A 144179-nucleotide genomic window follows, 5' to 3' on the forward strand; every position below is an offset into this window, starting at 1 on the left:
AACGGAAACGAAAACAGGAAAAACACATTCTCTACACGCGTACAACACTCCAGCGTGCATGAAGAAGTTCACCAGGTACTGAGCGTCCCAAGTGAAGCGGGATGCCTTGCAGACAGGGCGGACGCAGGTTGATGTAGTGCGACGCGTCCCTTGCGTTGCGTTGAAGGAAGCCGCGGAAGGGAGCCAGGTGGTAGAAGGAGCGGAGATGACTGCAGGAAGACCCCGTTGGTCTCCAGTCAACAGCCCGAAGAACTTGGCAGCAGCAGAGAGAAAAAGTGTAGCCGAGACCTGTCGATGGTGTCCCGAAACGCCGGAGGCTTAAAGCAGGCTATCCAAGAGTGCCTTTTGGCAGCACAGACCCTCAGTCCATCGGCTACCACCTCCACGCTTGAAATAAACGCAGTAGGCTTGCGTCGGAGATCCAAGGGAGGTCCATGGCAGCACGGACCCAGCGTCCGACGGCTGCTACCTCCACGCTTGAAAGATACCACCTCTGCGGCGCTGTCTCCCTTCACACCTCGGTTTTCTGACTCGTCAGCTCTCCGCTCCTCGTGCTCGCCACGCTCTTCGTCGCCGTCGCCTCGCACACACCCTTCGTACGCCACACGCGCAGCGCTCCGCTCTCCGATGCACCACTGTCGACGCACCGCGTTCAGAAATCCCCGATGATTTGGTGTGCACCTCACGTATGCCCGCCCTTCGAAAAAGGTTTTCCCCCGAAAAAACTGCCATCGGTGCACACAACACGAATGTTCACGTGGGAAGCAGACGATCGCTGTTGATGCATGAACACTAATGTTCACGTGATAAACTCTCAAGTCAGACGCCGCTGTACTCACCGGAGACACTTTACGCACTGACACGTGGAGGCACATGAAAATGCGCACAGAGAGAACATGGGGTCAAACTTTATACATCTGGCAAAAGGGAAAATAAAAACAGAACAAAATATCAGACATAAGCTTTAAACATATTTGTACCATGAAGGTGAATATGTACACACTGAAGAACCCATAACCGGAGAACGAGGGGAAAATAACGCTCAAACACTGTCAGACTACATTTGCACAGGTAACAGCTGCAAATACCGGATAGTAGCACTGTACATGCCGATTTGAGCGCCGTCGCCCATTCCTTGATGTTTCTGATGGGCTCTAGTTCCTGAGCCCTCCTGATATCTCTAAATTGATGCCACTCAACGACGGCCGGCGCGTGAGCCCTGCCCGTTTTAAGATCTTCTTTCTATATGGAAACAATTATGTAGTGGTCGCTGCCAAAATTTTTAGCCGAATTATGACATTCTAAGCCTTTTACGTGTTTCGAGATTGTCAAATCTGGAGATGTTTTCTTACTAACGCTATTGCCCACGCTCGTTGGACTCTCGGGGTCCGTGTGCAGGGTGAGCCTTAGGCCATGCGTATCCTCCCACAGCTGTCTGCCTTTTGGGCATTGGTGCGTGTACCCCCATTCCTAGTGATGTGCAATAAAGTCCCTCACTATCAACCGCGACTGGTTGATTGAAATTTTGAGAGCCTTGCGAAGCAGAGCCCTCAACCTCAACTTCCATTGCCTGGGTGAGCTGTATAATTTTAAAAGAAATATACTAGAGTCCTGTTTTCCGGTTAAAATTTCTACAAACACGTTCTCAATCTCTCTCGACTCTTTATCGTGTTCAATGGCCGCGATATTTCTTTTCACGAGCGTTGTGACCGAGGATTTCTCCGTCCGGACCCTATGAAATGTCTGATAGCCTGACAATTTTGCGGGTTCCCCAGTTTCCTGGAAAGCAATGGCCAGCGGAGTGTCATATAATAGCGATAAAATCAATAGCGATGCTAACTGACCCGGAGTTTTGCGTTGCAGCTTCGGACGAAGGGTCTGCACATCAAATTCTCTTCATTCTTCACACGTAGAAATGCACAGATGGCAGTTTGATATCACACGCGTGCAGCCGCTGTGTTTGTTTTCACAGTGACACCCGAAGAGAACACCCGCTGTGAGGGCCAATAAAAAGAAACGCTGGGACCATATATTATAAATGCGAAAACCTTGGAACCTCTACCACTGGGCTCGAGGAGCGGCTTGTTCTATTCACTGCAAGGCATAAAGGGGCTAAGTGTGCTGCAGAACTTAGTACTTTGGAGAATATCCGCACTGTAACAGACATTAGTCTTTCACAGTTCAACCGCAATTCCTTTGAAGAGTAACTGCATAGGGACATCAGCCGCAATCAGCCTCTTAATGTATAAGTGGTGTAGCCAGTCCTATTTCGCTCATTTGTGGCTTAGAGTGTAGGAAGCATGCGGCAATTTGCCTGGCTGTGCTAGAGAATGCCTTATTTATGGTAATGGGACAGGCGAGGAAACATGACTCAATATACTGATGGCGATGAGGAGATTGTGGTACAAGCCACCCAGAGAACTTTTTAGGCCGGCAGACAAAAAAAAAGAGCTCTGCGACCATAATTTTCGTGAAAGCTAGCACATATATAACATACACGATGTGTTTTTTTTCTCGAACCAATCTCAACACAAAAGACTCTTACGAGCAATATGTCTCCCCGCACTCAAAGTGAGTTCCGCCTACACAGCATCCAGACTGCCTGGACAAATTATTTATGCGAGCTCTGCTTGAATAAAAAATAAAAAAATCTCGTGCTATTTGCGCGGCAAGCCAAGAGCTACTAAGTAGTCGACCATCGGTGGTGCCGAGAAGAGATCGAGAGATGTTCGCGGATGTTGTGCGCCATAAGATTGGTCGTCGTCGCATTGAGCTTCCAACGCCAAGCCACGCCTCAGCGCAGTTTGTCTTTCTGATAAACTCCGCCGGCCTTATTACGACCCTCGGGCGTCTCAGAAATTTTTGCAGTTGATATCTCGTACAGAGGCAGTTTTCTCTTGTCGTTGTTGTCGCATGTGCTCCCTTTTATTTTCTCCTTTGTAGCTTCGCTGCCTATTTATTTTTTTTTTGGGGGGGGGAGAAGAATCCGCCAGGTGCTGTCAAGGTATTTGAATCTGTACTGAAAACCAGCTGGGGCCTTCTCGCCATTTGGGAGGGTCTTTTTTTTCGTCTGTAGTTCAGCGTTCATATTTGTTTACTCAAGAGAGATTGTCCGCGTGGTTCGACTGGACGGACGCAATTCAATAACAAAAAATTGCTCGAGACTCTCTCGCGCAGATGGACTCTTGCGGAATCAGGCAGGAGTGAGTGGGTCTGAGAGCTGTGACAACTGCTGAGCAAAGTACTCTTAAAGCTAACGAAGTCTCATGTGAACAAATGAAGTGGCCCGCGAGCGATAGAGATTGTTCTTCAACCATGCGTTGAGTTTATTAACGGCAACCTTTCCCGTGAAAAGCAGAAGAGAAGGGGTTTATGGAGTCAGACGCAGTTTTCAGCAGTACAGATACTTTAATTTTGTTCTTGTACGCACAAGACGATCTGCTTTGCTTATTGTCACCAAATGCTTCAATGCACCACAGCGCCCATGTGGCAACTACCTAGCAGACGGAAGCGCTTTGTAGTGCCTTTCTATCCACCCATCTTTATTTTTTATCAGTTAGTGTGAAATGAAAGTTGTGAACACCTTTCTCGATGATGCATTCGTTTCCCGCTTCAACATCTCTGAGGCTTTGAGGACAGCTGCCGCCTTTGAGAATAAACTGAGTCCGGATGATTGTATAGAGCCATACAGGCGGCAGGAACCTGCCACTCAACTCAAAAGTAAGCCCAGTTGCAAATGATTTCCAACGTATCGAAAATGGGTGAACACGATAATTACGCAAAAGAAATTTATGGCCTTTAGCTTCTCCTCCGGTTTCTCTTTTTTGACTATTCTTTTTTTTGTAAAATCTAGATCTTGTGCAAATCATTAATATTACACGTCGCCTTATTTCCAGTGTCGGTTTTTTATAAAGTTTATGGAGAGACTGAAAAAATGCGTAACCAGAAATTGATGATCCGTGGACCCACCTGGAAGCTGTTTATCCTGCAAGGAGCAGGGCATGACTATGGAGGTGGAATGTGAAACCGGGGGTTGGTTACCCTGGAAGCAGGGGCAGGGTTACTTTGGAAGGAGAGCTTGGGGAGAGCATAAGAATTTGCAACCGGAGAGCGGTTGCCACGGACACCATGCATCCGGAGTATGGTTACCATGAGGGAGGAGGGTTGTCGCGGAATGAGAGTACGACTAGAGCGGAGTGCATAACAGGAAGGTAGTTTCTGCGGGTACCATCTGGAGACAGCATGGAAGGAGGTTGCGCACGGTGACAGCGCATGAAAGCGCAAATGGGCGCGCATGATCTCGCGGAAGGGTAACTGTAGAAAGAGGAGGGAGTGTAATATATCAAGAAATGTTGTTTATTCACTCGCTGTGCAGTGCCAACCATCCTGTGAGTCTTTATTATGTGTCCCTGTATTATATCAAGCGACTGCACCTGATATTTTTCACCAGCGGAGGAAGATGAAGAAAAAATTAGTAGCAATAATTTCATGCCACAGTAAAATTCCGGTGCAAGTCTAGAGTGCGGCCGGTCACGAGTCGCTGCGCTTTTCGAGTCCCTGTCTGGAGTTCCTGTGCATAGTGCCCTCCTCAGAATCATATTAAGAACCAAATCGAAAGAAATGAAAGAAACGCAGCACGGTTTGCCAGTTCCTCATATTGAAGGACATAGTTACGTAAATTGTGTGTCCGGGTAACGTGGTCTTCTTAGATAGGCGTAGGCACAAACAATCGACCAATTACTATTCCGCGCACACTAACGACAATTAAAAAATAGAAGAACATGAAAAACGATGCCCTGAAACAAATCACAATCATATTGTTCAGCTTTACAAACCTCGCAAGAGTACTTTTAGGCATCCCTTCTTCCCACAAGTGACTTAAATGTCGAACGCATTGGATTAGAGAATAAATCAATTTGTCTTATCCCAAGCGCACTGTTGATGTTCCTTTCTAGTCTTAATGACGATGTATTCGGTATTTGCAAATATTGTTGTTTCGTCTAATTTTTCCAACACACTGTCTCTAGTCACCTTCATAAGACGGTTGACTGTACTGTGAACTAAATAAAAAGAATACATAAACATCCACCCATGGTCCTCAACCGTTAAGAAGCCCGGGAAGATGTTTGTCTGCCGCTCAAGTGACGCCTTCCGTCTTGTGCACATTTAGTTCCTTTACTGCGACACATTTGGGAGCTCAGCTATGCACGTCGGATGGGCCGTTTCTCCTCTGAGCAATATGTATGCATATTTATTGCTAAGAGGAGAAAATAAGTTATGTACGCTCAGACCTATAGCAGCCGAGAGAACCTGTCAAACGGACACGAGCTCGTCCCCGCCTGACTTCATGTTTTTTGTTCCTAGTTTAGCCATGTCAGCCCCCCTTACTCCAGCGAAAGCTATGCTCTGGGCGTAAAATTCAATCCTAGCGCAGGAAATTGGGAACGCAGACATCAGTAATTGGAACACGACAGCCGCCACGCACGGGCTGTCATGCTGCCGGAGCCACTGGTGCTAGTACTGAAGTTATTCCCAGGCTCGGCTTCGGTAGTGGAACTGGATTGGCTTTTCCGTCAGTGGAAATAAGTACACTGAAACAACTGGTCGTGAAATGCTTGCTGAACTAGCGAGCAAAACTGAAGAGTCGAAGAAATGGTACATTAAGTAGGCAGTTAAGCTCATTAATAATTTAGATAAAAAGAGGTTGGAAATTTAGTCTAAATAATGAGAGTCCATTTCCAATTAAGGATGGTTGTTTCCTATGGTTCCACCGCAGGCCTGCCTACCTTAGCAGCTGCTAGCAAAGAGGGGCCGCCACTGGGCATGTCCACAACCCAGTATCGCACTTTAGAAGCGCCCGGAGAAGTACCCAAGCGACAAAACTGTCCGAAGTTTCGTCGCTGTAACCGCAATTTTTATCGTGGCAGGATCCCGATTGAATCGCTTCTATGATTTTGAATAACAGATTGTGGCCTATTAACGCCCATACACATGCATTAACACATGCATTTAACACATCCTGTTAACACATGCATTATGAGGGACGCCGCAGTGAAGGTCACCGTGAATAATTTTTACCACTTTAGGTTCAATACCATGCGTTGACATCGCACAGCACATGGGAGTTTTTATATTTCGCCTCCGTCGAAATACGGCCGTTTTGGTCGGGATCGAACCTCCGACCTTGGAGTCGCTAGACAGTGACACAATCTCACAATTACTCTTTTTAGCCCGCATATTAAGTGCTTCAAATGCTCTTTTTTTCCACCAACAGTAACTGACTGGAATCGGCTTCCATACGTCGAAATTTTACAGTAATATGTTGTGTCGCTTACTAGAAGTCGAATTTTTCCGTAATGTCTGCTTTGTTGTTCTATTGGGTTCAATTTTCTCATCTGGTTTAAATATTTTTGTTACTTACTTGTTGTAATAGCTCCACTAAGTATTATTTTCTCTGTTTATTGATGATGAGCAGTTGAGTAGTATTGCTGTTTTTATGCCTGAATCGAACCGCAGCCTCCGGCATGCGAGACTGGGACGCTCTCACTCTGTCACGGCTGCTCTTTAGTTTTTTCGGCATGATATTTATTACTCGCGTTTATATACAGTAAAGAGCTATATAGAGTATTTACAACGTAATCACCTAGTACCCAAGCAAATCGACTCTTGGAAGTAAATGAAGGCGCGTGTAGTGAATGCACAGATGTCAAATAAAGTTATCTTCGAGATTTGTATAGAGGCGTGCATGGATAATTTAAATATGAGCGAGTAAATTGCAGATATGCTAATTAAGCGAGTAGCGAAGTATGTTTCCGGTGAATTTCCTTCGTGCAGGGCGTGCCGTCTTAGCGCCATCATGCGGCATCCATTGAAATCCTATCACGCTGTGTACGGCGATCGTCCTGCAGATGGCGAGCGTCTGGTGAATGCACAGATGCCTTAGAAACGTACCTTCGAGTTATGTACTGAGAGGTACATGTTGAAAATCGTGATATGCAACTAAGTTTAATCAAGAGAAACCGTGTCTAACCAACCATAACCGACCTTTCGCCGCAACTAACCATGCTCAGCTGAATTTAACTGCAGCCTAATTTTTAATTTACTTCGACTACGAAGTTTCTGGCGAGCTGTATAGCTTTATTTTGTATATAGATGCGCTTTGGTGGATTCCAATGAGTAATTACTCCATTATTACGCATTTCCAAGGTCGTCTGTAGTTGGCGCAGGATTGTAGGCCGGGACACAGTCGCTGGAGCGCGCGTCTTCATGTTTATTCTATAAAAATATTTTCCTTCGTTTGGTTGGTGGGCGCGCTGCGAACGCTCGGCGTTTATCATGGCTGTCGTTACAGGGCTTTCATATTAATTATTTTTTAGTATTCTAGAATAATTCTTGCGCGTTATGAAACAAGAGGATTCGCACCGGTGAAGGCATATACGTATATTGAAAGGCGGATATTTTTGGGGATAAGTATTTAAGAATCTGTCGCAAATGAAGACAATAACAATATAAGTTCCTTCAGCAATCTTTGCGGATATACAACTTGTCTAACGCCTTTTGCTTGCTTTATACAAGGTAATCAAGTTGTTTGCCTATTCACGTAGTTTAAGAGCGACCTGTGTAAATCCGTCATTTAAATAGTTATATTATTTTAGCTGTATAAACTCTTTTGGAGCGCTCAGAACGATAAGAAGTTACTAAATATGTTTGATATAAGATTTCTTATTCCGCGCATCATGTAATGAAAAGTTTAGGCATACGATACCCATCTCGTCTGTAGAGTATTTTAATTTATTAAAATGTTAATTGCTCGACTTTCATTAGAGTTAGCTGTCCAAGTTGCTTCTCTTTGCGAGGGCTATTACGAAGCAAGTTCTTGTCGTGTGAATTGAAAATATAAATCAAGTAGCGATTCTGCCTGACTGTGCCTTTTATATTGGCCTGTTGAGAGTTGTGCTTGCATTCTGTTTCGTAAAGTTTTAAAAGCGCGAGAAAATATCTGGGCAGTGTTTTTGGGTTGGATAAGCAGTGAGCATAGGAGGAAACGGACATGGTTTTACCAACTGCTGTTTTAGATTTCGTATCTTTGAACTTATTTGAGGGCCACATGTAAGTTCATTTATTTCTTCGTTCATAATAAGGTTGCTTTTATTATCTTCTCTTCTCGACCCAATGTTTGCGAAGAACGCAAGCCTGCAGTACTATTCACGAGACATATCTGTAAACATTTGAGATAACACTCGCTTTAATTTTTAATTTGTTTTGAACTTTGCACTTCGTCCTCATTTAAAAAAAACGAATGAGAGCAAAACTAATAGCGCCTTTTTTTTTTAAATGGATCACATGTTCAGCAAAAAAAGGTTAATCAAAATCCCTCTTGAAGATGGAGCAGTAAATTTTTTTTATATTTATAGTTTTATGTAAATATTGCAGAGCATGATAGGTGCAACGTAACCACTACTAAAAACTGCGTCATACAAAGTACCTCAAAACGGGTCACGCAAAGCGGGATGCTTAATAGGCTTTACAAAAGTTAGAGGCAGAACTAGGCTAGGTATTCTATGAATAAATGAATTTGCTTGGCAGGTTCGCACATGTGGCATTCTACGTATCAGCACTTGCAACTAGGAGTTCAATTTAGAACACAGGTATCAGCGACCGAGGCCGGAAAACATTTCCCAGACAACACCCGTCTCGATCAGGTGAAAACTATTAGGGACGGCACTCGCATGTTAGAGTATCGTCGTTTTATTGTCACCTAGAAGATGAAAAAAGAGAAAATTGAGGTCTATAATAAGAGAGGTTGTGGGAAAGATTTATTGCTCCGAATTAAAGCGCAGTTTCTGCCAGGCGCAGTAAACCGAAAGAAGCGTGATGTGTGCGCGTTCCTCGCATCCTCAGCAGCCGTTGTTAATTAAATTTTCCGGCAGCTGAAGGCTCACGCTGCCTGGCGTCGCTCCTGCAGCCAAGCTGTCGGCAGTGGCAAGTGAGGTGGAGGTTGGCTCGTGCAAGCGTCAGGGAAATTGCAGCAGCCACATCGTCAACAGAAGCCATCGCGGAATGCCGCCGCATGCAGCCACCTGCCCTGGCGGCGCCTAAAGCGTCAGTGTGCCTGGAGAGTCATCCTTCTTTTTGCACGCATTCCCCCACCACGCGTGCGCTCGCGGCCCCGCTTGCCACGCGCCCCACAAAATTTCTTACTGTTGTGCTCCTGTTCGCCGCGGTGCGGGCTGATCGGCGGCTTGAACCCGACCAAGCGTCCATATGACACCGTGTTGTGGCTGCAGCGGTTATCAGAGGGTGAGTTTCCGTTTATGAGTATACACGCCAATCGATGTTACAGGCGAGAGAGCTTTGCCTGAGCTTAGGCATAGCCTGCCGCACTGCGGGCTGCCAGTTCATATGCTGATGCGCAAAAGCCCGGATGATGCCTGTAGCTTGTGGCGGACGTTGTCGTGAGGGTTACGCATGCTGCCTACACGGCGTTGAGGAGTTTGGAATGATACAAATGGCTGATATGCACGCAAAATGAGTGCGAAACTTTTGCAGAAATACATTCCCACCGTTGGAAAAGGAGCAAGTCTCAGATGGCGGGTGGTCCACTTTCAAGAGTAAATCATACACCACTAAATGAAAACGGGAAAAATATCGAGAGGATGCAAGGCAAGGAGTTCTCCCGTTTAAGTACGTGCGCTTTATCTAGACTGCATTGTTTTTCGTCGGCTAATTCCTCGTCTTCATCTTCGTTCATGGTCACCAGGAAAACTTGCATTATTCATTCTCCTCCATGCAAGGCCACGTGGGTGATGTTTACGCAATACGCTGCGATGTGTGTTGAGTACGCCTATAAATGCATGGTAAATGTTTTATGCGGCCCTAGTGAGCTTGTGCCTGGAATTTTATCCAGTCGAGCTCATCTAAAGGACGGAAGTGTTTCTGCAATTTGCGAACGTATAATTTGTTCTACAAATATCATCCCTGCAAGCTCTAGTGCAAATAATTTCAATTAACATCTTCTCTACTGCAAAGCATCGTATAATATTGTGTCAGTATCGTGTTCGTTAGGGCTCGAAACAGAATAAAAGCGTTAATGACGGTCACAATCTCTCACCACGTTCCCGCTACACTCTATTCTGCGCATAAACCTCAGTACTCTTTTGACCTGTCCGCCGTCCATTCCTCTACCGTGTCGGTTCGCCCTTATCATGGCTCCTACTGCCCCGATCACTATGTCCACGTGTCCAGCTTTAATCCTGCTGTCTCGTCAGTATTCAGTTCCCACAATATCCCCCGATATTCCCGACGTGGCAAACCTGCATTGGAAGAATTTCATTCGTATTGTAGCGACAGCTACATTACGGTACCATTTCGAGCCTTCAGGGTGGCGGCGCCGTGTTGGAGGCGGCGCAGCCACACGGTGGCAGCGCCGCCACGCAGTCGCGTGGTTGGCCACGTGGTGCGGAGCAACTGCCGGTGGCGCGGCGCCGTGGCTGATAACGTGGATCGTCACGTGGTTGGTCACCTGACCAGCCACGTGGTGCGGAGCTGCTGCTGCTGCCCGCGGCGCAGCGCGCCGGCGAAACCGAGCTGCGACAGCTGTGCGCATTCTCCGTTTTAAGTGGGTCGAAGATGAAGAAGGAACGCCCAGCGAAAAAGGAGCGGCGAAAGACTGACTTCGCAATTCAACTGAGCAAGTTCCACTCGGCCAGCTGTAGCTATCGCGTCACTCCTGCTTTAACCAAAGCTAAACCACCGCCATTTTTTTTAATATTTGAACTCCAACCGTTGGCACCAATATGACAAGACTTTTCAGATTTTTTTTGTTGTTTTCTTAAAGCATGCGGAATCATGTCGATGCGGAACTGCAGTGGCAGCACACAATCCTCTTGCGAGAATGAACTCGCTTAAGAATCGAGGAAAGTAGAAAGAGCCCCCCGAAGACATATCAAGCAAAAGTAACGTAACTCGTGGCGACCGCAGAGAGAAGAGTAGAAGGCAGCCACAATGACCTCAGCCGAGACGTCGTTATTGGCAGGCTTCCAGGAAATCCCGGGGGTGTTGCTGTCACACTATGCACTGTGGTAATGGCTCGGTCAATGTCGCTTCGCGAGTACCCGAAATCATTAGCAGCTTGCAATAGTGGTATAGGCTTTACTGCGAAGAGGCATATTGGCTTTCTTGGCTACCACTGCCCTGCAGATCTGGGCCGGAACTTCCGTTTCGGACGTGAATAAGCTCGGGCGTTGCACTGCAGTGATAATCTTGAAAGTGCAAGGGTTGACGAGCTGCACTGTTCATCCCTCAATTCATTATATAGTGAAGAAAAACCAAGCAAGGTCGGTTCTTCAATCAATGAAGTTTGCTTTTTTATGCTGTCTTTCCCATGTACTAAGTAGACATGGTTTCGTGATTATTTTAGATCGAAAGTGGCGGTTTCAATGCAGCATTTTGATACGCATATTCTTAGGAGGAGCTGGTCTTTTAGTTTATTCTCGACATTTGCATTTGGTGTACGTGCAGCAAAAGTGAAATTTAGTAGCTCGTCACTGTGCACTTCGCGTTGTAAATATATGGTAGTTAAACATTATCAGATTATGCAATTAACGTGCGTGGATATCATTCTAACAATGAACCAATCAATCTTTATTATGAACATTAATACAGAAGCTCTTAAATATACGATTAGTAGAAGGTTCGAAGGCGAAAGCTGGGGAAGGGACTTTCCATTGAAAAAACCCCACTAAATTCGGTTAAATATTTGCGCACAAGCGTCAAGAAAAACTTGTCATGTTCTGACACCCTAAAATATGAGAACGCAGTGAAAAGAGCAAAAGCAAAAATTTAAAAGAGAATGCAGGAAGAGCTTCTATTAACTGGTAGATAACAGACATTATACAAGTTGTTTTAAGACGGAGGAAGCATTCGAGCAAATAATATTCGATAAAGGCTGTTTAACAAGGCTTTGCTTGAAGCGTGAACGTATGCTTTTCATTATTTATATTAACTGGAGGAAGAAGTAGGTGGTTTTGGGTTGAGAATCGTGTGATATGTGCGTACGTAATTACTCCTGAAGGAATATACCTATATTCAGTTCATGGTGAAATACACCATAGAAGTGCAAAGCAACGAAACACTGGTAGAGCGTATAAACTTGGAGAATGAGTTGTGCAAAAAGCACTGACAAGGGTGCAATGATATGTAAAAATGTGGCCGTATGTAAAGCTTGTTTCTGAATGCGGACTTTTGGCCACAGGTGTGAAATATACAAGCTACGCTGATGTGATATGCTGCCCTGCAAATACCTGGGTATATATTAGTTATAAAGTAAAAGAAGTTTGAGTTTGTCAACCAAGTACCGAGCGCGGACAAAAAGTTTATTACCGAATAGATAGTTATGAGAAATAAAAAAACTTGCTCCGAAAACTTAACGTACTGGTACAGTTGTATGCCTGACAACCAGGTACTCTTTTAAGGGTAATTTCCTGGCATCTTGTAAGAGGAAGAATAGTGTGTGGAATCTCTCTTTTTGGAAATCTGCAGATTATGAAGTGACTCTTAGTTTTATTCTTGCATTACGTTTACGCCCTTGACCGTCGATCAAGCGAACGAAAGCCATTTACTACTTGAGTAGTTAAGGAATAAATTTTTTTTCTCAAGCGAGTAATGCGTAATCTCTAACTGATATGCCATTACAAGTTTGGTGCCAAGGAAACGTCATTATTATAAGTTAAAATATTAGGGACCAAACATGAAGCCTTTCGACGCATCAGTACGAGTTCTTTTACCGTAGGAATAGTTACAGCCGATGGAAAGAGTTTGGGAGCAGTTCGTAAAATGGTTTTATTTTAAAGCTGTGCGCCGATGACAGTTCTCTAAATCAGCCAAAGAGTTTGCAACGTATGATGCCGAAAGCTTTTTAAAGTCGTCCAAAACAACCTGAACTGGATTCCCTTTTGCCATACTTATCCTAACTTTAGTGGCAGAATTCGTAATAACAATTTGAGGTAAAAACCCGCATCCAAAGCAATTATTGTTTGTTGAGAAGACGTTATATTTCTCAAAGTTAATTATCCGTGTTTAGAAAAAATTTTCTTATATTTTCCTCGAAATATATAAGCAGGATTCGACGGAGTTAGTGCCGCCTTTTTATATCCAGAAATAACTTTTGCCCGAGTCGCAGCGGGGGGAAATGCACAAAGCAAGTAATTTGAACTGGAGTTTGTTGTTTGTAACTTACCTTGAACGCATTTATTGGACAAACGAGTCAGTCTTTCTGAACATTGAAACCAGCGAACCCGATCCTGTCAGGTTTTTTTACTCCTGTTTACTATACTTTTGTGCTTTTTCAATTATCACTAAACGGCATAATTGTAGATGTTTACGCGCAACATAGCTCTTCCATGCGCATCAGACGTAAAAGTAGAAACGATTATATCAAAACATCAGTTCGTTACAGTGGACCATTACGCATTTTAATGGTCACGAAGAAAAGGTATTGCAATAAAAAGAATTTTCTTTTTGCCTTGATGAGCAGAATCTCATTTAGGCAGCTGTAAGGAGAGTTGGCACTGATTGTTGAGAGCTCAAACCGCGATAGACGCAGGACAGCACTCTGCTTTGCCTCCTCCTCATTGTCCGAAATGTTTTTGCCTGTCAACCAACAAAAAGGCGTTGTCTTCTGCGCTTTACTGTTGATTAAGAATATAATAATTGGTTTTTTGGTGGAAAGGAAATGCGCAGTATCTGTCTCATATATCGTTGGACACCTGAACCGCGCCGTAAGGGAAGGGATAAAGGAGGGAGTGAAAGAAGAGAGGAACAAATTGGTCCGTAGTGGAGGGCTCCGGAATAATTTCGACCACCTGGGGATCTTTTACGTGCACTGACATCGCACAGCACACGGCCGCGGCGGGTAATGCCGGTGTGGAAATAGCGGTAAAGAGAGAGGAGGGCTTCGTTTACGTCTGGCACGAAGCCGCGGCTTTGTGGGTGAAGAGACTCCCGGTTCGTACTCGCAATGCTTGGTGACTGAAAATTGTGAGAAAAGAAAGGAAATCGATTAAAGCAGAGATTTTAATAGTTTTTCGGATACCGCTGGTGCGTTACGCGACAGAGAAAGGACAGTGTTGACTATTTCCTAAGCAACTGCCATTTTTCTCCAAGCAGGACCAAATACCGCGCTGTCCAGAAGGAATCGAGGCGGTGCCATTGTATTCGCATCTCCTAAACCATGCTGACGTTCATTTCCTCCGTGGCTGTCTCCATTGTGGCTGACACGCACATTGGTAAGCTCCGCCTCTTCCTCTCTTTTTACCTCGTCTCTCTCACTACGTATTTATTTGTGTCTCTTTCGACTTCATTACCACGTGACCTTTTACGTTCCGTGTTCCGTCTTAACGTGGCTAGAGACAATACAATATTATGCAGCAAAAAACATATTTCTTCTTGCTATGTCGCTTACATTCTTATCTTTGCTTTGTTATTGTAGCATCTGTCCTTTCTGTTGATTCAGGAATAGAAACGTCTTTCTTTCTTGATGACTGCCATTGCTTTGGAGTAGAAATTGAAGAAAAGACAGAAACAAGCTATGTGTGACTACCACGAGTAGAAAAAGTATCGAAAAGCCTGCTTACACCTCAAAGCCTCCAAGTGTCTCTGAAATCATATTCCAGTTTCAAAAAGGCAGAAGCATCTAATTGTCTGTTTTTTTATTATTGATACTGTCAGCCCTATTTAATTAAGGTCCATTAAAGGACTGGAAACAGAATAGAAAACCAGCAATGCTGACAAATATTATGCGACCAAGCGCGCAATGCATATAAGTTAACTGATTACAACTAACAGCAGAAGTCTGCACAGTGCATGTCATAAGTTGTCGTGCAGGAAAAGCAGTGTTAAAATCAAGCGCACATGGTGAAACGAATAAAGAATAACACTACAACCGCAAAAAATACAAAAATGCGCAACACATAAAAAAAACTCTACGAGTTTTCAAAGCGAATTTTTTATGCTAAATATTTCGAGGCCCATGAAGATTCAGAAAATTTAAAAACTTGATTGGATATTAGATATGACGGCCTTCAATTTCAGATAAACCTGGCATCCGCAACAACAAGAATAAAATAGCTGAGTACTCAAATTTAGTTATTAAATCTGCTTTACAATTTTGTTGCATTACGTACAGTCTTTGTCAAAAACATACAGGCCAAGTGGTTTGCTTCCAAGCCGTTTAACGGGACCGTTAAGCGCAGTTTACAATCCTAAGATTGGGAGGGTTGGGACCCGCCTTCGTGAGATTAGGGTCTCTGAGTGCGCAAGAGGTGCCGCGCTGCTGTGCTCTTAACTAGACCGATTGGACTATATAATTTTGACAAAGACTGCGCGTTATATCCGCATTGCTGAACGATCCGCATGCACAGACCGCACCGAGTATACAGTTCAGAATATACAGATCTTTAAAGATTAAATAAGATCACTTCGTTGTAGTTTGTGCGGGGAATATTTCATCCAGTGCAGCGATTTTGTCCTGATACTTCGCGTTTAACATTGCGGACTTCATAAGCTGGGCGAACCTGCCTTTGGTTTTATGCAGCTAATGTGGCGAAATTGCGTGCTTAGTTCGCAAAAGCTGTTTCAACCGGCACATTAGTGCCTTGTTCGATGACATTCCAATTATTTTTTCGGCAACAGAGCCTCCCTGAGCTTCTTCATGAGTCTGATAGAGAGCGAAACGCGCTTGCCAGTATGTTCCCTGCTGATGCTCAACATGCAGGCCGGCTGCGCAGCCATACCAAAAAAAAAGAAGGCTTCCTATGTCTCAGTCTTTACGGTAAAAATGTAGAGCTGTGACCTTCGTAAACTTCCCAAACTACAGAATTTCAACGCACAAAAGTTGCGCTGAATCAGAATGTTGCACTTCTGTTAAAATCATGAGTTATGACAAAGAACTAGTGCGTTAATGATTTTCGTAATTGTTCTCTGGACTAAATTTTATAGGGCACTGAATTCTGTCAACTGAAACAAATTTCCAGCGTATACAATCGGCTTTTCGCAGGAAGATTTGATCGAAGTAAGTTTAAGAGCGAAATTCTTTTTTTGATATCTGGTCAAGTAGTAGATATCTTCCGAATACTGCTGCAGGGGAATGCGTTTATGCAAAAAAGGCGTATATAAATGTATATGCCATATCATGGCATCATGTGGCACATAATGCGGAGAATGTTCAGCTATATTATTGGAAACACTGCTTGAGCCCTTCAGAGGACTGGCTCTGCCCGCTTATAAGTGCTCTCTGCTTTCAAATGTAACCCCTTATTCTTTGACTCCCGCTTGCATAACGCAGTGCTATTGTTGTTCATTGGCAGCACAAAGTCGCATTCCCAAAAATGAATAAAACGCAAGTGGACAAGTCACCGAATATTAGTCGCTACAGAGAAAATATTACTGTAGGCGAAATAACGGCACAAAATTAAAAAAGGATAAATAAGCGGGTATATACGAAGCAAGCTGAACACACACCCACGAATGCGGAGTGATGCGCGTCGTCAAATGCTAGTCAAAAATGCCGGTGCTTCCTGCTGTTAAGGAAACGAATGCTTGCCCATGTTCTCGACAGGGTTTCCGTTTACGAGGCTTGTTTGAATGCATGCTTTACCAGAGACCTTCTCGCTGCGGGGAAAGGATTTTCCCTGCGGGCATTTCCTGCGTGCCAACGGAAGAGCTGAGGGGCTACTGCAATGATGAATTATTCAAAAGCTTGCCTCCAGACGCGTCGTTGAAGTGAAATACTTCAACACGCAAAACAGAGGGGGGGGGGGCAGAAACGAAAAGTCGTGTTCAATGAGCCGCGGGAAGTATAGCGACACACAAAATTTTCTGCGAAAGCTCAGTACGAAACGAATGGCAGCGAATGCTGGGGCGGCAGAAGTTATTTTATAGGCTCGTTTGTCGGAGCTCGTCCGGTTTAAAAGCAATCCTGGCAACCTTTGTTCTCGATTTCGCTCATCTTAATCTTAATTTCTTTCCGGACATGACGGCGTGACAGTTGCAGTGAGGAGTGTAAGAGACTGAATATCGCAAAAGCTTTATGACGAGTATGGTCCGTCTGTCTGAACCTCGCCACGTTTAAAGCGCTTTTTGCCCCGTAGGCTTCACTCATTACTGTGTGATCCCCAAGTGCGACAGTGGGAGGCAACACCTGACAAATAGTTTGTGGAAAAGCTCGCTGAAGGAACAAGCGCACATACTACGTGGGGCCAGGAAAGCTACCGTTTAACGAGAGCAAGAGAGATATAGGAAACGAGGGCGGATAACTGGTATTAGGCATCGCTTTAGCAACAAAGCAGCTTCTTCTCTAACAAATGTTATCTTTATGAATAAAGAAATATATTTTCCAGTAATTGACAGATATAAATAGTAATTTTCTCCTTGAGGAAAGCATGCACTGCCTTAAAACTAACAAGCTGTGTGGTCCCTAGCTCGATAATTCAACGTCATCATCATCATCAGCCTGACTACACCCGCTGCAGGGAAAACGCCTCTCGCATGCCTCTGCAATTAACCCTGTCTTTTGCCGGCTGCGCCCACCATATACCTGCAAACTTCTTTATCTCTTCTGCCCAGGTAACTTTCTGCCGCCTCTGCTGCTCTTGCGTTCTCTTGGAATCCATTCCGTTACCCTTAAGGACCAGCGGTTATCTTGCCTTCGTAAGCCCCTTCCGAGCCCATTTCTTCCTCTTGATTTCGACTAGGATGTCAATAACACGCGTTTGTTCTCTCACCCACTTTGCCTGTTTCCAGTCTCTTAAGCTAGCCCCATAATTACACGCAAGTAAATCCGCTTTAGTTGCATGAAGACAGTCCAGTATGAGCAAGGCCTAACCCGCGGAACGAGCCAATTTCCCACAGAATAAGGAAGACAGTTAACAAGTACAGAGTTGAAGTGGCTTTTCAGCTCGCAATAAGCTCATTTGATTGTACAAGAAGGTCAACGAGAATGAAAACCACAAAAAGAAACCTGATTGCAACAGCACACACTAAATTACCTACGTAGAGGGTGACGAAAACGTCATTTAAAGCATTCTGCTTAACTGTCAAAGACGCTACGTAGGTAAAACGGGTAGGTGCCTGAACAAGAGGCTTAGAGAACACGAAAGATCATGCGAAGAAGTTGCAAAATCCCGGAATCTGGCACCTCATTGCGCACACTGTAAATGCACCCCGATGCTAAAAAACACCAAGGTAATAGGTCGGGCTAGAAACAGGCGGGAACACGAAATTATCTAAGCTTTTGCTATGCATGTTGCTCCAGATAAGCAATGAGTCAGCTCGCCTTCGGTGATGTTAGGGTGATTTGAATTAAACTACCTCAAGAATAGTAATCTTCGGCTGTTGTAAGCGCACGTGTTCATTGTTATTTTTTCTTTTCTTTTCTCTTTTTCTCCTTTTTATTCGTTTCTTTTTTTCTTCCTTACTTTCCTTTCTTATTTTCTTCGTTTCTTCTTTTTCTTTTTCCTTCATATCACGCTTGTCAGTGCCGTGCGCTCTTCTCTCTTCTGTGTATGATACGACGTTAATATATGTATAGTCATGTTTCTTCAGAGAATAAACAGTTGTTAGAAAGCGCTTCGTCATGTGCGTTCGTCCTTTTTCGAATTTTGATAGCGCTCACCAATACCTTCAAGGAAGTAAGTGTTTGGAAGTTTTTTCTTTCTTATTGAAGAATTTTTATTTCAAAAACCGTGAGAGATACGTCAGTGCGCTGAGCGCATGTGAACTTCACAGCAAGATGGACGTTACTTTATTCTGGACCCAGCACTTGTATGTTGTGCACATCAAGAAGTTTCCCTTTTCCTTTCAAGTTCAGCTGCCGCTCTGGCTCAGTGGTTATGGTGCTGGACTGCCACCCCGAAAGACGTGGGTTCGATCCCGACCAGGGCGTTCGCAATTCCATCGAGGCGAAATGCTAGAAGATGCACACTATAAAACCGAAGATGGTCGAAGTTACCCAGAGCCCTTCGCTTTGGCGTCTTTCATAGACTGAATCGCTTTGGGATGTTAAGCTCCAAAGCAACCAAACCACTTTAAGTGCGCCCAAGAGTCCAAGCGGGAACACAGAAACTTCGCAGTGCGTTCACTTGCTCTGAAACTCTTGGACAAGGCGGCAGATTGTAGCGCCGCTTACATTTTTGTTTGCAGTGTTATGTGCATAAAGCCACTTCGCGGGAGCTCCAACAATGCGTCAGATACCTGCCCAGATCGCAGTGGAGACGACCTCTGCAGAACTGATATTTTGCTGATTTCACCCGCATAACACTAACTCGAATGGCATATTTGTTTTTCATTTGTTATTTTCTTTCGCCCCAAATATTGATCTTCAATGTCGGTTTGATGTTTCAAGGACAACCGACTAAGATATACGCATCCTTCACTGTTGGCCGTGGTTGAAGTGCTTCGTTCAAGCTGGCTTCACGGCACGAAGCCTAGTTCTGAAGAAGAGCCGGCTTGAGTGCCGGTCGTATAGTTGCGAAACACTCGGCGCTCGATGAAGACATGACGCCAGTATCCTCCGGCGAGTACACTTCGAGTCTTTCGAGCAGCCTGTTGCCGAGTGTGTAGATTTATTTTCCTCTAGATCTTTTATTATTACTCTATCGCCAGATTACACCACTGGGGCCCGTCCATCCTTTACGTATTCTTAGCGAACAAAAAGATCCCTAATAACGGTTTTTATCTACTCCTGTTAAATTTATGAAATATTATTTACTTAGCTTTGCATGCTTCCAATGTGTGGAATTGTTCAAATTTTAACTGCCACAATGGTTGAGAAGCGAGGGATATTTGTTTTTATTTCTCCATCACTGAGCAGCAATTTTTGAAAATGTATCAATTTCATTGGCAGTTGAGAACTCTGTGGTTGAACAAGATGAATGATACCTTAATTCAATTCTTTTTTTTATTTACAAATACTGCTCTCTCGGAAGGAAGACATAGCAGGAGTGGGTACATACATTAGTAAAAACAAATAACATGGGTAGCATGGAAATAGATAACATAGAAGTATTAAAAACAGATCAACAGTCAAATTGTTAGGGAGCTGAACAACAAACTCTTCAATTGGCAATGCATGAATTGAGCCCTCCAATCGATTCCAAATTTCAACAGTTAGCGGGAAAAAAGAAAATTTAAAGCAGTCTATATGTGGTTTGAAAGGAACAATGTTTAATAGGTGGTTCCGTCGGGTTGCACGTGCGCTTGAGGACACAAAAGAGAAGGGTGCCTGAATGCGAGATGACGTGTGAACGATCTTGTGCAGCATTATGACGCGTTCTCGTGTGCGCCTATGTTCTAACGTTTGCAAAGATAAAGTGTGCACATGTGAGGAAGGTGAAAAGTTGCGATCGGAGTCAAATTCAATGCAGCTTTTTACTGGAGACGGCAAGACTTGAGGACTTCAATTGAAGCTGCAAAAGTTATTCATTATTGTCAAAAGCCGGAACAGGCACGGGCAAGCGTGGCATAACATCGAAAAAAAAAAACGGTGAGGAACTCGACCAAATCAAATAATTCGAAACGGGATTTGTAGGTGAATCCTAACCATAGTAGCCTCCAGTGAAGAAAGGCATGCTTTCCTTCGATTGTCGCAATGCACGTGACAAGGGGCGTCTGTTAAGCTTTGCGTCCCCGTTACTTCTCTGATGTTGGAAGAACAAAAATATGAATGGCGCAGGTCTTTACTTATTTAGCTACAATGAAGCAAAGGAACATGAGCTGCAAAATAAAATCCAAGAAGCCTCTTATGAAACCGAAGGCGCTTAAAAATGGCTTTGAATTAGGTGCGCGCTTAATAGACAAAAACGCTATTCCGCCCTGGTCCCGTAGTGTGTTCTTTTTTGCCTCAGCCTTCGTCTCTTATGTGTACCTTTATTACAAAGCGACAACTAGTCCGTGAAGAGGTATTTCTTAAAAATTAACTCCCCGACCAATAATAGTCTGGCTTGCTGCGAGAAAATTGCGAATTGCATGGTATAGGGCTCATGCATCCGGATGCAATATTGAGGCCCTCTAGACTGAAGCGTCGCCGCACTGTAACGCCCCTCGACTCCCACGAGGGGCAAAGTCGCAAGCTGCGAGCAGCGTTGGCGCCCTCCGATAAGGGGCTATTGCCCATCGGTGAGCAAACTGTTGCCGATGAACCCGTCGCAGCGTATGGGCTTCGCGGTACTGGAGAGCCGTTGAGCGCTCAAACTTAGAGCAGAGGGATCGGTTCCTACGCTGCTGGAATACACACAGCGAGAAACTCACGCGTTGCGACGGTGAAGTGCCTAGTGGCGGAGCTTTTCTTTTCGGCGCTGCTCCCTCGTACAGTTATTTCTGTTTTAGAGTATCAATGCTAAGTGTTCCATGTATTAAATATTTTTGTGAATTTCGCCTTAGAGATGCTGCCGGCGCCACCGGGATCAGTAAAGGCCTAATGCTATGGCCGCAGTGCTGCACAGCGTTGGTGTTTTGTTCACATAACTTTCCTGCATTTCTTTCATATTCATGACATTCTAGGCCCATGGCTTTGTCATAGTGGGCAGTGGTAGAGTGCACAGAGGGAAACGTGACGCAACAGGGTTATTCGTTCGCTCTACCTTGCGAGGCCCCTCTGCATTATGTTTGCGAATGCTTCTTGCGCAAAAAGAAATACTGAAACGAAGCCCATTAAAGAAGCTTAAGCGGGAAGACTTTATCTCAGAAGTAATAAGTGAAGCTTTCCTACGCAGCACAGCACTGAAGCAAGATCGGCAACAGCTTTAGAAGACAACTCATTAAAGTCCGTACCACGGCAGTACACCCATTTCCTTTATGATTTAAGAGAATATTATTGTGGCTCAAGAACTTCTTCTGAAGCCTGACATTCACGTATACCCGTTGTTATTTTTAGAACGTAGTTTATAGACACTCTTAATACGTTGAAGAAAAAATCATAATCCTCGAGAGTCTGCTTTGCTTCTTATATGCTCATTAGACCAACCATTCATTGCTGCACAGCTGTGTTCTCAGTGAATTTATTTGCAATAAATCTCAGCAGTGACACTCAAGAGTACTTACTTGTGATGATGTGAGAGCATTAAAGTGATGTGTCATGAAACGTTGCAAAATTACTATGAATCATGACCACGACTGCAAGAGGTGGGCAACATTATGAGGTTTCGACCTCACGAAGTCGACCTTAACCTCAAAATGACTTCAACCTCACGGAGTGAGGTGAGGTTGAGGTGAGGTCAGCGGCAGCTCGAAATTTTTTGAGAGAGGTCAGAAGATTGGACCTCAACCTCACACGTGAGTTTGAGGATGAGTGATGTCGTCATTCGGTGAGGTTTGAGTTCGAGGTTTATTCGTATTTTACCCCGACGAGCGCCCCTTCTGAAGCGCAGTTCAAGCGCCCAGCCGTGCTTGCAGCGACGCTTGGAGTTCGGTTACCCCGCTTGGAAAAACAGACGCCGCAGCCCGCTTCTAGCTTTTTGGGACACCAGCGTAACATCTTTTCAGTCGCTAGGCTCCATTCTAGTCTTCTTGGAAGGAGTGTACCTAGTGTGGCAGTGAGTCCCGCCTCCGCCGTTAGCGTACAGGCTGCCTGAGGTCGGGTGCTTGAGCGGGAAACACGTAACTCCCACCGACCCGGTAGCTTTGATCAACTGATGCCGCAAACAAAAATGTTGAAACTAACAAGCAGTAAAGAAGCTCAACAGCGATCGCATGGTTCAAGCAAAGACTGCTTCGTCACGTTCATGCCTGGTATATGCCCTTGCGTCACAGCTGCTGTTTTGAATTCGAGTGAGGGAATCCCTCTCTACATTACACGCCTACACGGTGGAAACTAGGGCAAACTACATTAGCAGGGGTACGTATTTAGAGCAAATTTAACATATACATCGGCTGATTTGACGATAAAAGAAAGAAAAATCTAGAGAGTCGGAGGTTTTCAGGTTTAATCAGAGTATTCCACTTCGACTCGTGAACTACGCTTCTATGTGTTCTGATTAGATAAATGTAAATAGCAGATGTAAATATAGTTCTTTTATTTTCGACCGAACAACCTATAGTCTCCTCTTCCTTGTTCTGGCGCGTAATTCCATGCAGTCATGTGCAGTTGATGTGGACACTTATGTCGCCGTCAAAGTGCCCATAAAGTGGATCGTTCATAGAAACGAATATCGCGGAAAACTGAGCCAAATTTATTACGATGAGAATTTTGTGATGAGAGTTTGCTTCTGTGCATACCGATCAGAGCATTACTATTCAATGTAAAGAAAGCTCAGCTGCGTCAAGGGCGTTCTATCCGTCACCATTGAAGTGAAGAAACTTAAGCGTTGTCTGTGGAGACTCAGTAGCCATGACAGCACTCTTCGAATACTAGATTTACTCAAACCTTTTTTTTTTTGTTCATAAGTGCAGTAAATCCGCGTATTGAAGGTCTTCCCACAGCCCAAGCCACTTCTTTGTCACTTGCACACGTCGATCTCGTGCTTCACAGAAACATTCAGTGACCTTCTTATGAACTTCATGCTGGCCATTCTAATGCTTCCGACTGGCTTCGTATCGTGCTTACTAGACATTTTCAAAATGATTTTCCGCATATTCATGAACAGCCTGCTTGGCTGAGATGTAGGATGCTCTGGCCGTTCAGAAAAAGTGGTAGCTAGTGCACTGACTCCTTTAAGCGCATCAGTGGGTCGAACTGTTACAGCCTCTGATAAGCTTAAATTATTGTAAATAAATAAAAAACAAAGATGCGCAGGTTTGTCTAGGTGAGTGGTTGCGTTCTTTTTTCCTCCGAGGAATGCCGTAGGTTGTTTTTTAGCTTCCATGGTGCCAGAGGTCCACCCTCTGGTGTGTTCGCACCCTGCTTGTTTCCCGCGTCCCCCCAACTCCTTGCTCGCCGCGACCATGGCCGAGCACAAACAGGCGCTGAATTTACGTAGCCGTGAGCTCAGTGCCGCGAGAGCATCGCCGCACGCATTCGTACCGTCTTGTTGACTTCAAATGTGTGCCATCAGCGTTCTCGGTCGACCCAAGGAACACGCCCATCAGCCTGCCGTCTGGGCATGGCTTCGCCATTGCAGTAAATTTTGTGCCCGGACACGTCAGCCTCTGGCATGCGCTATATGCCGCTTTAGCAGGCCAGGAGACGACTTAACGGCTTGATGCCTTTGAATACCAGCGCCTTGTGCATTCTTACTTGCCTTCCGCTTGTTATGGCGGTGACTCGAGAACAGAACACTGGCAGAGCGACCCACAAGAAGGCGCTTTAGTCATCGGCAGATCATCTCAGGTCTCCGTGATGAGCAACTGAAAGTTGCAGAGCCGCGGCCGGGCGGCAGCGGGGTGCTTTCAGGGCTCTGGTTCCGTGGACCGTGCGGGAAAGCCGAGCTGGTCAGGCAGCCCTGCCGCGCTGTTGATAATTATGACTTGGAGGAAAGTGCTGTCCCGCTTTTCGAAGAAATAACGATCTTCGGATCGCTTCTCCCGAGGTCTGCATGTGCTAGAGAGCAAAGGCGCTCTCGGAGTTTCATGCCTAGCCGCAGGAAAGACAACTGTAGGTGTTATTTCCCTCCTTTTTCGTTCTCTCGAAAAGCATAAGTTAGGTTGGGTGAGCTCATCTTCAGAGGATCGGCAGCACCGTACGCTTTTCTTCACGCGTTTTGCAGAGACTTCAGATACTTTGAAGAGGAGTGATAGGTCTCGCTCAGGGGAACTTTGACAGGCGAGCTGACGTAAAAACGCGCATTTCAAACTATGCGGCACTGCAGCCTACCTGTTTTCACTAGTGTAATTTAAAAAAATGTGGGCATTTCTGAGATATAATAAAAAATAATAACACCCGTATATGCCAGAACAAAGCCGCTTACTAATAGATATGATTGAATACGACTGGTTTCTATGGCGCCTTAATGACCATTGCCCCCAACTTGTGCGTCCTGTATAATTCGTATGTTTGCTCATGATTGTATTTTTTAACAAATCTCTAATAACACGTCTGATCAATTATTCCTCTTAAACGACCTTAACGAGATTCAGGATTAGTAGTTGTGCACGTAAGAGTCATACGCAAACCTTCGAGCTTTCATGGCAGAATACCGGTTTTGTAGCGATAGGTACATTACAGTAGCATTTCGAGTCTTCAGAGTGGCGGCGGCACGTGACCGTGGCTGCGCAGCCACGGCGTGGTGGCGCCTCCACCGCCACGTGGTCACGTGGTTGGTCACGTGACCAGCCACATGGTACGGAGCCGCTGCTGATGTCGGCGGCGCGGCGAAACCGAACTGCAACAGCTGTGCGCATGCGCCGTGTCAAGTGGGACGAAGATGAACAAGGAACGCCCAGCGAAACGGAGCGGCGAAAGATTGAGTTTGCAATTCAACTAAACAAGCTCCACTCCTTCAGCTGTAGCTATCGCGTCACTCCAGGTTTAACCAGTGCTAAACCGCCGCCACTTTTTTTTATTCTTGCATATACATTAAATAATGTATGTACTGTCGGGTGCAAAAGTGGTGTGCAAAAGTCGAGGTTGCATGGCTCGCTGCTTTTGTTGTTCCTTTCGGCATTTCGGCTAAGCTTGAGCACCACGCATCGAAACCAGCAAAATGACGTGCCTCTGGATCAAAACGGTCACCATCGGTCACAATACACCGTATGTATAATATATGTACATCTTTGAATGCCATAACCAGCTGTTACCAAGCTACTCTTATTATTTTAGCTTATTTAATTGACAGAATTCTTGGTGGATATATTTTTTACTTGGCTACTGAAATTTCAGTTTTATTTAGTTTTTATTTCTTGAGGTCCGGCATCCTACCTCAACCTCACAATATGAGGCATAGGTGCTCATTCATTCATTCATTTACTCAAAGGTCTCAATCGAGAGATTACATGAGGGAGTGGGTGGTTATGGCAAACAAAGAAAATAAATTATGATGAGAGGTTTTCGATGAGCCGCTTGAATGCTTGTGGGTTGATGATAGTTTCAACTTCGTTGCCACTGTTGAGTGAGGTTGCTAGTGGCCTCAGCAAAAATGAGGTGAGGGCAGCTGAGGAGACGTGAACATCAGGTGGACATGTTGGGGTTTACTGAGGTCACAAAATTTTGTTTGAGGTTGAGGTAACGTCGTGATATTTGAGGTCAAATGCTCACATTTAATAACTACGAGGCATGACTATGAATACTTTGTTCAAACTCTGCCCACCTTGCATTACGTTACTTGTAAATTGCTCTCATGCTACGTTGCGGAAGTCAAGTGCTGAGCCATAAGTTATGACTACGACTACGCGTAATGAATACGCTACTTGTAAATTGATGATTCATGCTGCGATGCAGAATGTTTACGAGTCATGACTATGACTACCCGGCATGACTACGCATACTTTGTACAAACTCTATATGTCTTACATTACCTTACATGTAAAGAGCTGAGTAATGATAGATTACAGGATTATGAGTCATGACTATGACTACGAGTCATGACTTTCATAGGTCATAGTACGTTACGTGTCATTCTTGGCCATACATGCTTGTACACATGTGTTGTGACATCGTACGCTAGCGTCCTTAGAATTCCGTCTTATAGACCGCAGCGGACGGCAAATTTCGGGCCATGGACGGCGACGAACGCCGTCTATTCTGTTCATAGGGCACATGTAAGGCTTAAGAATTAAAAAACAAATACCTTCGCGCTTTTAGTGCGGTCAGTGGCATCTGGAAATCATCGTGTAGTTGCCCTGTTCCTAGGAAACAGCCTTTGAAACAATTACAAAGCAAAAGGGGTGCCATGTGCTTTTGTTACTTGCAGACTGGCTGGTCTGTTTGAATGCACCTTGCCCTCACTGCGAAAAAACGTACAAATCTCTTACGGTTAACTTATCTTAAAACCTTTTTTGTACTAGCGATTTTGCCGTAATTAGGTCTCCGGCTATGCAGGTACTTATTTTGTGCACCACCTATCACATCGCACAGTTTGACTATTAGGTGACTCGAAGCACTGGGAGGACCACAAATATTATTGAGCCAAAAACCGTCAGACTTGGGACAAAGTATCGAACTGCGCTCACGAGCACACTTGGACCACAAAAGTACGTCGTTCACACATAAGGGCGATTAATTTCAGCTTTGCGTGGGTCCGGCAAGGATATACAAGGTGTTTTTTTTTTGAAGGCCCAAAATATTTAGAAATACAGTTTTTGAGGTAAAGAAAGGTTTCTGAAGCCGAGTAATACCAGTGCTGGCAGATGTCAAAAAACAGACGAATGAAGTTAACTACTACAGTGATTAATTAAATTCTAATAGTCACCATTTAACAATTACCGAGAGGCATGTCGTTGCAATTAGAGGTTTGCAGCCGGTCATCAGTAATAGACATATCAGTTTCTAGACTTTTTAAAACACGATTACACTCGGCGCTGTGGCTTGGCAAAATTTGATTATTTCGAGTAGTTACGTGCACTGGAGGGATTCCTTTGCCTGCATGGTTTTTGAAAGCGCATGAATTTTGCCGCGATGTAGCCAAAATAAGCTGAGGCACACCGGCGAGGGTAATCGCGGTTTCAAAATTCTAAAAACTGATATAGCTATCTGTATTGCAGTGTGGTGCCTATCGCAAGTGTTCAGAAATGAACTATTAAAATTTATTTAATACTTTACTCTTTAGCATAAATCGCATATTTTTTTTATTTCCGCCAGAACAGGTATTACTATGCCTCAAAAACCTTCTCTTTACCTGAATCACCCTATTGTAAAAATTTTTGCACCTACAAACATAACACCCGTTACATGTGAACGGTAGCACAGACAACTCCCCTTAAGCTGCACAGCAAACCGGCCATTCATCAATAGAAACGAAAAAAAATTCCAGCTGCAGTTGCAAATTTTCTGTCGACGTACAGTCTTTGTAAAAAGTATACGGCCCAAGCGGTCTGCTTCTGAGCCCTGCAGAGCGGCTTCTCTTACCTACTCAGGGGCCCTAATCTCACGAAGGCGGGAGGAACTTAAGTCATCAACCCTCCCAAGCTTAGGACTGTCAGATGTGCTTAAGTGCCCCGCTGGACTGCTTAGAAGCAAACCCCTTGGGTTGTATATTTCTGAAAAAGAGTGTACGTTCTGTGCAAATTCTTGAGATCTCTTTTTGGCGCGGTGGTCTACGAGAGAGAATGAAAATGTTTTCGCGTGATTCTACTGCTTAGCTCATTTCTTTCTTTTTTTAGCATTTTGCCTTGGCACTGAAAAAGTAATTATAGAGAAAAACCCATTGAGAGAACCGCATCAAAGTGCAAAGCGTTCAGAGGAATACGCGGCGTCGCAAGGGCTTTCGCTAATAGCTTAGCGCAACCCATTCAGTTCTTCAAGACGATGGGCCTCATGGACGTGCCATTTAAATCGGAGTGAAAATGTACGCTATTTTTCAGGTTAAAAAAAATCGCGTCTTGAACAAAGTGTCCTTCGGATAAGTAGGACACGGATGATTATCTCGGTTGAACAGGGAGAGTCCATCCTAAAACGGCTGCCCTAGGAGAGCAGATATACCAAGTTCCAGCGCCAAGTTCCTTTGTGCATTAGGTAAATCGAAAGGTTTGCTTATAAAGCTGGCTTAGTATCGGATAAAGAGCCCGAAGCTAACGCTCGCAGACTCAGGCGATGCCTACGTTGCTATAGCTTTATTTTCTGTAGTGCTGGCAATCACCTAGGGCATGCAACTACTGCATCAAGCAGTGAGAAGCTTGCCTTTAAGCATATTTATGTTTATTCAAAATTTTTGACCATTTTCCAACGATGCTGTAATTTTCGCAAGAAATATTTAGTTTGGTTTGGTTTATGGGGGTTTAACGTCCCAAACCGACTAAGGCTATCAGAGACGCCGTAGTGAAGGCTCCGGAAATTTAGACCACCTGGGGTTCTTTAATGTGCACTGACAACGCACAGCACACGGGCCTCTAGAATTTCGCCCCATCGAAATTCGACCGCCGCGGCCGGGATCGAACCCGCCTCTTTGGAATCTTGTGGAATCTTTAACGTGCACTGACATCGCAGAGCACACGGGTTCCTTAGCGTTTTTCCTCCATAAAAGCGCAACCGCCGCGGTCGGGTACGAACCCGGGAACTCCGGATCAGCAGTCGAGATCCATCCTCCAAATCATCGTAACCATCGTCGTCAGCCTGACTACGCCCAATGCGAGACAAAGACATCTTGTCCGAGTCTAGTGTGTATTTATTTATTTATTTATTTATTATTGATACCCTCAGGGCCAAAGGCATTTCAGAGGGGAGTGGTTACAAATCACAGAAAATGAACAAAAACAAAAATTCAACATACAAGCGTCATGTTCCTGGTTATACAATTCAGAAGTAAGCATAATATGTAAGTGCAAGGTAAGAGAACAAAACAAGGAAAATGCTTCGGTGTCGGCGCTGCCGTATTCGGGCTGCCACTCGGTCGATGCCACCCGGCTCCGAATGGCTTCGGCTTGCTCTCCACACCATATCGCGTCTGGTGTATGGTCACGTTTTTCCGCTGAACACCGCGATACGGCGAGAGGCGGCCCCGAGGGAACAGCGCCGCTAAGACGACAGGCCACTTCTCACTTCACAGCAGTACTCCGCTGCCGGACAGTGTGAAATTATGTACCTAGAACAAATAAAAAAATTGCGTATATCGTCAACAAGCACCACACAACTCACCCCTATGTCCGTTTCTAAAAGTATCGTAAATATATGCTCGCATTTTCAGCTGTTGAAAGCTCCGATACCGCTAAACCTTTATTTAGGCAGCAGTCTTGGCTTCCGCAACGACAGGAATAGGGCTCTTCTTAACAAACAGCCTTATTATTAATGCGAAAGGCTTATGTGGTTATGTCGAGTCAGCAAGAAGTGTCCGCAATTTTTGTTTCCACGATTATGTCATTCTGTGGCGATAAATGTGCAAAAGTATGATTGTTTTAGGTAGTGCGTGAGTAGATCTTGAAATGGAAAAAGTTCGGTTGATGAATATGAATTAGTTAATTAAATGGAACTAATGAAATAAATGCTTGTTTCAAGCAAGTTTTGTGTGAATGATTCGATGAAAAACGATGTAAATTCGTGAGAAGGCTGACTTAGTACATAAATATTTTAAAACAGAAGTAAAAAATGAAGAACAAAAAGAAAACAAACCCAATTAAAGTAAAATGAAAACACATAAAACTAAAAGCAACAGAATTTAAAATAAAAAAATAAAAAATGAAAACGAAAAATCAAGGGGACATAAGGAAAAGGAAAAGCTTTCGCATTTCCGCTTATCAGGAGACTTAAGTGGAATCCTGTATTTTTTTTTCTTTTAACGCGTTCCCTCGAGGAACTCGAATTCAAAACGCCAAAACTTCGTAAGCAGCAAACATCCCACTAGTGTTCGTGACTAACAGTGGAGCACAGCCATAAAGGAAGAAGTGAAGATTAGCGGAGACTAAAAATGATGTTATCTGTCCTTGCTCTCGTCTCTTTATTACGGAGGGCTGAACACTCTGTCTTTGAAACTATGCAAAGCAGCCTCGTCCTGCAGTTGGTCTTTTTGCTGACAAAACGTTTTCTCCTGAAAGTAATGGGTGCAGTTTTTCCGAAACTACGAAGGCAAACCAATTAACTTTACAGATTCAACAAAACATAAGCATTTGTGACACTCTCAGATTCTATATTTTCTAGGCGCTGCGGAGTCGTTTCCAAATCTCTAATTTTGGGGTTGCCACAGACCGACTACGAAGAGAAAGCGACATTCCCTTTACTAGATATGTTTTAAATTGCTCGCGTCTTGTGTCTGTGCCTTAAGGCCAGGAATATGTTTTGGGGCAATTAGCTTTCTATAGCGCCGAAAGAAAATTGGGGCGACAAAAGTCAACAGACTGCACCTATAATGAAGTGGATTAAGCCTCATCAGAAAAAGCAGGCTAAATAGGCAAAATTTTCGCTTCCGCGTGCCAATAGCTGAAAAACGACAGGATAAATAACTTCTGATTGGAAAATGTAAAAGGTCACTGAAAGTAAAACTGGAAGTAAAAGTTTACAGAATGAAATTCTCACACAAAAAAGACAAAGCAATTTACTTAGGGGTGTGGTAAAAAGAATCACTAACCAAGGCTTTCTTTTAATTTTTCATTAATTTTTCTGTCGTATTCAGAGTATTCTGGCCGCTGTCACGAACAATTATTGATTTGGACACAGAAGGCCCAAAGTGGAAGAATTGTTTAGGGTCATAGCAAGTCTATCATTTCTGTACATCAATTTTAATTGAAAGGCAAATGTAAAATATTGCAAGATACTGTTATGGAAATATTGAACGTAAGTGCGCGTCTTTCGATGCGTAGCAAAGTCTTCCTTTTAATGTTTGCCATTTACTTTCATCAAGTTGTTAAGGCTGCCATAGAAAACTAATGGGGGATGTTTTTGACGGCAGCAAAACTTCAACAGCAAAAACTACAAGCCTTGCGAGGCGAGATCTGCAGATATATTGATTGTTATTGTGAAAACCTAAGGTATGCAAAAAACTGGATTCGGTAACAACTTGCCGTTCAAAAATGCTGTTGTCTAAAATTTCTAGCTTTGATTATTAGAGGGCGAAAATCTGAGAAACAATGATGTTTGTTCGGAACAATGGCTGAAATTCACACTGCCAGGGGATTGAGAGCAGCCCGCTGTCCGGGTATTTTACAGCCCTGCTTGGACGCAACTGTCATTCAATAGTGGTGGTTTTAAGGAATAAATTTGACTCTAGAAAATATTGAAGACTTCTTGGTTTGGCTTTGGAAGCTTAGTGTAATAGCTAAATTAAAAGGAAAATTCCTTACGATCAGATGCCCATCACGGTAACTTAATATGCCCCACCAGCTTACCATGAAAACGCCCCTACGCCGCAGATCTTTTAATGTACCTCTTCACTAAAACGTATCTTAACTTCGGGCGTGTATTATTCGACCGAGCGTTCGCAAGCATTTTACGAAGTTTGACAACTGGAGCAAACAACAGTATGGAGCTTCAAAGCTTGCTTAGGTACATGCCAGTAAAATATAAACAAAGAGAATAGACAAAGGAAAGATAAACAAGCACATTTTATAACATAAGCAATGCAAACTCACCCGATTATTTCGCAAATATACACGTAGTCACGGATTCTATTCAGTGTCGCTTCATTGATATTTGTTACTTGGAGTGTTTCTCTAAGCTGACTCTTTAAAACACTGTTTTTCTAAACCAAATGCTCGTCGGAGCCAGGGCGATCTGCCCAGCATCATTGCTCTTCGTAGCATCCCGTTTATGTACAAAAAATGTCCCGCTCTCGATCTTCCCGAATTAGTGGCTTGGTGATAGTTAACCGTTATTCCTTTCATCTTGGCTACGGCTCGGAGGTAAATATTATTGTGCCCTGCGTGCGATGCAAATCAATTCCGTTCGCCTGCCGACAATTGCGAATCTTCGTAGTTCATTTTTGCAGCGGAAACAAATCACCGAGGCACGCACGCACATTATTTACATTTTTTTTGCCACATATATATTTAACACGAGACGGAAGCAGTCTTATTTGTGTTTGATATTTTTTACCGCTCAGTCCTGTCCTTCAGGGCTATCAAGGCGGAAAGCTGGGCTAGTTGGTGGGTCATCATTAATTAAGACTAGCGCATATAACTAGGACACAAACATAGAAGAAGACTGTACGAGCGATGAACATCAACTGAAGTTTTACTGCGAGAGAAAGGCACATAAATGCACTTCGGTAGTACATGCGCACACTGGGTTGTAACAATACAAGCACAATCTAATCAAAATGTGGCAAACTGTTCCTTAGATACATTTTTTTTCTTTTTTTGGACAAGACAAGTAATGTCATGCTAACCCAGTTATCACCTTCCCTGTTAATGTGATAGGCCTCACAAATCTCACGGCTTAACCTTGTGCTTCCCCTACCAAGCACACACGTGGCATCAAACGCCGGCACGCACCCGTACTGCTTACAATACTTGGCCAAATGGCCGCCCCCCGCAAATGAATCGGCCATAAAACACGAATGCAAGTTTGTACCTTGCACTGCTGGCGTCGTATACCGCATAGCTCTCTCTTGCGGTAGATGCCACGTGGGGCAGTCTGGACGCTGCCTCAACGAACGGCTACAAGAGCACCGCACGCTGGTAGGTTCATTGGCGGGAGGGGGGGGGGGGGGGGGCATTTGGCCAAGCATTGTAAGCAGTGCAGGTGCGTGCCGGCGTTTGATGCTACGTGTATGCTTAGTAGGGGAGGCACAAGATTACGCCGTGAGATTTGTGAGGCCTATCACATTAACAGGGAAGGCGATAACTGTGTTAGCACGACATCACTTGGCTTGTCCAAAAAAGAAAAAAATGTGCCTAACGAACAGTTTGACATATTTTGATTAGATTGTGCTTGTATGTTTACAACCCAGTGTGCGCATGCACCACCGAAGCGTATTTATGTACTTTTCTTTCGCAGTAAGAGCCTCAGTTTATGTTTAGCGCTCGTCCTGTGTTCTTTTATGTCTGTCCTAGTTATATGCGCTAGTCTTTTAATTAAGTAATGATCATTCAGGGCTGTCAGCGTGAATGGCTCCCTGCATACTCTATCGGAGCACACCTAAAACTGTGTTAAAAAAGCTGCCCTAACACACAAATAGTGTGCTAACTTCTCAGACCTTTGTGACAACTACAACGAAAAGTTGTTTCTTTCCTTTATACCTGGACTTATCCTTTCTATTAGCGTACACTGTTCTTATTGCATGCCACAATAGGCGTGTATAAGGCGATTATTGGGGCCCGCTGTGGTTTGCGCACATGACAGAAATAAAAGAGAAAGTTCGCGTGGAATAGATACAAAATGCTTATGTTGTGTGCACTTGTGTATCGCTTAACCTAAGCTAATGGTGCGTAAACATGGCGCCGGACTGAAGTGGCGCTTGACTATTGTACGCTGAAATTAGTTCATTGCTAAGCATTCTCGGCTGGAATCCGCTTCGGGAAGTCCGAATTCTAATCAGTAGACATCAGGTTCGAAATAATGCAAGAACTGCATCCAAACCTGTTCTTTTGACTTGTTTCACGACTTTAAATTGGCCCAGGAGAGGTACCACTGTCACTAGTACCTCTGTGCCGTCATGGCGGACTGCATGGACAAAAAACAATTAAATGCGAAGGAATGCGTTGTATAACATTGTCCAACTGCAGCCTTCTGAAATGCTGCGAAATTCGAATAACTCTGACTGTGGTTCACTTTTTTGTCACTGAGATCGCGATCAAAAAGTTCACTGGACGCTAGTTTGCACAAAAGAAAGTTTGCTTCAGTGCAGTCACGCAATCCAGTGACGGCAGTGCTAGCAACGGCACCACGTGACACGGTCGCGAAGCAGAGCTAGAATAAACTTTTTTCATAGAACACAAACCGCGTAAACTTAATGGTAAGTTTTTGCGACATGCCCGCAAAAAGAGAGCGTGAGAGTAAACCACGTCTTGACATTCGATGTGGTCCAGGGAATAACTTGAAAGTTACTTTATTTCTGCTGAATGCTTTTTTCGTGAACCGGCATTTGCTCGGTTTTAACTGTACGTTGATAGTCTACTGTACACTGAATGAAAATGAGAGAGTAATGGCGTCAATATTGAAACAATGTAGTTCACAATGCCAGTCGTTGCAGACAAATTGTGAAGTTTATTATATTAAAAACATTTTAGGAAGCTGACCACAGCTTGCTGTCGCTGGAAGTGCTTCTCGTTAAGGTTGAACAGTCCCGTTCAACTAACCAAGGACAAGTGGGGAAGTCATGTGCCATTGCTATGTGATGACGTCACTTCACGCTGAATACATTAGCAAGACATTGCGGGAGGTATGAACTTACTGGCTGTGGAAGAAATATTTATGCCGTTTGAAAAACGCTGAACATTGAAGAAAAAATTGTCATGCACGATCTGCAGTTTGACAAATCCTACCAGAAAATCTGTGAAGCAATGTCCGCAAGGTCTTAGTCCAGTTTTTTTTTATTGAGGCCTTGTCTGCCTAGGGCTGCTTAACTGAAAAACCCTCCAGATGGCCCATTTTTTGTTACTTGTAAAAAAATACAGCGTAGTTTTATCGATGTTTCAGAATTCACGTATTTTAAATTTTCGCTCTTTTCAGAGAAGATAACTGCACCGACAGATTGCATAGTGTAAGTACTTCGCTGTGTCCATATCTGGGGGTGAGCTGTTGCACCCTGCCACACTGTTTTGTTACCATTTTTTGTTATACTGCAGCGCAATATTATTTACAAAACCCTGACACAGTCCATCACTTCAGTTTATGTAAAAAAATATGATGTAAGATAACCTCAAATTTGGTACAACATTCTTCACAGCAAAAAAAGCCAGCAGAGAATAATTCAGATCGGCCCATTGAGACCTCACAGATGTCGAGAAACAACGAGGCCAGGGGCTCACATTTCGGCGGACACCTGAACAGCTCCTTACGGCGCTGTTCAAGTGTCCGCAGATATATCAGACAGATACTGCGCCATTTCCTTCCCCCAAAAATCAATTTTCCGGAGGCACATCAAAACAAGAGGGCGACAAGAATAATCTTAATTTCATATTCCTTTCACTGTGATATTTGCAGCTTTAAACACCACCATTGTTGTGGATATTGATCCGGTAATAGTTTTCAAAACAAGAAGCCTCAAAACATATAGACGCAATAGAAACGACCCGCATGGTTGGGCAGCAATCACCAAAGGTTGTCATAAATCAAGAGAATGAGCGGAAACCACCGACGTGCTCGTTCAGACGTTCGTTTCCTCCCAGTCTACGAGCGAAGGGAAATGTGCGATGAAACAAAGAAAGAGGTCGGTTCAGGAGGGTCTTTCTTCGATGTGAGATCCGCATGGACGTGAGTGGCCGCTTCCTGGGAGGCTCGATAACGAGAATCTCTATAAAATGGGCACAGTAAGGGTTAAAAATATATTGAGAAGAAATCATAAGAGAAGCGCTGCCACCGTATGACTCACGTGCGCCAGTGTACACGGCCTGTGATTGACTCTGGGTCTCCAAGGCCCGTCCAGGCAAGCCCGGCGTGCATTGTCTGTCCGCCCCCGGAAAAACAATGCCCGGAAGCGAAGTCGTAAAAGAGGCGGTAAACCAATCGCTGCGAGATTGAGAGCCGAGCTCACCTGTCTTCCAGCCGCCGCGGTAGCTCAGTGGTTATGGCGCTCGGATGCTGACCCGAAAGACTCGAAAGACCCTCGATCCCGGTTGTGGCGGTCTAATTTCAATGGAGCTGAAATTCTTGAGGCCCGTGTACTGTGCGATGTCAGTGCACGTTAAAGAACCCCAGGTGGTCGAATCAGGTCATAGCCTGAGTCGCTTTGGGACGTTAAACCCCCATAAACCATAAACCATCACCCATCTTGCACAGCACCGCGAGTCTCGCGCGGCTTGTGGCGAATACGAACTACCGTCCTATTTTCCATCACGTCAGATAAATGTGGGCTACCCGACTAGCGCTTTTGTGCTTAGCGTACTGGCAGACCGCTGTTTTAGGCCCTCGTTCATTGCCAAAGACCGCCAGCTAGGAGCAAATAAATCTAGTAGATGCTTTAACTGCCTTGTCTGCGACCTGCTTGTATGGCTAGATTGCGCTAAAATTCTGGGAAGCACCTCACAACGTACAACAATCGTTAAAGCATAGTGGCATAGCACAGGTGCGCTGCACTGATACCAAAGCGGTCGGGGCTGGTAGCTGGTTCTCCTGATACCTGCTTCCTCGTTCTACCATCGTTAGACAGGTGCATACCTGTGGTCGTAGCAGCTGTATTTTGACATGATAGCGCGTCTTTAACGGCTCACATTTGGCTCTGTCTGTAGGCGATGTAAGTGAGCTACACAAATAGTCACCTAAGGCCTAAACATCGGCTGCTACAGTTATTGTAACAATATATTTTTTTTTACCGGGGAGAGGTGTTGTGAGGCCGTGAAAGGAAATCATTTGATTTTGTTTCGCTAGAAAGAAGCACGCCAAAATATTAGCTCAACTTTTGTTTCTTCTCCTGAAGCTGAAAGATTTTCTTCTTTCGGCCTGTGCACAGCTGCAGCCAGGATGTTCGAAGCGTGAGGATGGCAGTGATAGGTCAACGGTCATGAAGAGGCTCTAAAAGCGACGACGAGGATAAAGGGAGACAAAGAAAGAGGCAAGAAAAGAAGAGCGCAATCAGAAGTGAAGAATGTAGTTAGATGACGACTAGGAGGAACCACTAAGTACAAAAGAGCGAGCACTGTTGCGGCCGGGAGGGGTGGAGTGCTGCAACGGCGCATGGAAGGCGACGCACCAGCCTCTATGGTGGAGGAGGTGCTTAGCCAAGCTCAAGTAGCCCCACATGACTGGAAAGAGGCACAATCATCACAGCGCAAGTCCTTGTGCTTTCTTCCAACCTTCGGCATTGGATAGAAAAGTCTCAGCATTGGCAGTGACCTCCACTCGTGCCGAGCCCTCTCTGACAGCAACCCTGACGGCGATTTCTCCTCCTCTAGGGCTCTAAATGTTCCTTCAGCTACGAGCCCTTCGACATTCGATAGCAGCTAACTAGTCTGGCCATATTGTTACGGTACGCAGTTGCCAAGCGAAGACGACGTTGTTGTGTCGCTGAGTAGTCGACGAAGACGAAGACGCTGTCGCTAGTGCTTGTGTGACCCGTTTCGTGGTGTGTCTTCTGTGCACGGCGTACCGTTTCTGCTGCTGAACTAACCTCGTAATATTTGGTGGAGGTTGTGCTGGGTACTACACCATACTCTGGACCTCCGCAGCGGTCTTCACGTCGAATCCATCGCTATGCCATCCAACGCACCTCCAGCCACAGCGTGAACCCCAGCGCCGACCGTTGTCGTGGCACAACCTCGCGACCCGGGCACCTTTTGTGGCACCGATGACGTCGATGTTGAAGACTGGCTAGGAATGTATGAGCGTGTGAGTAAGCACAACCGATGGGACGCGACCATCATGCTTTCTAACGTAATCTTCTACTTGGCGGGCACGGCGCGCGTCTGGTTTGAGACGCATGAGGAAGAACTTACCTCTTGGGACACCTGCAAGCAGAAGCTGTGCGACTTATTTGGCAAGCCAATTGGACGCAAGCTCGCCGCTAAAAAAAACTTCGCTTCTCGAGCTCAAGCATCCACCGAGTCTTACATCTCTTACATCTGGGACGTCCTCGCTCTTTGCCGTAAGGTAGACAGCGCCATGTCGGAGACCGACAAGGTGGTCCACATCCTCAAGGGGATCGCCGACGACGCTTTTAACTTGCTCCTCTGCAAAGACTGCTCAACGGTCGACTCTGTCCTTCAGGTATGCCGGCAGTTTGAGCAAGCCAAACACCGCCACATTGCACCCCGATTCGACCGCCTTCCGAACACGGCGGCGACATCCTCTTGCGAAGACCTGCCAACACTGCAACAGCCGTCCCATCCTGCCAACTTAACCAGAATTGTACGGAGGAAACTGTAGGCTATGACTCCCATCGCCTTCACCCCTCAGCCTCCTGACGCTACGATTGCTCTGATCCAGGCCGTTGCTCGCCAGGAGTTCGCGAACGAGGGTCTCAATTCTGGCCTACCCTCTGCGTCGCCCTGTACACCAACCAGCGCTCCATTGATTGCAGCTGCTTCACCGACTCCGGCCATCCCACCGCGTTATCGCTACCGGAATCCTGCGGAATGGAGAACCTCAGACGACCGGCCTATCTGCTTCACCTGCTCGCGTGTTGGCCACATTTCCCGCCACTGCCGCAGCAGCTGGTTTTCCCCACCTCACTCTAACTCTAGTTACGATCGTCGTATGGACTACGGACCTCGTTCTGATTACGATCGTCGTGCTGACTACGGACCGCGCCAGATGTCTCCCCGTCCCGAGTTTTCACACGCCAACGACACTCCGACCCCACGCAGGTACCGCCGCTTGTCTTCACCTCAGATCCGTCGCTCCCGTTCGCCGCAACTTCAACGCCCATCCACTCCGCCCTTACCTGGCTCTCATCCGGAAAATTAACCAATGCAGCTCTCGGAGGTGACGCTGCATTGACGGCCCGGCCCGAAAATCCTCTCCTGACCCCCACTCCTCGCCGCAGCCGTCTCGATATCTGCGTGGACGGTGCACCAGTTAAAGCTCTGATTCACACTGGTGCTCAAATTTCTGTCTTGAGCTCTTCCTTTCGCTGTCGTTTGAAGAAAGTTGTTACACCCGCCGTTTCCTCAGCCGTTCGTGTCGCCGACGGCGGTGTTGCTGCCGTCGTTCGAATGTGCACTGTGCGTGTTTGCATTGCCGGACCTACTACAGCCGTCCTGTTCACTGTACTCGACCACTGCCCCCACGATGTGATCCTCGGCATCGACTTTTTAACAACCCACGCGGCGCTAATTGATTGCTCCACTGGCCTTCTTCGCTTGGACCTGCCGCTCTGCTCTGAAAGCGCCAATTCCAAGCCGTCCAGCTTACGTGCCTCTGAATTTACTCGCCTGCCGCGCGCTTCTGCAGTCTATGTTCCAATGTCCCCGGTTCCCCTGTTTCTGATGGTGCCTACGTCACTTGCCCAATAAAGGACGTTGTCCTTCAGCGAAATGTCATCCTTCCACACACCGGCCTGACCGTCATTGGTAACCGCACCTACCTTCCGATTCTCAGCTTCGGCCTCTCTACTCAAGTTTTACCCTGTGGAATCGCACTCGCTGAACTATTTCCTTTGGCCGAATGCAACGTTTCTGCCCTCGCAGCTGAGCCTCAGACGTCCGGACCTTATTTCTGCAATGATCGTGGCGGATTTGCCACCTGACCACGCCAGCGCGCTCACCACCCTGCTAGTTTCCTACAGTGACGTCTTCGATTTTGGGAATCGTCCTCTCGGCCAAACTATTGTCATGACCCATCACGTAAATACGGGCGATGCCAGGCCCATACACAGAAGGCCCTATCGTGTCTCCATTCCTGAGTGCCATGTCATTCAGACGGAGGTGAACCAGATGCTGGCGAACAACATTATCGAGCCTTCTAGCAGTCCGTGGGCATCCCCTGTTGTGTTGGTTAAAAAGAAAGATGGCAGTTGGCGCTTCTGTGTCGACTATCGCCACCTTAACTAAATAACAAAGAAAGACTTCTATCCTCTTCCGACAATTGATGACACCCTCGACTGCCTACAAGGCGCCAGCTATTTTTCTTCTATTGATCTCCGTTCCGGCTACTGGCAAATTGCTGTTGACGAACGGGATCGTGAGAAGGCAGCCTTTGTCACCCCCGATGCCCTGTATCAATTCAAGGTCATGTCTTTTGGCCTCTACAACGCTCCTGCCACCTTTAAGCGTATGATGGACTCACTCCTGCGTGGATTCAAATGGACGACGTGCTTGTGCTACCTGAATGACGTTGTCGTTTTCTCCCCCACTTTCGAAAGCCACCTACACCGTCTTTCTACTACCCTTTCCGTCTTCCGCCGCGCCGGCCTCCAACTCAACTGCAAGAAGTGCAGCTTCGGCCAGCGCCAAATCAAGTTCCTCGGTCACTTGGTCGATGCTTCTGGTGTCAAGCCCGACCCTGACAAAGTTCGTGCCGTCCGTGAGTTCCCCACCCCCGTTCCTCGTGCGATGTGCGCAGTTCCCTCGGGCTCTGTTCGTATTTCCGCCGGTGTATCCCGAAGTTCGCCGACACGGCCCGTCCCCTTACCTGCCTCCTGAAGAACGATGTGCCTTTCTCCTGGGGCCTTAACCAAGCTAGCGCCTTCACCGCACTTGTTCCGGCCCTCACTGCTCCACCTGTGCTGGCCCATTTCCACCCTTCTGCGCCTACGGAACTTCGCACCGACGCCAGTGGCCATGGTATTGGGGTCATCCTTGCGCAGCGCCAGCACGACCACTATCGTGTCATTGCATACGCCAGCCGCCTTCTATCTCCCTCTGAACGTAACTATTCCATCACTGAGCGGGAGTGCCTTGCACTTGTTTGGGTGTTTACAAAATTCCGCCCTTATTTGTTTGGGCGGCCAATCTGCGTCGTTACGGACCACCATGCCTTGTGTTGGCCCTCCTCTCTTAAAGACCCCAGAGGCCGACTGGGTCGCTGGGCCTTGCGCTTGCTGGAATACACACTTCCGGTTGTTTACAAGTCCGGCCAGTTGCGCCAAGACGCTGACTGTTTGTCCCGCCATCCTGTCAATCCTCCTGATTCCCACAACCATGATACCGACGATTGTGTTTTGTCCATCTCGGACTTTCTAAACATAGACGACAAGCAGCGCCGTGATCCATCTCTGCGCCTTATAATCGACCGCCTCCGAAGCGGCACTTCCGATCCTGACCTGAGCCTGTTCGTGCTGCATCACGATATTCTCTACCGTCTCAATATGCACCCGGATGGCGCCGACCTCATGCTCGTCGTCCCGACGCATCTCCGCCCCACGGTCTTTGCCAAGCTTCATGACGCACCTACTGCAGGAAACCTCGGCGTTTCCCGCACGTACGACAGCGTGCTCCGGCGGTTCTTCTGGCCTGGCCTTTACCGCTCTGTCCGCGGTTACGTTGCTGCCTGCGATCAATGTCACCGCCGGAAAACGTCCCCACTACCGCCTAGTGACCCGCTTCAGCCCATCGACATTCCGACTGAGCCAGTTTTCCGTGTTGGTCTCGATCTGCTCGGGCCTTTTCCCACATCAACTTCCGGGAGCAAGTGAATAGCCGTTGCGACCGATTACATTACCAGGTACGCTATAACGCGCGCTATTCCGACCAGCTGTGCCTCTGATGTCGCCGACTTTCTCCTCCATGATGTCGTCTTACTTCATGGCGCTCCCACGACCTTCTCCGCTCCTGCTCCACCCGTCTTAAGTTCACCACGGCCTACCATCCCCAAATTAATAGCCTTACTGAGCGACTTAACCATACCCTTACGGACATGCTGTCCATGTATGTCTCCGACCACCATCGTGACTGGGACGTCAGTTTACCCTTCGGGACGTTCGCCTACAATTTCTCACGCCATGATACCACCGGATACTCCCCTTTCTACCTGCTTTTTGGCCGCGACCCCTTGCTACCCTTGAGAGCTTACTGCCTTCTGACCCTTCTACTAGCAGTTATGCTTGTGACACCATTGCCCGTGCTGACGCCGCCCGCCAAATCGCTAGTGATCGTCTCCACGCTTCTCAGACCGCTCAAAAACGTCGTTACGACCTTCATCATTGTGACGTCCATCACCCTCCCGGCTCCCTGGTACTCCTCTGGCTCCCTGCACGCCGTGTGGGACTGTGTGAGAAGCTCCTGCCTCGTTACGTCGGTCCTTACCGCGTCTTGAGGCAACTGAGCGATGTGACCTATGAACTCACACCGCTGCACCCCCACTCTCCTTCCGTGGCCCCCTCCACACCGCTTGTGCACGTCGCCCGTCTTAAACCCTACCGCACTCACCCACCCCCCTAGGCATTCCCGGGTCTGTGCCTTCTCCCGCGGGGCGGAGGGGGGGGGGTAGTGTTATGGTACGCAGTCGCCAAGCGAAGACGACGTTGTTGTGTCGCTGAGTAGTCGACGAAGACGAAGACGCTGCCGCTAGTGCTTGTGTGGCCCGTTTAGTGGTGTGTCTTCTGTGTACGGCATACCGTTTCTGCTGCTGAACTAACCTCGTAATAATATAACATGAGCTCCAACTGGAGTTCATACCGATGTCATAATATTTAATACCATTTCTTGAACACTATTTGAATTTATAATTGGTTTTTTTGGGGAAAGGAAATGGTGCAGTATCTGTCTCATATATCTTTGGACACCTGAACCGCGCCGTTAGGGAAGGGATAAAGGAGGGAGTGAAAGAAGAAAGTGAACACTATTTGAATATTTGAAAAAAATGAACACTATTTGAATATTATTATTTTTCGAGTGATTATAAAATATTCTTTGTGACCTGTGTCTGTATTGTTCAATCGCACTTTAGTAGCTGTACTCGCATGTGCCCATCTCCACACTAAACAGTGCTTGAAAGAGTATGTATTTTTTTCTTGCGTGGTAGATTTTTCTTGTGCTTGGTTTCCTCCCTGCATACAATAAATGTCTGTCCTCGTGCCGACGCTGACTTCCGTGCCCAATCTTGTTCCAGTCCGTGGTCATTCGTTACGCGTGACAGGATCTCGATCGAAACGAACCACTGGACTATCCTGAAGGAAAACACATATTGTAGTTTTGATTTATCGTTCTTTCTTTTGAAACGGGCTTCACGGCGAATTCCTTGCCGATTCCTTGTTCCAATCCACCAAAAATCATTCTTTTATAATTCTTAATAATTTACGCTACTGATCCAGAGTATGCGGGTTCGAACCGGACCATGGCGGCCGCGTTTTGATGGAGGCGAAACGGAAAGCGCCCGTGTGCTGTGCGATGCCAGTGCATGTTAAAGATCCCCAGGTGGTGGAAAATATTCCGGAGCCCTACACTACGTCACCTTTTTCTTCTTTAACTCCTTCCTTTGTCCCTTTCCTTATGGCTCGGCTCAGGTGTCCGCCGAGATGTGAGACAGATACTGCGCCGTTTAATTTCTCTAAAAAAAAAACAACCAAACCAATTTACGGAGCAAATACAACCAAGGTAGGCAATGTGCACAGTTACCCTCCTGTTTTGTTAGCTGCCAATACAAACCGTCGTTTTGCTGTACCATATACGCTACAAATTACATCGTATCATCCAGCTCCAAGCCCCTTGAATTAAAAAAAGGGTGGTGCATCGTGCAGCTGCTGGAGGATCATCGTAGATAGCTTTTTAGGCAACATCACAATGGATTCTAATGCTTCAGTCCTCTTTCCTGGCGCTTAGCGTTTCCGGCCGGGGTCCTGGAAGTGCTTCTGAGGTTTTTTGCTGTCATCAACTGGAAGCGTGGCATGGAGAAGGGAAGATTAGCTTGGGTCATTACTGCCAGCGTTCTGCTCTTGGTTAACATAGGCAGCCAGCATCACCGTTCCTGTCGCACTTGCTGGAGGCTTAATTCAAATTTTTCAAAACACAATGGCTTTATCAGAAAATGAGTGCTAACCAGCGCTTTAAATATAGGTGGACATAGCGAAAACACTGTTGGACATGTTTAGAGCCATGGTGGCTATAGTACTACGGTCCACAGCTTGATGGTCATTGCGAAGTGATTGGGCATGCTGGAATCACCGTGATTATAGAGGCAAGAATGGTGCAACTTCCTTAAGATTTGGTGACAATAGTTGGAATAGTGTGAGGCACGATAGAACCTATGCTGCTCGTAATGTCAACCGATATGATTCTGAGACACCCGTAATAGATCACGTTAAATTATTTCGAGTGCATTATACTTGGTAAACAAGGAAGTGAAAATACTGAGAAGGCATCAGGCACCCTGGAAAAAAAACAGCATGGTGCTTCGCCCTTTGGAGCTAGAGCTCACACTTTCAGCGTGGAACACGGGAGAGTTTTGCAACCTCCGCCTCAAGGCACTGGACCCTGAACTGCGCCTTCGTCTTCCACGTAACTTAGAACGTCACGACGCAACACTGTCATGCCGTTTATGGATCGGTGCTGCATTTCCCAATTACTATGCTTTCCGGATGGGGATGGCCGACAGCCCTGCCTCTGAGAGCTGTGGTTGTGAGGAGACCATCGCTCATCTTCTCTGTGAGTGCCCTGCATTTGCGAGTGCAAGACATACACGGTGTTGTGCCCTGGACCGCCTCGATCCTCGCCCATTAACAGAGCAAAAGATCCTTAGTCCGTGGCCACAGCAGTCGACTGCCCGCAAGGCATACAAGGCACTCTTTGCTTACTTGAGAGCGACTGGATTGAGTGACAAATGGTGACAGCGTTGTGCGTGTGTGTGTGTTATGCCTTTTTTCCCTTCTCTCTTCCTCCTTTTAGTCTCCTAATTCCTCTTCCCCAGTGCAGGGTAGCCAACCGGGATCCCTTTCTGGTTAACATCCCTGCCTTTCCCTCCTCCTATCTATCTATCTATCTATCTATCTATCTATCTATCTATCTATCTATCTATCTATCTATCTATCTATCTATCTATCTATCTATCTATCTATCTATCTATCTATCTATCTATCTATCTATCTATCTATCTATCTATCTATCTATCTATCTATCTATCTATCTATCTATCTATCTATCTATCTATCTATCTATCTATCTATCTATCTATCTATCTATCTATCTATCTATCTATCTATCTATCTATCTATCTATCTATCTATCTATCTATCTATCTATCTATCTATCTATCTATCTATCTATCTATCTATCTATCTATCTATCTATCTATCTATCTATCTATCTATCTATCTATCTATCTATCTATCTATCTATCTATCTATCTATCTATCTATCTATCTATCTATCTATCTATCTATCTATCTATCTATCTATCTATCTATCTATCTATCTATCTATCTATCTATCTATCTATCTATCTATCTATCTATCTATCTATCTATCTATCTATCTATCTATCTATCTATCTATCTATCTATCTATCTATCTATCTATCTATCTATCTATCTATCTATCTATCTATCTATCTATCTATCTATCTATCTATCTATCTATCTATCTATCTATCTATCTATCTATCTATCTATCTATCTATCTATCTATCTATCTATCTATCTATCTATCTATCTATCTATCTATCTATCTATCTATCTATCTATCTATCTATCTATCTATCTATCTATCTATCTATCTATCTATCTATCTATCTATCTATCTATCTATCTATCTATCTATCTATCTATCTATCTATCTATCTATCTATCTATCTATCTATCTATCTATCTATCTATCTATATATCTATCTATCTATCTATCTATCTATCTATCTATCTATCTATCTATCTATCTATCTATCTATCTATCTATCTATCTATCTATCTATCTATCTATCTATCTATCTATCTATCTATCTATCTATCTATCTATCTATCTATCTATCTATCTATCTATCTATCTGTCTGTCTATCTATCTATCTGTCTGTCTGTCTATCTGTCTGTCTGTCTGTCTGTCTGTCTGTCTGTCTGTCTGTCTGTCTGTCTGTCTGTCTGTCTGTCTGTCTGTCTGTCTGTCTGTCTGTCTGTCTGTCTGTCTGTCTGTCTGTCTGTCTATCTATCTATCTATCTATCTATCTATCTATCTATCTATCTATCTATCTATCTATCTATCTATCTATCTATCTATCTATCTATCTATCTATCTATCTATCTATCTATCTATCTATCTATCTATCTATCTATCTATCTATCTATCTATCTATCTATCTATCTATCTATCTATCTATCTATCTATCTATCTATCTATCTATCTATCTATCTATCTATCTATCTATCTATCTATCTATCTATCTATCTATCTATCTATCTATCTATCTATCTATCTATCTATCTATCTATCTAGAGTCACATAGTGGTTTTTCCACAAGAACCGCAAATAAAAAAAAATCGAGATTAATGCGGTAACCCGCATTGGAGTAATGCGAAAGCATTGACGCCTCCTCGGCACTCGTTGCGTTTGTTTGCTTCTCTTTGCCTCTATTGGCCCTATTTGCCTGAGATTTTATGCAATTCGTCCAATTCCCACAAGGCTTCGTTCCAAACTTTCAAATTTGGCTCCGCGCATTGGCTCCGCGCATTGGCTCCGCCCACACTTCCCGTCATCTCGTACTACACCTCCGCGTTTCAAGTTTTGCGCCACTTTTTCCCTCGCCACGGCCACTTTTTGCAGATTTTTGGTTCAAATTAATTAACTATTCATCCGATCGCCAACAAATATTTTGTGCCGCATCCTCACAACATTCTCCTTCGATTATAGTCTTTTTTTACACGTTCTCTCTCTCTACATTCCCACAATGGCTGCGGACAAGTTCTGATGACACGAAACCGCCGACATAGCCTAGTACAACTTCCGCTTTCAAATAGTGGCGTGGCAGATATTTTCGCTCGGACGCCCGCGAGTCCTTATCAGCGTGCTGCCGCTATCGAGCGCTCTCTTCGCCGGGCATTCACGTACGAACTCCGTGTGATTCAGGGACAGAACAAGCACCATACGAAAGCATCAGAGCCGCTATCCAGTGCCCTTGCTTGTGCTCCTCTTGCGTAGACAACCATCAGGATTCGAGGAAACAGCCTGTGGGATTTCGGCAAGGTTCATTTGGAGTAGGCAGTAAACATACCTCGAAACTTTCCCTTCGTCCCACTACAACTTGTGACTCAAGCTGCTCGATATTGTAAGCACACTGCTTTGATAACTATACCCACAAAAGCAAGAAAAACAAAGTATCATGTAGTCTAAGTGTGTTGTCTGAGGTTTGTATTCATTTTAACGGCCATCTATTGGTATTGTTTTAGCCGTGAAACTCGGAGCAATACATCTGGCTGAACGACCAGTTCGTCTTGTAGACGGGCGTAAACAGATATGTCCTAGTAGAGTAAGGGTCTTAATGGGCGTTTAGGACCTTAGTAGACGCTGGATTTACTGCAGAACGCTGGGAGCAGGTTAACCAAGATAAACGATGCAAAGCAATGGCCACGCAGTGCTAGTGAATCTAATTTACAACTGGCATAAATCGACCGGCATTATTTTGTGTTCACAGAAGCCAAGAAGATCGGCCTCATTCGAATCCCCAGCAACGTCACGGACAAGGGGTGGCCAACAAGAATATTCACAGTGTTCGTTGCTGTCAAGCGCTGAACTTTGCGTTTATCTTCGTATACATTCGACCACGAGTGCTCGGCTCTTCTCGGAGTTTAGTGAGTAAGCCAAATCTTATTATTTCTGTACATAATTAGAGTAATTTCTTGGTTCTGAAGATTAGTATAGAAATTTTGAGGACGTAAAAATCACGTGAAAATATGGACGCGCCTTCAGCCATTCCTTTAACTGAACAATTCTATGAGCCCATGTCTTTGTGCTCAGGTGAGAAGAACATACCCAGATTGAATAAAATTACACTGCTGCTCAAAAAACAATTATGTTTTCAATAAATTTAGGAAGTAGCAGAACTGAATGAAGGGAGCAGAGAAATATGGCACAGGCTGGGTCCGATTTGAAGACAGCAATCGTTGGCTTCTGTAAAGGTATTCGGGAAGCATTTTCTTCAAGTTTGGGATGAAGACAGAACATCAAATTCTTTTTTTTTTATTCTCTTTCGGTTCACCGATGTCCTCGTTCCTGCTTTAGAAAGGGCTTTAACGTCAGTAGGAACCAGCGCTAATAATTGTTGTTCGGCTATATGTATTTGAGGAGAAATAAATAAAACAGTGACTAGCAGGTTTTTTCTAGTCTTTAGTTTGAAGGCACGATTTTAGGAGACCGGTACAAACTTACCAACCGTACCTCCGGTTCCAATATCAGCAGTCGTGGGTGCTGGCCATAGCACTCAGAAGAATGAGTGAACCGGAGAGAAAAATCCACTGAAAGATACTGTGCCAATATACAGGTTCCTTTCAGGAAAAACTGGAGCGGAAACTGTGACAACTCTTCGAGGTTGATACTGTTTCAATGAAGGAGATTTTGAGCCAGCTCTTTTCTCTACGAACTGCTTCCGAGGAAGTCGAGAAGAAATGAAATTGAGCTGGCCAGTGAGAGAAAGAGACAGGGGTTTATTTCTTTAAGGGTAAAGATTGCTCGCGGTTTAGGGTAGTTTAGGTTTAGAGATCCTGGCTATGTCGGATGCGGCACAAAGCGGCAGGTTCCTGACCTTCCTCGAAATCTCAACTGGGCGTTGACGATCGCTACGCGAAGACGTGTTAGACATCCGTCCATTTGTTCTTGAGAAATTATGCACAGTCCATTGGGTTTGCTGGCTGAGCATGCAGATGAGCTTGCATTACGGCGCCAGCACTTCCGCATTTTCCGGGCTGTAGAAAATTGACAGCATGCATAGAGTTCTATGAAGGTTTCGCTGCATGGCTGTACTGCAAACTTTGCGATCTTGGTATTTGTACCATGGCTTTATATATACTTTCAAGTCCGGATAAAAGATGTCAGTGCATGAAGTAGCGTAGCCGATTGTAAGGTCTGTTCACAGCGGCGGTGCGTTCAAAGGTAAAGAGTACGCGAAATGCAAGCTTGTGTTGAACCAGCATTTCTTGTCTTGCTGGTGCCAAAAGAATTCACTCAGGATGAGGATGGGGAACAGATATGAAAGAAGCTAAATCGAGTCAAGTACTAGAGCCTTGGCCTCATTTCATGCAGCCGTCCCTGTCACCGATTATTCTGTGGCGTAATTCCTACTGATCATGCAGCCGCGATGAGAGTATTCACGGGTGACTAAATGTGGGGCTTTAGAGTGGCTCAGTAGTTTACCTCTCCAGTGCTATGCCACCCTCAAAGTCATCTGTGTGCATACACGATAGAGCGTAGATATATTTTCACGTGATGATATCAGTTCTGCGGGGAATGGACGAGTAGAGTCGCGTAATAGTCAAATAATTTATTGGGCGGACTTGAGCCCAAAAAGAACTGAACAGCTGGGCGGTGGCGGTGGCAACAAGCTTACTTGGTGGCCGTCGAACAGAACTGACTGCCGCTCTGGACAGCGTTCAGTTTAAAGCTGACAAGTGTATTTCGATATAAGGCGGAAAAAGCACTTACAACAACTTCAAACAATTTAGAAGCGGTTGCGGGCGAATGGGATTATTTCAGATTAACCTGATCGCGTTTCCCGTAACCCAGAAAGGAATAAAGCCGTGTGCTGGTGGCATCTAGCAACACACAAACAGTACAAAGCTTCGCGTTGTCTTCCGGGTCTCAGGGCTACCATGAAAAAGCCTCCTCCAGCTCGCCACATGGAACACGAAGAGAACGGCAGGACCCGCAAGTTTTTTTTAACTTCCATAAGTGATAACGTTAATGACACACAGTGCAAAACAAAGCGGATGCTATAAAAGGAAGAAAAAAATGGCATATGTAAATATGCTAGAAGCCCCGCGATAATACTAAAAGAGCACAGTAACGTCCAGCTACGTTTTCACGGTTTTTCAACTTTTTAACCGCCACGTGTAGAAGAAATTTTCCCCTAATCTGAAAACAAGAGCAAAAAAATATTTTTTCTTCACGTTAGCCTGTTTTACCGCAAATTCAGCTAGCTGCCTGAACGCGCTTCTTCGACACCACAGTATACCATTTCCACGGCATTCAAGAGCAGGAGTTACGGCAGTTACGGCTGCTGAAGTGCTGGACTGTCAGTGACGTGACGCAAACAGGCCACGCAGTTCTTTGCATTTGTAACACGTCTGCGACTAGCTCTCTGAAAGTGTTTGCAGATTTATAGCGCACCTTTCATTTCAAATCCTATATATGGTCATATGACGACAGCTATGAGAGCTTGGTGATGTCTTAATGACGTGTCGCAGAGAAGCCGGCGCTTTAGCGCGCTTTGGGAACTCGATTCGCAAGTAGAAGGAACAGCTTCTCTCTACTGCTTGACAGTTTTACTTTCTAGCCGCTTTTCTTGTCATTTCTTGTAGCTTTATTTCTATGAGTATATGGAGCGAGACTAAGGATAATTTTACCCCCCCCTCCCCCGGGGTTTGTTACGACCCAGTTTGTAATTTCTGAACCCTTGTGCTTACTCGTCGCAGCTCCACGGTGTTTTTACCCGCTCCTAGCACATTACTTTGTCATTTCTGCACAATAGTCGCATAACGCCGAAATTGTGAAGAAATTAATAAATAAAAGATGGTCTATTTGCGTAGTTAGGCCAAATGAGAATTAGATGTGCTAGCAGTTCGGTTTTCACTTCGGTTCCGGTGTTCAGGTCCAGTGGTCGCGGATGGCAGTTTTTCGGATTGCATGTCTATATAAGCATAGTTGGTCATTCTCTAAAATCACAGATCCCTAGGAGCCTTCCTACCCCTCCTGGGGCAGTGGTGCAGTGGTCAAGCCATGCGCCACTGCCCTTGTATGGCAGGTGTTGCCATCGGTGGGACTTGGGTTGCTTGGGTTGCGTTGCGGTCTAGGTTGTCCGTACCAAGCAACCTCTCACGAATAATTGAGCTGCCACCAGACACGGAGGACAGGATGCCTGCCCTTCCCAGGTACATATATACTTCTGGACACGTTGCCCACCCCTCGGTTGGCAGGTGAGCAGCCTGCCACAAAACCGGTTTCAGACAAACAGCCAGAAAGACAAACGAACAGACAAACACATAACTGCTGAATGCGGAGAATGGGCACTAGAGCGCACTAAATGTTATTACCACCAACTTGTGCTAAAAGCTGAACTTCATTTTCAAAAGCTGTTATAAAAGTTTTGTTAGGGCCTGTAAAACTTTAGAAATCGGCATGTCGCCAATCAGCAACACTCAACATTTTTTTTCATTCTGTGCACCAATCCAGAGTTGTGTGAAAGGCTAAATGGGAGGCCTCGAACCAACTCGAAAGCACAGAGGAAACAAGTTTTAACACCATACATCTTCCTAGTTTCCCTTCAGCATTTGTTAGTAAATAAACGACTGGGTTTTTGTTACACGACAGCTTCAAGTCGCACATTCGCCCCACTTTTTTTGGTCGCACATCTTGTTCGCTGTGATGAGAAAAAGTTTCGAACAGAAAAATCTTGTTCTGAGAACTTGTGGATGTCAAACATTTTATACAAGCTCCAGTTAGAATTCTCGGCACTGGGAAGTTAATAGGCAAGCAGATTAGTCATGCGCTTCATTTTTTAATATCCTGCCTTTATAGCCGGGAAATATGCTGATTCGAAGATCGAGATACCCATTTTTTCGTTCAAACGTCACAACACTAGTACGCACTACGCGACTCGCCACATCGTTCTTCGGATGTCTGCGGCTTTACTTTGGCGGTAGCTTTTCAGCACTAACGAACGACCAAGTTGTGTTGTGCATTTTGTGTTGTAGGTGCATTTTGTTTGACATTATGCTGTAAATTCTGGCCTGATTTTTTATCCTTTTGGAAAAAAAGTACCCAGCACCGCAGAAAGGCACCAACCGCTCCATTCATGTCTGTGTATAAGAAATAAGATTTTGAAAAATTAGAAATTAATTTTGTTCTTGCTCATCAGTAGGTGATGACAATCGAAGCAGCATATGCTTTAAACTGCCAGCTGAAGGAAACTGTCAGCATTGATGTGCTAATAGCTGAGATTACGCTCCAGCCTCCTGGTATCACTATTACGCATCCAAGACTAAAGGCGCATTTGACTAATATTTTTTAAAGGCTGAATTGCATTTAATGACCACATTTTCACTTCTCTCGCCTAATTCCATTTTGGTGCGCAACCAGCGCTTTTAAACACTGCGCTATCCTCGCATATTTTTTTATTATGGTATTTACTACAGTTTACTGTTGTTCTGTGTACATGAACAATTTGCAAAATCTTTCGGAAGGAGTACAAAATCTACATAAAAAATGATAATCCGAGGAAACGCACCGCCAGAAATCAGGCAAGGCAGGTGTCTTAGTAGTGCAGTCATTCGACTGATATTGGGCTTTGTTGATACAACAGATTCAAAATGACGGTACATTGTGCGAGTTTTCCATAGGAAGGGCAGTCCAAGAAAAAATACCGTATCTAGGTGTTTATCAGCATATTGTAGAGCAGTAAGGTATTGTACAGTACAAGCAATGAAATCAAGGCTCTTTTTTATTGTTCGCTGCACTAACAACTCAAACAACAATGCAGTCTTAAGGTAGCCATATGAAATCCATCCCAAAACCACACAAGCCCAGGCAACAAAACATTCCCCGGAGGCGAGGCTGAGCGCATACCCAAGAAGGAGTGCCACTCGGGACTAAAGTCTGTCTAGACATACACTTAGCTGAGATGTGCAATCCTTGGCCAGAAATGGCCTCTAATGTATGTCTGTTTGAAATATTGTTAGATAGTATTTCTGCCTACCCAAACCATTGGCGATCCGGCGGATGTTATTCATTCCGCACATAAGTGTTCGGTATATTTCAGCATGATTTGATTCCTACAAAATTCTCTGCAAAAAAAGTGCCTTTTCAAGCGCTTGCTAGAGTGCTGGATAACGCTGAAATTAAGCGGCACTGTGGCATTCTTTTGTCTGTTGAGCATAGGCGACCTAACCCACTGACATTCTCAGTGGATGTTGTGCATCTCTTCAGAAAGTGTTCCTTACTGTAAAATTGTTTACGCTCTCTGCAATGTGGTTTTTAAGTAGAAAAAGCTCTTCGTATAGCCAAGTCACGATTGTCTGGTTCGGATGCGCTTTGGGCTGCCTTCGATGCAGGCGTTCATGGCCGAGTTGGTATGGTTTTTTTACCTTTTATTAGATGAGGGTCTATAAAAAAATCTTCAAAGGAAAACGCGTCTGAGAAAAACAAAAAAAATGAACGTTAACTGACAGCTGAAACCTTTATTCAGTTGTGTTTATTGCTTTTGTGTTGTGTGCATTCTTTAGGCCTGAGTTTAAGTATTTTACCACTCAGGCTTGTTTACTTTTGTCTACAAAGCCGTCCGTTTCTGGACTTCCTATTCATGTTTGGCGTGACATATATGTTTACTTCTTATATAGCGCTTGGCAGCCTTTATAGCTCAGGGTTTTTAGGGGGCCAGTCAACATCTTTCTTTTTGTCTTTTTTGTGACGTGACTGCATGCTGTTGACAGCTCTAGTAAATCAGCTTGTACATATATTTAAAATATTTCGTCAAAAACCTCCTTTTGCAAGCTTAGCGTGCGTCCTGCCTTTTCCCTAGCTTCCGAGCCCTTATGCGCTAGCTAGGATGCTTCAGAAAGTAGGCAAAGTAGCTAATCTCCGAGAATTAGCAGTAAGCGCCACGTTACAGCGCACTCAATGTTTTAGACCCGCTCTTTATGTGACTTGGACGCCATTACGTTTTTTCTCCTCTCTTTGCTGCAAACAGGTAACCACCTGGAAAGGAGGTATCCAGTGTTTCTTATAGTATATACCTTTTAACTGCCTGGGCACATTTTCTCGCCACATAAATCCTAGGGAGTGAAGACAAACCCCGTACCGTCCAACGAAGAGAGGCGGCCGTTTGGTGGTCGCGGTCGACTCCGAGTGCTCCGCTACCCGGCGCTCATTAACGCCACGCAGACTGCGCAAATGGGTCCTCGTTTCACCAGGAGCTCGTATGAGCGAACATCTATCTACACGTGGCCATCTCTCTCACCCAGCACTCCGCTTCCTTAAACGAGCGAGGAGCTATGGCGAGGGAGGCTCACCACTTCTTTGGGTACACTGCTTTCGGCACGGTAAGCATGGGCCGGAAGAAGAAAGAGGGTAGGGGGAGGCTAAGGACGAATTTAAGCCCGTAGAGGCTCGGATAACAGTGGCCGCTAGTATGCATAAACTGCTGTCCGCACAAGGTGACGCATTCCAGGAAGATTCTAAGTCACAGAGCAATTAACGTCCACCACGTTTCCGCATTTAGAGCCGGTACGCGTTATTGCGTGAGGCACGATGACAGCGGGAAAAAAAACCGCTGCGTTAAGCAAAGCTTCGCTGAGTTGTTAGCAGAGTTTTAAGCGTTGTGCGTGTCTTTGGTGATGGGACTTCGCATGAAAAGCTCACCATCAGCGTCCGATTATGTTTACGTTCCTCATAAAGCATTGTGAGCTGCTCGTTTAGAGTGTGGTCGATTATTTACAACGTTGCCACGTATTATGTTTTTTTTAGTACGTAGTGTAAGCAGCGTGCTGATGACACGATGATGTAAATGTTTACAAGTTATGGCCTTCTTTCGACGCTAGGCGTTGTAGGCTTACTACATAATGATAATTTTCGATAAAATAATTGCGAAGAGATTTAGAGGTTACCTAAGAAAGTGTTATCGTGTTCTGTCCCCAGCAACAATGATTTACAATATAACATACCACATCCACACCGGCTTTACCGCTTTTCTTATATTTATCATTTAATTAAATGAAATAGGTTGTATGTGAACTTTTTTACATCTAGGAAAGGCATTAATTAACATAGATCATGCAATACTAAGGAGTAAATTAAAGAAGTATGTTGTTCGTGGTAAGCCTCTCGAGTTATTTTCAAGTTGCATGGTGGCACGCGAGCAAACTCTAAAAATGGGTCAGTTGGTGCCTTCAAAAACTCATTATTATCAGGAGTTCTGCAAGAGTCTGTGCAGGTACTTTATTTTTCTCATGAAATGTAAAATCACCTCTCTTTAAACTTCCTATCTCCAGAAATTATCACGTGTGCTGATGATACCTGCATTATAGTATTCTCCGATATCCTGGCAGAATCAGAAGTAAAGTGTAACACAAAGCTTGACCAAATTTCTAGGTGGTTTGATGCATACAAACTTAACGTCAGTGCTAGAAAGACAACGTCTGTAGCACCCTATCCACCGCAAAAAAAGATCGCTACAAAGAAGAAATATTGATTACTAACTACCTTCTAGAGCAAACTTACTCATTTGAATACATTACAGTGTTTGTAATGACAATATGCACTTGCATGAAGAATTCAGCGGTGTTTCTACCTGAATAGCATCTCAATTTTATGCTTTGTTGGTACCGGGAAGCTACAGCGAAATGGATATCTTGTGCATTTAGTATTTTGCCTTAATTCACAGTGATTTGTTGTATTGAGCGAAAATTGGAGATGTACGTACAAGACATAGGTTGATCCTTTCAAAATATTAAAGAAACTCGCACTTAGAAAAATTACTATCCTACTTGCATTGCTTCAAGCACGCCGTTGTTTTCTGAGCTCACCATTTTACCATTTGATCAAATACACTGCCTGAGGATACCTGAGACTGTATAAAACTCTTTGATATTTAACCATTCCTTTCCCGCTGAGCTGTTGATATTTATGTTGGTTACACAAGAAATGCCGCATTAGGTTATTTAAATCCTACTCTCAGTAGTAATATTCTTGAAACACGAGTACTAGAATTTTCGTATCTAAAAATATGCAACAAAATGCCCACCACAATAAAACATTCTCAAACGTTTTGCAAGGAAATTGAAGAACGCTATCAGCAACACTTGCCCTTGCATGATTTGATTTTTTTCGTTCAAACATTACAGATAGCACACTGTCTATTTTTTTCCTTAGCTGCAACGTCACACATGACGACTTGTTCTCAAGGCAACGCGGAATGTTTTTTCTGGTGCTGTACAATTTAAATCAAAACCACATATAATTTCGCTTTCTTGTGCCCTGTGTGATACCGCATTCAGTGTTTTCAGTTCGGACGTGAAAGAAAATTTACTGTGACATTGATGTTCTGTATGCATTGTTTGAAAAGAACACAAACTTTGTCTTTACATCTTTTTCTACTTCAGGGTGGTGCGCAATTGTTTAACCTTCAGTTTGGTGCTTCGAAACACGAAGCAATTGTTGTATTTGAATTTTTCTCATTGTCATCCATTCTGCCGTTCCTATTGCGTGTATTCTACTTTTCTTAGATTTGTCACTAGCCTCTGTTTTTGGGAAATAATGTTTCTTGTAATATCTGAGCATCACCGTGAGAATAAAAACTGACGTTTAGGGCAAAAAAATTAAAAACTCTGGATGGTTGAGCATGTGGCACGACACAATTAATTCATCAAGAATTTTTCGGCTATGCTTGGGTTGGCTGCGACGACTATGACGATCGCGCTTGGCTTCATGCATGGCTGGGTCTTATAGCCGCTCCTGCTTTTGCATCCAGTTACCTGAGGAAAATTCTTTTCAGCTTTCGTTCCGACTACTTATTTTGCGCTTTACACCTATACGCGGTTGCGGCATGCGCAGGAATTATTCGTTTTCAAATATCAGTTCTCCAGAGGCCAGGTACATTGAATAAGTCGGACGCGAAAATAACTGGAAATACCTATCCCTGACTTGAATCAAAAATGGGTTCCGTTCCGTTGGCGCCCATACAGAAGATGCGTCATCATTTCGAACATGCGGCTGTCTTCAACAAAACGGGTGACACCACGAAGCTGCGGTACATCTTCTTTGCTATGTCAGGTATAAAAACCAGGAGCCCCGCCAAACGTCCTGGGACATGTTCTAGGGTGTGGTGCTGAGAACTTTCAGGATTGTCGTGCGCAAGGAGAGGGACAATCGCTTGCTGCATTCACGCATTCAACATCCTAATAAGTCCGCCACTATGTACTGTTGGGGACAAAATTCCCCTGGACACGCGACCGGCAGCCAATGCGTATAGCTTTGCTATTAACCACTGATTGAAAGCCACACTTGCCTAGGGGAAATTTGCTCATGGGGTCTCCAACTAGTGAGGTCAACAGAACATTGGCACACACTTTGAACCTAAGCGCCAAAAACTGCGGTTGCGTGTGCTGCAGACTTTCTACCCCAATAGTACAAACAGGAAATGAAGCGTTTCTTCCGGCGCACGCACATTGAGATCACAAAGGAAAAAAAAAAGCAAGGCTGTGGTCGCGAGAAATCAAGGAGCATCTCTACGCGGGCCTCATACGCAATCCTCAAAAACGGTTGCCGAGTTCATTCAAGAAGCGTCTACTAAAATAAAAAAAAATCCTTAACGTCCGAGTTCTGAGAAAAAAAAATGCGCATAAATCCCGGTGCGTCTTAGGCTGCTTGTATTGATAAAGGAGTATAGTTCTGAACGCATTAGTGCAGTTGCCCTATTTATCAATCATATCTGTGGCACGTTTTTCTCATTACTTGCTATTTAGTAGCTACCGCTAGTTTTTACGGAATATATTTCTCCTGCCAAGAATAATGTGACTTTCGCATAAAAGCAGCAGTTCTTGTTGTCTCGAAGGTTCCCTTTCGCAGTATGAAAAATGCAGGCTGGCAAGGCCAACAGTAGAGAGCAGCTCCACAAAAGTAGAGCCTCTACGCTCGTTTTCCTAAAAAAAAATAACACTTGCGTCTTTTAACCGTATTTGCAACCAAATTACGGCCGCTTTTATGAAAAATATTGCGAAAGTAAGTAATAAGTTTATTTGAAGTTCCTAGACACGTCTGCAAGACGAAACTTGGAGATAGGGCATAGCAGCATAAAGAGTTCTCCGCGCTTTTCGTTTCCATGTAAGGGTGTACGAAGGGAATGGTGAGAGCTCAGTTTGCCGCGCTATGCTTCAACATGCAGACACGGGGACCATCAGTCAGAGTCATTTTACTGCTTACACGGGCAACAAAGCTAGTGTTTGCAAAAAGAAGGGAAGGCTCAGAATGCACACGAAAAGGGAGCCACGCTTTCTGCAACGGCAGGGTGCATGCGCTAATGGACGCGTGTTTCGCCGCCTCCTGACAAGGAAGCGGTAAGTTTAAAGAAAGAAATGAGAGCTTGAAGCTACAATGGCCGGCAGATTCCGTGTGATGAAGTGCCTGCTGCTGAGGCGGAGGACGCTCCAAGTCTGGCAGTGTGCAAATTAATGATCGAATGGTCGCTGCTAGTTTGTGTTTGCAGTAGATTTACGCACAAATTTTTCTGGCATTCTAATGGCTGACTTTTGGAAACCAGAAAGATATATATTTTGCGATGGCGAAACTACACTCACAAGTATGTCATGAAAAGTTGAGTGCAACAGACATAATAGAAGACATGAAATTTTTTCTTTTTTTTTTCAGTTACACCTTCTGCTTAAAATTATTTGGTTATTACAGAGTAGCAGTATAACAAGAAGCGAAAGGTGGATTTTGTATCGATTAAACTGAAGATACCCCTCCTTCCTCTCCCCACTCTCTTCATTGTATTGTGCGCTTTGGGCTTTTACAGCATCGGGAAGGGCGTAACTACGAATTGAGTAACTATTACTTTCTGCCTCATATAAGCTACACTAATCGTGATGACAGACAATAAAGATCACATGTAGAACTTGTTGAATTTTATTGCAGAGGAAGCACGGGAAGAAGAAAGCCTCGAGAAAGTTTTCAACGAAGTCATAAAAGAATCGCATGTACCATAAAATAGCTGTTTCCTAAGCGTTTCCTCAATGTTGTCATCGGTCTCAGCCAGGATATTACACATACACTAAGGCGTTCGCCTGCTCATCGTCTTCGCCACAACGAATGTCGTGATCGGATTGGTGTATGTTATCTTGTATAGTGATTAAATGTCTTTAATTTGTCTACTGCAAGCAGTAATTGCGTCTGCGCTGCACTTCGCTCCAGAACCATGTTCTTTATTATCAGAAAAAGGTCAGGCGCAGAGATGTTCTTGCAGTACCCTTTGAGCTGATGGCGAAAATCTTAAGCGTTGTCGAGGTTTTCTAGTCGGTTCATTGCAAGCCATTCCACTGTTTTACCGCAGATGACGCGAAAGATATTGGTCTGAAGTGGCGCAGAACGGCTGATTTGTTCAAACATACACACTCCTCACCCAACTAAAGCTCTGCAACTTCGGATGGTGTGACACAGGCCTTTGGGCCAATTTTAATATATCAGGATAGATAGAGAAGGCAGACGTGGCAGTGACCATGTTAACGTGGTTTGGCCCTTGCTTTTTCTGTTGAAATAATGTCTTTTCTATAGCTTAAATTGACAAGTTATGTTGCAGTTTAGCATACCATGTACTTTAATTATTCAAGGAGTGCGTTTGTTTTAGTGCTAAACTAGGACTCCAATTTTTACAGTGTTTATTTTGCTTTTTGCCCTTCACTAGCCACAAAGGTTATATATCCAAACAAATGTCTTTACACTAGTTTGCTTAGAATATAATAAAAACGGAGCACAACTGTCACTGAGCATTAGAAAGTGTAAAATTCACGTGACTTCAACAGTCAGCGTTGACTAATATTATGATAATAATTTATGCCCTTTCTTTATGTGTAAGAGTTGCTGGCTACGCCATCTGTGGTTTTTCCTAACAGCTACCAGCGCCTAGTGTTTATGTATGTAAAACTACCAACACCCTCCATGTACCTCCATCTCTTTTCGCTATTATTTTTGAGTCGTACAGAGGATTGGAAGGAAATACCAACATATGAATAGGCACGTCACGTTGCTCCTTTGCTTTAAGACGCCCTGGCGTATACCAAATCCAGCTCGGAGGACTTGAAAAATTTCCTTGTCCATCAATTCATTTCCGATGCAAATTTCTGCAGGTATTCAGGGTGGTACCCCACCCCCCTTTTTCCGCTATCAATATCGCCGAGATCGCGGGTGAACTATCTATAGGTACTGGCCGTAATAGGTGATTAAAGCATATCAAGATTCAAAAACAAACCCACCACGCGGCCTTAGGGTGGTCGAAACTGACTTTAGCGTAACGCAACTGTGGTGAAAATATGGTGCAAGAGCTGTTCTCGAACACTTGCCGAAGTAGCGATCTGAGCGAGAAGTTTCTGAATGGGGTGACTCGGAACCTCACTCGACGCCCAGTGTATTGTATTACTTCAGCTTTAAATAAACAAAGGCCGTCCTCCCGACAAGAGTGGCCAGCGGCAGAACAGCGCAACACAAGCGAACAAGGCGGGCGTGAACACCCGCTGCTTCTGGTGATACGTTTCATTCTTCCGCCTTAATTCGTAGTTCGGACTTTTTCTTTGCATATCGGTCCCCATCACTCAAGAACTTTAGCTTTACGCAGCCTTTTTCTCCAAGAGCCCAGGACTTACATGGATAGATATCGCTCACATCCCCTTTGAATCGCGGCTTTGGCTAGGCCAGTTTAGCCAACATGGCGCTGATTCCAATCTTATGCCGGCGGTACACATCTGGCCTGATCTGTCTAGCGCTCTCGGCCACCTCGTCTTTTCCTCTCCTCGCAAATGCTGAGGAAAAACTTTTGAAAACGGCACCGCCGGCTCTGCTTCTACTGGCGTGACTAAAAGGGCTTGCTTTTTTTTTAACTCAGTACAGGCGCGCGACGCAGTTCGCACTCAGGCATGTCATGGCCAGGTACATGAACATTCTCTGTGCCCATCGTTTGCGGTGCATGAACTGTAGGCGTACACGGTTGGGCAGTTTTATGTAAGCGTCCCTCGCGTTAAACAAAAACATACTTAACGTGACGCTTGTTGCTTCGATCGCAGCCATGGAATGGCAGCCAAAGGCAGAGCGAGCGACTTCTCACTGAAGCTTCTGCAGTCTTTCCAATGTTCCCGCTTTGAAGAGGATTACTCTGGTAGTCATGCTCCTGTCCTGGAGGTATAATAACGTCCACAACTGATTGGCGGTCACAAACTGCTGGCGACCCCATATGCATCTTCACCGAAGTACATAAAGTGCCCGATGGGCCGAGGCGCTTAAATCAACCGGTAATATTTGTAACTCGGCTCATAGAGTATTGACTCATACCACATTGCTCTACTTCTTATTTTCTTACTCCGCCCCTCATGCCTCTCAGCATAGTGCAGTGTAGCTGACCGGAACATTCTTCTGGTTAACCTCTCTGCCTTTCCTCTACCACTTTTCTCTCTCTCTCTCTATACAGTAGAAAATTTTGGTACCAGCCGAAGAACATACTGGTTTCTCGAATGCAGTTAACATGTGCTTGCATTGGAATTAACAGAGTGGCGTTGCAAGTAAAGGCTGTAGGTTATAGGCTGATACATGTATGAAGAAGACGAGAAGTGGAGACGGACTGCCCGTCGTGAGCGGGGAGGCTGCTTCTCGGCGTAAAGAAAGTTGCAAAGGTTAAGCATGTAGCTTGAATCTAATTATACAGCGATAAGGTGACGCTGGATTTAGGTCTATCCTAGCAACTATCACGTTCGCGTTCGACTTCAATTACGGGGTATAACTTTTCGCCACTCACTCGCCCATCGTGTATCTACATGACTGAATGTGCCACGCCACTACAAGACTTATAGGAAACAGCGGAGAGGGGGTTCGGGGGGGGGGGGAAGAGCGTTAGTGGCATCATGCCACAAAACACTACGACAGTGCGTAGCGCTATACTTCCGCACTTGAACGTAAGTGAGCTCTCCGACGACAGTTCATGTGAAAGAAAGAGCCCCACTCGGTCCTCATTAATACAGATCCTTTCTCTAGGGCGTCGGTCACAGCCCCTAGCAGTTTTGGATTGCTAACTCCCCCTACAACATACAACGGCTTGGTGCAAATGATGCTGGCCTAGAATGTCGCTTGATAATTGACGGTGTAAAAAAAATTCCGCGTACGGGAACACGCGATTACAATACGTAGAAGAAATTTTGAATTTTGCAGCAATGGCATCCAGCCGAGTGTACACACAGTTGCCTTAAATGAAATGATGCCAGCGCTGACATTTCAAGTTAGGCTTTTGTTCGTGCTATGCTGAGCACAGAAAAATGCATCATATGAAGGCTTTCAAATAGAAATTATGCGTTCAAACTCGCTGCTGAGTAACGGGATAAAATAAACAGAAAAGTGCACGATTTGCTATTGAGTTTATAATACAGCGTCAGATACGCCGGGATCGGCGGATTTGTGTAACTTTAGTACGGGAACAGGTGCCGCCCCTTGCCATTCCGCACATAGTTGTTGCCCATGTTACGCAGCTGAAACGCGTTGTGCCCTGAGGTCGTGAAGCCGGGCTAGCATTCAAAACACTCTAATCGCAGAGGCACCACATCTCGCTTGAAGCACAGTCTAGCACACACTGAGCTTGTGCGGTTAAATGAATTCGCACACACCAAATGGTCGTATGCGCAGGTCTCTGTGCCCCACGTTCTACGCCGTCGTTTATTTGACGAAGCACAGGCGGCGCAGCGTCGCCCCACCAGAGTTTGTCGATGCCGCTCCTCGCTGGCGCTTTCGACGCGGACGCTCCTGCCCACTCTTGCGAGAATGCGCCTCGGCATTCAACCGCTTCCTGCGCTTTTCGCGCTGCTCCACAGCAGCAGTCGACGATCCGGGCAACGCTACAAGCTCCAACTAAGCACCCCGCTGCCGCTTTCGAAGTTGACGTGCAGCGCCGCGTGGTGTTCGATCGGCCGCTACACCGATCAGCTTCACGCTCGGCAGCGCTCACCGTGGGATTTTCCCTATGCCGACGCATGCAGAGTGAATGTGAATGCAGCGACGAGAAAAAGCTGCCGCTCCTTCTCCCTTCATTTCAACGAATTGATCTTGCTGTGTCTGCGCGTCTGCCATGGCACTTTTTGATGATGATGATGATGACGATGAAGATGTGTTGAGTCTTAATGGCACGTACCCACGGCGGGGGATTGGCAGGGTGAATTGCGGATAGACAGGCACTACGGCAACCAACCTTCGCGTTCGTCATCTTAAAATAGGTGTAGAACTCTTTGGTGATCACGTCCCCGTACGCGTTGCCGATGGGTTTAGGCTTGCAAAACACCGCGACGGAGCTGCGCTTTTATTCAACGCGGAACGCATCCCGTAAAGAACTCTCGGTCTAAAGTTTCAAAATGAAAGCAAAAAATATTCATTAAATTCACTTTTTCTCGCATATTTTTAAGCAGCCACACCATCAGCCTTCCTCGGGTGATCATTGTTCTTCCAGGCCTTTTGCGACGAGAATTTTGACGTTGCTTTTATGAGCTCATGAACCGATGCAGGTTTTTGGCGGCTATATGTTGGTAAATAGGCCACTGGGCTACAAATGATGTAAACCATGCGAATAAATTCACATGTTTTAGTGACAGCCGAACGGTAAAGCAGCGTAATTTGCCTTTGCTACACTGTTATGCATTATTTCAATGACATGGTACAAAGCTTCTCAGGGGGTTCTTTTGAATTATACTTTGCATCTTTGCAGTACAAGCGGGAAAAAATATTTGTCATTGCTTAATGTCTGAATCCCATTAGGTCACATTTTTTGTAGAATGTCGCGAGCTTTCAGTCTGAATTGCGACGCTCTCTTGAACAACGGTAAAGACCGCGCCTCGGGCTACCTCCGTGCTATTCGAACGGGGCTCACACTGTTTTGTGATCATGTGCTCCGACGCGCGGTCGATAGTTTTAGACTTGCGAAACAACGTGACTGAGGTAAGCTTTTTTTATCATTATAGAATAAGCCGCCTAAAAAACTCTTCCTCTAATACTCGAAAATATAGGACGGTGCCATTGACCAAATTCACATTTACTGCCACATTCTCCGCGACCACACAATTAGTCTTCTTGACTTGGTCACTGCTCTTCCAGATTCAGGCGACAAGAAATTCTACGTTGCATTCTTTAGCTTTCGTGGTAGTGCAGGTAGTCGGCGACTACATGATCATTTTAAAAGGCCAGTGTACCACAAATAATGCGAAAGCTTGACAGAAAATCACAAGTATTGTAGTGCTGCCCTAATGGTAAAACAGTGTAATGTGCCTGTGCCGCACTATTGCGCCATCTTTCAAAGACATGACAAAGATACCGTTGCAGGAGGTTCTTTCAGATCCTGCCTTTCAACTGTGCTGCACACGAGGAAGACATAATTTTAAGTGCTGAATATTTTAAGTCCGTTAATGTGCTCTTTATTTGCAGAAGGCTCAAAGCGATCTGTATTAATTGCAGTATGCGCTACAGAAACAATAACGTTGAGGAACGCGTCGCACTTTTTTTGTGGCCGGTACAGATTTAAGAAAAACTAATGACGTTTAAAATCCTCGAAATACAATGCCAAGACATATCGGAATGGATGGCGCTCTTTTATAATCGATGCACCCTTACGCCGTCATTGAAGCCAAAGTGTATTATTTGTGGCTGACGTAAAAATAGCTGTTTTCCTATTGAGGATTCGGGACAGACAATCCCTGGTACTGAAAGATGAGAGCTTGCTGGTCTACTTAGAAAATATGCACCAGAGGCACCTTTTCAAGAAAATGTGCATTTAAAGAAACGACAAATAATTCATCAGTTTCATAGTGATGGTAACAGCCCGCGACTACCGAGTCGCGGCGACGTCAGGGATGCATAATGGTCCAAGAATGTAGGGGACTGGGCCGATCAAAGAAGATATATCTTGTACATTTTTTTCACAAATACTCACTTTCTTTTAGTAGCCCCATAATATTGTGCATGACCACATCTTTGTGTGCATGGCGCAGCAATTCCATATACTTGGCGCAGAACCTTTCTCAAAAATCAGTATCGAACGAAGCCTAAGGTCAGAATTTAATGCGAGTCCCTGTGCAAGGGAGGACAATAGGAAGGTGAAAAACCAGGTACTCTTGCAGTTGAAATATAATACTCGCAACATTACTTTTTGTGCACTCACCGTAGCAGTATGCCTCTCTTTGAAGGTTAAAGGTTTCGATTGTGAAATACAGATGGTTGTTCACGTAGTCGGCAATTAAAGCGCTTTCTGCGCTTAGTTTTGTAGTTTGGGGTTCATAATGAGTTTTTTTCGGAGCCCCAGTCTTCCTTATATTCAAGTGGAGGTGATTTTTACCGTTATGCCCTCTCAAACCGGCTGTCCAGCTGCCGTCTTCTGGATTTGAGCGTCGGCGTGTTTCATTTCACGAATTAACAATGCTCGATAATGACACAGGGCAGACAGTGGCATGGACCTCTGCAAAGCTACGTACTAATTTAGTGGTCTTGGAGGGAAGGGTACAACCAGATTTATCAGTCTCTCATTGTTCGCTGGTGTTCATTGTTATCTCGTATTGCAGCAATGGGCGCCTTAATCGCGAAAGACAGGTGGGAGAAAGGAGCTTTGCTGGCATGGAAGCCGTCTGAGGGAAAACAACGGGACTCCTAATCAAGCAATAATGTAAGTAGTGAAGTTAATTTCTCACTAAATTAAAGTACTTGCCTGCGCAAATGTATTTGCGCCGCGAGGGTGCGATGGGAGAAATGAGCCTGAAGGAAACGAGGGAAATGGCACATTTTCGCTTCTATTTTTACATGCATCTTTCCATTGTTCGAAACTTGTGAGCCTGGGAAGAGCTAAGAGAGATTTAGCAGCCATAAAGGTGACTGATGTAACTACTGATAACCAGGCAAGTGTTGACAGAGCGGTCGCAGTATTTCAGTTAAAAGATTGCTGTAAAAAGAACTTGACCAGGGTTTGAAGTATTTCAACTAAGATTTCGAGTGAATAGACCGTTTTATCACGAGGCTGCCCCAAAACACGAATACTCGATGAGCTCTCTGCGAAACATATTCAAAATTTGACGCAATGTATGCTCGCATTCCTGTTTGAAACAGCCAATCTCTGTTCTTTCACTGGTGACGAAAAAGCCGCCACTGCGGTACGATAACAGACTGATGATCTGATTGGTCGATAATGTTGATTACGGGTTGCATGTGTCCTTGGTATCTTATTACCTAAACTCTCGGCGTTTTTTCACTGTATATATCGTTGTCGAATATACTAAGACGAAAATATTTCCTACTCACTTTTTAGCACCGATTTTGTTATTTGAGTGTTCAGGAAAATAAGCTTCAAAAATAGATTAAGTTCCAAAGCTGTGGAGGCCACAGGCTCGTGATATCGATTTATTTTTTAAAGTAAGCATATTGCTATATTTTTTGTAACTCTGTATATTTGCATACAGCATACAGTTATAATATATATATGATTGGTTTTTTGGGGGAAAGCAAATTGCGCAGTATCTGTCTCATATACCGTTGGACACCTGAACCGCGCCATAAGGGAAGAGACAAAGGAGGGAATGAAAGGGTAAAGGATGAAAGAGGTGCCGTAGTGGAGGGCTCCGGAATAATTTAGACCACCTGGGGATCTTTAACGTGCACTGACATCGCACAGCACACGGGCGCCTTGGCGTTTGTGTGCTGTGCAATGTCAGTGCACGTTAAAGATCCCCAAGTGGTCTAAATTATTTATTACAGTTGGTATTTATTGTTTGTTGAATTTGAATTTTTTAATTTTTTTATTATGTGTATTTCTTCACTAAAGCATAGGATATCACCCTTCCTATCCTTAGCCAAAGAATAGACATGGATCAATGCAATGAAGGCTGAAAATTTATTCAGGACAAAATGTTTTCCTAGTGAAAAGTTGCAAAAGAACAAAAATATGCATGGACGCAAATATTTGAGCGCAACAAGTGACAGCAAAAATTACACATTACACAGGGTCGAATGACAATAATTAGGAGTGATCTTCAAGTTAGAGCAACCTTCATTATTAAAAAAGAATACATGCCTTTTGAAGCAGTCATTGATAAGTTTCAGAACAATCATCACGATAATAGGTATTGCATTGCAGGTAACTATTTCGGACGTTAAAAAAACCTTTAATCAAAAAGAAAGATTAGACGTTGCTGAAATAGCACAACGAATATACTCCAAATTTTCACCACCACTTTCTGGATCGGATGCTGGCCATACTCAATGCGAGAAATGGAGAGAATTTTTTCCCTGCGTTGGTGAGCGACTATAAGTTCTGACTGCATGAAATGTGTGCGGGAAAAACCGAAAACGCGGAAAAACCGAGCGCACAATACTGGCATTATTTGGTCACTCATAAACAAAGCGGAACAGGGCGCATTCGGGGCTTTGCGATTCCGTACTCCTATTGCCTGCTTTCATAGAGGGCGAACAGGCTCAATGTAAGTTTTGTAAGTGAACCTCTACGACCCTACATCTCTATCCAATAAGTTAAATGCGAATGAAAAAAGTTGAAGTAGAATGTTTTAACATGTGTATTTCTGAATTCCACCGAACTTTAGTAAGCATAAAACAAGCAAAAAAAGTTCGTTGCAGAATTTCACAAAGTATGGTTTGCAGTTTAATGCAGCTCCCAATGCTCATATCATTTATTAAATTGTTATGAATTGTTTTATGCCGTTACCTTCTAACGATAATCCGGAAGACATATTCAGGCATCTTTTAAAGAGAATATGTAAAGATATCATTAACCTTGCCTCTGTTCGCAAAAAGTCAAATTGTTAAAATCATTTACTGCCGCTGTGAAGTTTTCTGTTAAATTACGCGTGGGTGTTTATTTATTTATTTATTTATTTATTTATTTATTTATTTATTTATTGGAAATACCTGCAGCGCCCGAAGGCATTATTGCAGGGGGGATGAGGATACATAATAGAAGAATAGGCCAGAAAAAAAAGAGGAAGAGAAAAAAAAAAGCAATACAACAAGGCATGACACAGCAAGTACAAAATGAATGAAATATGAAACAACAAAAAAACATGACGAAAAAAAGCCAACTGACCAAATGATGCTGGATCAACAAGAACGAAGACAGCGTGAATAAAAAAGCCAAAAGAAAGCCAACTGCGCACTCATACATCGGACAGCAACGCGCGGAACATAGACTCGGAACGGCACTCAACAATTTCATGGGGCAGGCGATTCCAGTCATGAATGCTAGATGGGAAAAATTGCGTTTTGATAAGTGTTAGTTTTGCATTTAATTTCTCTAATCTTCCACCCATGGTCAAGTCTGTTTGACCTGAAATGCGGTGGAAGCAAATAATTTTCTTTATCTATTTTTATTTTTCGCTGAAAGATTCTGTACAGCATTTCTAACCGGGAGTTGGTACGGCGTTTTCGTAACAGCTCGCATCCCAGCGTTAGTTTAATGTTAGTAACACTGCTGTTAAAATCATAATTACTTGAGACAAACCGAGCGGCAAAGTTCTGAATACGCTCAAGCATGTCTGTTAAATTTAAAGTAGGGGGGTGCCAAACAACACAAGCATACTCCAATATTGGCCGAATATAGGTGAAATATAGAAGCTCTTTAACTTTTAGTGGTGCCATTTTAAAATTTCTTTTTAGAAAATTTAGCATGCCATAAGCTTTAGCAGAAACGTGCTCGACGTGCTCATTCCAGGTGAGCCCCCATCCATAAAACTTCTGAAGAAATCAAGTGAAGCAGATAAAAACCGGTATTGTCCTAGTCTTGTGCAAAACATTTTGAAGCCCACGGTGTAGAATTCCTACGGGTTCAGCGGTAACTAAGAGTGAGGTAATGAAAGGGTACATAGTGACTTGCAGGAGTATTACATAAGCAATCAGGTCGATTTTTTAAGTAAAACGTTAAGACCTCTCGGCCCCTGGACTGAGCCCTGCGGAACAGCTGTAGAAACAGAACGCAAACTCTACATGTATTCGTGAGTGATAACATACTGCCCGCCCCCATCCATAAAACTTCTGAAGAAATCAAGTGAAGCAGATAAAAACCGGTATAGTCCTAGTCTTGTGCAAAACATTTTGAAGCCCACGGTGTCGAATTCCTTTTTAGAATTCACTAATAGACCAGCAGTGGAAATACTGCGATTGCTGAGTGCTTTATTAGAAATGCTAGTCACGGAAAGCACGCCAGTGGTAGTCAATCTAAATATCTGGAAACTTAGCGACGAGTACGAGGAAGTCATTTTTTAGCACTAACAAATATACCACGGACACGTAACACGATAGCACCAGGGCTACAAGACATATCTTTATTTTATTAATTTATTCACGTCACCCATAAAGGCCTTACCGACATTATTAAACGCGATACATTTCAGTAAAGAGTGCAATACAACAAAAAACAAGAAAAAAACAATAAAACAAGGCATAACACAAAAAGGAAAAACGAACACAAAAAACAGCAAATTTTACACATTTTCGTCACAGCGAAGGAACTCTTGGAATTTTAAGACGTCAGCTTCTGTGGCGATGACTGATGGTAAACTTTTCCATTCAATCATAGTATAGGGAATGAATGAATTGGCGTAAGACGATGAATGACACTTCCCGCGTTTAATTTTGAAAGTGATCATGGCGTGGAAAGATGGAATGAGGTGACAAACAAATCACTTCGAGGGAAGGAGTGGTGATAAAGCTTATCGAAAAGTGTTAAACGAGGAAGTTTACGGCGATATGACAAGTCTTCCAGTTCGGCACGCTTTTTTAATGCTGTAACACTTGTGAAGGGTGAGTAGTCTGAAAATATGATGCGAACAGCACGTTTCTGCAAGTATTCGATGATATCGATAACGTACGCTTGCTCAGGGGCCGAAATGGTAACAGCATATTCAATTTTGGCGCGTATTAGAGTTATATATGCCAGTTTTTTAACGTGTATAGGGGCGTGTCTGAGGTTACATTTAAGAAGACGAAGTGGGCGGTTGGCAGACGCTAGGGTGAGGTCGATATGGTGATGCCATGTTAAGTCAAACAGAAGGTGCACGCAAAGGTACTTGTATGTGGTTGTTAGTTCAACAGTATTCTTGTTAATAATATAAGTGGTTGAAATGCGATCTGTACGACGAGTGAAAGATATCTGTTTTGTTTTAGAAATGTTTAATGTCATTAACCGGGATGAGCACCATAAGCTTACTGCGTTCAGAGCAGATTGTAGGGATTGGCGGTCACTATCACTAGTAATGTTACGGCCAATTACGCAGTCATCAGCGAAAAGTCGAATTCTAGATGTTAAACAGGCAGGTAAATCATTAATATAGATTAGAAAAAGCAAAGGTCCGAGCGCGCTTCCTTGTCGTACCCCAGATGTTACATAAGCAGAGGAAGAGTTAGAATTATTGACCGAGGTGAACTGTGATCTAGATGAAAGAAAGTCCTTAATCCAAGCGAGCACGTTAGGGTAGATGTTAAGCTGTGCTAATTTCAGTAGAAGTCTGTGATGAGGAGCCTGATAGAAAGCCTTTGAAAAATCAAGGATCCCTACATTGACCTGAAAGCCCGCGTCAAGTGACATTTTTAAGTCATAAACTAAGCCAGCTAGGTGTAGGAAAAGCGCTAAGAACAGGACAGAAGTCAAACATAGTCAAACAGAAGTCCTGTTCTTAGCGCTGTTCCTACACCATGCAATACCAACTGGCCCGTCAACTCGCTCTCCTAAAGAAGCCAGCTAGTTTAGTGTCACATGAAAATGCTTTGCGGAAACCGTGCTGCTAATTGAAATTAATGTTATGATCTCCGAGTTAGTGAATGACGAATACGCTGTGGATGATATGGTCAAGAAGTTTGCAATCGGTGCTGGTTAACGAGATGGGTCGATAGTTCAATGGAGAGGAATGCTCACCTGATTTAAATATAGGTGTTACTTTGGCTATCCGCCAGTCATTAGGAATTATTCCATGTGATAATTATTGCGAATACAAACAGGACAAGACAGCGCGATTGCTTTAAGATGTACTCTTAAGTATCTTATTGGTAAAGCCAAGGTGATGCGAACTACTAGTAATTTTGAGATTGTTTAATAAAGCTAAAATAACTGTTTAATTAATCACAATTCAGGCGTGAAAATGTCATGGAGCGTATTTTAGTCAGGGGATGAGCTAATGTCTTCTTTGGTGAAAACTAATGAAAACGTGTCATTAAAAATTTGATCACATTCAGACTCAATAATTATGACGCCGTTAATGTCGGTAAGCAAAGCCAGGATTTACGATGCGCCAGAACTTACGAGGGTTGTTGGTTAGCAGAGATGATAGGTCGTGATTGAGAAACTGGCGTCGAGTGGATTTTAGGAGTGACTGGTAGTCCTTGTCGAATTTCTTATACTTGTACCACGCGCTTAGAAGACAATTTTTTTTTTTACTGCCTGCCGGTAAAATCGATTTTTCTTATTACTCATACGTCGCAACTTCTGATTAAACCACAGTGCACTGCTGCTACATCGGATGGCCATAAGTGGAGCGAAGTCATCAGCAAGTTTATTAAAAGTACTCATGAATAAATCCCAATTCTGCTCAACAGTGCGCAATAAATATAGATTCATGAACTGGGTGGTGAAATAATCTCATTCGAAATTTAATTTGTCATAGTTAGCACAGTTTTAACATCTGATCTGTTTAATAGTAGTTTTCTTTTCGTTAAAGGAACCGGTAAGGCGTCCTGTTATTACGTCATGATCTGAAACGCCGTCTTGATGTATAATGTCGGAACAAATATCGGGATTATTCGTTAATATTAAATCTGTATTGTTGGCGGTACACGAAGTGTGACGCGTGGGATTGGTAATAAGTTGTGCTAGTGAAAATCAAAACATGACTGAAGAAACATGTTAGCTTGCGGTTTCACTCGCTGTGCCAGATTGTGAGAGCCAGTTTATACTTGGGAAGCTGAAGTTTTCCACTAAATTTAACTCACTGATGAAACTCGCTTTTTATCTTCGTGTAAATTTCCTTACAAGAAAAACGCACCGAGAAAATGTCAACCACTCGAACTTATCACGCGCGCAACTAGTACATATTCATTATTGTGTGAGTATATTTTGTGTATATTACCTCTCCTCCCTATCCTCTCTTCCTGTCCCCTCACCTCTTTCATTTCATTTCTTCATTCTGCCTGCTATCCTTTATTTCCGCTGCCCCAGCTCAGGTGCTTCAGTATCGATGGCAGAAGCCAGGCCTAGCAAAAATCATTTACTTCCTTTTCATTATTATTTTAATACACCCCTACTACAACTACGCCCGCGAAGAGCTGCAAAAAAAAGAAAAAACCGTTCTAGAATAAGTTAAGCCCCTGTACGCGCGCCCAAGTCGCAGGAACACGAACGGTAATTTACGTTGGCGCACGTGAGGAAAAATAGCCTGTCGGCTGCAGATGTCCACAGGGTATTTTTCAGGTTCATGCATGCCTTCAGACCCCAGCTCGAGCTCCTTCGGGTCGAACACGTGGATACCGAGCTGGCGGAGAAGAGATGATTGGACTCGTGCTCCACTGCATATGCATTCAGGCCATAGTAAAATAGGTACACAAGCACACGCACTGAAAACGATCGCAGAGAATCCATTCGGAGGCAGTGACATGAGCGAGAGGGAGTTTCTCCCCAACACGAGAATAAACGCGCCACTCGAACGGACGCCTGCTGCTGCCTAACTCAACGAATTCCGTAATACCATCAGAATCTATTTGCGGAATTTTCTCTTCTTTCATTCGGCGCTTTTTCTTTTCGTTTTGTAGACGAAAATATTGCTTAATGGTGGATGCGTCGAGATATTGGGAGGAATTGGCGCCTCGATTTTAGCTCTAGGCGGCTATGTTCCGGCCAAATGCGTTTAGGAATTTCCTGCACCTTACGTAGTACACACTCCGTACATATAGGTCGCAGGATAAACGATGTCAGAAGTTTTTATAGGCGTTTTTTATTTTATATTTTATTCGCACTTCTATCGTGTGTAAATTGAATTTAAGGCGCGGCCATCTAATCGGTTTTTATGGTAGTCTTAACGACATGTGAGCGTAAGACAGAATTTAATAGCAAGATTTTGCCACGTATCTAAAAGTTAAATCATTTCTTTCAGTGTTTTCATAACAGTATCTTACAATATTTCAGTTTCTTCACTAATAAATGGGGCTTCCATGAAAGCTGGACATTCAACAGTTAGGATTAAAAATAAATGGCGAAAATCAGGTCAAAGCCGTTCAGGGCTGATGAAGTGATAGCCTTGACAAATGTACTATTCCTCACTAAAATTGGCTTTAATTAACGCTAGCATCTTGTGCATTGGGTTGTTAGGTGTGCCGAGTACGGTAGAAGCACTATCAGCCACATAATGTTACGGGATGCACGTTTTAAAAAAAAAGATAATTGTTTCAGTGCATCAAGATCGAGATACCTTGTAATGCTGCCAATGGATGTACCATTCATGTTTGTAAACACCTTGAGATGTTTCAGGTGATTCACTTGTGTGCCTGCATCGAAATAATTTTTTTCCTGCAGACCTGCATCCAACTAACTTGTGTGGCTGATAGTAAACACGCAATGTGGCAATACCATTAGGCACGTTATATTAACCGCACCACATCCGCGTTCTGAAGCTAGGTCACGGATCGAAGGAAGCTCAGAGGAAAGGTAGGACGCCGGGCTTGTGACGCGACGGTCCTCCGATCCAGGTTCGCTACGTCAAGGTCATGTAACAAAATGTCTGACACATATACATGAAGCTGGCGCGGTGAGCCCAGGTCGTTCCCAGCGTGCCTCGGCGCCTGAAAAAAAATATTTTGTGCCTAGAATTTGGGCACCAGTCACCTGTCGTTGTCCACGCAATTTATGTGCCGGACAATGGAAAAATAATCAGAATTGTGAAGGCAAGTCTACCTCAGAAGTCCACACTCTTAACTTCTTCCTCCGGTCCGCACAATATCTGAAGCACCGAGTCGGTGGGCGTGCGTTGTAGCCAGCTGCCCGAACCTAAGAACGAGCTATATAATCGCAATCATAACATTCCAGCACTTAGCTACAATAAATTTCTGTATCCATTTGATGTCTCAAGGCTACACGAGAGGAGTTTTTACGTGCCAAATAAATAGAGTGGTTTTCACAAAAGGAAAGATTGTACCTGGTGTATTGTAACTAAACGCCTTAGGCCCGTCGTATCGAAAGAGGCGACAACGGAACAATAGCGCAGGTATCTGTGGCGGTGGAGCAGGATTTAAGAATAAAATACATGAAAAATAACTACAAGCTAAAGGCGCAAGATTCAAAGGAAAGTAATCAGTACTCTTCATTTAAACATACCAGCGGTGTCACCCTACACAGTCACCGATAAAATTCCGTTTTTTTTGTTCATTTGCAGTGCCTTTAGGGTGTTTTTTGATGACCTCATTTCACGCCAAATAATCATATCCTTTGCACTGTACTGCCGTGATATCCCTAAATTGCACACACCCGAGGTGCTCCACAGAAATCCCCCGCTTCCATTAAGGGCTCGTCTTTCATTGAGGATAAAATCGTTTCTCTGACCGCAAACAATACCAGGAATGTGAGTGCCTCCAGTCAATCTGCAAGTACGGCTGACTTTCGCCTGGGGTATTCATTCTTTTCAGTCAGGCAAGTAATTTCCAGTTAGTGCAGGGCAGTCGAAACATAGATGTCATTGAACTTACCAAGCAACGGTTTACTGCTATAATGCAACTGACATTAAAAAAGAAAAAGAAACCAAAAAAGCACTGGGGCGCTTCAAACTGATGGTATACTAATCCACTAGAAGAGGGAATGCTTAATCTCTCGTGATTTAAGTATTGTAGTTCACCAATCGATATTAAAATGTTGTCTCCAAGTACCCGTTACTTGCCGACACAAGCAGCAAGCTCAGATATAAGAGAAAAGGGGACAAAAAAGAATATTTAAGCGTGAGTAATCCTGATGTCGTAAACACAACTTTCTTATTATACACGATTCTGTGCCAGGAGGTAAAGTACATTATATGTCACAACCTATAAATTCAATACTTTATTTTATTCTTTGTCCTAAGTTCCATTTTGAACCAATTAAAAAAACTTGTTTCATAATGCCGTAGTCAAGAAAATATTTTGTTCAATTTTTATGAAATCGCATTAGTATATATGTTCCGTTTGGTTTGTTTTTAAAGTGGTAATATTGTGTGACCTGAGAACGGCTGCTTTAAAAAAAAATATCGGCTCCTTGTAAGTTTGCAGTTTGTTTATCTTTCATGCAGTATGAAGCTGCTCGCAGTTTCTCATTTTGAATTTAAAATAGAAATTATGCGAATATTCATTTGCAGGAGCGCACTTTTCTCCGAAGTAATTTTTTTACTTAGTGTTTCTCAGAAGAATAGTATGTTGTTCTGTAGCTTGTAAAACCTCCGGAATGTGTAAGACCCTATTCATTGGGCCGCTGAAGAAAGGCAACAGCGACGGCAACCTAAGAAAACATTTGGGAGTGTTTCTATTTAATGATTTGTGGCATCTTTGAATGAAAATTTAAGAGTATGGCGTTTTTAATTCTTTTACCTGAAATTTATTCGATTAAGGAGAAATACAACAACGTGCCGCCGGTTCGAAACCAACCACCTACAACCGCATTCTACCACACCATAGCGCCGCACAACTCAGCGACAACGATGCTTTGCCAATCTTCTACTTTTGGGGGCATTTAGGTCGCTTGTATAAACCAACCTTTGAAGTGCTCTCCAGCCTTGACCATAGCGACAGACCTAAGAATGTCCTGTTATACCGCGAGTGTCATTAGGAACAGAATAAGAAAAGGATCGCTTCTTCCTATGGCATAAAGTCTACCATAACTGAGGACCTTGGGAAATTGATTATTCAGTGAAAATATGTAATTACTCCTAAATTAATTTGTTTGTAGAGCTAACCTTTTGTACAAAAATAAATATATGACCCGCCCAACTAGTACTTATGTTCGACACTTTTGGCTGGTTGCCCGTCTCGAAATGCCGGCCATCAGACTTTCTGAGCGCAAAATTCGTGAACAATCCAGTTCTTACCAGCGTAGAGCAGAAGCAGTGATCCACCATGCTTTCTTCTGTGCAGTAGCAAAGACTTATCTCTATTGTTTAATGCACTTCAACTATGACACTTCCGGAGACGAAAGAAGCAGCGGAAAGTACCCTGCGCCGACACCTTAGTAACATACGGGTTCCATGCAGCACCTTTTGGTTTGGTCATACCTCAACCTGGTTAATTATTCACCACTACGTTAGGAAGTACGAGCCTGCTCCTAAAAAAGGTTTTTTTCGGTGCTGCAGTTTCCTGTAAATCAATTTTTTTTAGCAATTAAATCAACACATTCATCTTAGTCGAGTGGAACGGAATATTAGTAATTCCCAAAATACTACATGCTTTCTTTTACTATGTCCTTCCATTGTATGAGCTCATCTGACCGCCCATGGCAGTTCACAGTAATCCTGTGATGCAGAACCTCGAAGGTGATTAGGAGCGAGACAGCGTTTCTACTTCACGTTTCAGGCCAATTCAGGCCAATTCAACCTATCCATAGGATACCGTGTCTTTCATATCCATTAGTTTCAAGGAACAGGAACAAGATAAGCACCTGTGATTTCCTGCAAATAATTTATGCTAACGTTCTTTGCTTCAAAGGGCAATCGTCGTGCACTGCTCTTTCTCAGTTAAAAAGAAGAGCATCGAAATTCAAAGCTCCTAGTGAGGGCCCCAAGTGCAATCCACTATTTTGCGCATGAGTGCCTTAAGAGTGGTTTAAAGCGGGCAGCTGGCGGTCCACCGTATCATCGCTGTTGCTGTGATGTTTTCTTCCATTCTATGCCGAGAGCACTCCGAAACGGGACTCCATTAGCGGTCGCGGCCGCGTTTTCTCAGCCCCCATAGCAATCATAGGCATCAGGCCCTGCTAGTTGTTAACAAACACAAATGCCCCTGACGACGCGACTCTCATGTTTGCGCTCCGCAGCACCCGGAGCTTTCCATCCATGCTCGCTGTAAATGAGCTCGGAGACAAAGTTTAGTGAGCCTCCGTTTAAAATTGTTGCTTTTGAAGTTCTGGTCCGTAGTTACGGACGAGGAAGTGCACTGCACAGCGTGAGATAAAATAAAGACACTGCTTTGGCGTTAGCGACGGCACGCAACCATTCTGCAGGTGCAGTCTTAATTAACGCAACAATTTTTAGAATAGTGGTGAAGTGTTTGGGGTAGTAAGGGTTGACTGCCAGGAGCAGTTCTACTGTGCAGAACTTTATGCTGCCAGTCATGCTTCGATGTGGAGTCCATTTCACCCACGAGGCAGCATCAGGAAGGTTTATAGTGATCATACAGGAGAGATCAATTGATAGTTGGAAGCGTTGAAGCGGCAACGAAAGTTAGCCCCAAAGCCAACTAAGCTCGCGTTTTAAAGAATCTGAGTAGAGCCAAGAGAAATCTCGGATGTCATTTAGGCAGCCATGACGATGAAACCCATTATTTTTATAGATGTCACGGGAACTGCGGTTAAGATAAAATAAGAAAAAAACAAACACGTAAATAAAACACCATCGATACAAATTTTGAGGTTTGTTACGATGACAAAAGCGCAGCTTGCCATGCAGTGGGTGTGCTTGAGCTCAGGCATGCTTTTATTTTTTTACGCATTCATATGTGTTTGCATAAACTCGGGACGGAACCATTACGAACGGGAGTGCTTTAGTAAACTAGATCTCTAACATAACAAGTGATCACTAGATGAGCTAAAGAATTCTGGCAAGCCCAGTTCCGTTAAAAACAACAGACATGGTTGTCGAAGTTAACCATGTATAACTACGTCTTCTTTCTATCTAGGCACAATATGTCCTTGGCTAGGCTGAAGGTCAAATTCAGACAGCGGATAGATCACGTGGTATTCAGCGGGGTTCGTGCATCGAGTAGAGCTACCGTTAAAAAAACGCATAAAAAGAAATCTCATCCACGATTTGGAGGTGACCCCGCGGTGGCGCGAAGAGATCACCTTCACAGGCCGCTGCGCGAGACCGCTGGGCTACCGCTACAGCTGAGCATGTCTCGTGTTGTTGTTGTTGTTGTTGCCTCAAATACTATGGCACATACCGACGGCGGGGAATTGGCCAGGGTTTAGTTAAATTGCCCCATGTTAAATTGCACAACACTCTCGCGCTGTGCACTGCAGAGCGTCGTCTTCATCAACTTCCATCTGCTCCGTCCGGCGGCACTGCCCGCTCATCGTCGTCTTCTACCTAGCACCATTCCGTGCTTTTGCATTGATTTTAATGTCGTAAACATTCTATGTAGCTTCCAAAATTCCAGAATTCGGCCCCGCCCACCACGAAATTTGACCTGACCAAACTTGAACCATAATCGATGTGCGACAAAAACTGAGCCTGCCCGACATGATCGCGACCTCTAATTTTGGCCCGGACTATTGCCTAGATGCTATCTCTCGAAGTTAGGTTATAACCGTGGTTAAACACTGCTTAAGTCAGAGTTTTTGTTTGTTTCCTGTGGAACACAACCTGCGAAAAAAATACAGCATGCAATGAACGAACGGCGATGACCATTTGCACATCCATGTGATATCAGAGACTTCTGGCGAAGAAGCCTACAGCGGCAGGGGTAGTGCATATGTTTGGGTCGAGCATAACAAACTCAGGGGGGCACCTAGTTGATCTAAAGTGCGGTGAGGCGAAAGCCTTTAGAGCGGTGTTGCTGCTTGTGCCACTCATGTGTGGTTAAGATGGTGATTATGCACATATTTGTTTGTGAATCTTAAATGCTGGAGACACTGGTGGGCGTTTCGGAGGCATCCGTCTGATTCGGCACCTTTCCGCAAACACTCTTCAGCGTCTTAGAGGAGGAGAACTACATATGCGTTGGCAGGAAGTAGCGTAGTCACAAGCACGCAGGGCTGCGGAACGGGAGGTAGTGGTTCGAATCTCCTCGTCCACAAAGTTTTTTTTTGCTTATCGAGTCGCTGGATGTTGCTGAAGAGCGTAACGGAAGGACGGACGGACGGACGAACGGACCCCGCGAGTATGAGCCATTAAAGGCTTCCGCCTTAATAGGTGACAAGCCTGCAAGCTTGCCCTCTTTGCACAAGTGCCCATCCTCGCAGATGTTATCGTCCCAATGCTAACATGGCGATGACAAATCGGCTGGGCGACCGTCACCCGGTTCCCTTACGGGCAATGTTGCTGTACAGCTCAATATTTCAGCATTCGATCAGTCTCCAGTGTCCGTAAATGTGGAGTTATCTTACACATTCTCTTTTTATTCTTTTCACATTGTTGAGCGTAACGCGATGAGTGGTCTACGGCTTGATAGCGCACTCTGAACATTTTGAACAGCCGATTACAAGTTTCCGCATTTTTTAATAACTTATAGGGGAATTTACTGTCCGAAATAGCGCTTCCCTTTGCTTTCTTCACTTGCGTTTGATGCGTTTCACAATCCTAGTTCGGCGACATTTTTTCGTGCCCCGCCGCGGTGGCTCAGTGGTTAGGGCGCTCGACTACTGATCCGGAGTTCCCGGGTTCGAACCCAACCGCGGCGGCTGCGTTTTTATGGAGGAAAAACTCTAAAGCCCCAACTCGATGGTCACATCCTACGCGTACGCGCAGAGCGCCTGTGCGCCCAGCGCCGCGTCGCGACGGGCGTCGCAAGTGGTGTGCACCTCCATAGCCTGTCGCTAACTCGCGCTCGTGCCCGCACTAGCACGTTGTTGCTAGACCTCATAGATTGGAACTGGCCAAAACAGTTAGACTGCCACTTGAAATCTTTTGTATTTTGAAAGTAGCAAGGCAAGTTATGTAATATATAAACTGAACTGCAGTTTTAATAGTAGCTTTTCATTCAAACTGGCACGTATTTCAGTGCTTATAGCGGAGAGATTTCCACCGCTTCTGAATGTGATGAACGTTCTCTGCGTGATTGAAACATGAGGAATCTTAAGAACATTACAATCATGAAGTGCTCGTCATGAGCAATGTGCCTGCTTACCTTCACATGGTGTTCCCGGCATTATTTCCGCCACCGCCTCCTTCCAGGACGCTGCCGTAACGAGCTTATTTTTGTGGTGTTTGTGGCTGGCAAGCCACAGCGAGCGGCGCCTCTCAACAGCAGCGATTAATTTTTCATTGCTTATAAGGTACGACATGTTTGCGCAGGGGGCTGTCGCAGCTCGTTGACAAAAAAAAAAAAAGATCAGTCGGCGCGCCATGGAGGCTCATTCCGGATATAGCGAGAACTGTGCCCTCTCATTGGCCACAAACCAGCGAGCCACTTCCGGCGCGTGCGCCAGCGCGCCGCCAGGGCTGAAAATATCTGACATGAACAGATATCTAGCAACGCGCGCGCCTGCGCGCGCGTCTCGCTTTGCGCATGCGCCGACAGGATCCAGCGTACGCCCGTGCGCGTAGGCGCTCAGCCGGTACGCGTAGGATGCGTCCATCGAGTTGGGGCTTAAGGCGTCCGTGTGCTGTGCAATGTCAGTGCACGTTAAAGATCCCCAGGTGGTCGAAATTATTCCGGAGCCCTCCACTACGGACCTATTTGTTCCTCTCTTCTTTCACTCCCTCCTTTATCCCTTCCCTTACGGCGCGGTTCAGGTGTCCAAAAATATATGAGACAGATACTGCGCCATTTCCTTTCCACCAAAAACCAATTATTATTATTATTATTTTTTCGTAGAAGTACGACGCGCAAGATTACGGGCTTCAGTTGGGCTAAGTACCAAACCCTGGATCTATTTCTGAGAGCGTAATGAACGTGGTGCCTAAATTAGTGTGAAGCGAACTAAATTCGGGACAAAACAAGTTTGGTTTGGTTTATGGGAGTTTAACGTCCCAAAGCGACTCAGGCTATGAGAGATGCCGTAGTGAAGGGCTCCGGAAATTTCGACCACCTGGGGTTCTTTAACGTGCACTGACATCGCAGAGTGCACGGGCCTCTAGAATTTCGCCTCCATCGAAATTCGACCGCCGCGGCCGGGATCGAACCCGCATCTTTAGGGCCAGCAGCCGAGCGCCATAACCACTAAGCCAGCGCGGCGGCGGGCAAAAGAAGTGACTGTTCGGGAAAAAAACTCGGCACCAACGCTGGAGCTGCTTTGGGAGAGTGGCACGGACACGTGGAAGCACTTTCTGTGGAAGAAACGATTTCTGACGGGAAGTAAGCGTTGCTGCTGCAACCATTCTGCGTCTCCATTCTGGTTCTGTGTACCCCAGGTAAGCGAAGCGCTAATGCGTCGCGCCAAGGCGAATGAAAGTGTTATGGGAAGCAATAAAACGACAATCTCATTAGGAGTTCTAACCTAAGGTTCGGAAGTACACACACTCATTTCGAGCTCACTCCAAAGGCACGAGATAAGAGCGTTCCTGTTTTTCGTGCCCTTTTTTTCGGATAACTTCTTTTCAGCAGAGAAAGAAAGGACACTGTGGGCGCATTCGCTTCCCAGCTGACACGACATGCTACTTAGAAGCACTACGTTTTCCTGCTAGTCCCACGTCTATAGGAGAGGCGGGTGAATAAGAAGGAATGCACCTAGGACTTTGTTGCGGAAACTCTTTTGGCTCGCATTTTATGACTTCCTGGATTCCTCAGCTGTGTTTTGTTATTTGGAGCATATCAGCTAAAAGGAACTGAAGCCGGTTCGATAAGAGACCTACGTTGTACGCTTGGTTATAAAACCGCGCATCGAAGCGAGCGGTGCCTCGGGGCACAGAACAGTAACAGAGGAAAAGCCATTGTGTACTAGCTTCTGCAGTGGCAAGCAACGTTTTGGATGACAAAAGGCAGCTTCCTGTTCATGGAAGGAAGTAGCGTCCTGTAATGGCAAGTATATAGGAGAAGAGGTATTTTCGATCGTCATTAAGGACATTCTGCTACGCGTATGTCTTTCCGATGCTTTGGAAAAAAACACGGCGCTTGCGTTTGGCTCGTGGGACGCCCAAATACTTTTTATTTTGGGCCAAAATGAACCCATGTCTCTCAGAAAGGTAAAATTGATTGGCTGGACAGAAAACTGCTTGTTTATCAAAAGAAGAAAATGGTAGACGATTGCTAGCATAAGTAATGCAAAATTAGCGCGCATCTCTTCACACGCCACCTGCATCTACTTGCAGCCTTAAGAAATCTGCTCAGATATGCCACATTTACTCAATATATTAAGGCGAAAAAAGCCTTTAATGGCTCATACTCGTGGCCATGAGCCTCGTCTGTCCGTTACGATCTTCAGCAACTAAATAAGAAATCTTTGTGCACGATGGGATTCGAACCACCATCCTTCCGTTCTGCAGCCAAGCCTGCTAGCGACTACTCTCTTTTCTGCCAACGCATATGTACTTCTCCTTGACTAGCACGATGAAGAGTGTTTGCGCAAAGACGTCAAATCATTCGGATGCCTTCCAAACGCCCTCCAGTGTCTCCAGCAGTTAAGATTCACAAATTGCGTACCTAATCAATATCTTAACCACACATCAGTAACACAAGCAGCCAACACTGCGCTTAAGGGTTTCGCCTCACCACACTTTAGGTCAAAAAAGTCCCCCCCCCTGAATTTTTTTACATGCCTAGTTGAATAGAGTGGCTAAGAGTAATTAGTCAGGGCAGCGATCCAAGCTAATTTAAAACAATCTGGTAATGTGCGATGTACATTTAAACCCAGCTCCACGACCGAGTTTTCAAGCCAGAGGTCGAAAAAAAAAACGATTTCACGACTAATACCACGGGACGCTCGGCGCTGAACTTTTGCCAGATACTGTTGACGGCGTACCGCCGCTCTCCTTTGTGACGAGGCCTAGCGAGTCCGCGGAATTCGTGTATGTGATTTCAGCGATTTTGGAGAGCAAGACCACAAGATTTAGCGCACGCTAATGGCCGGCGAGCGTAGTTTTGGCTGCAATGAAGGGAATGCGAACATTAAATGCAATGAACAGGCCATGCACGAATATGGGCTGTCACGGCCCCTCTAACGCATAAAAAGTTGGAAGGTGATCGATTGGACAATATTCCGACGAGCGTAGTTCTGGCTACAACGAAGGGAATGTGAAGATTAAATGCAATGAACAGGCCATGCAAGAATATATGCTGTGACGGCTCCTCTAACGAATAAAAAGTTGGACGGCGATCGATTGGTCAATATTCCGACGGGAATGATTGCGCATTACTAAACTGCGTGAGTCCCATTGGCATTTCTTGGATGCAGGGTTGATATGATTCGTTTCCGTGTGCTGGATGATTAACGCATTTTTCTGCGGCTGTTAAGGTCGCCGAGCTTGCCGAAGGTCCGGATAAGTTGCCTTGCCAATGGTCAACGCAACCGCAACATTTTCCTCCTCATCTTCAAAGCAAATCCTTCAGCAACACTCACAGAAATACGAAGCGCGCCGTTAAGGTACGAATTTCATCGTTGATTTAAATGCGAACGAACGCGGAGGACCGCGCGACATGATCATTTATGCATGCACGCACCGGCACTCGCACTGCGTTTCCTCCCTCGTCAGCGTTCTCCAAGTGGAGCCCTTTTCCAAACCGCACTCCCCCTCGCTCTGACAACCGACACACAGTGCAGTCCAACACTTCCTCCGCCGCACATGCGGCTTTTCTCCTCGCCACTTTACTACACCCTCCCCTCTCTATCCTGCATTGCTCCTTTAAACATTCCCTGCTCCTTTGACCTCTCGGTGGCCTCATTCGAAGGAGGCGTTTTCCTGGCGTGGCCCCTCAGTTGCTCTCGCAACAAAGCGAAGGTCGACGAAACTGCTGACAAAAGCAAAGATATTTAAGACTCATAGAAAGACCACCAAACAAACAAAAAATTAGCTGCTGTTTAACCACCGCTGAACCTGGTGTATGGGGAAAGTAGACGCTGCTTGGCTTCTGTAACGTTGAGTGCGTTCCGTACATGGATACGCAGCGCACCCGCCCTGCCACCCTGGCAGGTGGTAAACTAATGGTTAGTCGCGAGAGCTTGGTCACCCAACGAACGTTGCGGCCTATTGCTGCAGTGCTGCGTGTCTACCACAACGTTGTCAGCGCTAATGCATGCAGCCCTCATCTCTCTCACACCACCGTCACGTACCTCAATGCACGGCTGAGGCTTCCACTGTACTGAGAAGTCAGTTTTGCGCCCTTCTTTTCCTCAAAATCATCAGAGTCTAGATAGGATAGGTTAGGAAAGCATTTAATGTCCAACCGAAAGAGGGTAGCCAGAGGGCTACAAGCCTAGACCACGGCCTAAAAGTCTTGACTCTTTTTAGCGGCTTCGGCCAGTCGTACGACTTGTAGCTGAGTCGCCGGGTCGGAGCTCAGTAGTAAGGTCTCCCATTGGTAATTCGTCTTTATACCCCGTCCCTCCCGGGGTCGTGAGGACATTCCCATAGTAGGTGGTCCAAGGGGGCCCTAAGTTAGCAGTTTGTGCATTTTTATGAAACTTGCCCTGGGTACTTAAGACTCCAGAGGGCCGGGTTTCGAAAGGTGTAAGTTTGTAACTGGCGCCAGTATGGCTTGGTATCTGGCCGAGGATCTATCCGTTGGAGGAAGTCTAGCTCGTTGCAAACGGTAGTTCCGTGTAATTTCTCTGTATGCCACCATGCGATCACTGTTGTGAAGAACACTTCACTCTGGTCCGCCCGGAAGGAGAAGCCTCGGTAGAACTCGTGGGCCGGCTCATTACCGGGCAGGGATGTATGTGCTGGTGTTCAGACTGGTGCAATTTTCCGGTCTATTATATGTCGGCTTAGAATTGTGTTCGTTAGAGGCTAGACCCGGCCTCTGATGAAATCTAGTATGGCAACTTTGAAGTCACTGATGATGTACCTCGCTTTTGTGCCTGCACAAGCCAGTGCTTTCGCAACCTCCTCTGCAGTCTCGGTACTCCCCGAGAGTATGGAGGCACTTAATTTGAGGAGTTGTTTATTATTCGCGACAGCGAAGGTCATCGCGTTCTTACCATACTCAGCGGCATCCACTTAGACCTAGAACGTTGTCAACGCCAACGGCAAAGAACACAATGAACGCCGATAGCCTATAGAAACAGGTGAGCGCTCGGCTTCGTCGGCGGCAGCGTCTGTGTGGCGTCATAGTTGTCACTGGTTTCTTCTCAGTTCAAGGTCAAGGAGTTCAAATTCAGTGCCACGCGAAGAGCGGCTTTACCTAGCGTAGCGAAACTTTCGCTTTGAAACACACATGCGAAGAGAACTAGGACATTATACAAGCGCAAGCAAGCGCCGGCACGCGCACGTTGGAGCAATACAACGCGTTATTGAATGCTGAAGTGAACACATAACCAAGACACTCAACGCGTTTGAAAAGTTTAGTTCTATAGCCAATCTTTCATTATATTTGAACACAATTCGGAATGCCTGGTGTATTATTTCGAAGAGAGTGGAAACAAAAGGGGTTAGAATGCCAGTTTGATCACGTTGCGTGGTTGGGCACAGGGTCTACGAGCGATCATCGATGGCGGTGGTGGATGAGAGACAAAACCTACTCCCAGGCGCCTCTCTGAAGAAAAGAAATTTTGAGGAAGCGGGAAGTGGCTATAGCGCTCGCTGTAGCCATCACAAATTCCAAGGCAATAAATAGGAAACGATTCAAAATCAGCAAGCCGGAATTATTTCCAAGGCAGGGTACATCCAGCTGACCAGGAAATCGCTAAAGTAAGCCAAATACCAACGCACAGTACAACTTAAATGGACCCGCGCCCACACATCCCTTCTCGGTAACGAAGCTGCCCATAAAGTGAAAATGAAAATTGGTTTTGGGGGAAAACTGTCTCCGATATCTCTGCGGGCACCCAAACCACGCCGTAAGGAAAGTGATAAAGGAGGGAGTGAAAGAAGAAAGGAAGGAAGAGGTGCCGCATTGGAGGGCTTAGGAACGATTTTGACCACCCGCGGATCTTTAACGTGCACTGTCACCGCACAGAACACGGGCGCCTTAGCGTTTCGCCTCCATCGAAACGCAGCCGCTGAGGTCGGGTTCGAACCCAGAGGCTACAAAACAAGCAAATCCTTTTGCCTCACCCTACATTGTATCTTTTTATTTTTATTACTTTTATTTCAGCATCAGACGAAACGCCGAGCCTGATGCAGAAAGAGAGGCTAAAGGCTGGTGGTGCCTGACGAGGCCCCTGACCCTAAATAGTCCACAGCGGTACAGATTCAATACAAATCTTAGAACAAAATAAGAAATTGTGTCGCCTCTAATCACAAACGATAACAAAAAACGCTATATTTGACACTTGTACACAAACGTATCGCGCACTCTGTTGCACAAAAAAGACACATAACAAATTACACATAACAGGACGCTACGCAAATTACATGAATAAATCAGCACAAATAGCTGTTGTACAAAATCATACAAAAAAGATATAATTGTCAGTGAAACTGAATAATATTGCTTGAAACGACACAAAAGCAAGATAAGAGCAAATTATAGAGCCATTTTGTGTTATACAGAGTATTAGTTTCTTTTGTAAGACGACAGTAAAACGTGAAAAAACACTGTTTAATTATGGCTTTACTTAAATTGGCAGCATTTTTTATTTATTTTTATTTGCAAATACTGTTGGCCGTGGGGCTGTTACAGTGGTGGGGCGTGACACTTGAGGAGTAACAGGTTTCCTTTTCATTATTCAGAAATACAAAAATACAATGTCATCGCCATCTACACAATCATATTTCTTGCAGCGTAATGTTTTTCCTTTTTTTTACAGAAGTAGTGTTAATAAACATTCACTTTAAAAACGTACAGTTATTTCACACCGAAAAGGAAAAAGGAAAAGTTTTCTACATTCCCGGCCTTCATCTTAGGCGAGATGTAATCACGAAATGGTTAGGCGTATGAAATTAAAAAACAACAAATTTTTAGTGTGAAATAATAATAATAATAATAATTGGTTTTTTGGGGAAAGTAAATGGCGCAGTATCTGTCTCATATATCGTTGGACACCTGAACCGCGCCGTTAGGGAAGGGATAAGGGAGGGAGTGAAAGAAGAAAGGAAGAAGGAGGTGCCGTAGTGGACGGCTCCGGAATAATTTCGACCACCTGGGGATCTTTAACGTGCACTGACATCGCACAGCACACGGGCGCCTTAGCGTTTTTCCTCCATAAAAACGCAGCCGCCGCGGTCGGGTTCGAACGCGGGAACTCCGGATCAGTAGTCGAGCGCCCTAACCACTGAACCACCGCGGCGGGTTAGTGTGAAATGGAGATAGCTTTTTCGAACGTTGTTAATGTACTGGACTACAAGAGAGATGCTGGTAAATCATTTCATTGTACTATCGTCCTCAAAAAGTAAGAATTAGCGTGCACATTAATGCGTACGTTCGGGGTTTGGAAAAAGTATTCATTGCTTGCTCTCAGATGTCTAAGTTGTTTTGGAACCAAGTAATGGGAGCTACTGATATTGAAGAAATTTCTTGAGAGCTGAAATGAAAATTTTAGTCAGGTCATTCGGCGACGTTCGGCTAGAGGTAGCAAATTGAGAAGGCGCAGCATCTCTGTTACAGAATCAGTACGCGTATATCTGGACATTATAAATCGAGCTGCTCTTCTTCGCACACTTTCAAGTTTTTTTTTATTAAACTACATTCTACAGGATCCTATATAATGCAGGCATATTCTAATGTTGGTCGCACATAAGGTAAATAGGCAGCTAACTTTGCAGATTGTGAGGCCAGTTTTAATCTTCGGCGCAAAGACCAGACTTTCTCTTCAGCGGCTGAATAAACTTAAAGTACATGATTTTTCCTGCTTAGACCTCTAGAAATGTGGACTCCCAGGTATTTAAGTGCTTCTACTGTGGTAAGTGCGGTAGATCCGAGCATATAACAGTCTTATTGGCATGTTTGGTCCTGTTTGTGACGCGCAAAACTACTGTTTTCTCTTCATTGATTTGCATTTTCCAGCCTTGGCACCATTTTTCGACCGCTACGAGAGCATCATTAAGTGCTTTTTTGATTATCTATATTATTTATAGCACTGTAGAGCAGGCAGTCGTCAGCGAAAAGTCTCACTGTGACATCTTTATTAATATCGGAAGCGATGTCGTTAATATAGACTAAAAATAAAACGGGACCCAAGACGGACCCCTGAGGTACACCGGAGGTTACGCTTAATAATTCTGATTTACTACCATTGATTTCGATAAATTGAGATCTTCCGCTTAGATAAGCTGATATCCAGTGCACAGTTGTATGATTAATACCCATTAATAGTAATTTCTTAATTAAATTTACTTTGTTGGACTCTGTCGAAAGCCATTGAAAGGTCAAGGCATATTGCGTCGATTTGTTTCTTGTCGTCAGAGTCTTCGCGGAGTCAATGACTGTCTCTACTAGTTGTGTTACAGTTGACAACTGTTGCAAAAAACCATGCTGATTTGGGGAAAAGGCATTTGTTGATTCAAGATGTGTATGGATTCCCTTTGATATTATGTACTCCAGAAGTTTGCAACAAACTCAAGTTAAAGAGATTGGCCTGTAATTCTCAACTGCCTGCCGGTTTCCAGTTTTGCGTACTGGGGCCATTTTAGCTCTAAGCCAGTCATTTGGGACCTGTTTCTGTTCGAGTAAGGTTTTGAATATAATGATCAGATAATGGGTTACCCATTCCGCATTCCTGGGTAAAAAGGCGTTTGGTATGCCGTCCGGTCCGACAGACTTTTTTTTCATTTATATTTGGTACAAGAGATAACACTCCTTCGTAAGTTAATTCAATATCAAACATAGTGGATTCTTGCATTTGTGACGACACATTCGATGACACAGTGTTCGTTGCTGGGGCGGTAAACACAGTCTGAAAAAACTCATTATGAGCGGTCGCAATCACTAAAGAATCGGTAATCACCTGATCGCCAATAACAATGCTACAAAGGTTGTTATCTCTTTGTGACAAATGACGCCAATATCGATGGGCAGCAGATTTCATGTAATTAGTTAATGTGTCATCATAATACTTCCTTTTGGCTTCTCTCAGCATTTGTCGTAAAAGACTTGATAAATGAGAGGCTTGATAAATAACAATAGCTCCCTTAGCTAGCGTTTAAATGCTTTTAATTTGCATTCAAAGTTTAGCGTACCTTAAAATTTGTTTAGGATCGCAGGTATTTTATACGCCGTTGTTTGCCTTCCATAATTTGTTCAGATTTTTGGTGTTCGGTATTTTCGGCGCCTCAAAAGATATTCAGCGTTTTCGGAGTCAATAATTCCGTACAGTTTCTTGAGATGTATTACTTGCAGTGCTTTTAAATAATATAACTGGTCTGGCTTAAGGATGCCGTGCTTCTTAAATGGAGGAGTGGTTCTTAAGTCCTGTGCATTGCCACGATAAGATTCAAAGCAGCGTTTATTTCCTTCTGCAAAGTAATAAGCTTAGTATAATTGTATTGTGTAGTAGTGCCTCAAACGATTAAGCCGTAGGTTATTTTGGAATGAAAAAATGAAGAATGAATGTTCTTTTTTAGCCAGAGAGGTATGAGCTCAGATATTCTGTAAAGACATCCAACTGTGCGGGAAAGTTCTACACTTAGGTTTCTTACGTGTACAGACCAGCTCAACTGTTCCTGAAACCAAACCCCGAGAAGTTTTTGGGTCTGAACTTGTCTTATAAAGCGTTCTCAAATTCCACGTTAAGCTTGCGGTGTATAGGTTTTTGGCAGGACGAAATATGACATAAGTTGTTTTTGAGACGTTTAATCTTGTGTCTGCTTAACAAGTTTGAAAGATGCACATGGTAGTCATTTACAGAACATTCTAGTGTCAGTAGGTTATGCGAACAGAAGAAGACTTTGGTATCATCAGCATACATTATGGTTTGAGCAGAACTATCTATTTCGACAATGCCATTGATATAGACAAGAAATAGTAACCGGCCCGATATTGATTCTTGTGGTAGTCCTTGTTTTAGCTTCGCGAGTGTTGATGCTGCATCATTAATTTTCACCAACTGATAACGATTATTCAGATAGCCATTTAGAAGATCTAGTACAATACCTTGGACACCGTGTCTTAACAATTTGTTGAGCAATAAATCGAACTGTTTGCAATCAAAAGCTTGCTGAATGTCTAAAACAAACCTAGTGTATATTTTCTACATTCCATGTTTTAAATTATCCTCTCTTTGATGTGTACGAGAGCGTGTTCTGTCGACCGATGCTTGCGAAAGCCTTACTGACATTGAGTTATCACCTGATGCTTTTCAAAGTATGAAACTAGTCTCTCATGAATGACACTTTCAAATATTTCAGATATTGCAGGAAGTACTGAAATAGGTCGGCACTTTGATAAAGTATTTGTATCACCTCCTTTGAATATTGCAGTGACTTTGGGGATTCTTAATTATTTAGGAGATACGCCTGTTTTAAGAGTAATGTTAATTATGCGGCTCAGAACTTCACATATCAAAGGCGATATTAATTTTATTTCATTTGGACGAAGCTCATCCACCCCTGGAAATATATTATTTTTAAGCTTCCCGATTATTCTTGAAATTTCACTTGGATCAGTAGGCTTCAGGAAAAGAGAGTGACTCAATATTTTGTCCACTGGCATACTGTCGTCGCAGACAGTTGCACTCGTGATATAGTAGGAGCCAGCTTCCACAAAATGTGTGTTCATTGCATCAGCTAGCTGTTCACCGATTAGTGTTTTACCATCGACTACGAGCTGCGTAATCCTATCTCTAGCTTTTGTTCTCTAAGTGAGCGAGTTTACCTCCTCACATATTCGTCCCTTATAATTTATGCTTTAAAAACGATTCTGGTAGTACTTTTTTGCTTTTCTTAACTCGGTCATTAAAGCATTCCGGTACTTCAAAAAATCTGTCAATGTATTTGGATCTCGTGAACAAATAACATCATGGAAAACTTATTTTTTATTTTGATACTGAGATAAAGCTCAGAATTATTCGAAGGTTTCTTGTGTTTTCTTCAATTACGACCGGACCACATATGTTATGGCTTTGTCTCAAAGAAGTGCTAGAGTAGAGCACAAATACTACACAAGGGCAGTGGGAGGTCATGCTGCCCAGCTCCAGCCCGGGCGTTAAAGCCAGGGTCATAGACCGGGCGGGAACAGCCACCACGGCCCAAGGGCTACCGCTTGGCTAACAAAACCGTCGTCATCTGTCCATACGCCTCAAGACCTCCCTATCCCCATTACCAGCCAGGAATTTATGGGCCAATAAAAGTGTTTACGCCTGCAGGCACGTGGCTGCACAGGTTGGGTGGGGGGGGGGGGGGGAAGGGGGGCGTTGACCGTGAGAGGTTTGCAGTGCGTCGGAGGTGTAAACAGCGGTGGCGTAAGTGCTGCGGTGAAATCTGGCGTGTAAAGGTCGCTTTCAAAGACTGGCTTGCCGCATGGAGCTGAAGATGCGGCAAATGACAACAGAAACTTCCTGAAAATTGTAGTAAGTGGTTTTAATTAAAGTGGTTTTATTCAAATAATACTAAAAAGGAGGTAAAATATTTTTGTTAGCGCCGCCATCTGCCATCGATACTGAAGCTCCTCAGCTGGAGCAGCGGAATTAAAGGGTAGCAGGCAGAAAGGAGAAATGAAAGGAAAGAGGTGAGGGGACCGAAAGAGAGGATAGAGGGAGGTAATATACACAAACTATCTACACAATAAGAAATGTGTACAGGTTGCACGATTTATTAGTTCATGATGGAGCAATAAAAACACACGCGCACAGGACTGTGTTGACTACGTCGGTAGTGGGGCGTCCAGTTGTGAATCGTCCAAGGTAGCATTCGCGGAGCGTTCGGTCACTACGTGTAACTATCTGGCCGAGAACAGACGGGACGTGAAGCCCGTCCGTTCAGAGAAAGCACAGAGGCTCACCAAGGTTCGCTCACGGGTGCACGCACTGCCCTGCGGCCACAGGGCCTTGAGGGAGTCAGTAGCATGCCCAGCGCCCTGTAGTACGCAAGCATAATGCGACGAGCATCGGCGAACACGGCACAGCGAAGTAGCAGGTGCTCCAGTGTTTGCACTGCACCACATCCGTCACACACATCACTCGTAGCGATTCCGTGACGCTCCGGTCGTTCCCCGGGCCACACGCAGCCAATGCGTGCGCGGTGGATCATTCCACGTTGCGACCGCGTAAGTGCGTGGCAGCCGGTGATGCTGTCGATGCGCTCACCTCCTGCGATGCGTGGGTCGATGTGCTGCTTTCGGAGATAATCCGGGATGACCAACCTCTCGCCCTCCAGAGCAAGGGGCAGATCGCTGGGAGGTAGGTGAGGTGTGGTGGTCGCAAGGTGGTCAGCTTCCTCGTTGCGGGCGATGCCGCTGTGGCGGCACCCGCTGTGCCCGCACGGCGCTTCCACTCTGCGCGAGGCGCTCGATGCGGGAGCAAATGTCGCACACTAGTGGGGTACCGTGGCCATTGGATGGCAGGTGGCTGAGGGTGGCGCGGGAGTCGCACAGCAGAGGACTTCTGGTCGGCGGAGGCGCGAGGGAGAGCAGCAGGTCCAGCCCGAGCCGGAACCCCATCAACTCCGTCGTGGTGGAGAAGCCTAGGAAGGTTGCATGTTGCTGGCTGTGCAGCCGCAGGTTGGAGATGGTAGCCGCCGCTGCAAGGAAGCAGCTGTCGCGGGCTACTGAGCTGTCGGTGTACCCGAGGAGATGGTCTTGGAGCTCTTCGTGTACGGCGGCTCTGGCCAGCTGCTGCACAGCACAGAGGAATGTGCTCCGCTTTTACGAGATGCCGACGATCTCTCGCTATACCTCCGAGGCAGCAGGCCAGGGCGCGCAGGAGTCATAGGGGCGTGGGCCTTAAGTCAATTGCTCATACTCGAGCAGCGCCCCGCCCATTCGTAAGCGCGGGAGTGAGCGCATACGCTGCAGCAGCGAGCCGCCGTCCGGTGCGTGGTGAAGCCGGTCGATGTGATTCAGTGCCCTGCGCGCTGCTTGGAGCTCAAGTGGCCACGCTCCTACCTCGGCCAACGTTGCTGCGCACTGCAAGTTTTTGGGCAGGCCGAAGGACACGCGCAGAGATTTGTGGTGCTGGAGCTCGAGCTTCTACCATCACGGCTTGTGCACCGTGACGAGCGGCAACGAATAGAGGACCGCCCCCAAAGCTGCGGCGTTGTACAGCCACAGCGTGGCTTGTTGGGAGATACTCTGGCCTCGAGCGGTGAGCTTGTGCATGGCAGCGGTGACCCTCTTAATTTGCAGACAGGCCTTGGTCGCAGCAGGGCGGAAGGAAAAGCGCCAGTCCATCTTCAGGCCAAGGTACCGCACAGATTTACGCCATAGCATTGGAGTCTCGTCCAGCGACACTGGTGCAAGGTGTCCGCGCGAGCGCGAAGCGCAGGTCATGACCACCGATTTGTTCGCGCTCAGGGACACATCAAGGCCGCGCAAGCTAGCGTCAATTGCGGTCAGAGCTCTCTGAAGGCACCCCCGCACGCGGAGCGACTCGCCCGGTGGACCCTGGCACCCCAGAGCTATGCTGTCTGCATATATGGACAACATATAGAGTCGGCCGCTCGTGGCGACGGAGGCCGGCACCACCGACATGACCACATTAGGCAGTAATGGTTATAAGACAGAGCCTTGCGGCACACCGAAGTCCACCGGACGAGGATCGGGAGATTACCCCCTACTCGAGCGCGCATGGTGTGCCCGCCCAGGAATCCGCGAACGTATCTCAATAGGCGCCCGCTCACACCAGCCCCCTGAAGCGCCGCGAGAACTGGTGCGCAGTGAGCGTTGTCAAAAGCGCCCGAGACGTCCAGAAGCAGCAGCAGCGCAACCTGGCCTGATGCCCTGGTGTGGTCCAGCGCTGCAACAACGTCCGATATAGAATCAGCCATGCACCGTATTCCACGAAAACTTGCCTGCCACTCGTCAAACAAATCAGCCCCCGCTCCTAGCTCGTTCACACTCTGCAACGACATATGCTCCATGAGCTTACCTGCCTCCAATGTTAATGTCACTAGCCGGTATCCGCTCAGCTCCGCAGGTGGGAGCCCTGGTTTTCGGGTGGCACAATCAACCGGGCTGCGCCAGTCCGCTGGTAGCTCCCCGCGTTCCCACACCAGGTTGATCTGCTGCACGAGGATCTGTCGTTGCTGAGTATCCAGGTTTCGCAGTATCTGGTAGGTCACCCCGTCCGGTCCGGGCTCCGAGAGGTGGCGGCAGCCCTGCAGCGCATTGTTCAGTTCCGACGCCTGAACGGCGCATCATATGGACCTTCCGAGGCGACGGGAGGGGGACTGGCGTCGCTTTTGGGGCTTTCAGGAGCAGCTATGTTAGCTGCGTTTGCGGGGCTGGGCGGCGCGAACCAGACGGCAAACCGCTCTGTCAGCTCTTCAAAGCTAAAAAGCTAAGCACGCTGGAGATTTCGAGGGTGGCCAGCGGTTGAGGGTTTGCCTGTGGTTCGGTGATGCGCCGCAGGGCGTCAAAAAGCCTCCACGAGCTGACATCTTCCTCTATCCTTTGGCATAGTGAAGCCCACTATCGGCGGTATAGCTTGTTGGCGTGGCGGCGCAGTGCCGCATCCAGGCGGTTGTAGACAGTCCAGTGGGCTTCTCTGTCAGTCCGTTGCGCCCGTCGCTCTGCTCGATCCCTGTTCTCGCGCAGATCGAGCAGCTTCTTAACAGGTGTGGGCTGCCCTGCCCTTACCTATGCTCGTTGGGTGGCTGCGAGGGAGCTCCAGAGTAGACTTGAAAAGAAATCGGCGCCATTGCCGCCGCCTCGTCGACCACCCACCTGAACGCGCTCCAATTGGTAATGAAGTAGGTACGTTTGGCGCGCACCTCCACTGCAATGAGTTTCATCAGAATGGAATAATGATCCGTGCCCCAGAGAGATGGTGAACGGCGCCATGTTGCATTGGTGCCTCTGGATCCGAAGGCAACGTCGATGCAGGAGCTGGGTGTTCCGCGTCGTCGAAAAGTGGTCTAACCGGCGTTGAAGGGTCCCAGCTGCATTGCTGCGTCGCGCAGGTCATCTGCACGCGCAAAGTGGCGCACACTACTCCACGCACCATGGTGGCCGTTAAAATCACCGCAGATGATTTTGGCGCGGTGCACAAGACGAAGACATTCCTCGAAAACACAGCGCGTTGCATGCGACTGCTAAGCGCACATAAACGCTGGCCACCGACGTGTCAACACCACCATGCACTCCTGAGCATCGGATGTCGCTTCCGAGCCGACGTGGATGTGCTGGATGTCCTGCCGCATATATACCGCGCACCTTGATTTCCCGGGGCGACGAGATGTGGCACAACAGGGCACTGCGGCACAGGTGGGTTCCTCGCACATGGTTGCTGAGTGGTAGCCGATGTAGCTAGATAGCCGCATCTGGGGCTCCCCAGCATGTGAACGAAAGTACTGCTACTGCAGCGCGATATCTTGCGGTGAATCCTCTTCGATACGAACTCGCATTTCGGAGTACCGCACCGCAAGAGAGCGCACGTTCAACTGCAGGATGGATGGTATGCGGGGGGCGCCATGGGGGGAGTCCGGCGGCTAGCCATTATGCTAGCTTATCTGTGCGGGAGCACCTGCTGCTTCTAAGCAGGCCCGGTGTCCATCGGTGCCTGGCGGGAAAAGTGCGCTGAGAGCACGCAGCACCAGCTTTAGGCGCGCGATCTCTCTGTCCCGAGCGTCAAGGGGCTGACCATGAGAAGCGGCCGCAGGCTCGGGTCACACTACACTGGACGCGGGGCACCGGATCGCCGCTGCCGCTGCCGGCGCTGCTTTAGTTGCTGGCGCATGCTGCGGCGGACCCTGTATAGGCCCCTGATGCCGCTGCTGCGGTGCTCCTCCAGGAGCTCCTCCGCCGCCCTACACCCGCCCACACCGAATACCAGGCCGGAGCATTGATTCCGAGGAGGGGCTCCTTGGTGCAGACCGGCACGCCGTGCATGACGGCTGTGGCTAGCAGTACCTGGAGAGCATCGTTGCTCACCGCGTTCACTGCCACCACATTCCGCCGCGTGTTGACTCTGAAAATTGAAAATTGATTTTTGGGGAAAGCAAATGGCGCAGTATCTGTATCATATATCGGCTGACACCTGGACCGCGCCGTAAGAAAAGCGATAAAGGAGGAAGTGAAAGAAGAAAGGAAGAAAGAGGTGCTGTAGTTAAGGGCTCCTGAATAATTTCGACCACCTGGGGATCTTTAACGTGCACTGACATCGCACAGCACATAGGAGCCTTTGCGTTTCGCCCCCTCACGCAAAAAATAGACTTTAACTCGACTAGCAACATTGTGCGCCCTATTGCGCCGATTCATTTGCCACCACTCCGCTACCTTGTGCCAAGCGGGTGGGCCACAACTTTTGTCACCAGTGGCGACTCCCCCATGTGGCTCCAGTTTCGGCACCCGCTCAGACGGTGCATATGTAGCGGAACTCTAGCGTAGGTTGTAAACTGGCCGCCGTGCCGGCCCCGACAAGGGCGCGCGCGCGGTCTCGTGATGGGTGGGGTCACATTTTACTGATCTGAGATCTCCGGCCGCCATCTTGAAATCTCGGGTGGACAAGAAACCCTCGAATGCGAATAATAAGAGCTAACACTCTTAAAAATGATGACGATTTTCTCGCAATAGTGTTCACGGAATGATGGCGGTACTGAACTAGGAAAGCTATGCGTGAATTTTTAACATTGAGTAGTACAACTGCCACAGATTCGTAGCATCCTTCGTAAGTCGAAGGTTTCGAAAAGCTTCTCTCAGACGCCATCTTCACAATCATTTGACCGAACTCGAAACACTATGACTCGCGCCTTTCTGAATAACTTTCCCTGCTTTATTTCGGGCGGATGTCTTTACCGTTGTTGTGATGAATTCATTTCCGAAACTCTATGAATTCCTCATCGCCGTACCTTCCGGAAAGACGTCGTTCGAATCAGTGCTATCTAAGATTAACGCGCATTGAAGTGCGGTAGACTTGCTTTTGCCTTCGGATTTGCGTTCATCAGCTGCGCCCCGCGGGGCTTACCTAGTGCGTCGCATGAAGGTACACGAAGCCTTAGCACGCGCACGAACTATTGGAGAATCAGAACGGACGAGTTGGGTAATAATGAGAGCAACAACGGGGGTTGTCGAACTTTTTCTCGAAGCTGAGCGGCTCCCAAACACCTGAGCCGAGTTTAATGAGTTTCTAAGCCGCGCCCATCCTGCTTGTAGCCTGTTAGTTCTGCGGAGTTTTTCAGAAGAAATGAAACTACCGTAGGAGTTTCGCGCACGACGTATGGGCACAAGAAAGCAACTTGGGCGTGTTTGTTTACGCCTTGCAGCCGTGAGGATGGCGCGCAGGAGAAACAGGCAGGCACGTGGAATAAATTGGCATTACCGCGAAACTCGTCCTTGTGTGTACACTTCTTTCTTGCGCGCATCCAGCATTTCTTATGCCATTTAAAAAAAGAAAACAGACCAAATAAGTGGCCTATATCAGACAACTCAGTAAAAGGAGGCCTTGTAAGGCTTTTATTCCGCACGCGGCCATTGATATACGTTGCAGATAGTTTCTACTATGTATGACGTGTGTGCTGCCACAAACACGCACATACTTTCTCACTCTCTTCCTCTCTAACACACTAACACACACTAAGCACCAATTAGCCTATATGGGAAATGAAGCATTATGCTCGCCGTGGTGGCTCAGTGGTTAGTGAACTCGGCTTAATAATAATAATAATTGGTTCTGGGGGAAAGGAAATGGCGTAGTATCTGTCTCATATATCGTTGGACACCTGAACCGCGCCGTAAGGGAAGGGATAAAGGAGGGAATGAAAGAAGAAAGGAAGAAGAGGTGCCGTAGTGGAGGGCTCCGGAATAATTTCGACCACCTGGGGATCTTTAACGTGCACTGACATCGCACAGCACACGGGCGCCTTAGCGTTTTTCCTCCATCTGATCCGGAATTCCTGGGTTCAAAACTGACCGCGGCTGCTGCGTTTCGATGGAGGCGAAACGCTGAGGCGCCCGTGGGCTGTGCGATGTCAGTGCACGTTAAAGACCCCCAGGTGGTCGAAATTATTCCGGAGCCCTCCACTACGGCACCCCTTTTTTAATTTCTTCTTTCACTCTCTCTCCTTTCCTTACGGCGTGGTTCAGGTGTCCGCCGAGATGTGAGACAGATACCGTGCCATTTCCTTTCCCAAACAGCCAATTTTTTTAAAGGAGTAAGTTGGCGGCTAACGCCTCTTTTTGGGGCAGGATATCATGCACAAGTGCTCGTGGTATGTTTCTATCAATAAATACACTGAATGAGTTGCTCCTAAATGCCTTCTCCAAAATGTGGAACGAATCTTGTAGCCTCAATGTTGTGACATTTATAGTTTTGTTTGATGGTTTTAAATCATGCTGCTTTGTACGTTCTGCATTTTTTTTACCTGCAAATTTGTTGTACTGCTTATCTAATAATTTCTACACATCCCCCCCCCCTCATCTGTGATGACGATGAAACAAAGCGTGATAAACAAGTAAATAAATAACTAAATAAATAAATAAATAAATGTTCACTCTTGTCAATCAACGCATATTTCCACTGCGAAGTGTAGTAACTTGACACATTTAGCAATGCAAGGAGGAATTTATTCATGGATTAGAGGTATTCAGGATAGCAAACAGGAAAGATTAATACCTCGTTTAAAACCTTCACAACTGGTAGAACTAATATTCTGAAGAGGGAATCTGTTTCCGTTGCCAACCGTAAGTATACGGTACTTTTGTGAATGGAGATCTGAAAAAAACACTTGGGTAGCTTACCTTTGCGGCTTTATGAAGTGCGCTAGAAGACCGTTTACTTCCTTTTAACTCTGTTACAGGGTAATTCGTGTTTAGCATGCATGGTATGTGCGTGTCTGTGTATGGGAAATGGTGCAATGAAGGTTGAACAGTGACAGTCCGCTCCCAAACCCGCACTCATTGATTATAACAGGTGTGTACTGATTTGATGGACAGCTGCGCCTTCTGCTCCGAGCTTCCATTCCTTTTATTGTATGCGTGACCCGTGCCCCCTGGAAGGCAAAGGACTCTAGCTACGCGTTTGAAACAAAAGTCCCGTTGACTCCGGTTTGCTGTCGACATTTTGGTGAACAAAACGCTAGCACGAGCCAGATGGCGTGAGGAGGGGCACAGGGGGTTCAGGGGAGTTTGAAAACAAAATTGCTCCTTGTAAATTGGCACTTGAAATTGTCCTGAACTCCGCTAGTGCCCGAATGCTGTCACGACACACCTGTGCGCTTGACTCGTTTAGTTGTTTCCTGGCAGACTCAACGGCAATGCTTAAGGAGAAATTTGCTTTGCCCCTCTCTGCACCAACTGGAAATTAACAGCTCTTCGCTGAAAATGAAGGTTGCGAAAGTAATAAAGGCAGTGCGGATCCAACACACCGGGCATCAGGCCTGCCTTGAGAGAAAAATTGGTTTCAAGGAAACGAAATGACGCAGTAACTGACTCAGAGATATCGGTGGACAGCCGAGGAGGAGCAATAAACTTTATTAGGCTTTTCTGTCGTCGTTAGCCCACTCTCGCCCCGGGTGGTATCCATGAAGGGCTACAACGAGGACCCAATCTGCGATGTTGGCTTGTACTTTTTTCTAATTAAGGCCAATCGATATGGGCTCATAAGGGTGTTTGCCTGAGCTCTTCGAAGAGCCGTGGCTTGTGTCCTGGAAACGTCTGGGTGTGGGCGTGGGTAAAGGCGTCTGTTTTCTCTATACCTGGTGTCCCAGCTACCTTTACCTAAGGGTTGAAAACTAAATGATTAGAGACAGGCCAGTGGCACCAGTTGCATATTGGTGATAGCCATCTTGCGCGCCACAGGAGATGTTTTGTTTAGTAGTTATTTTTATAGTTTAATGAAGCTTATATATCTAAATTAATATTGGTTTTAGACAACAAATTGCATCTGAGGAGTTGTCGACCACCTTCAGAAACTCCCATTCCATCATTTAAACATGGAAACGATTACGTGTCTTATTTTCCCAGCTCCAAAGAGAGCCCGCGAAATACAAAATAAACCACGTGACTAACGGATTTGCGCGCCACGATATTTCTGCTCTCAAGCGTGTTTCGAGCAAACGAAATCACCTGCAGCATTGACTCGACGGCCCCACACAAGCGGCAGGCTGATAAGTTGCCGGTGGTTTCTCGTCTGAGAGAGAGAGAGAGAGACTCTTTAATGAAAAAACAGAGAATTTAGCCGGCGTTTCAATATCGCTGGCATGCTACTCTGCGTAGGGAGGGGAATTTGGGAGATAAAGACTGAAGGAGAGCAGCGTGAAGAGGTGGAAGGGAAAAAAAAACGAAGATAAAATGCAGCCATGAAATGGGTACTAAGGATGCAGTGGGGAGTATTGATGTAACCTATGGAATGATGGAGTGCATAGTCTGACAAATGGGCTGACGAAGTTCACTGCAAGAAGAATGCATGAAGGTAACCTGCAAGTGAATTTAGAGCTTATCGAGATGTCCAATGTCTTTTAAATATGTAAAAAGAAAGTTCATTGCAAGTCTCTGTTGCCTGAAGCAGGCTAAGGGGCCTAAAACTTTGTCCATTGCTAGGGGCACTGGGCAGAGCTTCTGCATGCAATGTTCATAGTACGCACGCTCGTTAGCATACGCAGGGCACTCAAGCAGGATATGTTCCACAGTTTCTATCGAAACACAGTTGTCACAATGCGGACTGTTCATTTCTCCAAAACGGTATCGCAGGCCGTTTGTATATGCAGCATTCAAACGAAGTCGGTGATAAAGTGTTTCGAGTTGTCGAGGAATTCTGTGTGAGAGTCTTGATCTAAGATGTGGGTCGATTGAGTGAAGAAATTAGTACTGATGTGTCGGCAAACTCCAAAGGCGATACGTTTCTTCGTACGCAAAACTTTTAGCCATTTGGGACGCATCAGATTTCGTGAGAAAACTTCGAATGTATCTCTGATGTTGATGGCCCTTACGGGCCGCTTCATCTGCTTTTTCATTAGCCATAATGCCGCAGTGAGCAGGTACCCACTGAAATGTTATGCAGTGGCCTGCGGCAATAGCTAAATGATGGATATACCCAATGTCCAGGGAAACTGGCTGGTGATTCGTTTTCTTCAGCAGGTTGGCCAGGATCTGCAGAGATGCTTTTGAATCGGTGAAGATAACCCAACGGCCGGCGGTTCGGCGCAGGATGTAAGAAACAGCTTCCTTAATGCCGTGAAGCTCAGCTGTTGTAGAAGAGTTCCTCCGCTGCAGCCGGTAAGAAAGGGCATGGCCTGTTGAGGGCACATAAAGGCCACAAGAAGAAGTTTCTTTAGTAGTTGAACCATCGGTGAAGATATGGGTGTGCTGCGTATATTCGTCGATTAAGTAGGTTCTCGTCTGCGTCAGCCAGCGGCACGCATGACGGTGCGAGTTGCCGCCGCCAGCATATTAGCCTACCGCTGGTGCGGGGCCGTAGAGTCAAGGCTGCCGATAATTTCGTTTTCTCAAACCACGCTTGAGAGCAGCACGATCGTGGCGCGCAAATGCGTTAGTCACGTGATTTGTTTTGTAGTTTGCCGGCTTTCTTCGGAGCTGGGCAAAAAAGGCACAATTAAGGGTTTCCTTATTTTAAATTATGGAATGAAGGTTTCTGTAGGCGCTCCACAACTCTTCAAATCAAATCTGTTGTCTAAAGTCAATATTTATTAATTTAGATAATTAAATTGAAGCTATTATTAATTTCGAAACAAAAATCGCACAGACGGTGTACTTGCCATGGCCTTGCTTGGCCGCGTCCACATATACTGCACAGAGGTCATTCACATACGTTTTGTCTATGGCCCCCGCCCAGGCAATTCGTCTGTCATTACGTCGCCATGGAAGCACGTTTTTGGCAAAAGGTTTGACCTTGAGCTTCAGGCAACTGCCCTCGGGAAGTACTGTGAGCTCAGTTGCTGTGTCAACGGGCCGAAGATCAATCTCAATTAGGACGTATCGCCGTGCGTACGTTCTCGACAGGCGTTCTTTTTGCGCAGTTTTATGTGCCTCAATTAGCTCCTCCAGGGTATAATGCACCCCATATTCTAGTAGCTTGCTGTTGCTGGCAAAATTGGGTATAGCCAGTGCCGCCCTGTAAGCTCCACGAATGACGCTATCACTACCTTTCTGTCCTTTTGACGAATAAGATAATACGGAAATGTGTATGTGATTTTCCTTTTAAGAGAAGTGCTTGTGTTAGCCTAGATAGATCAGGTTCCTTCATGCCCCCGTGCCTCGTAGCGATTCCCTTAATCAGTCCGCCAATCTGTTTAGGGGTTTTCAGCTGTTTCGTGTGTACGGCCTCTTGAACTGATAAGTGACTATTGCTAGCTTTTTTTAGCTTGTTTTGTTAGCTTGTTTTTTGCCCTTCTACGTTTTTTCCGGCTGCTCATTTCTGTTTGCATTTCGGTATTATTGCTGAATTTGTGATCTGTTTCTGTAATCCACTCCTGCTTGGGCCTAACGGTCTGCAGTATGTAATAAATGAATAAATAAATAAATAATAAATGAATAAATAAATAAATAAGTAAATAAATAAATAAATAAATAAATAAATAAATATAACCCCGTATTCTGCATATTGTTTGGAACCAGCATGTAAAAGACCCTGATAGTCTTGACCTTCGGTATGCTGTTGTCGTTGAGAACGAGGTTTATTGTGTCGGCCGATCCGTCCACTCTTGGCTCTCTGTGTTTGTTCCAAATGATGAGTAGCTCGGATTTGCTCGGTGAGCATGTTACACCTTTAGTTTGGACGTATTTTTTTACTGTGTCGACTGCCTTCTTGCAGGGCACCCTGTATGAGGCCATCGGAGCCCTGATGTGTTCAGATGGTGATGTCATACGCATAGATCGAGTGCTTGATGCCATATATGCCATTTAATTTGGCGGTTAGGTCTTTCATGACCACGTTAAACAGGAAAGGGGAGAGAAACGCTCCTTCCGGGGTGCGTATTGTTGCAAGTGTAATTTTTTTCGCTTTTTAAGCAGCCCACATGCAGAGTGGCTGTCCTGTCGCATATAAAACTTTTTACATAGCCGTACGTACGCGTTCCGATTCATTTGGGCTAAACCCTTCAAAATGGCTGCGTGCGCTACATTGTCGAAGGCTTTGCTGACATCTAACCCAAGTATGGTGCGCGTTAATTTCACTTTGCCTGATGCGAGAATATCATTTTGGATCCGCCACATGATGTCTTGGGTAGATAGGCCTGGTCTAACGCCTATGACTGTCTGTCGAAGGATGCCATTCTCCTGCACGTAGGTGTTCAGTCTGTTTAGAATCACGTGCTCCATGGCTTTACCTAGGAACGACGTGAGCGACATGGGTCTAAGGTTGCAAATGTCCAATTATATGTATGGTTTGGGAATAGAAATTGCCTTCGCAAGTTTCCAAACGAAGGGTATTTCACCGTTCTCCCGTACTTCATTAAATAATTTTGTGCTGGCTATGATCGAATGGTCATCTAAGTTACGTAGGGTCCTGTTGGTAATGCCATCGTTACCGGCTGCGGCGGTTCTCTTGATGCTATTCAGAACCGCCCTGACCTGTGCTTCCGTGATATCTCTATCCAGAGAGTCGTTTGCTGTTCCTAGATATGTATCTATTAGAGGGGGTCCCCGGTGCTGCTACTATATGTTTTTGTTAATACCCTTAGCAGCTCGTCGTCGTCACCCTTGAAATCATGTATAACCCTCTGTAGGTTCTTCTGTGCTGCCGATCTGGTCGCACATGCGATATTTCAAGGATGCTCAAGGAGATGTTTTATTAGATGCCAGCGATTTTTTTTTGTCTAACTGCCCGTTCAGCCTGTCACACGCTTGATATCATTGCTCTCTGCCCAATTTTCACGCGTACTCTTCCATCTCCTTGCTAAGCCGGGCCAGACGTAATTTTAGCCGACGGTTGTGCTTGGCTTTGAGCCAACGCTTGTGTACACTGCCGTAAGCCTCGAGCATGTGTAGCATTTTAGCGTCCGGATGGGGTTCTTCCGTCGTCCGCGCGGTCTTCGTTGTAGCGTTGGATACGTCCTTAGCTAGGGTTTGCGTCCATTCCTCCAGGGCGTCTATCCCGGTGATGTGCCTTTGCATAAAAACATATCGTAAAGCGTCCCAATTGAGTGTTCGTACGTCCCGAAGCACTTTATTGAGGTTTGTTGCCGAGGTAGTGGTCGACAGGATGTAGTGATCACTCCCTAAATTCATACCTATATGCTCCTATGTACGCTTGGGTATGTTTTTGGTGAGGGTGGGGCCAGGTGAGGTGTCCTGATTTACACTGTTACCTATGCGCGTGGGTATTTCCGGGTCCATGACGAGGGTGAGGCCAAGGTTTTGCATGGTTTCCCACGCTTTCCTGCCTTACTTCGAGCTCTTTTTTGCTATAGCCCCACGCAGGGTGTGGAGCATAAAATCCTCCCTCCCCCGCCCCTCCTCCCCTCCCTTCCCATTTAAAAGCGCGTTGCTTTGCGCGTGTGTCCTGGCTTTCTTTAACAGGGAGGTAATAGCTAGCGGTCCCTCTTTGGACGGGATGTAGATGTTCAGTATGAAAAGACTGGCCTCTGAGCGAGAGCGGGGAAGATTCTGCAGAAATACCTAATGCGCCCCTGCAATTTCTAGATCAGTTTGAGTTGCGCTCATGTTTCTATGGACCAATAAGGCCGTAGCAGGTTTCTGCAGATTAATTGTTTTTTCTTGATATGCGGTGTATCCAGCCAATTTCACCGCCAGGTTCATCTCGTGGAGTTAAACGATGTCCTGTTTAGTGTCTAGATTCCGTATTGCGAGCTCCAGGGTGTTTCGCTCGGTGGGAAAGCCTCGGGCATTCCGTTGCCATACTACCAGAACACTAGCCATCTTGTATGGTTAGAGACGCACTGAAGTGATCATTGCGGAGAGCCGAACCGCACCGTAAGAGAAGGTACAAAGGAGGGAGCGAAATAATACAGGAAAAAAAGAGGTGCTGTAGTGGAGGTCTCCGGGATAATTTCGACCACCTCAGGATTTTTAACATGCAATGATATCGCACAGCACAAGAGCGCCTTTTGCGTTTCGCCTCCGTCGAAACGCGGTCGGCGCGGCCTGGTTCGAGCGCGGGAACTCCGGATCAGCGCAATTGAACCCCTTCCGGTACCGACCTGCGGTAGGTAAAGCAAGCGGATTTTATCCCGCGTTTTCACCTGTAAAAACACAAAATCACTGCAGTTTTACTCGACAGTTTAGACTTTTCCTAACTATAACGGCTTCTATTTTTGCGGTGACAGATATTACGCTGAAGTCAGACAGCAACTATTTAACGGGCAAAACTCCGGCAAGCCGAAAATTTTCCCATACAATATAACCGGGTGAAAATCCCCTGTCCCGCCTTAGCTCTTCACATCGACCACACGCTCAGGCATCTTTTTGTGGCAACGTCGTAAGTGGCAATAACGACCGCGCAAATAATGACCGCGCATCTGAAAAAGCTTGAGGTAAGAGAACACAGGCCGAAATTAACCCTGGTTGTCTGCAGGGCAGCGTGCACCTTCCTGTACCACCGCCTCACACAACCCAAAATCGAACAGGTAGAGGCCATGCTCCACAAGGCTTGCAAGGTCACCCTGAGTCTGGTGTTGGAGAAGGAGGGGCAATTAAGTTGACTGACTAGTTCATTACCGCCGGTCCCGGCTCCGAAGGATAGTGTCGGATTCCGTTAAGAAAGATAGTGTGCAGTAGGTTTATTTGTACATATCTACAGTCGAGATAGGAGTGTGAGGGTAACAAACCAGCAGCCCGTTAAATACACGTCGTACTCCCCAGATTCTTGACTGGGGAATAAGGTCCGGAGAATGATGTCCACTCAAGGGAGCTGATGCAGGCACGGCAGGTGGCGGTGCTGATGCTCTCTCTCAGCTCGGTCGACGTAAAGGGGAAAAGACTTTCCTCGAAACCTGTCGCCTCGATGTCACCACGGCTTTCCGGTGTGCGACCCCGTTGGAATGGAATGTTAAGCCGGCTGCCAGCAGGTGGATGTGCAACCTTGCACTTCTCCGCGTGTTGTCCAAAACGCTGGAACTCTGTTGAAGTCGCAGCCGTCTTTCAATTATCCCCAGCTAGGCCGTTCAATAGCCTCACTCCGTCCGGCGGCCCGAGGCAGAGTCGGCCACCTGGCGCCGCCATTGTCGCCGCTGCCTTCGTCACTGCTGCCGCGAACGCCAGTCCTCGCAGCTGCGTTGCTTCGATGACTCATCCGCCTTCACGATGATCTTCTAGGAACTCCTCCCCAGGTCCGAGTCCTCCGAAATTATCACTGGCCAAGAGTACCGCTGCCAGCAAGCAGCTTGACCTCGGGGTACGTCACACAGCTGCCTACAATATCAACAAACCCAGCTCACCTCGCAGTAGGAGAGATTACCTGAATCCATCACCACCAGAGCTGTACACCGACGACTCAGATACAGAGACAGCATCACAAAAATTGAGACAGCAGACGTCTCGGACAACATCAAAGCATCCTACTGATATCTCGTGATTCCCCGGCACGTGCACCCGTAGCTGCATGAAGGAAGGAGGGCGGCAAAAGCCAGGAGCCTAGAAATGCGACTGCCAGGCAAGCCCTCACTAGTTTAAAGACAGGCTGCCTACTATATGATGAAACTGGCGATTTCGCGACGGCGATCGATGTTGCGTTCAAGGAGATCGCTGGTGTCACCCTTCGTGACCGCAACTCTACTGAAGCCTAGGAGGCTGCGATTGTTATCATGATTTCCGAAGCGAATATAAGGGGAGAGCAGTCAGTAATCATCTCCTACTCGCAAGCAGGGGGTCGCAGGTACCTGAATGACCCCCTTGAGGAGAGGGCTCTTAGCATCCTCCTACAGCAAGGGGGGAGAACCCCGGAACAAAACACCACAGAACATCGGCACCAGAACACGCCGGCTTGGACGGGAACCATACTGCTGAGGCCTTTGTTCCAGGTCATAACACCTAAGCGAAGAGTTCGAAGTTCGGATTTGTGCCGACATCCTAGACGTACGGCGATATCCTTAGCGATGCTAGGAGATATTCCGTGTTCAAAATGTAAATTAACTGAAGAACAGGCTGTAATTTGGCGCCAGCTGCAAACGGGTGCGTACAGTTCTCTGTATATAAGCAACATGCACCTCACTCCTTATGTAGGCAGTTTTCCAGCATGCGAGAAAGGTCCGCACTTTATTTCACTACATGTTGCTGCCAAATAAATTTGGCACCACCCAACATACATAATCTTACGCTGCTGATGTGGGAGGTGACCCTGTTCTGCTCTGAGCACAGTGGCCAAGTGACACTGGTGGGCCGGGCGAAGACTGCGGCAGCCAGTCTAGGGGCCCTGGACGGATGGTTCTACCCGTCAGTCTCCTAGAACTCCTTCTCTCAGCAAACCAAAAGCTTTTCGCTCACTCGTTTAGCCCGAGCTTAGAGACTTGCTTACTGTGAGTGAACACAACCAGCGCTTAACCGTCAACACCAACCTTCAGCCGCAGTTACCTATGCGGGGCCGTGTTGCCACGTTTTAATACGTTACCCAGAAGAAAAATTTGTTTACTGACATGTTTTTGCTTCAGGCAGACTTCAATAAAATTTATTTACGGAATTACAGAAGTAGGGATGGGAAACACACATCCAAATTTAGATGAGAAACTGTGTACTTCCCGAGAAAGGTATTGCTCGCAGCCGCTGTTGTGGAATTAGGACGGATGGCGGCGTAGGTGCAGAAGCAACTTCTAGTCGGTCATTTTCACAGCATTCGATAAAGGTTTTATTCGTTCTTTCGTTCAACGCATTGCAAAGAGCCCCACGTTTGTTCCTCGTTCTCAATCATTTATGAACATACGGATCTACAGAGATCCATAGGGCAGAATATTTATTTCGAGCACATCGGCTTTTTTTACCCAGAGTTTACATCGCTCAGCGAGAAGGTATTGCATTTTTCCTTTCCTGAAAGCTAATTTTTTTATTTAGGTTACTTTCTACTGGTGGAAAAGTAAGAAGAAAATTGACATTTAATGTGTCCTATTTTCTGAATGACAACAGAAACTATTTATAGAAATTAATAGCGTGTCCTCACTTAAAAAACCTACTAAATGTTCTCGATTTCTCAGCTGTCTTAAATGACATAGAATCTTTTTATTCATGTGTAGCGTTGAGTAGACAAAAAAAAACAAATGTTGTCAAGTTCATCTAATTTATTTTGTATTTTTCTTCAAAGTGCAACAATCCTATGGCAGGAAGCAAAAATGAGGCAGGTTGTAATGTTAATAGCATACAGCTTTTCAACTGAAAAAGAAAACAATGATATATGTTGGCCAGAAAAAGCACGAAATATCTCTCTAACATGTGTTCTTGAGATTTTGATTGGGAACAATCAAGCATACTATTTTTCGGACGCTTAGAAACAAGTGCGGCATAAGCTATAATACAGAGCCAATTACAGAAATACTCACTTTAGTGGATATGCTATATATGCGTTGAAACCCAAGGGCTTCAGGACATGTGACATAACATAATACAAATGGATAAAAACGCACTATGCGGCAACCTCATCAGAGATAATTTAAAATTATGGTCGCTTTCCGTAGTTAGGTCAAAAGCGAATTAGATGCGCTAGCATTTCGGTTTTTCACTTCTGCTCCAGTGTTCGGATCCAGTGTTCACGGATGGCAGCTGTTAATAATAATATTAATTGGTTTTCAGGGAAAGGAAATGGCGCTGTATCTGTCTCACATATCGACGAACAACTGAACCGCGCTGTGAGGGAAGGGATAAAGGAAGGATTGAAAGAATAAAGGAAGAAAGAGGTGCCGTAGTGGAGGGCTCCGGAATAAATTCGACCACTTGGGGTTTTTCAACGTGCACTGACATCGCACAGCACAAGGGCGCCTTAGCGTTTCGCCTCCATCGCCTCCATCGAGTTCGAACCCGGGTACTCCGGATCAGTAGTCGAGCGCCCCAGCCACTGAGCTGTTCGGATAGGGACAATGGGCTAATGTCTATACATGCGGAATCGGTCAAACTCTGCATGCATAGATCCCCTGGGGTCTTCCTCCCCTTCCTGGAGCAGAGGTGCCGCAGTCAAGTGATGCACTGCTGCCCCCTTCTACTGCAGGTAATACCATCTTTGGGAAATGGGTTGCTTGGGTTGGGGCGATTCAGGTTGCTCTTCGCAGCAGTCTCTCAATTGAGCTGCCGCCTCACACGGCGGGAAGGCTGCTCACCTGCCCACTCCCCATTCCCCGCATTCAGCCGTTTTCTGCCTGTTTATGTATTTGTATGTTTGTCTGAAGCCGGTTTTGTAGCCGGCTGCTCACCTGCCCACCGAGCTTCTCACTTTCTGTCAGCTGTATACAGTTGACTACTGTAAAAATGTAAACTTTTGCGGTGTTCATCAGCAGCGTGAGGTTCTGGCTACTCCGTCTCTGGTCGCATCGTTCCCGTCACTGACCCGTATACGAAGCTGAGCCATAGCAGAGCTAAAGAAAATGACTTCCTGCAGCGTGTCGTCGCAGGTCAATAATCATGGGTACATCATTTCGGCCAGACGGAACGAGCAAGCAGAAGGTGGCGGAATCCATCATTGCTGAATTCTAATTTTAGAATAGAACCGTCGTGTGACTGTTTTGAATCGTGCCATTCTTGCGGTATTATACGTCCGTGAGGGTCAACCTGTGCAGCTATTCGTACTGTGAGCTACAAGAGCATTTCTTGAAACGTGCAGTCAAGTGAAAACGCCTCGTCTTGATCAATTCCCTGTTCGTGCACTGTTGGAGCACGATCATTCACGGCCACACACAGGTCGTGGCAACACAGGGGATATGATAATTTGTCTTCTGGAAAGTCCACCGAACGCAGCGTAATCTACTTACCTAGCGCCCAGATATTACTACATATTCTACCTCCTTAAGGAGCAGACTGATGGTAGCAGGTTCAGCGAGATGTTGAGGTGCAAGAAGTAGTGCATGCATGACTGCAGGGTCTATCTAAAAAAATTATTTATCTTCCGGAATCAAGCCATCGGTGAACCTGTGGCGCTGCTTCGTTTATCACACTAGGTACTATATACAATATTAAGAAAATTATAAGCAGAGTTCAGCATTTTCAAAACAACATAACAATTAGTATAACTTTTTGACTGGTCCATTTCTAAGACTCCCAGAAGATTATCTCTTTTCTGAAGTTTGATGTCCGTCATGTCTATCCCAATGATGAAGAAAATACTAATTTTTCAATCCTCGCTTCTGAAGCAGCCTATACGTGTGTCACCAAAGTTAGAGCGCACTACACGAGACCATGTCTTGGCGGTGCTTGCAGAAACATTATTGATTGAAAAGGTCAATGGGGTGGTACTGGTAGCCACCAGTCCGCAAGCTTGGCTGGCGGCTTCTTGCTCGACTCCGTCAAAGCCTATGCCAGGCTCCCTATGAGGGAGCCGTAGAAGCTCTAAGTCTGGCGCCAGCTAGTAGGTTGAAGATTCGCCGCAGCAGGTTACTCACTAGACAAAAGTCCTCGATTGTTTTTTTTTTTTTCATGCAGGGCGTTTGGACGCTTTGGCAACTTACTCTGCTGGTTTAGGCAGAAACCAGATCCTTGCTTTATACTGCGAGGTTGAATAAAAACGAAAGTACATCATATACAACGTGAGGCTGCCTTAATTAGGAGCACGACAATGGTCATGTTGTTTATTACCGCTACGCAGCTGCCCGGGATTTAGCGAGTTCCCGCCGGAAATGACATTCGAACGTAATTAAGCTGGTCATGCAGAATGAGAATCTGTCAAGCAATAGTAACACCACACTGCTCATTCATTCCACAAAGCCGTCTTTAAAAAATCAGAAACCTGGAGCGCCGAATAAGCCGGTGCTGCTCAAACTATGCGGACACCTAATGACCGCGAGCTCAATTTGAACGGACTGCCTCTGAGCTGGAATGCCGTTGGGATTCTGTCTGGTCTTTCTTAGCCTGGACACAGATATAGAGTGAAAGTGCTTGGAAGTCGTTATAACTACACCTGTGATATCATGCATCATTAATTTGCGTTATTGTGGCAAGTATTAGCTACGCTTAGATCACGTGTGGCTATTCTATGGTGTATCCCGAAAGCTTTTGTCTCTGTTTAGTGGAGCTTCAGTGAAGTTTTTTTCAGGGTTCTATTTCGGTGTTACGTTCTTTCATTAGGTTCACGATGAGCTTCGCTCTTTTCATTTTCAATGAAGTGTCTGCCTACCCACACCTGGATAGCGTATGTAAAACAGATTGGCTTGCATAGCCAGACAAACAGCCATTCAGTCTGACTTTTAGAAATTTGTGCAACGCCTTCATGTCTGTCAGCATTTGTTGCCCAAGGAGGGGTAGCTCTTTCGAAATGCCTTACTATGCATTCCTGGCAAGCATTAAACCTTGACGGTAAACACTCAGAGAAAAGAAAAGACTAGAAAAGCTAATTCTCAGTGCACCACTTACTCTATTTGAGAAGTTTCACGTTTCAGTTCCCGCCACAACAGATGGCCTGATGTTTGTCTTGTGCTAGAGTCATTTGCATTCTGCTCCATTTTATCGTACTGATTCTCTATTTTTATCTTTTAAGGAATTTTCGTGTTTTCGCAAAACTATTTCAGGGTGTAATAAGAAAGTAACGAGTTAACGAGTACCGTGATTGACCGGAATGAGAGGACTTTGTTAAACTACGAGTCTCGCATGCGGTGCCGTCCCTTCGGTTCATCTTCTTCGCGATGTCGAGTCCTTCCTAGTTGCTTTAACTACTAAGGGAGGGCGCCTGTGTCCACTTCACAGGAGTTGCGCGCACGACGGCGCTAGGGAGTTGTTTCTGCGTCGTCTGATCAGGAAGGTATCGTCTGTGGACGTTTCGGCACGGCTTTGTCCTTCTTCAGCAAAAAATCCCGCTTTTGTTCTTTTCCAAAAAGCTGCACTTTTGTTCAGAAAAGCCTCACCACCAACAAAAAACTAGCAAATTGGTGGTAGTTTGGCTTTACTACACACAAAATATCTTAAGAAAGGACGCTTTTTTGCACCTGGACGCCTTTGAAAAGTTCCTAAAAGCGCGATTGAGGTGTCCACAGTCAGTTTTGAGCCTTTCCCTTCATTAGGTGACGTTCTCAGAGGCTTCGCGCAAACTGTGGGATTTTGCGGGGTAGAAGGGTAATAGTGTATTCCCACTAGAATTGTTCTAGTAAATCCTGCCTATGTAAAGATTCTCGGGTTCATTATATACCTACTAATGGCCTCCAGTCGTGGCAACCGCAAAAGTTCCTTGGACAACTTAACGGTGACAAAAACAAAACATTCGTCCGAAGCAATTGGCAGACAAACGGAATAAATTTAATGCGGCAAATGAGTTTGTACCACCTTTGTCCCTGGCCCTCCGCACGCTCCCACTATGTCAAACCGTTCATGTATCTTTTGGCATGACGTCGCCAGCACACGTCACCGCAGCAAGATGCGATGTCATGTCCGGAGACGACAGCAGGACCTCCCAGTCCTCCAAACTCGAAATAGCAGTCTGTCCCTATGGGGGAGTATCAGCAGGGCACCTGAAAAGGATGTGGGAGAGTGTGGCTTGAGGGTCGCCGCATAGGGAGCATGCAGAGGAGGTGCCACGATAGAGGAATAACTGCTGAGCGGATGTGAGAGAGCCGGTCTGGAGGCCTCTCCAGGGGATCTGTTGAGAGTAGGTATGGGAGGTGTTGAGGGGAAGGGTAAGTACGACGATCCAAATGCGGAATTTGCTTGAGCTCTGCAAAGAGGTGTGCCCGCTCACTAGAGAAGCCCGGATCGAAGCTGTCCTTAGCCCGGCAAATCAAACGTTGCGCTAATTTATCTTCAGCCTCGTTTCCCGGATCCGTGGTTACCAGACTGAGACGGCGCCCACCGGACCTCTGACCTGAGTGAGAAATTTTGGGTTTGGGGTTTCAACAATTGCAAGTAGGGGTGTGAATCGTGCTTCTGGCAAAGTTGGACAGAGCCATTTTGGAATCGCTAAAGATGTATCTAACATCCGAATATGCCTGAGCTAAGGAGATGGATGTCTCCTCTGCCTCCGCAGGCGTAGAGCCTAAAGGAAGATGGTGAGTTACATGATGTAGTAGGGTGGAATTGTAGCCAACTGCTATAGCTACGCTAAGCTTAAAGAGCGGGGCTAGTTGGTTCTTGGTGCAATTATGAGACATTGTAGGTGTAATTTTGAGACATATGTTACAAAAACACACCGACGAGAAGAGTAGACACCATGGACGCCAGACTTCGACAGCGCAGGGAATAACTAAGATATCCCTCTTTTGTGAGCGCAGGGAGCATTTGTAGAGATCTTTGTCGCCAAGCAAGCAGAAAGCGGAAGTGTACAAAAAAGCCAGCGCTCTGTTAAATTATGTAAAGTTCCTCCGGGCATATCTTTTCAGACCCTGCCGTTCCAAAGGGCCTGCTCACCACTTTCTGCAGAGACAAGGAAGTTTGAAAACTTCTTGCCAATGCTTCGTTTAGTCACATCAAATCTAGTTTTAATAGTCAAGAAGAAAAACGAAATAATACATTAAAAAAATAACAGTGCATTTCTTGACTAATATGGAACATGGCACCAGCGCAAGAAACAAGGACAAAGGGAGAAGAAAGAACACGAGCGCCGTTTTTTTTTCTCTTTTTTTATATGCAGAGAAGCACCACTATCGCCACCAACCGTTCACAGGTATCAACACACGCCGGTCCAAAATTGACGAAAGCATCTGAACTAATCAAAAAGAAATCAACCAACTGCGTACAAGAGCACATCGCAGACTTTTTTTCCTATATTACCTGCCTGAACCAACAATCACATTTGTCTGCAAATAATCATTTCCTTTTTTCCGAGCGCGACAGATGCGGCACTGACACACTTATCTTTTTCATGCAATATACATAGGGCTTCGAAAATTTCCCGGCTTCGCTGTGCCGAACCTGCGCAGAACACGTGTATCCCTCAGAAACGCTTTGCATGCCGGCGTGTGCAAGCAACGACGAATGTGGGCAGCTAAATGGCCCCCGCCAATTACCGAATCAATATTCCAGCGATGCTCTAGCATGTCTTTCTTCTCCCTTCGTCCTTGTTTCTTGCGCTGGTACCATATTCTATAATAGTGCAAGCCAGCTAGCCCACCTGTCTACCCTTAGTGACATTTCTTGACATCGCCTTCGAACAGAAGCCCCTCAGTATACTTGAGTTTATAGATCTAAGAAGAGTCGAGAAGTGCTTTAGTGAGGAAAAAACTTAGGCTTTCATTTTTAATATTTTTATAGTTTAATTTGTCTGCTCTTACCTGCTTTATGGTCCTGTATTCAGTCATCAATATTCCTTTTTTTGTGCTCAAGTATGATATATGGACCCTTAGAAACAACAGCGCTCAATGCATCTATCTCCATTAGCGCAAGGAAACCTCACTGACATAGATCAAACTACATCGCTTAAGCGAAAGCTGGGCAGACGGAACTACACCGCGATTGTATGTGAAGCGCCAAAACTGACACGGGCAATGTTACCGATACATAGGGCTTCCATTGCTACACAGAGAGGTGCAATACGATGTCACTCGCACGCACGTGCTGTAGAGAGAGCCAGAGTACGGAAACGTCTACGTCTAGGCAGACGTCGTAGAGAAACATGTCGGCGTCTGTCAGGTGTCGTCTCCCTACTGTGCACGTCAGACACCGATCTGCCCTGTTTCCATTAGCACCCGTCATGCAGAAGCCGTCAGCAGTTCGCCGGAAACGCAGTCGTCACATATCTGGCTCCAGTTCCTGGCCACCGAAGTCGGCTGGAAAAAAATAAGGTGCGGAAGAAACCACTTGTGGCACAGAGAAGCCCGCGACGACTGTCAGAACAGAGCGTAACACGAACTATGCCCATTCTGTCCGAAGATGGAAAGGGATGTCGGAATGCGCGAGTCTGACACCGCTGCTGCCAAGTATGCGTAAATCTTGGACAGCGGTTCTGTTCTGCCGCCGGCATGCTTCGTTCAGATCTTTTTTCACTACCTTCGTGGCGAAAAGAGGAAAGTACTCCGCGTCTCTCGACACCACTGCCAGCCGACTTTTGTCTTCGAGGACTGAAAAATTTTGAGATCACTGCGGCTAGCCGCATTCGAGGAATGCGAAAGCTTTGTTTAATTCCTTAATCCATTGTTAATTGAGGCTTAATTCGTTACTTGTGTCATTTTACTTTATTTCACACATTCACACATTCCTTAATTACAATAAATTATTTACTGAGTACACATTTCAGGTTTTCAAATTTGGCGGCATGCGTTGGCTCCGCCCACATACCCTGTTTTTGAAATTTCGCGTCACACTGGCTCCGCCCACACTTTCGCTTTTTTTTTAATTTCGCGCCGCACAGTGCTCGAGCTCCACCCACTTTTTGGACATATTTAGCTTTAATTAACTGACTAATCACTCTATCGGCATAGCTTTTTGTGCAGCATCCACAAATCATCCTGTTTCGATTAAAACCACTCGTTTGACGCTATGTCTTCAGGGTTCCCCACAACTGCTGCCCACACATTTGATGACACGTTTTGGTGGCACGACCCCGCCAAACATAGCCTAATACCGCTTTCGCATTAGTAATTCAACAAGCAGAACCTGCAGTATGAGCACAATTTCACGGCTTCAGAACCGTCCTGCATCGGCCCCCCATCTCCTAACACACTATTAAAATAAAGGAGTCTTTCTTAAGCAGAGAGGCATAAGTATGTGTTCTGTTTACGTAATCATCCAAGAATTATCCGGTAGCCTTCTGAGCTTCAGTCAAAACCATTTTTTTCTATTTCAGTTGTGGTTTAAAGCAGTGAATTGCCGTATGGACAATTACGCGAGAGTGATTCAGAAAGGGTGGTGAACACTTCACAAGACTGTGTACATCAGAGTTATGGGCTCCATTATAAGCGATAAAAAAATCAGCGTGGATATCACTATAAGTTCCAAGCAATGTGATTGTAAAATTAGTACTCATTCCGATACGCAGAGTATTTTGATGAATTAGCTTAAAGATTCTTAAAAACAGCTAGATCAATGCTGCTGCTTCATTTCTGAAAATCTTGGTTTTGCATTCTTTATACATTAGCGATATAGAACACAAGGGAAGATCCTACCTATTGAGAATTTCGATGGAATGTCAATCTCATGATTACAAATTATGCAAAGAAAGAAATAACTATGTATCTCCGCAACTCCTTCGCAAGGAAATGCAGTTAATAGGGCAGTATGAAAGTGCTCAATTTATATTGTGGTTCGTCTCGCGGTTTTAATCACGAAGTGATACCACAGTACAGGAAGACCCGCATCTCCTCTCTGACGACTTATGTTCTCTAACTGTTGCTCTCATAGATGTTGCTTTCTGAGTCCTAGTGGTAGCAGTGCAGTTACTGACATCCAACAGCTTCATTTTAGGGCTCTATATCCAACTGCCACATCACTCTGTATACTGCTGGGCCCACCGTTCGTTAATATTTACACGCCCAGCCCACAATTTTACTTGCACTCTCCGTCACAGTGTTCTTTATTTGTGGCCTACGACGGACCGCGTTCCTATTTCCTGTGTGTATGTTTTCCTAAATAAGCAATTATCTATTCCACATAATAGATACATTTATTTCTTTACTACATTTATCATATTTTTGTAATTAATCCTATAATATAAAAATATTTATTCATTTCATGCTAGTGAGAGCCACATTACTGTACTACGGGCAGGGAAGATATCTCGAAGTTAGATGAAAAAAAAAACACATACACAACCGCACACTAAAAAATGTGCATGGACGTCGCCGGGAACCAAAAGGACAAGTGTCATGGAAGCTGTAGTATCAAATTCCCAAACCTCTTTGTTTCGGCGGATATTCAAGTTGCTTCACCAACGTGCGCCATGCATTCTATTCACTGTTCCTCTACATGCACGTGCTGTAACAGGGCTCTGAGCCTCAGCAACGCCTTCGTCTCCTCGAGCGCAGTGACAGGGACTTCCAGTGGCTGAAACGCTTCTCGGGAATCACTTCTCGAGCCATGAATAATTCAAGGGCTTCGTGTGAGAAGCATCCTCAAGTGATACATTTTGGATTCAGGGCTTAGAACCAACGAATGTATTACAGAACAAACTATGTTTTTGGCACAAGATAGTAAAATAGACCGTAAATAGAATAGAAAGACCGACAGATTAAGCGGGCACGGTGCCCTTTCAGGCTCGCTTGCAAATAAAGAGGACCTAAAACAGCTAAACTGAAGAAACTTCAGGATGATAGCTTGACGTCAAGTGCATGGATTGTGGTAATAAAACAATATTGCGGCTAATCGCCGCGTTAAAATTTGGCGACTAAAGTTTTTTTTTAGGACGAGACCAGCACATTCTTGGACGGTTCATAGATGCTGCTAGCTGCCCTTTTTCTGGATCGGCCTCAGTTAAAGTGCGCGCGTATTTGCAGCAATGTTCTTCACCTTTTGCTTGTCCTTAGCGGCCATTCCGGCTGCTGCTGAATCACGATAGTGTAAGGCCGCATGAAAGAACCATTCCTAATGTGTCCAGCAGTAAACCAAAAAGGAAAACCGTTTTCAGAAATAGCAATGCTGGGAAAAATAAGGCAGCAAAAGAATACGCAACCAGACGCATTGCTACAGATATGACAAAAGCTGTGCGTTGCATGGTGAGAAAGGACGACAATTATTTTAAGAATGTGGTCTTAATCGGTCATCTCAAAATCTTTCCGTATCGCGAATAATGACTCTCTTTAGCAGTTAACGAGGGTGTGAACGGCAGTTTAAACGCTTTCGCACCGTTCTTGAATATGCTGTGCAGGTTGTCTTGAAATGAGGAAACTACAATTTATATTTTCTGTTAATCTTGATTATTTTCAGCGTGGCAGAGACTTTTGGAGCGCTTGCAAAAACAGCGTACCGCAGAATCTCCAGAATGGCGGCCTCAGCCAGGGTCGCATGCGCACTGATACGCGGCAAATGTCGCAGTTCAGCGGTGCCCATGGTTTATGTTGTGAGATATCTGACCAGCACTGCCACTGAGGATGCTGCCTCATCATCCGACTTTAGTTCAGAGTACGAAAAAGACCCGAGGACTCAGACCAGACCATCTGTGGCGCGCCTCGGTCAATTTCTTAACTGAACGCGTTTTGCTGGACTCAGTGGCGGTAGTTTTGAAGAAGATATTTGGATTAGCCATGATACCAGCCTTATATGTAGGATTTACGGATAATTTGGGGACGATTTGAGACCACCTGCGCTGCGTGCCCAATGGCGTGCTCAAGTGTAGGTCCTAAACTGTTTTTTTCTGAACGAAAAACTCCACATGCTTCAACTTTCATTTTTAAGACGTATTTGTTGTTGGATAGGCAGTCAATATTGAGTTGTAATGTATCTTTCAATTTTTTTTCGTGATACAAACATAAACTTTTGAAATGGTTGTTCAGATAATTTTCTTACCTTAATTTCGCTAATAAAATTTGATAATGAACATTAAACATTTTACGAAGCTCACTCATAAACCGTGCTTTTACTTGGTCAGATGTTTGAGGTATCGCAAAACATTTTTAACGTTCAAGTTCCTGCACCAGAAAAAATTATCGAAAGCCCGCAAGAGACTGCCGTTTTTACATGTAATCACACCAATCACATGTAATCAGTGAATCGTGTGATGCGGCGAAAGCAGCTGTGATCATTTATCTACTCGGAACCGCCAAATTTCGTTGGGCTGTCGAACTGTGGAGTTTCCGTGGGGCGTACATTACAGGCTAACTGAATGTACAATACCTAAAGGAATCAGCAGAGAAGGAGTATATTTCAATTACGGAGTAATTACTTTCCATAAAATTTTCCTAACATCGTAGTGGCACCGTCCCCGCTTATACTTTTCCATTAATTCAGTTTCGCTCTACCATCTGCTTGATGTCCTGTTAGCTTAGTTGATAAAGCGACTGTCCCGGAAAGACGCTTGTCTAGGGTTCAATCTCCGGACCAGGAGCAATTTCTCTTCGACTGCAAAGCGTTTGAGACGTTGTTTAGCTTTCTTTTGTAGGGGGATTGCTGCGCACAGGTGGATTCTAACAAGATAATAATAGAGAGTTTTAGCTGAGCGGGCTTGTGCGCCCGCTCCGCTCAGGAAGCTAGCGGGAGAGCTACTGCGCATGCGCAAAATGCTCAGGCGGGAGCGCGCGCGAGCGGAACGGTTACTCGGCCCCGCTCCCGCGCGAGCTAAGCGGAGCCCGGAGCGGCGTGGTGAGCGGGCCTCGCCCAAAGCCTTCTGGGTTCGCGCAAAGCCTTCTGGGCTCGCGCTTGCCGAACCAAACGAACACATTCAACATGGCTGCCGCCAGCGCTTCTTATGCTACCTGCGCTACATCCGCAGAATGCACAAATCCCGCTTCGATTCGAACGCCTCGAAGGAGGTTTCGTATCAGCGAGGATCTGTGTCTCTTGCGCGAGGCGGTGTCGGTGAATCCCTTTGAAGACGCGCTCAGGTGGCGCCATGTTTTGAAAAATGTTGCGGCTGCGATCCCGCGCAAGCTCACTCTTCGTGCCGTGCGTGACAGGGTGGACCTGTTGATTCGTTATTTCCGGCAACAAGACCGAGCTAATCTGCGAAAGTGATTGTGGGCTCTTTATCTTGGTGTCTTTGCTCTTATAGCTTTGCGTTGTGTGGAGGGATCCTGTACTATGTTAGTTGTCCAGCGTTTCCGCGGCAGTCCCCGTCACTTCGGTTCACGAGGTGGCTGCGACGCTCGTGTATTTAGATCCTCCCTTGAATCTGTTTTTGCTTTTTATTCTCTTCTATTCGCATCAGCATTGATAGCGGCCCTGTTGTTTGTAGTCGACAGGTTCGTGGTCTTTCCTCTTGCTGCTTTTACTACCACTAATTGGCATTCATGATCACTTACTTAGCCAAGCCTGAGCTTCTCGTATTTCCTTCTCAGATCCGGCACAGAAGAAGATTACAACGAACTAGAGCAGTTGCTGCAGGAGGTTTCCGACCTAGCGCGGGAGTTTGGACATACACTCAGAACTGTTCCTCGAAAGGGGAAGGGATCGGCGCCAGAGAAGCGGAAAACGCTGCCAGCACAGACATCGGCAAGGGCTTGCGAGCAAGACCTTGGCTGAACTCGCACTGGCACATATTTTTTTTTAAAACAAAGTCCTATTTGCTAAAATCAGTGCGCGGTTTTTATCAAGCAATACATATTTGATATTACAAGATATTTATATATTCAAACGTAAAAACAGTGCGATTTATGCATTGTTTTTTTTCTGGTAGGTCCAAATACGAATACTAGGTGGCGCAGCCGGACTCCTTGCTTGTGCGAGCGGAAAACACGCGGCGCTAAAACTCATATCTTGCGCGACGCTCCGCTAGCGTTCCGCTTGGGTCTGGGAGCGGAGCGAAACGTAAACCCGCTCTGCTAAAACTATCTATTGCCTGATTGCAAGGTAATGACCTGTAATATCTACGAAACAAGAATTGACTTTTAAATTTCTTTTGTTTTTCTTTTGCCGTTCGCAGAATTCATTGCGTAATCAATATCCCCATTGAAAATGCTCAGTTTTTTGTTCGCAGAAAAGAATTAGCAAACTTTTGCCGTGAATTTATTCAAGGTAACATCCGGTGAAGCTGACTTCGTCACGTCAAAAAGAAAGATTCGCACACTGTTAAGCGAATTGCTCAATATCTAGCTTTATTAAACCGAAAAAAAAAATTGTTTGCGGCCGGAACGCGACTCCGTATTCCATGTCGCCGCTCTTTCGATATCCAAGCCCAGAAAAGCAAACAATCTTTTAAAGTTTGCGTCGCGGCTGCAACATGCCGTTTGGCGCTAAAGATCCAAAATTATCCAGAAAATTTTTAACGCTCGGTGCCTCCCATGGGTATCGTATGTCAGACGGAACTAGTGAGTGGGAGACCAGGCATTCTTTCGCAAGAGTATGAGCACTACACTGTGCAGTCTTCTTACAAATTCACATGCTGCCATTCAGAAAAGTAGCGTTCGCTGCTGACGGCCTTGAGACGGCCCTAGTTGATGAGCACTACAGGAAGTTTCAAATGGACAGGACACCATCACCATTGTGATCGACGCCAACCTGGACTAGTCGCCTTTCTGCTGACTGTGTGCAGGTGTGTGCCTCTTTTGAGCGCATATAGGTAGTGCCAACTAATGTGGGTGTGCGTGTCCGACCGGCAACCAAGGAAGCCCGCCTGTTTTATAGGAAAGAACCCCTACTCAGTCACCATTGTCATTATGAAATCTGAGATACTGTAGTGCATAAACCAGAAAGCTACATTTTAAGATAACGCATGGAAGGTTTAACAGCCAAGTGGTGGTGAAAACGAGCGAATTTTCAATCACAATCATGGGCTACTTAAGAAAGACAGTTAAGCCAATATGGCTACTGGCGGAGCATAGGAAACTGGCTTCCCTAGTAGACTAGTGCCACGCATTATGGTTCTCCTATTGCTCTTATCTAGACTACGCTGCAGAAAGACTGAGTAGTCATGCTTGAGAACATTTTTCAGAACGCAAATTTAGTAAAAAAATTAACATGACTATAACGTTAGCCTCATTTATTTCTTTCACTAAGAGCCTTCTGTCGGAACACGCAAGCAGCTCAAAAAAAAAAAAAAACCTTAAGCGTGCATCCTATAAGTACTTGTTGCTGGGAGACTTTCTCCTTGGCTTTGATTGACAATTAATATTCTATTTACAGTATTATCGCCGCTCATTGCCTCATCTAAGGCGTGTGTGTTACTTTTGCTAAATCTGGAGCGAAGCTATTTAGACGCTCTACGGCACAGATCAGCCACAAAGCGGGCTTCGCTCGATTCTAGCGCACAAAAAAAATACAGCCCACTCCTCGTGCAAAAATAAGCTGCTAAAATAGCCCCGTAGTAGCCTCGTACTTCTGTTGCTTTGTAGTAGCTGTACAGCATGAACAGGATTGGGCAATCTCCGAAAGCTCCCTCCTGGTGTCAGTCTGTGCTGATGGGCAAAGTCAAGTTTCCCTATATATAAAAAAAATGTTCTCCTACACTCGTGCTGATTGGGAAATACAGAAACATCTTCGAATACTCGCGGTGACGATTTCCAGCAGCCATACCCCTCATCCGTCTAATGGCTGGTCGTTAAATAAATGAACTCTAAGTCTGCGGCTACAGTTCGCCGTGAGGGATGCGAAAGTGGTTTAAGCTACATTCTAGGGCTACCCAAAAAATACTTTGAGGTTAAAATGCCGGAAAGAAAACACGTGGAAGTGCAAGGTTAGTTTCTGAAACTTGTTGAAGTTTTTTTCATGCAAAAACAGCCAAATGTAAGTATACGAGTCGTTTCTGGTTTATTAAAGCTCCAAACATTTCTACTTAGAGCACTTTAACGTCCATTGACATGTAACAGTACACGGGCCTCAAGAATTTCGCCTCCATCGAAATTCGACCGCCACGGTCGGGATCGAACCCACTTCTTTTGGGTCAGCAGCCGAGCACCTCAACCACTGAGCCAACGCGTCGGTAACGATTCGTTTTTGATTACAGGGGTCATACTTTTACTTTCTCCGCCCTTGCGATATGCCACCATATCGGGGCAAGGAGACGAGTGTTTCGGAACACAAGGGCAGGACCTGCATGCCTGGCGCACCTTGCTAAAGTTGCATATAGTCCGGGTAAACAATGCCAGATTTCGGCTCCGGCGAAATAAAATGATTTGCTTCGCAACTTTAAGAGGGCTCTCATTGTCGTGAGTCTCCTGGTTGAGTAGTTGGCGTATGTACCTATCTCGCTCCCTTCCACTCGTACACAAAGATAAAAATAGGCGCGCATGGAATAGAGTTTCGAGGAATAGGGGCGTGCAAAGACAGGATAAAATCGGTTGCGTTCAGGCCGACCAAGAAAGCTTTCCGGAAATTGGCTTTCCTCGATACAGTAGTCTGAGGCTCATAGCGTTCTGAGTAGGTGGCTTGCAAAGCAGCATCGAAAGGACGCAATGCTTTCGCCGTCGAGTTGTCTTACTGGGTGGGCTGTGTTCTTATCAGAATCTGTAGAAGAAACCACGTTCTTTCGAATGCTGCTGCTCCAGGCTGCTCTAAAACAGGGCAGTTTGAAGTTTTCGTCTTTTGTACTACACCTCAACAGGTTGTCTATTTAGCATAAATGCATTCAAGTGCATTTACATCCAAGTCAATTTGTATTCAGTTTCCTTCTGCCCCCGTTTTTTTTTTGAAGTGTTTTATTGTAAAACTCGGTACTGAAGTCGTCTTTCTTTTATATCTCCAAATCTTACTTTTTAAATGGTGTGAGTGGGATAAAAGTATTGCTTATACGAACACTCCCGCATTTACAATTTTGTTAGCAAATATGCTTAAAACCAGTGGGTATAGGAAAAGACGCCAGGTAGTGATGTCGCGCTTGAAATTGAGATGCCAAATTGGCAGGGGTAGCGCATGTAATCGGACAAAGTGGAAACGTAACGAAGGGCCGTAGAGAGCGAGGCGGGCGGATGAGATCCACAAGTGTTTAGGAATAAGATGCGTCTGCAGGGGCAGGTCAGGGTAGAAAAATTGAACGGCCTGTGACCTCCAGTCTACGCAGCTATGCTGAAGGTGATGCCGACTACAGCCTACATGGATAGTTTTAAATTGTATTACACTATCGACAGAGTCAGTTGCTCGCGTGTTCATGTCTGTTTTCCTTTTTTTTAATTCCACGCACAGATTTTGGAAGCTCATCGCCATTTAAATAGCATAAAGTTCGGGTTACATGTTCACACTGCACTGGTTTGTTTGAAAAACATAAAAAAGACATTCACGAAAGGGGGTTATCAATTATCGACCTAAAAGATGCTGATAGAATGAAGCATGAAACATTTTGATTTTTAATTTTTTTTGTTTACACAATACTTCACGGCTCATATGGTCCAAGCAGGATGAGCAAATACTAGAAAGAATCATTATTCGTAATGCGAAAAATATTAGAATTCAATAAAGTTCAATGATAACAATACAAAACCTGCAGATAAACATCCTGCAGGTAAGATTCACTCATAGAAAATTGATTGATAGAAAATTATTCTGATATATTAATGACGTTGAAGCAGTGTTTCTATCTTGTATGTAAGAATAAGAGACTCGTTGCACCACTTTTTGCATGCATTTGTTATTGATCGCCACTGACGTTTATTTTATTGTTAGCTTATCAGATTCATTTCCTGGTTTGTTATCTCTTGGGCACATCTCGTGAGGAAGATCTATTGGTAAAGGGCTGGCAGCAAACGGAAAAAAAAATATTTGTTGCAAAATGCAAGAAGCTGGGTGTTTCCAAAATATGGGTGGTGTATCGCATGTGAAGAGTTCATCGCAGTTCTCAGTTCTTGAAGGCTGGGTGTGAAGGAATTTCGAAAACTTTTTTTCTTCATGAATGCATTATACTTCAAAAGCTTCCCGTGTTGGCTGCAAAAAAAAATTACTTTCGTTTTCGACGCAACGAGCTTAAACGAAAAAGTTGTGAAAGCTCTAAGCGGCGGCGGGGCTTAGTGCGCATAAACTATTACGAATAAAAAGCTCTACTACCGCTCAATGCGACACCTAAAAATTAGCGTTCAGTTATGAGCGTGAAGGATTGAAAAACGTATTACTCAAGTAGCAGAATAACAACAGCGGTAGAAATTTTCGTGGAGGTATAAGAATTTCTCTGTGCAGTCTTTCTTTTTTTTTTGTACAGTTGCACGCTCTGGAAATGAAATATTTCAAAATTTCTGCACTTTCTGTGGATATCGAAAAGTTGTGTAGCTAAACGTAAGAAAATGAACAGCTGTTGTTTAAAAACTAGTTTCGTGAACAGGCGAAGAAGTAGATTTTGATATCTTGAACACATCGTGGGTTCGCAAAAAAAAAGTACCAAGTAGTTTCTAATCAAGGAATGCCTAAACGAGAGGCCAAAGCATGTGTGCAGACGGTCTCTCTTAATTTTATTTAATTTATCCTTCTGGTACAAGTGAAATTCATTGGTTCACTATGGCTTAGTGACTACAGTTTCTCTCGACCTCAAAATTGCAGTAGAATTTTTCAAGCGAAAAGCTTCACTACGCTAGTCAACACCGCGCTTCGCGCGAGCCGGCGTATGTCGGAGCACGAGTGACATCACGCGCGGCGCAGGTGGCCACTGCCACACGCTACGTGTCATCGTTTGACGTTCGCCGCAAGTGCGTGTTTATCGCGGAGGCCGACTATATAACCGCTTGCCAGGGATTAAGCCGCGCAGCGGCCGCTCGCCTTGGCAGAAGACGCAATGGAAGAAGACGCGGCTGGTGGTAGGTTAAGACGCTTGGCGAGACGTTCTTCACGTATACCTCGGGCGTCTCAGACACGCGCTTGGCTCTCCGCTCTTCATTCTTACGTAGACGGGCAGCCTCACGCCAGGCATTTACTTCGGGGACGGTAGCAGCAGCTTGCTGTAGGCTCTGAAGATGCCGCTTGATACGCACGCGGCCACCAGCCGCGTCGTCGTCTTCCATTGCGCCATCTACCGAGGTGAGCGGCCGCGCCGTGGCTTATATCCTCCGCCGCGGGGCAGTCGCTAAGAGCATTGCGCATGCGCCCTTCCTTTCCTCAATATCATCGGCGTCTAGAACGTTGTCAACGCCAATGAACGCAACGAACGCCGACAGCTTTCGCTTTGTATATCCTAGAAAAGCTTTTCAGCACTCTGTGCATCAGACCGCGTCCAAAAAGAATCAATGGTGGGCGCAATATAGTTGACATATCTACAACATTTCAGCGATTTCCATCAAGCGCATTGATTTCTCATCAACTTACCCGCCTTGTTGGCTCAGAAGACCCATTGCGATGACTCAGTAGCTAAGGGGTTCGGCAGCTCACCCGAAAGACGCGGGTTGTATCCCTGCCGGGGCGGTCGCATATCGATGGAGGCGAAATTCTTGAGGACCGTGTAGTGTGCGATGTCAGTGCACGTTAAAGAACCTCAAGTCTTTGAAATTATCCGAGCTCTCCGCTACGGCCTCCGTCGTAGCATCAGTCGCACTGGGACGTTAAACCTCAATCAAAGCGAATGAAACGTTTGCTCAGAGGCTTCTCTGTTTACGTTTTCAATTCTGTCCACAGCGGCCAGAGCTGGTGCATGCAAAATGCTAAAACGCACTTCAATTTATATTTCACAGCAAGCAAAAGCAATCGGGTTGGTTGAATTTAATGGGCAGCGCTTCATTAAAACAAAACTTTCCCATGACGATGGTCTCGAAAATAAACGCGCCATGATTTCAAGTATTTGTTCAAATAAAAATAACAAATTTATAAAGTTTATATTAGCATGATTAATTCGAAAGAGTACGCACGGCACCATCCGTTTTGAAGTCTCGCGTGAGAAACACGTGGGAAATAGACGGGCAACCAGCGACAGTTGTCGCGATTCCGAAAAGTGATCTGTGACGTTAGCGGTTTGCTTTTATTCAAAAGCAGCGGCGTTTCCCCGGTGAATGCTGCTGGGAGAAGATTAGCCTCCGTGCCAAATCCAGTTTTCCAGTGTGTCAGAGAGACGACTATTTCTGAAAACTGGCGCGTCGCGTTTTCCAAACTAACGATGTCGGAAATGGCGCGGAAGATTGCAGTGAAAAATGACCATGCATTTCTACTTCGAGCGGAACAGCTTTGGTCGACTGATTGTCACACGCAATAAGCTTCGCACGCTAGCGAGTGCTCGACAATGCTGAGAGTGAGTAATTGTTAGCTTCGGTTCGCCCCGCAAACTTTCGTTGTTTTTTTATATGTGGCATTTTAATCCGCGTTATTAATGGTAGTGCAGTTACCCCTTCTGTGCGCTGTGCTGTTATGTGCTGTTCGGCTTTCGACGGTAGTAAGGTTGATGAATCGTCAATGTATCATTGAACTGATTTGTTTTTCGCATCCCGACCTCACTCACTGTGTATCCACAAAATAATGAGGTACTTTCCTGTTTAAATTCAACAAATTGTTTCGCTGAGAGATCTTGAGGTACTGCATGAACTGTAAACAATGCCGCCCTTTTTCTTTGAGATTGATAGCTTCTCTTGCGGAACACATCTCGACCGTCTCTGTGTTTTTCTGGACTTCTTACTGCACCTGTGGGGCCTACCGCCCCCTCCATCGCGGTGATGGATGTAGAACACCCCGAGGATCCTCCCGGTTCCCGTTCACCCGCGGACATCGGTTCGCGGAAGCGAGGAAATACGTCGAGTGGTAGCGAGGATACAGACCTGTACTGCGCATCAGGTGACGAGTCCTCGGAAGACAGCTTTCGTCCTGTCCAGTACCGCAAGGTCAAACGAAGAATTATCAACTAATCTTCGGCATCCAGCTCGGACACTGTGAAAACAGCTCCTCAGCGATGGCCTCACTCCATCCTGTTTGTGCCACAGAACGCTACCGACAACCTGCGTGTCCTCAACAGGCAAGCACTCTCCGTGTATCTAGAAAACACCGTGCCAAATGAGATCAAGGATGTCAGAATAAACACAAGGCGAAACATCCTGGCAATCGATGTGATGAGCCCGAGCGCACTGACCATACTACAGCATGTAACGCAGCTGGGAAACATCAAGGTCCGATCCATCGTGCCAACGAATGGTGCCACAATAACAGGAGTCATATATGACATTGACAATGAAATATCTAATGCAGACCTACCAATTTTCATAAAACCAGCAAGTGAACACAACGTGATTGTGCATGTTGGTCGCCTCGGCAACTCACGTTGTGTGAGGATAACCTTCAAAGGCGACTGCCTTCCACCCTACGTGAAGGTCGGCCACTTTCGCCACCAGGTTCGACCATTTATTCCAAGACCTATGCAATGCTTCAATTGTCAGAAGATTGCACATGTGAAGGTTGTTTTCAGAAATTCGGCCGTGTGCCCTCGATGTGCCGAACCCCATTCAGAAGACAACTGCAGCGCAACCACGTTGAAGTGTCCTAACTGTCAAGGTGATCACTGCGCCTCTTCCAAAGACTGTCCCCAGATCAAGAAAGAGATCACCATTCTTAAACAAATGGTGAGAGACAACTCTACCCACAAAGAGGCCGCTGTGAAAGTACGGCGAAGACGACGTCACCGACGAAGGTCTTCACGGCGGAAAACATCAAACTTTCAGGAAAAGTCACCTCGTCAAGCATCATCATCAGCGGACGTTACCAGCACTCCGAACACCGATGTTGGAAGGGTGAAAACTGCCAGATCACTGTCCACAAAGGAATGGCCGCCACTTCCGCGTACACGACCGCCAGAAGAGCCGCAGAAGAAGCCGCCCCCAGTACAGCAAGGTGCTGTATCCGAGGAGTCGCGGAATACAGATGAGCAAGTGATAGCACTTATTAGGCCTTTAATGAATGCCATTCGCGTGCTGCTAAGCAACATGCACACACCGTCTGCCAGAAGTGCGCTTCAAGTACTGGACGCTCTGAGTCCGGTGCTTGCTACCCTTGAGTATATCATGGCTCCACAGCCTTGGTCTTTTAGGGAAGAGGTCCGACAAGCAGCTATTTTTCAGCGGAATGCCCGCGGACTGAAAGCGCGCCTTTCGGATTTCCGTCGCTTCGTGTACGCCAATATGTTTCCCATTATCGTCATTTGCGAGCCGAACTTATCGAACAAAATAAGGCTTTCTGGATATGAGTCATATATGTCATCAGCTGTTTATGAAAACAGTAAGGTTTTGGTGTTTATCCGCCGTGACCTCACCTACACTCATCAGCCTGTACCTTCTAATGACAGTAATCAATATATATGCCTAAACGTAAGGAAAAAGAATCTGGCCTTTACTTTTGCAGGCGCCTACCTATCTCCGTCAAGTCGATTTGATTACAAACGACTACAAGACATCCTTTCCTCAACTTCCACTCCCTGGGTCATCATTGGAGATTTCAACGCCCATCATACACTCTGGGGAAGTCGGATCATCAACGCCAGAGGCAGAGCTTTGGTATCTTTCGCCTCCAGTAATGAACTTTGGCTGCCGAATGATGGAAGTCCTACGTTCTTACGTGGCTCCACGTACAGCAGCTGTCTTGACTTGGCTTTCGTCTCACGAAGCCTAGTCAGACGTGCAGGGTGGTTTGCGGACATAGAGACGCACGGAAGCGACCATATCCCCACGTACGTCAAGATCAGAGGATTGACCGCTTCCAAAACACAGGATACGATCCAAAGAGTGGACTGGCCTAAATTTCAGTCTCTTATGGAAGCACACTGCGACGCCAATTCATCTTTAGACTTGGAAGAGGCAATCAAGGGCGTGGTGCAAGACACTATGTGTACTCTAGCATGCAACTCGAAACTTAATGATTTTGATGTGGAACTAGAACGACTACGAGCAATCCGACGACGTGCTGAACCAAGGTACCGACGTACGAAAACAATGGACGATCTACGGACCGCCAGGCGCACGCAAAAGAAGATACAGCGCCGGTCAGACAAGCTCGAATCGCAACGTTGGGCTGCCTTCTGTGAGTCGCTAGATCCACGCAAGCCTTTATCGCAACTATAGAGAACGGTGCGCGGGCTGCGGACACTTCCCGCACACCGATTCCCATTCAAGGCGCTTGCCCTCTCTCAAAAGAGATCGGAGATTGACGTGGCCGAGGATTTCTGCGCCAGATTATCCGGCCAACTCACAGCTACCAACATTCCATCGCCTTCGAGCAGCTACCCGCCACCACGTGATTTCCGGTTGGATCTACCATTCTCGATCCACGAACTTAAGGCAGCATTAGCTTTGTGTAGCCGCACATCAGCGCCAGGACCTGACGGAATTTCCTACCGAGCTCTGTGTCACCTGGGGCAGCGAGCGAGAGGAGTTCTTCTAGAGGTGTACAATGAATCTTGGAGAAATGGCACGCTACCAACAACCTGGAAGACAAGTCGCCTTGTTCCTCTGCTGAAGCCTGGCAAGTCGCCGTTGGAGCTCTCATCATATCGCCCGATCGCTTTGGCGAGCTGTGTGGGCAAAGTAATGGAGAAGATGGTCCTAGGACGCCTGAAGTGGTACTTGGAGTACCACAACACCTACCCAGATGCCATGGCGGGCTTCAGACGCGGTCGATCATCGATCGATAACGTCGTCGACCTGGTGACCTACATTCAACATGAGAAAAGCCGTAAGCTTCTCTGCGCATCCTTATTCCTCCACGTTAAAGGGGCGTATGACAACGTTACGCATGAAGCCATCCTCTCTGCTCTCGCAGAGGTAGGAGAGGGCGGTCGGATGTTTCAATGGATACGGAGCTATCTATCCATGCGATCCTTTTTTGTAAGCACTGAGGAAGGCCATACTTTTCTTCACTATAGCTACCGCGGCGTCCCCCAGGGCGGTGTACTTAGCCCCGTGTTATTTAATCTAACACTAATTGCTCTCCTTGAGCACGTGCCAACTACAGTCAGGCTATCAATGTACGCGGATGACATCTGCATATGGACATCTGCAGTAACACGCCTACAGTTGCGAGCGAGAATTCAGAGAGCCGCCACACAAACTGTTATCTACCTCCGTAATCGAGGTCTGGAAATTTCCTCCGAGAAATGCGCACTAGTGCCATTTACGCGCAAACCCATGGCAAACAACAGTGCAATGATAAATGGCCAAATAATATGATGGGCCCGATCGTACAAGTTTCTAGGTGTCATAATCGACAGGGACTTGTCATGGAGCCCACACATATCATACGTAAAAAACGGTTGACAGGCATCTGCCACCTGTTCAAGTTTTTTGCTGGCAAGACCTGGGGAATGTCGCCTAGTGCCATGTTACAACTGTACAGGGTGCTTTTTCTAGGATTTCTACGATACAGCTTGCCAGCAATAATCAACACAGGCAAAACGAATCTACGCACAATACAAAGTCTCCAGGGTCAAGTGCTCCGGATCTGTCTAGGCCTGCCTCAGAGTGCTTCAACAGTGGCTACGATAGCAATCGCTAGAGACCACCTTGTCAAGACCCACATTGAAATTGAAGTACTCAGGACCCATATAAGGCATCTAGCCAGGAATCCTCGTCGCCATTTAGCCTCTCTACCAGCGGACAGGCCACACACATCTTTCAGCCAAACGATAACTGCATATGAAGAATCATTGCCAGCTTGTTTCACTCCGGCTGCGAGACCTTCGATCCCTCCATGGTGCCTCGCTCAGCCAAAAATCAACCTCGCAATACCTGGTATCTCGAAAAAAGCTGATCTGTCATCACCAGCCCTTAGACAGCTCACGCTACTACATTTGTATGAGAACTACCGTGACTCCACGCATATTTACACTGATGGATCTGTTCTTCCAAGCAGCTCCGCGGCGGCAATCGTCATTCCAGCGAAAGCTACAACAATCAAATTTAAGGCGACCCACGCGACAACATCGACGGCAGAAGAGCTCGCAGCGCTCTTAACTGCCCTTCATCAAATTGGTGATGAACCGCCACACAAATGGACAATATTCTGCGACTCGAAGCCGGCACTGCAGTCTCTACTGTCACCTCTACGACGCGGACCGCACGAACAACTAATCTTCCATATTGCAGAGACGTTACACCATATAAGTGATGCCGGCCATGAAATAACGTTCCAGTGGCTTCCAAGTCACTGCGGGATTATCGGCAATGAACGGGCGGATCACGCTGCCCGCTCGGCCCATACTGAGGAGCGCCACGTCCCATTTCCTCTTTCTAGAACTGACGCGGCACGGAAGCTCCGCCTACTTGCTCGGCAGTGCACCGAGTCGCAATGGAATGAGCCACAGTTAAGAAATACGCGACTGTACTCACTTGATCCAACATTAAGTCTTCGAGCGCCATCACAGCTTCGCCGTAGAGACGCCACGCTTTTATATCGACTTTGGTTGGGTGTTGCCTTTACTAAAGCCTATGCCTTCCGCATAGGGATGACCGACACCCCAACCTGTGACCACTGCGGCCATGAAGAATCAATTGGCCATATATTGTGCTCCTGCCCGCAGTACAGTCCACAGAGGGCATGCCTTAGCCACGAACTTGACCAACTGGACGACCAACCGCTATCCGAAAAAAGAATTCTGCAACATCGCAAGGACCCACCGTCGCAGAAGAAGGCCGTGCAAGCGCTTTTGCGCTTCTTACAATCTACCGGGCTGTGTGAAAGACTTTAACTGGAACGCCTTGTGTGTGTATGTCTCCATGTGTGCATGTTCTTTTTTTTTCCTTTTTTTGCGTTTACCTCTCTGTCATCTTTCTAACCCCTATCCCCCATCCCCAGTGTAGGGTAGCAAACCGGAGACTCACATCTGGTTAACCTCCCTGCGTTTCCTTCATTCTCTCCTCAGCTGTAGACAGCGTTGTTCTCACCGTGATATGCCCTAAGAACAAACTCCCGATTGGGATTTTAGGCACAATAATCTTGTTTCAAGGACCTGCACAATGGCCAACTACTATACGGACCACAAACAGTCTTCGTCGATCTCAGCCTTGCCATAAAGCCTAAAATAAACACGGAAGATTGAATTAGTCATTAGGTGTGTGTCTCATTCAGTCAAATACGGTAAATCGCAGCAAAAGGTATAAATACGCCGTTCTTTCTCAGTGTACACGAATGTTTCATACAATCTCTGTAATATTTTTCACAGTATGAACACATGAGAAGAGCAGGGGTAATTTATCTTTCTACACACGCTAATGAGCACGTGCGTGGATGGACGGAGGGATAGAAGAGTGCACACAGAATACACGGCGTAGGAGTCCCGAAATGTAACCTATTGCTGCCTTGAAAGCAAAAAAAAAAAAGAACGAGACGCTTAGCCTTCTCTTTAAGCCTTCTCTTCTAAGGGTATGACGAAATACCATTAATGGCTCCTTTCAGCGGCTTCTCTTCATACACAGACATGTTCTTCGTTCACATTAAGATATTTAGCATATTAGCACTACAACGTTTCCACATTGATGTCTTTGTACCCTTCCTCACTGCAGTTTACACATATAATATTACTCTAATTAGTATGCCACTAATTGCAAAACTAGTTCACTCAGCTAATTACCACGTTAATAAGCTTTACCTGAAGCCGACAACATACACATATCTCCCACCTTGCAGCTCAGCAGCGTCTATGTGCATATGTGGCCTAGCCGGACACGTGCCTTGCTTGAGACGCGAGGGCCAAAGGAAGGAATCGCGGGAGAGATGTATGAAAATCTTTAATTACGCAAAAAAATTAAGTTTACTCAATTAAAAATGATCCGCCCATTAATTCACATTATATTCCTTTTTGAAACTGTTTTTATTTCAGACATCAACTCGTGCAGTAGAGTTTTCTACAGAACAACGCAACCGATACGACGCGGGGTTTTTTATGCGTTAACCACGTGGCTGTAAATTCCCGCAGCGCGCTCCACTCGGAAACTTAGGGTAGTTTAGGTAAGAAAGGAGAATGCGGAAACTGTTATTTTGTGTGGGCTTTTGAAGCACGCCTTGAGGGAAAGAACCTAGGGAGTGAAAGACGGGAACCGTACCTTCCCCACACCATCGTGGGAGTGCTTCGGTTTCGGGTCCAACCTGTTTTTACAGGTAGCCGCGCCATTCTTGCACTACCACAAGATGTATTGCATTCCTCAGCGCCGGAATATAAATTAGAACTACATCGGGACGCCACACGTGACCTTTTTTTTCGTCTTTCTGGAAAGACTGCCGAACTCCGAGTTCATGCACGTAAAAGCAAGTATGGAGAAGTAAACGGTAGAATAATAAAAGGACGCGCCAATTCTTTTTGCAGGAACTAAAGGCACTGCTCCGGTTGTTGCATGGGGTCGTAAAATAGATGTGCGCCATAAACACCCAAGCCCATAAAAATCCGGCACCTGAAGGTAGCGGGTCTTTCACCAAGCAACCATGCTTCATATATTGCCGGGAGGCAGGGAACACACCATCGCTCTCTACTAGACTTCATAAAATAAGCTAGCCTTTTTTCATGAATTTATTCATTACCACATCTTTCGTCACACCTTCGCACATCATCGATGCCCCGAGGCAATAAATCTCGCTTAAAAAAATAAACATCCGCTTCATAAAGAGCGCTTGTTGTGGAAGAATCCCTGCACAAGCGGCCAACATTCAATGGACCAACTGAGAATGCGCCTGACGCGACGCACAGCTCGTATCATGCAAGCGCCGTGCGAAGGTCTACGCATGGAACGTTAGCTATGCGCATCTCTAGTCGTGCCCAGAGTACTGCCACCCTAAGGTGTGCCATCGCGCGAGATGCCCTCTATTCTTACCTAACATCTGTGCAGACTTTCTAGGATATCGTGATCTAACACCTTGCAGCGGCAGCCAGTACTGAGCACAGTCGAAATAAACTGTTTTCGAGCTGAGCTCTTAGGTGCCCATTCCTAGGTTCCGCGTCGTCGTCGTGGTCGGCGTAACACGTCACTTGAGAGCCATGGGTAGCGCGATACGTCACCTTCCACGGGGAGAGGTGAGGAATGGACCACAGGAAGGTGACTGCCACGACAAGATCTCGAGGGGTGGCTAGCAGTGCAACACGCCGGCTGCCAGCGATGGAAGGTGACATGTGAAGATCTGCGCTTCGATTCCGCATTACCGACTCTTGTAGTCGTCTGCCAATTTTTCTATTTCATTTCTAATTGCGATAAATTAAGAAGTGCGGTGGCAAGCTACATGAACACGTTGACGGTGATCTCACTTCAGCTCTGAGGTCAGAAAAATATTACTTGGAAAGTGTCTCCAGTACACGCATCGAGTTCTTCTGGCGCCACACCAAATTAGTGGGTTGCATGAAAAGTCCATAATTTCTATGGTACTCTTGCATTTTCAGCGCTATCCCAAGCAGCACAAGTAATTGGCACAACATTGGAACTGTATTGGCAAAGCTGGCCCTACAAAGGACCAGGATGGGAGCATCCTCTTGCAACATTGGGCCGATGACCTGTGCTGCTTGGGATGTGGCTTGTGGCCACAGCCGCGTAGGAAGAAATTTGGAGGACGCTTAAGCTTCGCCTTTAAGATCAGGACGGGACAGCGTGTTGCAGCATTGCCAAGGAATCCACATAATGTCATCGTCCTTCGGTGCGACCCCTTGCCCGGACAATTTAAAGAAGGAAACATATCTTGCTGAGCAACCGAACCGCGCCGTAAGGCAAGGAAAATAAAAACAAATTTTTTTAAGGAAAGGACGCCTGTCTCACATATCTCGGTAGACACCTGAACCGGGCCGTAAGGAAACGAAATTGAAATGAAAATTGGTTTTAATGGAAATGAAATGACGCCTGTTTCACGATTCTCACTGGACACCTGTACCACGCCCTAGAGGGCAGGAAAATTTCTTGTTTTACGGCGCGGTTCAGGTGTCCATCGAGATGCGCCATTTTTTGCTCTCTGCCAAAGACGCCGACGACACCGGCTTTTCTTCAACACGAGCACCTTAACGCAGTCGCGTTAAAATGTATGTCGGAACGGAGCGGTGGCCTGGTGGTTAAGCATCCGCCTCGCAGGCGGGAGGTGAGGTGTTTAATCCCCATTGTCGCCGGGTACCCACCGGTGATACAATGGGTACAAGCTTCCCCTGGCCTGGTGCCGGGCTTATTCAGAGTGAAATGCTTGGGAAATGGGTCTTAGTCCCTACCTGAAGCAACTGAAAATACCTTGTACTATTGCGCTCTTTCGCCACAGATGTCCTTGTGCCATAAAAATTCGCTATCTTCAAAAATGTCTCACGTGGTTTTTTGGGTTTTATCAAGCCTCTTAGTTCTTGATTCTGTGTTTAGGAGAATACATTCAAAAGTGGGGTATATTTGTAATAAAGATTAGTTTAGTTTTGCTCAATGGGTTTATTGTCCTAAAGCTACTCGGGTTGTAATGGACGCCGCAGGGATGGGCTCCCGAAATTTCTGCCAGCAGGGGTTTTTTAGCGTGCACTGACATCGCACAATACACGGGCCTATAGCATTTCAGCTCCATCGAAATGCGACCGCCATAGCCGGGATACAACCCGCGTCTTACGGGTCAAAAGTCGACCACCACATGCACTGGGCCACCATGGCAGCTGCATTTGCAATAAATGTATAATTATGAAATACGATATAAGCAAGCAATGCCATATGAAGAAATTCTTAGTTATAGACGGTTTATCGCTATTTTCCGGCCCTGACAACTCTGACCTCTTTGAGAGGCGCAGTCACGTATACTAGCACGTCGACGCTGCGCTCATAGCTTGCCTTTATTTCGGTTCATTTCGCGCCAAAGTAATTAGCGGGGTGGCGCTGCGGCCGCAAGTTAATGGCAAGGTTTCTGAAATGCGGACATGTCTGCAGGAATTCCAATCTTTTATTAGGAGTGCACACTCCACAAAGCCGCCATATCTTCGTCCTCTGAGGCCATTGCCGCCAGTGGCCGTCCCTCATGGCAAGCCGTAATTACTGAGCAATAAGCACTCGTATACGCAACGGACACTCTGAAAGCCATCACTTCCAATTAGCAACGTAATTACCAGCTTGGACCGTGGAGACGCGAAGAACGTTGCCCCTTGCACGTTGACAGCAGTTTGCAACTAAGGAAGAAAAGAAACCATCAAGTAAATGAGGAGCCTAGAACATTTTTCTTTCTATTTTTTATCCGCTAAGAATGCGCGTGGTCAATTTGTTTGCCGCGTAACAAAGAGGTGCCTTGTGGACCAGCGGGTACGCTCTGAGAGTTCCTTCGAGGATCGTAAAAGTGCGAAGAGAGAAAGAATAGTGAACCAAGAGAACAAAGCAAAAGGTTAACAGTGTGCAAAAGCTCCAGAGTCAAAGTAAAACGCAGTCCGCTCAAGGTCTTGCGCAAAAACGTGAGATGGGATGTTCGGAGGAGGAGCAAAAAAGCCTCCAGGTGGTTAAGGCGCGTGGACTTCATTAAGGTCTGAACGATTACATGGCGAAAAATTACTGCTTAAATCTAAGAGACGCGGCACTTTCTGATGAGGAAAAATGAGCAAAGTGTTGATATTGTAGGCCAAAATTCTAGCAGTCTTGTTAAGAATATCAACGATATAAAACCGAATAATTAAGCTAACTGCGAGGAAGGATGTGAATGCTTGGTAATGACTGAATTCAGAACATTACCCGGAGCCTAGCTGATGACATGGAGAGCGTAATTCGCCGTTCTAAATGGCAGCTTTAGGCTGTAATTTTATCTGGTTTATCGTGATAACCTTACTTGATCAGTGAGGCGTGGTTAAATCGTCTTGAAACAAGTCGGCTATTGAGAAATGAATAACATGGTAGGACGGACTTGGAATATGTTTAAGTTGGAGATTTTTAACGAGTATGTCTGGTGTGTGTATCAAAGTGAACATCTTCTGTACTAGTCCGCGTATCTTAGGAACGTTGGTGTTCCTGCTGTATGCGACGCCAGTTAGAAAAACCTTTGAGGGTTACAGAAAGGGGTGTCTTTTATAAGATCTTTTAAACTGAAAGAAATTCGCCACAATACTCTAGTTGTGCACAAAGTTCACCGCTAACTACGGCATAAGGCAAACATCTTATGATTTTTTGTGAATGAAGAAATTTTAGTGCAAAAAACAACACTTAGCTAGTTCTGTTTTTACTAGAAGAGGTCAGTGTTGGGAGAAAAAGTGGCTAGAATTATACTTTTGTCTATTTTCTTGTTTTTGGAAACTGGAATAATGAAAAATGAACGAAAAATGCTGTCCACGAAAGTAGACTGCAAGGAAATTGTACTAGAATATAGGCACATTCATTGAAGTGTGCAGCGCAGTTCGTTATTTTTCTTGCGAAATTTAATTAAGCATTTGGCAACCATGATGGTAGCAACACTGTTGCACTGTATTGAAACAACACTAACTTGAATAAAAGCAGGTTTCAAGTAATGTACAGTTTAGTATGGAATGGTTACTACGCGGCTTTACGTAACATGCGGCTCAAGCTAGAGACCATAACCGAGGCACATCGCTGATAGCTGCGCTGAACCCGTGATATACATGCCTTGTCGAAGCATTATGCGCAATTTACTAAAAATTTTGGACATATCAAGAATGTATGCAAGTATCGCTATTTATCAGTGTGAAGTAGTGAGACGTGTAAGATGGAGATGAATGATATATACCTGTTCCGCAGCTTCCCTTCGTTCCAGGAATGAAAAGACCTCCAATATTAGCTATTTGACACTTCGTATACTTAAGCTTGGAACGCATACGGTAACAATTGTGGCTATATTTATTACCACCAAGGATCGAGGTGCGCATTTCTTATTTAGATGAACTCACCAGACTTTCGCTGACATCTCCAGGTTAGTTGTGATTCTCTTCCTAGAGTTTTCATTTCACAGTGACAAATACAATTCCTAATGAAATATTTATGTTTTTGCTGTTGGCTAACCCTGCTTCCCCCACCTGTCCTTTTACTATGAATGAAATAACATCAGTTGCTATGAACTGCGCAAGGCCTCGCTGGATATCTCTTGTACATACATACAAAAGAATCAGTTAAGAGAAAAGTTTATATACTCTTCCGACTGATTATTTTTTCATTCCATATTGACACAAAAGTTTTCTGCCTGCAATCTAAGCTTAACTTTCCAAGACCATAGAACATATGACTTGGTTTAATGTCAACATTTAATTGCTACTTAACGTTTGAAATTTTTAGCTATGCCACATGGTGGTAAAGAATGCATCACTGGCGTCCCCGAATTTATTTTCAGACATACAAAATAACCCCTCTAGGCGGAACGTCGATAAAATCTTAAAAACAAGCATGCTACGAGGTTGTGAATACTGTCGTAGCATCATTACAAAATACATGTTTTTGTCAGTGCAACCGCAGATCAGGAACTCAGCATGTCATGGGACCGGGATAAAAATGCAGCCCCTTATGAAGAAAGCTTAACTAGACAGGATGAGGCGTTCAGCTGTTGTTTGGTTTGAACGACGAAGAAAACACGCTGAGTTAGGTGCGCTGTCCAGAGTAAGAGAGGTAAGAGTTCAGGAAACAAACAACAGTTGGTGTCTATTGCAGGCAGGTAAACAGTACATTGCGCGCAAGAATATCTGAGTGCGTCCCTAACAGGACAAAGAGATTTCACCTTCCCTTTTAGAAATATGATAGCTTAAACTAAACCCCCATGGGTTCTTTTCTCCCGCGTAGGGACAAAGCTTGAATAGAAGTTAAACTTTTAAGTTTAAGTTTGAAGACAGAGCCTATCTCAACGGACCAGTAAATGAACACAGAATAATTTCAGTTCAAGTGAAACTAAATTTATTCAAGTGAAACGTGCACAGTGGGTGCCCGGTCACTGCGGCATCGCCGGCAACGAAGAAGCTGACGACCTCGCGACCGCTGCACACCAACTACCTCCCAGCGATCTGCCCCTTGCGCAGGAGGACGTGCGTGCTGCCATCCACGATCATCTCCGAAAGCAGCACCCCGACCCACGCATCGCGGGAGGTGAGCGCATCGACAGTATCACGGCAGTTGCGCACTTACACGGTCACAACGTGCAAAGATCATCCGCGCGCGCTTTGGCTGCGTGTGGCCCGGGGAACGACGGGTGCGTCACGCAATCGCGACGAGTGATGTGTGTTACGGATGCGGTGCAGTGGAAACACTAGAACACCTGCTCCTTCACTGTGCCGCGTTCGCCGATGCTCGTCGCGATATGCTCGTGGCCTATAGGGCGCAGGGCATACAACCAGACTCCATCAAGACGCTATTGTGGCCGCAGGGCAGTGCGCGCACTCGTGAGCGAACTTTGGTGAGCCTCTGTGCATTCCTTGAACACACGGGCTTGACATCCCGTCTGTTCCCCGTCAGGTAGTTACACGCAGTGACCGAACGCTCCACGAGTTCTACCTTGAACGATTAATAAATAACTGGACGCCCCACTCCAGTTGTAACCAACACAGTGCTGTGCGCGTGTGTGATTTAATTCCTCTAAAATGAACTAATCACGTGCACAACCTGGACACCTTTCTGATTGTGTAAATAGTTTGTACATAATACTTCTCCCCCTATCCTCTCTTCCTGTCGCCTCACCTCTTTCATTTAATTTCTCCATTCTGCCTGCTATCCTTTATTTCCGCTGCCCCAGCTCAGGTGCTTTAGTATCGATGGCAGATGCCGGGGCTAGCAAAAATCTTTTCCTTCCTTTTTACTATTATTTTTAATAAAACCACTACCACCACCTAATAGCTTACAAACAGCTTCACAAATGCAGAGGAAATCAGGAAATGACCACTGTATTCTAATGCGGACCTCTAGGTTGCAAAACGTGAGCATATTAGCTGTTAGTTGCTATGAGAGTTTCATAGGGTCACAGATAAAAAAAACTGAAGTTTTCTTGTGTGGTCACATTGCTGTGTCTGAATGATAAAGAGGCTACATTTCCTGACGATGACAGTTACGTCTTTATCACTTTGCTTGGTCTAATAAGGTACAAACAAACGAAATATCTTTCAGGTTTCAGTGCACTGCATTTCATTTCCCATTGGTAAAGTCGGAGTCCTTTTCGGTCTTGACTTTATGAGTCTAAACCGAGTGGAGGTAGTTTAACGCTGAGGTTTCATATCCAAACTTCTGCTTGATAATAAGCAAATATTAGCAAAGACTCTAAGAGCGAAACAATCGATTTTTGTTAAACGCTGAAGCTTGATTGAGTGGTCTTCAGTGACCCTTTAGTGCTTAAAAACTTGTTAAGGGCCAGTCTTCTCAACTGGTTTCCTACTTCTCTCTATGAAATTGAAAAACTTCTGGCTGACGTCAACACCGCACACTGAACTCAAAGCGCGCTAGCATTTTTGTGATGAACGGCTCATTTTCTATGGTATCAAATACAGCTCAAGAGAAATGAAAACTTTCAAAACTGCCTTCTACCGAAAGAGCCTATCTAGCTGTGGAGGCATTCTAATCTTCCTCTTTGATTATGTAGGCGTCGGCAGAAAAGAGTTCGCTTTACTGTGCAGAAATTTATAAAGTTGCGTTCCACTGGCATCAGTTTCGGACAAGTGGCCAAAGTTTCGTTAGTTAAGAACCCAAGAGGATCTGGAGTTTTGTACACACCAAAAGTGCCATCGAAGCACATAAGAGAAAGTTGAGTCTACAAAACCTTTCTAAAACCCTTGCCCTTAACAAAAATATTTGGCTTGCACTTCTTTGCTGCAAAGGACATCCAAGTGATGATCTTGCGTCCTCTTAAAAGCTTCATTCGACTTCTGCGAGTTCAGCTTAATTCAAAATGGTAGGAGAGCCTTTGCACAGGCTAGTTACCTTAATATTGCCTAGCTACCAAAACATTAACAGAGAGGCAGCGTTCATATCTGCCTAATTCGCAATAAGGAAAGTTCATATGTGTCTAATTCGCGATAAGAGACGCATACTACTTCATCGTAGCGTAGCTTGCGAACAAAGATAAGCAATTTATTTTTTTATGGTTACGTAGCAGATTTTGAAGAGAAGGCAAACGGTGCAAGGTGCGTGAGATAGTCATGGGAACGGACTGCATTGGAAAGATGGCTGAGTAAGGTGGCGGTTGGTGGCACAGGATAGGATTCATTTTGAGGCCAGTTTTAGAGACCTTTCAGTTGCAGTGAATACAGTTTTGATGCTACTGTTGTTCGTTTTGCTGCTGATTATCTGATTATGGAGATCGACAAGTTCTATCAATTCACTTTCAAGAGCCGCAAAAACTAAGCAGTGGGTTGTATTCAGGCTGTGCACCTGTAGCGAATCGAATAAGGAGTTAACATGATTTACCTGCAGGTAAATCTGCGGGAGGCTTAAGACAGAGTTCCTCGGCCACAACTCCTTTCTTTTACTGTGTTTCTAAAAAAATAGCAAGTCGGTAACAGCGGCGTTCTTCAATGGCGACCACTAGGAAGTCAGTTTTAATTAGGCGTACAAGACTCTAAAACAGTTGAATTTTTAGTTTATCCATCGCACAAAAAAATCCTAAATAACATGCTCTCGTCGCAATATGGCATACTCCTGTCAGGCCTCTGGGCGAAGATTTTATTATTACTCAATCTAAAGAGAAAGAACCTTAAGGATGAAGTTCATGCAATTCCAATATCTTTTAATTCTGCTGTGTTGCATAATGCGGCTTGACTATGGTGTGTCACATGAATATTTAGGCGTCTAATAACGACCTTACGGTGCGTTAATGTATATCCGAGCACTCATAATGCCTTAAGGCGCTTTCTCGCGGACGCCTTGTTCAACATTTTTAAGGATAAATTTATTAAAAATGAACATAGGGGGGGGGGGGGGCTATTCTGGGGCGATTTTAGGTTCCTAGCTTTTATAGCCACGCGCAAAGCGTGGGGTGTCTTGTATGATGAAAAAACGTGGCACGTCAATGTCGTGCCGAAACTTTCTGGGCGATCTCCTCCGGGATTAGGCTTGGTCTTTCAGCGAACTTTGTTTCACCGAGCAGTTTAAGCCGAACAGCAATAGGAGACGTTGCTGGGCTCCGCTTTTCCTTTGCTCGATTGTACCACCCACGTAATTTTTTATTGAAATGGAGTCACTTGCCGGAAGTATGCCTACGAAGTTTACGTATAGGCCGCCGTATTTGGAAAAATTGTAGCGAATATAATGAAATAACAAGTGGTATATTGAAATAACAAATAAGAAATGGGAATAACAAATGCAGGAGGCGCCCTAAAAATGACAAATGAAGAATTACTATCAGAAGCTGTAGGATTGAAAAATGTCTGCAGTCAGCCTTGGGGTTTTTCGTTTCCGTGATATATGAAGCGCAAGAGAGCTCGCTGTTTAGTTACTTGTTAACATATTTACTGATTGATTTCGTTATAAATGCTAAGCCATATATTGATTACGCTAATAATTTCTGTTCATACAACTAGACTTGAACGAAGATAGAAAAAAATCGTGTATGTTTTCATCGGTCTTAGTAGCTGTCGGCCTCCTCCATATTGTCACAGGGCCAAGAACTGAGACACCGTTCACCAGCAACCTGCCCAGAAAAAAACACCCGGCGCGCGCGTGCAAACCCTCACCTCTGTCTTTTGGTGCTACCTGAGGCCACCTGGTGGCGGGGTCAACGAACCCACGAGATCGAAGATAACGTGACGCTGCAGCGTCTGCCATCCGCAGAACGACGGCAGGCAAGATCGCCGTCATGTCGCCGACCACCGGCATCACGGGCAAGCCAGCACTTCTCACGGCCGGCGCCAGGAAAACTAAAGACAGCGACCTCCGGGGGCGGGGTTGCTAGAACTCTATGCGCTAAAGTTCCCCCCACGACGCGAACATCGGCTGACAGGAATTTGACAACGACGATCACACCTTCCGAACAAGAAGATCGGTTTTCACTCGACATACTTGTGCTTATCGACGGTCACAACATTTGCGCGTTGGTGGACACCAGAGCCGATATTTCATTTTAAGCGGCAGATTGGGAGCTCTTCTAGAAAATATTACGACACCATGGTCTGACACGTAGATCCGTATGGCTCACGGCCAAATCGTCACTCCGCTTGGCCATTGTACAGCACGTTCTACTTAGGCATATCTCTTCTTATGCGCGCCCATCTTTATGTTTTCGTTCATCCTACCCTCAAGTGGACGCTTTGGTCTCGAACACAGTCGCTTCCACGGTGCGAACTAGAAACCTCGCTTTCTGCCTTAAGAAGGGCTTGACGCCCGGTGAAACAAGTGCAATTTTTGGAAGCGTTAAGGCGTCGCCTGGACTTGTCAAGCGTGTGGGTAAGATCATGAGATCCTGGATGTGGCGGAAAGTTCGGCTTTTCCAGGACTGGTTACCAGTGGTTTGTTATGCCCAGCATCCAGGGTGGCTGGCCGAGCACATGTTACGTGTGCATAGACGTCTCGCCGCAGAGGTTACAGAGAGGTGCGGGAACTACTCCGTTAGCCAGCTGTTGAAACTAAAGGGAACGAGCAAGGGTGTCCATCACACCAATCGCTGCCTAACGGTGTTAGGCGATGTGCATGTTCTTGAAAAGATTTCCAATATACTGCAGAAGGTACCTAAGTATAGCTATGAAGCTTCAGTACAAGCCCATTAATTGCTGGCGGTGAATCGACCAGCGGCCAGGAAAACAGATGTCGAGAACAAGGAGAGATGCCTTTTAGAAGGTGTAGATACTCTGTCGAGGTCGGTTGACAAGCCTTCTTCCGCC

At 45.5% G+C, this 144179-nt stretch overlaps 1 long non-coding RNA gene and 1 pseudogene across 1 annotated transcript; both read left to right on the plus strand.

Annotated features, from left to right (window-relative positions):
* The first annotated feature begins 9070 nt into the window (after positions 1 to 9070).
* Positions 9071 to 120091, plus strand: LOC144108630 (uncharacterized). The gene is made up of 4 exons (XR_013309493.1): positions 9071 to 9300; positions 14167 to 14285; positions 65509 to 65609; positions 119950 to 120091. It is a non-coding gene; the product is annotated as an uncharacterized LOC144108630 (long non-coding RNA).
* LOC144107282 (uncharacterized) lies at positions 21036 to 47221 on the plus strand (annotated as a pseudogene).
* Positions 120092 to 144179: the final 24088 nt, after the last annotated feature.

The sequence above is a fragment of the Amblyomma americanum genome, chromosome 10, assembly GCF_052857255.1.
Source record: "Amblyomma americanum isolate KBUSLIRL-KWMA chromosome 10, ASM5285725v1, whole genome shotgun sequence".
Lineage (NCBI taxonomy): Eukaryota > Metazoa > Arthropoda > Arachnida > Ixodida > Ixodidae > Amblyomma > Amblyomma americanum.